Source organism: Monodelphis domestica, chromosome X (genome assembly GCF_027887165.1).
Source record: "Monodelphis domestica isolate mMonDom1 chromosome X, mMonDom1.pri, whole genome shotgun sequence".
Lineage (NCBI taxonomy): Eukaryota > Metazoa > Chordata > Mammalia > Didelphimorphia > Didelphidae > Monodelphis > Monodelphis domestica.
This window is the reverse complement of record NC_077235.1, coordinates 12208376-12352554: the sequence shown is the minus strand read 5'-3', so window position 1 is coordinate 12352554 and position 144179 is coordinate 12208376. Positions and strand designations below refer to the sequence as shown.

At 37.2% G+C, this 144179-nt stretch overlaps 1 protein-coding gene across 1 annotated transcript; it reads right to left on the bottom strand.

Moving 5' to 3' along the window:
* Positions 1-25847: 25847 nt before the first annotated feature.
* LOC130456140 (ribonucleoprotein RB97D-like) lies at positions 25848-136206 on the bottom strand. Its single transcript, XM_056809354.1, has 2 exons — positions 136092-136206; positions 25848-28214 (listed from the first exon to the last, which is right to left on the bottom strand). Exons 1-2 carry the CDS (start codon positions 136204-136206, stop codon positions 26302-26304), a joined length of 2028 nt encoding a protein of 675 aa, XP_056665332.1. The 3' UTR covers positions 25848-26301.
* Between the last annotated feature and the right edge of the window lie 7973 nt (positions 136207-144179).

The window sequence follows — 144179 nt, the reverse complement described above, 5'->3', positions numbered from 1 at the left end:
ATGTTGGACATCCCTAACTAATAAAATACATGGGAATGAAAGAAACTTTACCTATTAATACATACAGTCCTATTGGGATTCACTTCCTCCATATATAAACTGAGTGGTCTGGACAAAAGGGCCTCTCTGGTCCCTTCTAGCTCCAAATACTATGAAACTAGATAGGGAACAGTAAAAAAAATGTCTAGAATCTATAGCTTAGAGTTAGGAAAATACTTGACCATTGTGATCCTTAGGCTCCTCACTTGCAAAACATTGCTAATAATCTCACCAATCTCACATGATGGCTGGGATGATCAAAGGGTATGACATAAATAATGTAATTCGCAAATACAAAAGCCTTATTTTAAAAGCAGATTGCAAGCTCTCTCAAAGCAAAAATTGTCTCTCTTTTGTATTTGTATTCCCAGCAACTAGCAAAGTGCCTTAGATAAGGGAGAGACTTAGTGGTGCATTGAACAGAGTGCTGGTCCTGGAGTTAGGAAGATATGGATTCAAATCTGGTCTCGCATAGTTAATAATTGTATAACTCTGGGCAACTCATTTAACCTCTGCTTCAGTTTCCTTTTCTGTAAAATGGTGATAATGACAATTATACAACCTCTCAGAGTTTCTGTAGGGATCAAAGGAATGAATAATTGTAAAATACTTAGCATATAGCAATTGTTATGAAAATGCTGTTATTATTATTAATAAATGCTCACTGATTATCATTTACCTAATAGGGTGGCTGAGCGAACCAAAAGAAATAATGGCTGTCATCTTTAAAGTGTTATATAAATGTTAGCTATTATCCAACTCAGCAAACATTTATTAAGTACTTATTCTGTATTCAGTGAGATGTTGTTCAGTTATTTTTCAGCCATGTTTAATTCTCCATGACTCCACTTGGGGTTTTCTTGACAAAGATACTGGAGGGCTTTGCCATTTCTTTCTCCAGATCATTCTCTAGATGAGGAAACAGAAACCATCAGGGTTAAGTGACTGGCCCAGGGTCACAAAACTAGTAAATAACTGAGGCCAAATTTGAACTCAGGAAGAAGAGTCTTCATTTTGAACATGTTGAGGTTGAAAAGTTGTCAGTGGTATTCTGCTTTACTCTCTCCTCACCATACAATGATGTAGGTCAAAGTTTCTTTTTTATAAAAAAAAGACCTCTATCCCTAAGAGATAAAAAATGAGAAAGGACCTCTTTGTATAAAAATATTGATAGCTGCTCTTTTTTGGTGGCAAAGAATTGGAAACTGAAGAGTTACCCCTCAAGTGGGAAATGGCTTAACAAATTGTGGTATATGATGGCAATGGAATACTATTGTGCTGTAAGGAATGATGAACAGGATAATTTCAGAATGAGATGGAAAGACCTACATGAATTGATGCAGAGTGAAATAAGCAGATCTAGGAGATAATTATACATAGTAACTGCAATATTGTGGAGTTATCAAATGTGACAGACTTTGCTACTAACAGCAATATAATGATCCAGGACATTTCTGAAGATTCATGAAAAAGAATTCTATTGACCTCCAGAGAAAGAACTGCTGGAGTAGAAATGCAGACAAAAACATGTGATTTATCACTTGTATATTTGGGTATATGTTCTGGAGTTTTGGTTCTATAAGATTATTTGCTTATAAAAATAATAATATGAAAATGTTTTGTGTGATAATACATATATAACCCATACTGAATTGCTTATCAGCTTGGGGTGGGGGAAGGAAGAGGGGAGGGAAAGAATCAGGAGGATGAAGGGTGTAAAGTCACAAAAACCTAGAGAAAAGAGAGTACCTGAGAGGAAAAGATGATAAACGATGGGTCAAATGTTGAAGAGCGGTAGATAAGGATGAAGAGAGATGATACCATATTTAACAATAAAGAGATAATTGGTAACTTTGTATAGATGACTTTCAGTTTAGCAATGGGTTTGGAAGTTAGATTTCTGTTGGTAAGTGAAAAGAACTGGAGAGAATGAGTAAAGATAACCTTATCTAAGAATTTGGGTGAGAAAAGGAAAAGATGTACAACAATAACTAGAAAAGTGTCCAGCAAAGGGGTTTTCTTTTTTATTTTAAAGGATAGTGGAGAAAGGTATATTCATATACATCAGGGAAAGAACCAGTAGAAAAAAGAACCAGTAGATGGGGAGATATTAAAAATTAGAGAGACAGGGGATGGCCGAGTAGGTAAATTGCTGGAGAAGACATAAGGTTGTATCCCTGAGCTCTCCATAAATTCTTAGACTAGCAAAATCTTTTAGTAAATCTAAGAAATTGAGAGTTGGAAGTCACCTTCATAGCTATCTAGTATAAACCAAACATAAAAGAAATCTTCATTATGGTACACCTGACAAGGGTTTATTCTAACTGCTTTCAGAGATGCAAAGATGAGGCACTAACCATCTCTCAAGGTGGCCCATTCCATTTTGGATAGCTCTAATTGTTATACTGTCTTTTTAGCATTTAGCACAAATCGACTTCTTTGTAATTTTTACCTTTTGCTCCTTGTTCTGTGCTTTTAGGCCAAATGGAATAGCTTGAACCCCTATTTCATATGCTTACCTTTCAAGTACTTTGACAGTTGATAGGTGTTCCCAGAGTATTTCTTTCTTCAAGATAAAAATCCCTGGTTTCCTCAACCAAACCTAATATGACATGAATACATGAATTCAAAATCCTCAACCATCCTAGATGCCATATTCTGGACATGTCTCATTTTAATAATGTCCTTCCTAACCTATGACACCTAAAATCAAACATAATAATCCAGATCATCCCTTGGTTATTAATTCTGACAAGAATGGAGCTGAGACTAATCATGTACACAAAAAGTCCAACAAATCTCACAAAACTATATAAAGATATTAAAAACTTCAACAAAATACAAATTTATGCTAAAATGCATAAGCATGGAATAATACTTCAAAAATGATTGAAGATATATATTTTTTTCCACATTTCCCCAAGTTAAAGTATTATGGTAGTATTCACTATCTGATAAAAAATACCTTATGAAGGAAAATGGGTTTAGACCAGAGACTTGGACCATATATCACAATAAATGCCAAATAGACAGGTAATCTAAGTATTAATTAAAAAATTAGAAGAGAAACAGAAGGATAAGGGTTAGGTAAATGAGGCAATCTTGATTGTTTTCAAATTTTAAGTTTTAGTAGAAACAAAAATCAATTGAACTTAAATGGGAAAGAGCAGATTGTTTTTGGATAGGTCAAGGCGATTGCAGGGAACATAAAAATTTCAAGAAAAATCATACTGGCCAATAAGCCAGTTTAGGTTAGTGCAACTGGCAAGGTAGCTATATCCAAGCACCATTAGGAAGTACATGAGAAGCTCTGGGGTTGGCTTAAGACCCAAGTCTCAGAACCTGAGGCATGATTTACCAGGATAATTTTTAGAGGCTGTGACAGGGACAAACTGTAATGATCCGATGGCCCAGGCAGAAAAGGATGGCTTCCTAGTGAATAAGGTTTCTTTGTGAGCCTGAATTCATGGACATCATTCAAGCCCCAAAGAAAGGCCCTCATGTGGCTCCTCTCTCCCTTATATCGATGGGACTAGGTAACACAAGGCTTATTTACCCTCTTCTCCCCACCCCATACTATTTTTATTTACTCTCCTTCCCTCAAAGTCCTATTCAAGATATATTTCATTCAACTGTAGAGATTGTACACACCAACTCCCAGCTTCAACCCTAAAGTACCAAGGCTTTGATTCAGTGTAAATTTGAACCACAGATACAAAACTCTCCTTTTCCTTCCACAAATATTGGGAACTAACATACACACACACATATATGTATATATACATATATAAAACCAAGAGTCATTCTCAAAAACACAAGCAGTTAAAAGACATGATACATTTTAAAAAGAATGGCCATCACTCATCAATACAAAAGAATGATCCAAATCACAAATAGTGAGAAATTCATATGAAAGCACACTGAGGTTTTATCTCATACCCAACAAAAAGATGGAGAGAATTAGGTGGAGGCCCTATAGCAAGACAGACTAATGCTCTATTGGTGGAACTGTTAAATGGTCCAAACATTATGTGAAATAATATTGCAAAGTTTAGAATTATACAAGAAAACTGAATAACTTCTTTAAACCCTTTGATTCATTCATCCTACTACTAGAATATATTAAAAGGGGTTGAATGGCAGGAATAAAGGAATAAAAGAATATGATAAAATATTCACAGCGGCACTTATCATAGAAATTTTTAAAATTGGAAATAAAGTGAATGTCAAGCAATTGGGGAATAGCTGGTCAAATTGTTGTAAATGAGTATACTAGAATATTATTATACCAAAGGAGAAATAATATGATTTTTAGGGTGGGGGTCAATTGAATTAATTATTCAAGTCCATTTAAACTATTTTAATCAAGTGATAAAACCTCTAGTTAATCAATAAATTGATTAAAAGCATTAAAACAGGTATGAAAAGCCCTTAATCAAAGCAGGACTGAAATCCATTGCAGGAGATGAAAGGATGTTGCCCAAGAAGTAGAATTCAATTAGCTGAAGAGACTCCGTTAGGCCTTGTAGGTCTGGGAAAGAATAACAGCTTGGTTTAGAACCTGATAATGAGTGGTGGACTAGCCTACAGAAGGAGGCAGTTTCTTCTTTGGAAGAAGATGATAAGGCCAGGCATCTTCTTTCATCTTTGATAAGAGGCATACCTCGAGAACCTTAAATTAGGATTTGGACATCCTATTGATGTTCTACCAATGTCCCTGTGGCTATTGGCAGTATCCCTGAAGACCCACTAGACACAGAGTTTTCCTTCAGAACTCTATGGAGAGCCTACCAGAAAGGTACAGAATACTGTAGGGTAACATTGTGAAGCCTTCACAAAAGGAGAAAAGTACTTCCATCCAGTTAGAAGCTAAGTGTTACCCATTTGCCACATGTACTCCCTAAGCTTGAAACCACTTTCTCTTGTACTCTATGTATTCTTGGGAAGAATGTCTCTCAGTTTTGGGGATTTTTTAAACCACTGCTCCAAGGATGCCTTCTACATTTGTCAGACATTATACTATATCCTGCACTCTAACCAAATTGTCTTTCTCTCTGTTCCTCACACATGATACTCCTTTCCCTATGCCTTTACACTGGCCATCCCAGATGCCTGGAACACACTTCTTGTCTATTTTCACCTTACAGTCTTTTTCTGCCTTTAAGATGCATGCTAGTCACCATCTTGGGCAGTAACTTCTTCTAAAGCATCCAGATGCTGATGTCCTCCCTCCCTTGTATTTAATTTCTTTGTAAATATTTATCTATATTAATTTTACATTTTGTTATATATATTTTTATATATACTTGCTGCCCCCAACATAATATAAACCTCTTGTAAGTAGAGATGATTTCATTTGTTGTGCTTTGACACTTTCCAGTGCTTAGCAGCACACAGTAGATGCCCAATATTTGTTGATATATCAAGTTAGTAAATAATCATTTCTAAAAGCTAATTGATATCAATTGATAATCAGTGGAGGATTATACTTAGAGGACTTTTGACCAATAATATTAGAACATCCCCCAAACCCTTTAAGATTACCTTTAGACCCCTGAGAGAAGTAGTTGGTTACCTTCTACGGACCTGTCAGTGTAGCCCTAAAGTCTATGCTACATGTGAAATTTAGAGAAACCTGGGAAGATTTGTATGAATTATTAAAGAGGAAAGAAAATATGAAAAAGCAAGTAATATACAAATAACAATAATGTATACAGAAACTGCCCTAAAATGCAGCAAAATTCAGATTCATTTAATGACCTATCTTAGTGCTAGAGATAAGATGATAAAACAGACTATCAGAAAAGAGGTAGGATATGAGAGTTGTAGCACTGTGAATAAGGTATTAGATATGGTCACTTGCACCTGGGTTGTGTTTAATTCAGTTACCAGGAACATTTTGCTGGGATGGGTGTTTTAAGGGATATACATTGGGAAAAGACTCTGAAGTTAAAAACAACAAAACACCAATTCAACTTTCTTTTTAAAAAATAAAATCATATTTGAATTGCTTCCATTCCTAAGTCAAAGGGGACAGATTCTTACCCCTGCCATTTTTCATCTTTGTTGGCTATCCTTGTTTCTCTAATTGTATACCATATGCAACAAAGGGTTAATCTAATTTTGAGCAGCAATTTATTATAGCTGACTCACCTTAAATTAGAAATTCTTCTAAATAATTTCAACTGTTGCCTATTAAAGGAAGTTATTATTTTTAACATGACCCTTCCCCACAGGAAGTAATAAAAGGCTCTGCAGACCTGGGCTATTGGCTCAGGTGGCCAAATCTTTTCAAATGCTTCTGCATTTTTCTCACTTGATTTGATGCCTTTATGTTTAACTTATGCCAGATTGTCTTTGTGGAAAATCTCCAATAAAATCAAGAATCCCAGCTCCTGACATTAATATAGTCAAAGATAAAAATACAACTTCATGATCATCCCTCCCCCACCTGCTTTTATCTACACAAATATTGGAGGCAATGTAGCATCCCCAACAGAGAAAAGTGATGCCATTTTCTCTTTTGAAAGAGTGCAGATGACTGACTGAATAACCAGCACTGATAATATGCTAATAACGCAGACTGGTACAGTAGAAAATTGGATTGCCTATAAACTCACCCTGTACAGAAAAAGACCTGGGAAGTGAGACTGATAGCTAAGGTAGACTTTTCCCCTTTAATGAGTAATTCATTGTAATTAACATGAAAATGAAATAGCTTTCATTGTAGACCCCTAAGAGAGTTTATTAAGGCTCCAGTCTACCTGGCTGAAGAACCAATGTTAACAGTATCCTATCAAATTCCTTAGGCCAATGCTATCCCAACTAATCTTTTCAAAGAAGGAATTATATCTTCTCTCTCTTACTTTCCCCCTTCCCTCCCTTTTTGATTCTGTCTCTTTTTTGGTTATGGGATCATTTTTTGGCCTGGTAATTAGTGGATACAGCATAATATTTCCACACAGTGGAACTGTTAGTTAGAACTGAGCACAAGAGGCATCCTGGACTAAACAACTTACTCTTTGAGTCTTGGATGCCAGGGCAATCTTCACCCTACGGTCAAGGAATTCTCCCAGGTTTCATAGTTTCAGAGACCTGGGTCTGGAAAGGCCATTAAAGGTCATCCACAATGAACCTCTCAATTTGCATAGGAGGAAACTAAGACCACAGAAATAAGTAGTGCTGTTGTTCCCCTACCAAACCAGATCAACAGAGACTGTATACATTAGAAAAGTGAAACCATTCATTTCTGCACTCCAGGGGACCATATGTCTTACTGATCTCCCAAGCATTTTTGAAGCGTCCACAGCTCACAACTCCCGAGAGTGAGAATTTAACTAAAATCCAGTTGAAGCAGCAAGGCAGTCCAGTAGCTAAAGTGCTGGGTTTAGAGTAGAGAAGACCTGAGTTCAGTTCAGCTTCAGACACTAGCTGTGTGACCCTGGGCAAGTGTAACCTTAACCTTTGTCTACCTCAGCTTCCTTATTTGTCAAATGAGCAGGAGAAGGAAAAGGCAAACTACTCCAATATCTTTACCAAGAAAACCTCAGACAGGGACACAAAAGTCAGACATGACCAAAACAATGACAATAATGATGACACAAGCTTGTGTAGCTCAATGAAACTATGAGCTAAGCTATATGAGGTTACACAAGACAGACATGTCAAGATGGAGAGCTCTGACAAAAGGTGATGCAATGGAGAAGGAAATGTATCTTTGCTAAGAAAACCTCACTGACAGTATTAGAACTAGCATTATATGGCCCATGCAGTCAGGAAGTGTTAGCTATAACTGAACAACAACCCAGAATAAGCATGAAGCCATGGCATGTTGATTTCTGATCTAAATACAAGATTTCCCAAGCACTAAACACTCCTTCCTCCTCCTACCCCATGATGCTTTGGGGATTTCTCCTTCCTCAGCTTATCTGAAATGCTATTTCCTTTTTGCAAGTTTCTTCAAGCTTAAAATAAAGGAATTATGTGCTAAATGAAGAAATATTGAAGCTAAGTCTCTAAGAGAAGAAAATTCAACTTTCCATCAAAGTAAAAACCTTATAATTCAATGCACAAGTACTCAGTACTCACATCTGTGTATCATATTCTTGGGGCTATAAATACAAAAAAATCTCCTTATAAGAACCTTATATTATAATGGGAGTGAGAAGCATATATATATATATATATATATATGTATTCATATATAGCTAATAAATAGGAATACACACATATATACCTCCCAAGAAGCTGAATATAAGGAAAGACACTAGCAGAAAAATTTTTATACAACATGAACAAGCCTACTCAGAGCCTAGTATATAGGGGCCATGCCCAAAGGTAGGAACTTCTGCACCTACAGTCAAACAGCCTAAATATCCACTTTCCCCAACAGTCTTGGGATTTGCTCATCAGTGAAGAGAGATAGAAGTCAGGAAGTGAATGACTGAACATTTTTTAAAAGACTGAAATACCAAAGCAGGGTGGAGGGGAGGAGACTCAATAAAAACTCAGTGTAACAGCAAATAAGCCAACATAGACAATTCTAATAATAAAAAGCAGCATGAATACCACTTCATAGATATTACATAGATCACTTAACAAACCAATAATGCTTGATGAAAAACAATCCTGGGAACTAGTCAGAGATCACACAATAAGAATCTACAGAACAAAGGGAAGTCATATGAGAAATGAGAAATTTAAGAGAGATCAGAGAATAGAATCCCCTCCCCAATGCAGAAGAAAGCCCTCAACAAAGAATTAAAAATACAACTGGGAAGAGGGTAGAATCAAGATGGCAGCTTAGTAGCACCAAAAGCTAAAACTGTTTCAAGAATCCTTCCAAATCAACCTTTATAAAGCACTTCAAAATGAAAAACAATAGGAATCAAAAACCAACAAGATGGGGAGAGGGGCTCTCCTGCAGAAAATAACTTGAAAGGTCAGCAGAGAGAGTTGATTTACATGGGATAAGTGGGGACCTGAAGGAAAACTTTACAGAAGAGTGAGAACTGACAACATCCCACCTATTACCCCAGGGTCTGAGCCTGGGCAAAGGTCAACTTTGAGATCCTGGGACCTTGCCTAGACCAACAACCAAGCACCCCAACACTCACCATTAGAAGTTCAAAGCTTTGGCATCAGCACAAAGTGAAGTCTGGAAGTCCTCAGCTCTTGACCCTTTCAAGCTTGCACAGCAGTGAAGCTCATGGCCACAGGACAAAATAGGTCAGAGAGCTGAGTTCTAAAAATATGCAACAAAGGAGACAGAATCATCAGTTATCAGAACTCCCAGTCCACAGGCAAAAAAAAAATAAGCTGGGAAAATGAGCAAATAGCAAAAGAAACACCTAAACATAGTAAATTGTTATGGTGACAAAGAGCAAGGCAAATAATCAGTCTGGGATGGTGAAATTGAAGCAACCACATGTAAAACTGTAGAGAAAAATGGGAATTTTTCACTGGTGCTAGAAGGACTCAAAACAAATTCAAAAATCAAATAAGAGAGGTGGAGGAAAAATGTGGAAAAGAAATAAAAATAATGCAGAAAGAAAATAACAGCTTGAAAAGTAAAATTAGTCAGGTGGAAAAAGAGACACACAAATCCAAGGCTAAAAAGAGTTTTCTAAAAATGTAACTGACCAACTAGAAAAAGAGGCAAAAAATGCAGTGAAAAAAAACACCAAGAAAAGATTTGACCAAATGGAAAAGATCAAAAGGTCATAGAAGAAAATTATTATTAAATAAATTAGAATTGGGCAAATAGAAGCTAATGATTTCACAAGACATCAAGAAACAAAACAAATTCAAAAGAATGAAAAAATACAAGAAAATATGGCCTATACCTTTGAAAAAACTACTGTCATGGAAAACAGATCCAAAATAGATCTAGGAGAGACAATTTAAGAATTACTGAACTACAAAGAGATGATAGGAAAAAAATATAGGTACAAAAATATTCATAACCACTCTCTTTGTGGTGGCAAAAAATGGAAAGATGAGGGGGTGCCTATCGATTGCGGAATTTCTGAACAAACTGTGGTATGTGTTGGTGATGGAATACTATTGTGCTAAAAGGAATAATGAACTGGAAGAATTCCATGTGAACAAGAAAGACTTTCAGGAATTGATGCAGAGCAAAAGGAACAGAACGAGGAGAACACAGAGACTGATACACTGTAGCACAAGAGAATGTAATGGACTTCTCTATAGCAGCAATGCAGTGATTTTGGACAATTCTGAGGGACTTATGAGAAAGAATGCTATCCACATCCAGAGAAAGAACTGTGGGAACAAAAATACAGAAGAAAAACATATGATTGATCAAATGGTTTGATGGGTATATGATTGGGGATGCTGACTTTAAATGATCACTATATTGCAATTATTTATAATATGGAAATAGGTTTTGATAAATGATACATGTAAAACCCCAGTAGAATTGCTCATTGGCTTGGAGAGGGGGGAGGGAGGAATTGAGGGAAAGAACATGAATCATGTAACCATGGAAAAATATTCTAAATAAATAAATACATTTTTAAAAAAGAATTACTGGCATATCCAAAAGTCATGATAAAAAAGCCTAGACACCATATTAAAAGAAATCATCAAAGAAAAGTGCCCTGATATTCCTAAACAAAAAGGTAAAATAAAAATGGAAAGAATCCAGAGACTACCTCCTGCAATAAATAGCCAAATGAAAACTTCCAGAAATGTTATAGCCAAGTTCAACAGCCCCCAGGCTAAGAAGCCAAAATTGCAAGCAGCCAAAAAGAAACAATTAAAATATCATGGAGTTCTAGTCAGGATGACACAAGATCTGGCAGTTTGCACAATGAAGGATCAGAAGGTTTGGAATACGATATTCCAGAAGGCAAAGGAACTGAGTTTACAAGCCAGAAGTACAGAAGAATCATCTATCCATTAAAAATGACTATATTCTTTCAGGGGAAAATGTGGTCATTTGATAAAAGAGAAAACTTCCAAGCATTCCTAAAGAAAAGACCAGATTTAAATAGAAAATTCAATGTCCAAAGTCAAAATTCAAGAGAAGCATAAAGATGTAAATCATAAAGAGAAAAAATTTAAGGGCTTAAATAAGGACAAACTGTTTATATTCTTATAAGGAAAGAAAATATTTGTCACTCTTAAAATTTTTTTATCATTATCATGGTAGTTAGAAGAAGTGTATACAGACAAGGTTTTAAGATGATATGCAAAAAAATCAAGGGGTGAAAATGAAGAATGCACTAAAAGATATTGAAGAAGGCAAAAGATTTGGATTTACTACCCAGAATCACAGACACAGCAAAACTGAGCATATTCTTACAGGAGAAAAAATGGTCATTCAATAAAATAGAAGATTTCCAAGCATTCCTAAGGAATAAGCCAGAACTAAGCAAAAAAAAAATTTTTGATGTCCAAACACAAGACACAAGAGAAGCTGCAAAGGGTAAATAAGAAAGAAAAAATATAAGGAACTCATTAAGGTCAAAATGTTTATATGTCTACATGGAAAGAAGATTTCTGTACTTCTCAAAAATTATTCTTAGTAGTAGAGAAGATATAAGGAATATACTCAGAAAGAGAGTCAAGAAGAAAGTTGATTATAATGACATGATGTATATGATGATATGATATGGAACAATATATATGTATGATATGACATGTATGCATATAAATGATATGTAAAAAAATCAGTCAAGGGCTCAAAGAGAGGATTGCACTGAAAGAAAAGGGAAGGGAAAGATAGAATAAGGTAAATTATATGGCATAAAGAAGCAAGAAAAAACAATACAGAGAGGGGTGATGGGCAACGCTTAAAACTTTACTCTCATTGTAACTCTCTCAGAGAGGGAAAAATGAGTATACTCAGAGGGGTATAGAATTCTATCAGCCTACAGAGAAGTAGAAGGAGAACAAGACAAGGTAAGCAGGTGGTAAGTGAAGGGAGAGGCAAGTGGGGGAGGGTGACAAAAAGCAAAATACTGATGAGGAGGAACAGAGTGAAAGGGAATAGAGCAGGATCTAAAGAGGATAATATGATAGAGGGCAATAGACAGTTAGTAATTATAACACTGAATGTGAATGGGATGAATTCATCCATTAAATGGAAGCAGACAGCAGAATGACTTAAAAATCAGAATCCTACTATATGTTGTTTACAAGAAACACATTTGAGGTAGGGTGACACACACAGATTTAAGGTAAAAGGCTAGACCAGAATATATGATGTGTCATCTAAAGTAAAAAAAAAAAGCAGGAGTAACAATCACGTTACCAGACAAAGCCAAAGCAGAAATTCATCTAATTAAAACTGATAAGGAAGGAAATTACATTTTGCTAAAGGGTACTATAGACAATAAAGTAATATCATTACAAACATTTATGCACCAAATGGTATAGCATCTAGATTTCTGAAGGAAAAATAAACAGAGCTCAAGGAAGAAATAGACACCAAGACCATACTAGTAGAGGATCTCAACCTTCCCCCTTCATAACTAGATAAATCAAACCAAAAAATATGTAAGGGAAGTAAATGAAATGTGAGAAAAATTAGAGTTAATAGATATCTGGAGAAAACTGAACAGGGATAAAAAGGATTATACCTTATTCTTAACAAAGATTGACTACGCACTAGGGCATAAAACTATTGCAAACAAATGCAGAAAAGCAGAAATAATAAATGCAACTTCTTCAGATCATAATGCAGTAAAAGTTATAACAAGGGTCCAATGAAAGGCAAATTTAAAATTAATTGGAAACTAAATAATCTAATTCTTCAAAACTGGGGGGTTAAAGAAGAAATCATAGAAATAATTATGAACTTCATTAAAGAGAATGACAATGAGGAGACAACATATCAAAATCTATGGGATACAGCCAATGCTGTGCTCAGGAGAAAATTTATATCTCTGAAGACCTAAAACAACAAAATCGAGAGGGAAGAGATAAATGAATTGGGCTTGCAATTTAAAAAACTACAAAAAGAACAAATAAAAAATCTCCAGATAAAAACTGAATTGGAAAGCCTAAAAATAAAACAAGTAATTAATCAAATTGAAAGTAAAAGAACTATTGAACTAGTAAATAAGACCAGGAGAGCTGGTACTTTGAAAAAACAAATAAAATAGATAGAGCACTCATTAATCTAATAAAAAAATAGAAAGAAGAGAATCAAATTAACAATATAAATAATGAAAAGGGTGATCTCACCTCTAATGAAGAGGAAAGTAAGGTAATTATTTTTTAAACCCTTACCTTCTGTCTTGAAGTCAATACTGTGTATTGGCTCCAAAGCAGAAGAGTGGTAAGGGCTAGGCAATGGGGCTCAAGTGACTTGCCCAGGGTCACACAGATGGGAAGTGTCCTGGGAAGTCTCTGAGGCCAGATTTGAACCTAGGACCTCCCACAGCTAGGCCTGGCTATCAATTCACTGAGCTACCCAGGTGCCCCCAGTAAGGTAATTATTAAGAACTATTTGGCTCAATTATATGTCAATAAATATGACAATCTAGATGAAATGGATGAATATTTACAAAAACATAAATTGCCTAGATTAACAAAAGAGGAAATAATATAATATTTAAAATAAGCCCACATAAATCAATAGCATTTTTATATATTTCCACAAAGCTCAGCAGCAGGAGTTAGAAAGAGAAACTCCATATAAAATCACTCTAGACAATATAAAATACTTGGGAATTATTTGCCAAGATAAATATAGGAATTACATAACACAGTTATAAAACACTTTTCACACAGAATAAAGTTAGAACTAAACAACTGTAAAAACATTAATTGCTCATGAGTAGGTCAAGCTAATATAGTAAAAATGACAATCCTAGCTAAATTAATTCATTTATTCAGTGCCATACCAATCAAACTACCAAAGATTATTTTATTGAACTAGAAAAAAATAATAGCCAAATTCATCTGGAAGAATAAATGATTAAAAATATTAAGGGAACTTATGAGAAAAAATGTGAATGATGGTGGCCTAGTAGTAACAGATCTTAAATTGTACTATAAATCAGTGATCATCAAAACAATCTGGTACTGGCTAAGAGAAATAAAGGTGGATCAACGGAGAAGATTAGGAGTTACCTCAGCAATCTCGTGTTTTATAAACCCAAAGATTCCAGCTTAAGGGATAAGAACTCATTATCTGACAAAAACTGCTGGGAAAATTGGAAAATGGTAAGGCAAAAATTAGGTTTAGATCAATATTTCAGACCCTATTTACCAACATAAGGTCAAAATGGATATATGATTTAAAAGTAGGGTGATATTATTAGTAAAACAGGAGAATGTAGAATAGTTTACCTGTCAGATCTATAGGGAAGAGAAGACTTTGTTACCAAACAAGAGATAGAGAACATTATAAGATGTAAAATGAAAAATTTTGATTATATTAAATTTAAATGTTTTTGTACAAACAAAACCAATGCAACCAAAATTAGAAGGGAAGCAACAAAAATGGGAAAAATTATATAACAAGTTTCTCTGATGAAGGTCTCATTTCTCAAATATATAAAAAGCAAAGTCAAATTCATGAGAATTCAAGTTATTCCTCAGTTGAAAAATGGTTAAAGGATATGAATAGACAGTTTTCAGATGAAGAAATCAAAGATATCATTAATCACATGAAAAAAAATGTTCTAAATTCTCTCTTGATTAGAGAAATGCAAATTAAAACAACTCTGTGGTGTCACCTCACACCTATCAGATTGGCCAATACAAAAAGAAAGAAAAATAAAAAAATGTTGGAGAGGATGTGGCAAAATTGGGACACTAATGCATTGCTGGTGGAGTTGTGAACAGAATCAACCAGTCTGGAGGATAATTTGGAATTATGCCAAAGGGTTATAAAAGAATGTATACCCTTTGATCCAGTAATACCCATCTAGGTCTATATCACTAAGTGATGAAAAATTATACAAAAATATTTATAGCAGTTCTTTTTGTGGTGGCAAAGAATCAGAAACTAAAAGGATATCCTTCAAGTGGGGAATGGCTGAAGAAATTGTGGTATATGATGGAGATGGAATACTATTGTGTTATAAGGGACGATGAATAGAGTGATTTCAAACAGAGCTGGAAAGACCTACATTAACTGAAGCAGAGGGAAATAAGCAGAATCAGAACATAGTGCACAGTAATAGCAATATTGTGGAATAATAAAATGTGATAGAATTAGCAACTCTCACCAAACAATGATCCAGAACAGTTTTTAGGAATTTATGAATAAGAATGCTATTCATCTCCAGAAATAACTGTTAGAGTAGGAATGAAGATGAAAGTACATGATTTATCACTTGTTTATTTGGATATATGTTTTAGGGTATTGGTTCTATAGGATCATTTACTTACAAAAAAGTATACAAATATGTTTTTATTGATTATACAGGTATAACCCAGATTGAATTGTTTGCCATCCCTAGGAGTGGGGAAGAGGGAGAAAATATGGATCATATAACTTTGGAAAACATGTGTATAATTGTTATTACATTAATTTTTAATAAATAAAAAATAGAGTTGGCAAAAGAGAAGAAAATTATCTTATGATGGAAAAATCTGCAGACTTGAATTCAAACTGCAACAGAGATTAATAGATATAAAACCTGAAAAGAGTGAAATAGAAGAAAACTTGGCAGAAGAGAAATAAAAGTACACAAGATCTTGGTACAAGCCACAATGACTGAAACTGAATGGAAGATTCTCAGAGAAAATGTACATATTCTAAGTATCACATGAAAGCATGACAAAATAATCCAGAATATCATAAAGGGGACAGTTAAGTGTCATAGTGGAGAGTACCTAGTCAAGAAGACACAACTTTGTGAGATCAAAATTGGCCTAGTTAGGAACACATGTTTATGAAATCAAAACTATTTGCTATCTTTGTAACTCTGGGCAAGTCACTTAATCCTGTGTGTCTCAGTTTACTCATCTATAAAATGAGTTGGAAAAGTAAATGGCAAACCACTCTAGAATTTTTACCTAGAAAACCCAAATAAGACCACAAACCAGGAGTCCCCAAACTTCTTACACAGGGGGCCAGTTCACTGTCCCTCAGACCATTGGAGGGCCAGACTATAAAAACCTAACCCTAACCCTAAGTGGAAAGCAGTATACACAGTGCAGAATCCCCTCCCCCAGATCCCCACTCACCATGCTGACATCTTCCATTGTGCAGCCACATAATCCTTTGTATGGAACCTCGTTCTAAGGCATCATGCAAAGGATTATGTCACTGGAAGTAGTACTGTACGTGAGTGATGCCACACTTTGCGGCGGCGCCATATACAGTGCTCCTCTCACTGACTACCAATGAAAGAGTTGCCCCTTCCGGAAGTGTGGTGGGGGCCGGATACATGGGCTCAGGGTGCTACATGAGGCCCACAGGCCATAGTTTGGGGACCCCTGCCATAAACATTTGAGCATAACAGGAAAAAATGACTGAATGACAACAACAAAATCACAAAGCAGGATATATTATATATATAAATATAAGAGGAAAACTGTTCCAGCCTTTTAAATACAGGAAAATAATACATAAACTGAAAGAATCCACAAATCCCCATCAATTAGAAAATACCACCACCAAACATTCTATAAATTCCAAAACGTAGAGTCATTAAATGTAACAATTTCAAGGGCAAAAAATTTTCCAAGCAGTCTAGAGAAAATCCTTTAAATGTAAAGGAAAGGAAATTTGAAAAACAGTTTTATTTCAAATAAGAATCATTTGAAGGAATGCAATAATATATTCAGAAAATCAAAGGAACTTAAGCTACAACCTCAAATGACATGCCCTACAGATCTAAGCCTAATTAGCAATAAAAAAGATGGGATTCAAAAAAAGAGTCATATGAGGAATTTACTCCAAAAAAAGCAAAGACACAAGAATATGTGATTTATATTACTACATTGAAACACCAGAAAAGTAGTTAGTTATTAAGTAAAAAAGTGACATCAATTATCTCATGTTTAGTTTTAAGAGAAAGACTGACTTTTGAGCTAAAAGAATGAACAAAAAAGAAGCCCAAAAGAATAAAGAGGCATAAAGGACTAAATATTTACAGATATCTTAAAGAATCAGAAAAATTGAAAATGAATTTGAACTGATACACTATAGACTAAACCCTGACAGATGAATCAATGCCTTTTGTGGGAAGAAGTGGAAGTAAAAAAGGTTACATAAATGCATAGAAACATGTAAAGGACAGTTGGTAATGTGCAATAAACCTTAACTAAATCATTGGGTGAGCCATGTAAGGATGTAGACTTCCCACAAGGAGGTGGGGCGCTCAAGGAGAATAGGAGGGGCAATAGAGGGAGAAACTGGAGATAAGGGGCAAGATAATGCCCATAGAGTGAAATGACGAACATTCTCAACATCTCCTAGGAGCTGCATGTCTACAGTGGTGGCATGGACTTCTTTAGACATTTAGTCTGGTGGTGGGGAGTTTGTTCACAGGAGGCTACTCTCTATGACAGTGTAATTGCCTCCATGCACTTTATCCTAGATGAAGAGAAGAAACGGGTGAGTTTCTAAGGGCAAATGACACACAAAATAGTGAGAAGGATATGGAGCCAAAGATGAGATGGCACAGTATTTGGGAAAGAGACTGACAATGGTCAGGGAAGAGTTTTGGGGTCTCCATGATATATGGCATTAATCCCAAAGATTTCTTTTCTCACTAAGTATTATTTCTAAAACTGAGGCCAAGTTAAAAAGTTCACAGATGTGGGTCACAATATAAAGAGGTAATAATATGTTGGAAAGAAGCTCACAATTGGTTCTTCTGAATCTTGAATCCCAGGAAGAATAAAGAGAAAAAACAAGGTTACTGACAACAAATCAGAAAGCCAAATTCAGAAGAGACAAGAAGGGACAGAAATAAATTGGGGAGGGGATGGTAAGATGACAGCTTAGTAACAGTGAAAGTTAACATTGCTCTGACAATCCTTCCAAAACAATTTTAAAAAAGGGCCTCAAACAAGAATAAAAAACCAACTGCAAGATGAGGAGAGGGGGCTCTCCTGCAGAAATTGACTTGAAGGGTAGGCAAAGACAGTCAATTTTCATGGGATAAGGGGGAACTGGAAGTAACACTCAACCACAGAAGGGTGCTGACTGAACAACCCTCAACTACTGCACCACGTTCTGAGCCTGGACATAGGCCAAATGGGTGATTCCAGGACTTTATCTACAACAACAATAGAGGAAGCCATACTCCACGCTCACCCTTTAAGGTCCCAAGCCCTGGCACCAGCAAAAAGTGAGGCATGGAAGTCAAAATGCTTGGCTCTTTCAAGCCCACCCTACAGTGAAGTCCTAGCACCAGGGCAAAATAGATCAGAATGCTGAGTCCTACAAGCCATGAACAGAGGAGACAGAATCAATAGCTTTCAAAACTTCTATTCCATAGTTTTTAAAAAATGCTGAGCAAACACCAAAAGAAACACCTAACCATGGAAAATTTCTATGGAGACATATAGAAAGGTATAGAGTCAATAGATCTTTAAAGGTATATAAGGAGGAAACAGATAGTAAAATCAAATTACTGGGATACCTCAACCTTTCTCTATCAGAACTAGATAAACATAACCAAAAAATAAATAAGAAAGAAGCAAAGGAAGTGAATGAAATTTTAGAAAAGTTAAGATTTAGTCGCTATCTGGAGAAAACTGAATAGGGATACAAAGGAATATACCTTCTTTTCATCAGCTCATAGTATATATACAAAAATTGACCATGAACTAGGGCATAAAAACTTCACCACCAAATTTAGAAAAGCAGAAATAATAAATGAAACTTTTTCTAATAAAAAATGCAATAAAATTATAACAAATAAGGGTTCATGGAAAGGTCAAATAAAAATTAATTGGAAACAATCATCTAATTCTTTAGAACAGGAGGGTCAAAGCAGAAATCATAGAAACAATCTCTGATTTCAATGAAGAGAATGACAATGAGGAAAAAAACATATAAAAATTTATGGATTATAGCCAAAGCAGTATTCAAGGGAAACTTTATATCCTTGAGTGACTATATCAACAAAAAAAGAGATAGATCCATGCATTGGGCATGCAACTAAAAAAATAGAAAAAGAACAAAATAAAAATCCTCAGATGAAAACCAATTTGGAAATCCTAAAAATCAAAGGAGAAATGAATAAAATTGAAAGCAAAAGAGCTATTGAACTAATAAATGAGACTGGGAGTTGGTTCTATTAAAAAAACCTAGATAAAATAGAGAACTGTTTAATTTGATTTAAAAAAAGAAATAATTGAATCAAATTACCAGTATCAAAAATGAGAAGGGTGATTTAACCTGAAATGGAGAGGAAAATGAAGCAATCATTAGAAGCTATTTTGCATGATTATATGACAATAAAGATATGCAAATTAAAATAACTCTGAGGTGCAACGTTATACCTATGGAATTGGCTAATATGACAGTAAAGGAAAATGATAAATGTTGGAGGGAATGTGGCAAAATTGGGTCACTAATGAATTGCTGGTAGAGTTGTGAACAGATCCAACCAGTCTGGGGGGCAATTTGGAATTATGCCAAAAGAGCTATAAAATAATGCATACCCTTTGATTCTGAGATCATAAAAAATGGGAAAGAACCTGTTTGTACAAAAATATTTAAAGTTGCTCTTTTTAAGGTGCCAAAGAATTGGAAACTAAAGGGATAACCCTTAGTTGGGGAATGGCTGAAATATTGTGGTATATGATGGCAATGGAATACTATTGTGCTATGAGGAATATTGAACAGGATGATTTCAGAAAGAGTCGGGAAGATCTACATGAAATTATGTAGAATGAAATAAGCAGAACCAGGAAATCATTGTACACAGTAACTGCGATATTGTGGAATGATCAAATGTGATCAACTTTGCTACTAACAGCAATACAATGAACTAGGAGGATTTTGAGGGACTAATGAAAAAGAATGCTACCCACCTCCAGAAAAAGAACTGTTGGAGTAGCAATGCAGATGAAAACACATGATTTATCACTTGTTTATTTGGTTATATGTTTGAGGGATTTGGTTCAATAAGACTTACTTACAAAACACTTACAAAAATGAATGATGTGGTAATATGTTTTGCATGATTACACATGTATAACCCAGACTGAATTGCTTGCCAGCTCCGAGAGTGGGGAGGGAAGAAGAGAGGGAGATAATTTGGATCAAATAACTTTGGAAAATGGATGTGAAAATTTGTTGTTAAAATTAAATTAAATTTAAAAAATAACCAAGAGCATGAGGAAAATTTATTTGATTATGTTTTTGGGGGGAATTCAGAGGATAGTAAAGGAAAATTAATAAAAAGTAGGAGTTGAAGGAGAGGAGTGTAGGGCTAATTCAGGGCTAACTATTTAACTCACCAGGGCTAAAGAAGGGAGAAAATGAGGGTGGGACATAAAACTAATAAAATAAAAGAAAGAAAATGAAATCAATCATTTAAATAAACCAAAGAATTTAAGAAAGGTCAGAAAAATTAGAAGAGTGAAGAGGAAGTAAGCTTGTGGGAATAGATTAGCATCAAAGCAGTCTCAGAAAAAGGTATATAACTAATCAGACTGAACCAGGAGAGAACAATATTCACAAAAATCTAGGGAGAAGAGAATATCAAGGAGAAAAGGGGAATTGACAGTGCAAAGGCCACAGGATGGAAGGGAAGGGACAAACATTTATTAACTAGCACATACTATGTACCAGGCACTATATGAAATGCTTTCCAAATATTATCTCGTTTGATAATTGGAGACCAAGAAGGATAATAAATGAAAAGAAGTCATTAGATTAGGCAATTAAGAGGTCACAGGACAGAGTACTTATTTAAAGAGAAAAGGGCCTGAAAAATGCTGAAGTATATGGAGGAAAGCAGAAGCCTAATAATCACAATTTTAATGTAATATATACATATTTTGAGGGCATTGGACCATCTGAAAACAGGCCAAATTATACAACACAAAGAAATTATAAATAAATATAAAAAGAGCATATAAAGTAGTCATATGTTTTACAGAATACAATATCATAAACATAATAGCTAATTTAGGGAATAAAACCAAATGTCAGGGCAGCTATTTGGCTCAGAGTATAAAGATTCAGGCTTGCCTGAAGGTGGGAAGTCCTGGGTTCAAATCTCACCTCTGACACTTCCTAGCTGTGTGACCCAGAGTAAATGATTTAACTTTAATTGTCTAGTCCTTACCTCTCTACAACCTTGCAACTGATACTTATTATTGATTCTTAGACAAAAAGTAAGGTTTAAAAAAACCAAACAAATGTCAAAAAAGTCTCACCTCTGTTATTTCTTGTCATTATAATATCACTAGCAAAAATCTGTAGGTATTCAGTTCAAAGTTTGGTGAGAAGAATGCTTTCTTTTCCTGGTTACAGGTTATGTTGCTATGTTTGCTGAGTTGTCCTCATGTTGACCCTCTCTTCTCTAAGATTTCTGGGTTTCTTCTGGCGATGTTTTTCTTCCTTTTGAGAGTTGGCCAGTCTCCTTATCAGCATCTCTCACTCTTTTAAGATCCTTCCACCTTTAATTGATGTAATTATGCTAAAAGTATGAATAGTTCATGCAAATGAGAATAAAAATCCTTTACTTGGTCTTATCATCCTCTAGTCCCTGTCTTTCACAGTCAAACTTCTAGAAAAAGACATGCTCTTTGCCTCTATTTCCTCTTTTTTGTTTTTGAGACCTTTTCTATTCCTTGTCACTTGAATTAAGCTATTCTTTCTAATACAAATAATCATCTCATAAAAGGTAAATCCATTCATTTTCTCAACCCTCATCATTCTCATCATGTCAACAGGTTTAAAAATTTTATTTTTTCATCTAACAAGCATTTACTTTCTCTTTTCCTCTGACCTTATGCCCTTCTCAAACTGAAAAAAAGAATAAAAACAAAATTCTCAGAATGAATATAGCCAAGCAAATTTTCAAATTAGTGAGGTCAAAAGTGTATGTTTTGTTCTACATCGTGAGTCTATAACCTTTCTCTCTCTCAAAAGATAGGTAACATGTTTCCTCAAAGATCCTCTGAAAACATGATTGGTCACTAAGGTGGTCAGGGCACTAAAATTTTTGAAAGTTTTTTGTATACTGTTTTTATTGTATACATTTTCTCTTAGTTTTTGCACACTTCACTCTGCATAGGTTCATGCAAGTCTTTCCAAGTTTCCCTGAAACTGTCCCTTTTGCCATTTCTTATAGTACAATAAGATTCCATTAGAGCTATATATCATAATTTGCTCAGCCACAATGCCTTTATTTCTAATTCTTAGCCACTACAAGAAGAGCTGTTATATTTTTTTACATATGGGTCTTTTTTCCCTTTCCTCATTTTGGAATGTAAGCCTAGGACTCTTATTGCTGCATCAAAAAGTATGAACAACCAAGTGATTTTTGCTTTTCCCAGGGTTGAACCTTTTCATATCCCTACTAACAACATATTCATATGTCTGTTTTCCCATAGCCCTCCCAACTTTTATCTTTTTCTTATTAGTCATCTTTACCAATTTAATGGGTGGAACCTTAGATTTGCTTTACATTTCTCTATTAGTAACTCGAAACATCTTTTTTACATGGCTATTAAGTCACTTAATGTCTGTTTGACTCAGTTTCCCCATCTCTATTATATGAGAAAAATAAGTTACTATCTCATTGGGCTGTTGTGAGGAGTCTAAAAAATAATAAATGTAAGGAGGTTAGCCAATGTCAGGCGTATAGTAAGTGTGTCATAACGGTAGCCTTCAGTTATTATTATAACATGGATTTTTTCCTTTGAAACTGCCTATTTATATTCTTTGATCATTTACTACTAAGAATGGCTCTTAGTTTTTCATACTAACTGTTATGATTGTGCACTGTGTTCTCATACCTTTTTTCTTACATCTCTTCCCCTAAACCTCAAACACTTCCTCCTCTTTAAAAAAACAAGTATGGATATGACCACTCTGAGATAAGTTCTAAGGACAGAGCAATATGGTTAGAAGTTTTTGGTCTTGCTCATGACCACACAATATATTCATATGGATATTTTCACCCACATATTTATTTTGCTATCTATATTTTATTTAGTGAGCATTATATGTGTAATATATCACTATCATTATATTATTTTACATATACAATATATAAATGAGGTCACTGCCAAATATATACATATGTGTGTGTGTGTATATACATGTAGAGAAACAGCGACAGGAAACAGAGATGGACAAAGACAGAAGGAGAGAGTCCGAGACCTTGCTCACTACCATGTCTGGTCCTTGTCCCAGTATCCTTGTATTAGGTCCTTCCAAACCCTAGGTCCAGGAATAGAAAAATAAAACTGCAGGGAGTTTCCATTCTTATTGCACAGAATATAGTAATCTTGAGATATTTATATTGAGTGGCAAGATATAATATGAACACACTGTATTACTATTATTATATGTACTAACTTTCATATTCCTTTTATAGTCATTTCCAAACATGTATGTGTATTTGTGCATATACAATACATATGTGTGTATATAAACATCTAGCTAGTTATTTATCTATCTTATCTCAAAGAGTATACACAAGTGCCGCAGGAGAGCTCCCTCAAGATTGGCCCATATTAAAGACTAGTCCTGCTGTTGCTCCCTTATTACAAGGCCTCTCAGACTCAGGTAAAAGGAAAGAGATATAGCACATAGGTGTACATGTGTGTGGTTTTATACACATACATATATGTATTAATGTTCATACATAACACGTGTATTTGTAGCACTCAGACAATATCTACATATTTATATAGTGGATAATAAACGTGTATTATATTATGAATTTTATATACATACTACTATTTAATGTATATACTTCATATAGTCATTGAGTCATTGTCAGAGACAAAGACAGACAGAAAAATAAAGGCCTGGTTCATGTAAAAGCTAGAACCTTGAACACTAAGTTTGCTATCTAATTCTTGTCTTGGTATCCGTGTACAAGATTCCTCTGAGACCCAAGATCAGGAACAGAGAAATGTAGCTTTAGAAGCTTCTATTCCTTGCCCTTAATACAGAATATATAAATAGAAAAAAACCATATATTTTTGAAAACGACATTGATATTTATATTTAGTGGGCAATACATATATCATATAATTATTATATAAATGATTTTATCTACATGTTATATAAACATAATCAGTGCCCCATATGTATGAAAATGTTTGTGTCTGTATAAACATGGAAAGAGGGGAAGAGAAATCAGAAAGCCAGAGAAATGAAAGATAGTGTGTCTAGTTCTCATCCAAGTACCGTTGTACAAGGCAGCTTCAAGTCCTGGGTCCAAGGACAAAGAAATACAGATCCAGGTATTTTCTATTCCTGCTATTCACACATTTGTGTGTATGTATACACATATGTATATAGATATTGATATCTACTTCTAGATTTCATTTTTAGTGGGCAATACATATTGTATATGGATGTCTTGGATATAAGCTAAATTTTAAGGTTTCAAAAATAAACCAGAGGCTGAATTTCCTAAGAAGTCACTAAGACTGAACCTGGTCTGGGTAAATGTAAAGTTTGGCATTCTGTTTCAATTTCATTCATTTTTTCATATTCTTAATGGCTAAGTTAAATAAATGGAAAACTTGTGCTTATTGTCAATATTTCTTTAGAGGAACACAAGTAAATCTATCAATCTGAAATCTTCAGCAAAATGGCCAGATCTAACAGTAGAGCAGACTCTCAAGGGGGGTGTATCAGAGGGCAATGGGATGGATCAGTGTGGCTATGAGTCTAAAGTTCTAAGTTGGAATCCTGGTGTAGTGACTTACTACCTCAGCAAGCTGGGGAAAAATCACAAAGCCTCTCGGTTCTGGTATTCATTCTATAAATTCTGAGAGGAGAGGTAGATTAGATGATCTCTGATGTCCCGGTGAGCTCTGAATCTGTGACTTTGCGAACAGGAAACATTTTATTTCTTAAAAAAATGTAATTAGCAAATGTTTAAGAAATTATAAAATTAAATTGGGAAATTAATGGATGTATCTATAGCTGTATATGTACACATATGTGTATATGTACAAATACACACACACAGATGTTTTTACATACAAGGCATGAGTATAAATACTTCCAAAGTTTTGCAAAGTGAGAAAAAAATCCAAATATAGTCATGCTGTTGAGAGAGAGAATATATACCAGGATATTTAAACTCTTTTAGGCCCATTAACACAAAAAGTGGGAGGATATTTATAGATATATGTATATATATAATGTACTGAATACTAAATATAATTATTAAAACTATAATGTATTAAATACTAAAATGCAGTTAAGTATGAGGAATACAGAGAAATCCATAAAAATTAAATGAATAAACTCAGAAGGCAAAAGTACTTAAGATTATTTAAAATTAAATAATATAAATTATAAATGTATTATATATTACATTGTATTATTATATAATAATATATTTAAAATATATTTATATATAAATAACAAAATTAAAATTATGTAAAGTGGCAAAGTAAATGAGAATGAATGGCTAAAGAATCCTAATAGAGGCTTAGAAGGCCTTCAAAGTTAAGAGTTCATGGACTGAAATTAACTTTTAATACAATTATTGATCAGGCTTCATTAGTAGGATGGATATCCAATTTTGTTTCCTGTCAATCTTTGGATAAAAATTTGGGGTCTTGTTTTTAAGAATCCACACAAATGAGAAAACAGAAACCTCTTCAATAGTAATGAATTGCTATTTAACTGACTGATGAAGAGATTCTAAGGAAATAAAAAAGGAGACATTTGTAAGGTTAAATAATTTTATTAAAATAAAGAAACTAAACTTAGGATTCATCTAAGTTTTTTCTTAGAAATCAAACAAGTTTCAAGTAACAGAAGGCATGTAGGCACTAAGTCCTTTCAATAGTCACCTCCCCACCCAAACCTCCCCAAATTTTCCCCTAACAATTTCCACACTAAACCTTCATGTAACCCTAATAAACACAAATAACAAACCTCCTGGCTAGTATAATAACAACAAAATTCTAAGTAATAATTAACTAAATGGTGAAGACTACACAGATAAATGTATAAAATGGGGTAGTCTATCTTAATACAAAGGAGTAAGAGCTGGTTGGACTTATAAGGGCACTTAGCAAATGGTCAAAGGACGGGCCCAAACCAGGGATTGGGAAGGAGTGCCTATATCCCCCTAATTAATTACCAAAAAAAATCTCTTCCTAGTTGTCCTCATAGTCAATGTCTCCACCCCTGGGGGATTCTTCCTGATATTCCCAAACACCCCGACGCTTCTTCATCGGCCCAAGGGAGCCTCGGTGATGGAACTGGCTATAGTTGGTTCCATATTCATTCTGCTCACTGTAGCCACTGGAACTGCTGTAGCTCCCTCTGCGGCTTATCTGATCATAGATGCCTCGGCTTCGGCTGTGTCTGCGGCCATTCCCTCTGCCAGGGTTTGGGTAGGGCCTGGGACCCAAGAGGCCTGAATTGGGTCTGGGGCCCAGGAGGCCCGAATTGGGTCTGGGGCCCAGGAGGCCCGAGTTGGGGTTGGGCCTGGGGCCAAGGAGACCCAGTTTTGGGTTGGGCTTGGAAGCAAGGAGACTTGGTTTGGGCTTCTGGACCTGGGGACCTGGGTTGGGTCCAGAGCCAGATTTGGGGTTGAAGCTTGTGTTAAGGGCAGGATCGACTGGAGATTTTGGGTCGGGGTCACTGCCAAACTTGACTTCAGGGGCCCAGGACTCTTCATCAGGTTTGGGGGCACTTCCCCCAACAGGTTTAGGCACAGGGTCCCAACCTGGTTTGTTGTCAGGGCCCCAACCAGTTTTGGGGGTGGGGATCCAGGCAAATGTCGGGATGGGACCTTCATCAAACTTGGGGGCAGAATTCCCATCAGGTTTGGGATCAGGGCTCCTATCAGACTTGGAAGGAGGGTCCCCAATCGATTTGGAAGCATCATCTCCATCAGGTTCAGGAGCCACCTCTACAACTGCTTTGGGGTCAGGCTCCTTGTCAGATTCAGGTCCCGGCCACCCAGCAGGCTTGGAACCCAGCCACCCGGTAGGTTTGGGACCCATCCACCCGGCAAGTTTGGGGCCTGGCCACCCAGCGGGTTTGGAGCCCTCTTCAGGTTTGATGGTGGGAGGAGGGGCGGGGACTGGGGTATGGGTGGGGCTGAGATCTGGGCTTACACCTGCATGAGCTCGAGTAGAAGATCTCCAGGTGCAGCTGTTGCTCCCCAGCATGGGCAGGTTAAAGTTCCACTGGTCTAGGTCTTCCTTGGGCAGGGCCTTCTTGACCTCCACTCGGTGACCTTGAATGGGGTGGAACTTAATCACAGCAGCCTTGTCTGCAGTATCATGGTCAAAAAAATGGACAAAGCCAAAGCCCCGCTTCTTGCCGGATTGCTTGTTGACGATAATCTCGGCCTTCTCCACGGGGCCAAATTGCGAGAAGTGCCTCACCAGGTCACTCTCGCTCACATCTCCCTTGATACCACCTACGAAGATCTTCTTGACCCGGGCATGGGCCCCAGGCTTGCAGGAATCCTCCCGGGACACCGCACGTTTCAGCTCCACCCGGCTGCCATCCACCTCATGGGGCGAGGCGGCCATTGCAGCATCAGCTTCACTCAAGCTGGAGAAGGTAATAAAGCCGAAGCAGCGTGAGCGGTTGGTCTGCGCATTCATCACCACCACACAGTCTCGGAGGCAGCCAAAGGCCTCAAAGTAGCTGCGAAGCCGAATCTCGGTGGTGTATGGGCTCAGGCCACCAACGAACAACTTACAAAGCTGGGCACTTTTCAGCACGGAGGAGCTCGGGCTGCGGCCTGGCCCTGGCCGGAGCCGGGAACCTGGAGAGAGAGCCAGCCTGGTGGGTGGCAGGAGCTTTCGCAGGGCAGAAAAGAGCAGCCGGGCGGCCGGAGAAGGAGCAGGTGGAAGTACGACTGCAGGAGCAGGAGCAGGAGCAGGGGAGCTGGTGGACGAGCTGCGCAGCAGAGTGGAGTGTGCACTCCTTGCCCAGCCCTTTCCCGCCCAGCTCAGTACGACCGCGCAGCGTGCCCAATTACTCAGCACGCCTAGCCTACGCCAAGGGAGCCCTCTCTGCACAGCTACTCTCTGTGGCTGCTTCAGACCTCCAAGTTAAATGCCCCCAGAGGAGAGGCGGGAACTGCAGCTGAACAATCATAGGCCTTTCTTTAAGGAAGTGTTCCCTTTACAGCTTGCCTCCCATACTAGCCAGAGGCAAGCCACAGGGCCTCAGGCAGCTGCCGAGGATTATCAGCCACCTCACAAGGTGACCTCGGGATTTACTTATATTCCAGTTCCTGTGGACTCTGACCTGAAAGACCTTTGTAAAAACCCCAGTAAATGCTCCTGGAGAGGGACTGCAACTACCACACCCTCCCTTGACCCCCCCCCCCATCCCCCAAGGAAATCATAAATGCTAGTAAGTTGCTTTCAAGCATGACAGGTGGTTGCTGGTGTTAAGCTATTAATTTCTGCTCAACTCCCCATAACCCTATTTGGGGCTTTCTTGGCAGAAATACTGGAGTGATTTGCCATTTCCTTCTCTAATTCATTTTACAAATGAGGAAACTGAGGCAGACAGGGTCAGTCTTTCCATCTCCAGGCCCGCACTCCATCTACTCTGTCACCTAGAGGTATCAGCTACAGGAACACAAATTCTATTTTACAGATGAGAAAAGTAAGACTCAGAGAGGTAACATGTATAAGGCACAACAGCGTCAGGGAGAAGTGCCAGAGTCAGGATAGATGTGAATTTAAGTCTCACTGACTTCCAAGTGTAGTCTTCTTCTGGCCACTCTACTACCCTATAATCAACCAGTCAGTAAACATTTATTAGGCACCAACTATATGCTAGGCACTGTGCTAAGCACTTAAAAACCAAAGAAAGGCAAAATACAGTCTGCTCTCAAGGAGCTCACAGTCTAAAGGGGGAAACAAGAGGCAACTAACTATATACAAACAGGCTATGCACGGGATAACTTGGAAATAATCAACAGGGGAGAAGGCACTGGAATTTAGGGGAGTTGGAAAAGACTTCCAGTAGAAGGTGGGATTTTAATTAGGATTTGAATAAAGCTAGGAGGCAGAGATGAAGAGGAAGCATTCTAGGCATAGGGAGGTCAGGCAATAAAAATGCCCAGAATGGAGAGCTGGAGTATCTTATGTGAGAAACAGAAAGGATGCAATTGTCACAGGATATCAGAAGACCCTTTGAAGGCTTTGATTGCCAGAGGATTTTCTCTTTGGTCCTGAAAGTGACATGAAACCACTGGAGCTTCTAGACTAGAGAAGTGACATCATCAGACCTGAGCTTAAGGAAGATCACCATGAAAGTGGAGCAGAGGATAGAAATGGAGTGACAAGGTACTTAAGGCAGGGAGACCAACCCGTAAACTACAGCAATAGACTAGGCATGAGGTAATGAAGGCTTACATCAGGATGGTGGCAGTTTCAGAGGAGTGAAAGGATTTTATATAAGAGTACTGTAAAGGTAAAATCCACAGGTCTCTGCAAAAGATTAGATATGGGGGTGGGTGGAGGGGTGATAGAGATCAAGGATTTGAGGATGCCCCCTAGATTGTGAAAATAGTGGTGGCTTCAGTAGTAACAGTGAAGTTTTGCTTTGGACATGGAGACTTGAAGATGTCTATGAAGGTGTCCATGGGATATCTAGTTTTAGATGTCCATTCAGCTGTGGATTAATCAGAAGAGAGGTTAAGGCTGTAAGTGGCATAGTGATGATAAATTTATCCAAGGCAGTTTATGGGATTACTAAATGAAATACTATAAAGTGATAAGATAAAGGGCCAAATGGAGAGCCTCAGGGGTTTATGAGCCCTACTGGGAAGATAATCCAGTAAAGAAGAGAATACAGATAGATAGCAGGAGAAGCAAAAGAGAATGGGTGTCCCAAAAACCTAGAGAGAAGAAGTGGGTGAAGACTGAAAAAATATCATTATATTTGGCAACTAAGAAATCACTGGTAACTTGGGAGAGAACAGTTCTAGCACAATCCAGGAAACATAAGAAGCCATGCAATTTACTAGATATTATGGTGCAAAGCACAATACTTAATCACATTTATACTAGCAGCTGAAAAGAAAGGGTCCTAAGCCTAAAGATGATGGTCATCTGTGAAGGCCTTTCAAGCTCAGGTTGTTTTCCTTCTCCTCAGAGGATGTCTTGTATGTCCTTATTTGCATATTTTCTCCCCCATTAGAATGGAAGCTCCTTAAGGGCATGGATGATAAATATTTACCTTTCTTTCAATAGGCAGTACTCAAGACCATATTAATTATTTAAAACTTGTTGGTTTCCTAACTGATACATGGCCCTTCACCAGTAAAGCCCTACTCATTGGAATGATTCTATTTAATTCTTGGCATTAAAGTAATGTGGTCATTTGGTTCTTTGCAGAAGCTTGAAGTCAGAGGATCTAGGTTCAAATTCTGGTCCTGCCAGATGCAGCTAAATGAATGCATAGGGTTTTGGGGCCTTTATCTGTGAAATGACTGATGGAATGGATGACTTTTAACTAAAAAAACAGCAGAGCAGGCTTCTGCAGTAATTCAAACTTGAAACAAAGTTATAAAGATGTTCTGGGCAGTGGTAAGAGTGGGAGGTGTCAGAGAAAACAAATAAAAATTATAAAAAGTGAGTGCTAATAATTAATAAGGCAACTAGGAGGTTCAGTGCATAGAGTGCTAGAACTTTGGCCAGGAAGAGCTGAGTTGAAGTCTGGCTTCCGACACTAGCTGTGTGACCCTGGGTAAGCCACTTCACTCTGCTGGCCTCAGTTCCTCATCTGAAAAATGAGCTGGAGAAGGAAATGGCAAACCACTCTTGTATCTTTACTAAAGGACACCCATGGGCAGTTTTGTCAAAGAGGTCATGAAGACTCTGACATGACAGAACACCCACAGATCATTAACAAGTCACTGAAGCTCATTCATATATTTGTAATGGTTTGAGGAGGAAATAATTCTCTAGGTGTCCAGGTCCAGGAGTGTGGGAATGGACCAGGAATGGATTCCACCCTGCCATACAAAGGTGTGCTGGTAAATGTTTAATAGATATACAACCCACATTGAAGTTGAACTGGTGTTATTCATACTTTCTTCATTACTTTCTCAAGTCTAGACCCTCAAACAAAAAATCCAGCTCTAGTTTGTAGCCTCAAGATCCCCGCCTAGGAATAAGTGCTCAGACTGAATTTACTGATCTGTAACCTCAGGACTCCAGGCTAGTCTAGTGTAGGTGGTCTCTGCCACTGGTAATGGACAGTCTCCTGCCTTAGCAAGCTTGGACAACTCGTTACCAGGTAGGCATAGGGAGTTGTAAGACAGCCAAAGCTGCCTTCTAAAGAGAGAAACCATTTTAAATAGCTTTTTTTAAAAAGGCCCACTATGCATGTATCAAAAATAATACAGGATACATCTTGCCCAGAGGCAGCAGCTGTGACTTAATGAAACTCCTCAGGTACCTTTCAGCTTCATTTCCCTCTTCTCTTCTTCCCTTCCTGGCTGCCCCCTCCCCTTTTCAGAGACAAGTGGGATCAATGCCCCTTTCATCCTTTACTGAGCTTGCTTTCCCTTCAAAACCTTTCCTACCTCAGCTGCACTTGTAATGGCACCCATGCGCCAGTCCAGCAAGCATTCCATCTCTAATCACTCAGACAACTGCCTGTCTTTCTGTCCTTTGCAGATTATGTGGAAGGGTGCAAATTATGCCCAACTTGCAATTCCTAATTAAGCTTGCCTAGGCTGAATTGTATTTACTTGGGGTTTTTCTTCCTACCTTTGTATCAAGCCTTTGGGCAGGATCCCACTCTGCAGGGGGCAGAAGCTCTAACTTTTCCATGTACCTTGTGCAATGCCACATGCAAATAGACACTTATTAAGTGCCTTTTGATAGTTCTAACACCTGGGGCTTGGCCTAGTTTTGAATTAAAGAGCCCTATAATGGTAGCATTTGAGGATGGCCTCCAGTATTTTGGTGGGTTCTTCTAATAGACATTATAAATCCACAAACATTTCTCTCTCCTTGGAGAAGAGCAGAGTTGGGCTCAAACATTATTCCTCCCCACAGTCAGTCACTGAACTCCAGGGAAACTTCGCCTTTGGATTTTTTAAGTCGGGGAGTAGAGCTAACTCAGAATGAGATTAGATTGGGATTATTAACAAATATTATGGTTTTAATGTAACCAATTCTCAGAGAACAAAATGGTCAGGGCAGGGGGGGGCAGGGAACAATGCAGAACAACAAACAAACCACAGCCATTACAGATCTACACTTAGTTCAAATTAGTATCCATTCCAATTTCATTAAAGTAGAGCAAAGTGGAAAAAATGGGTCCCTCATAACCACAAATCAATAGATAAACCCTGATCAATGGACATGAGGCTCCTCTAGATATCTGTGATCTCTCAGTGCAGTTTGGCAGACTGTAGCAGGAAGCAATCCATTAGGTTCTGAAAAGAGGAAAGCCAATAAAGGCAGGCTAGATGTCAAATTCTCTCATCCTTCATACATCTGGTTTATGAGAGCTAGCTTCTCTAGCCTTCATTTTCATCATCAGGAGCTTTCCTCTGCTACAGATATAGAGGTTTAAATTGTATAACTGTTAATTATTTAATAATTGCTGGAATTAACTCTGTGTGTGTGTGTGTGTGTGTGTGTAGGGCTGGGGAATAGCAAGCAGTACTGGTCAGTTTTCTGTTAGAAAATGGGAATCCTAATACTGGCCCAAGGGCAGGCACCATGTTGATTAAATGTTTCAAAAATAGGAAGAGAAAACCCAAACATAAATTCCTTCCTGGCTCTGTCTTCCTCCATTAGAAATAAGAGCTAGGTATGTCCCTACACTTTTCCTGGTAGGGAAAGCAGATGCTTTTCATATGACACCATTTGCAAGAATACCATGCTTTCCCCAAAGAGAAACTTCAGCATGTAGCCATGATTAGTCACAGGCTGCATCTGTCACACTTTATCATGTTCCAGCTAAATGAGCTATCATAGCATCCCATGAATTACTGACACATTTTGGAGTCTATTCCTTACCTGCAACCAAGATTTATGGCGACCACCACCACAAATCCCAAGGTGACTTGTTCACTTTGAAATGTGAACTGAAATAATGGGGGGGGGCATCACTGGGCTATGACACAGAAGTCTTGCAATTAGCTACTCGCCAGGGCTGACTATTTATGTTCAGTGAAAATAAGAAAATATCAAGAATATAGCTTTTAATATTATATTGTAAATATATCTATGTATGTATGTGTATATATACATATATATGTATAGTTAGGACTGTGGTAGAGTTTTAATATTTTCTAGGTGTATTAGTCAAGATGGTTGAAAAAATAAGTGGATTTGGTCTCTAGAGGTTTTGGTTTTCATAGTCTCATCTGAAGAAACCTCATTTCAAACTCTACTTGGTATATAATTCATTGACTAAGGACTCAACCCTGAAGTATTTTGGACTTGTGGCTTCCAGAAAGGAAGTCTGTCAAAAGCTTTTCCCCAGCTGACTAAGCTAGCCCTCTGGTGATGTCTGGTGCCCCCAAATAGTGCTGGAGGATAAAGTTGGATGAATAAGGCACAGAAGGTTAAAATGCTGTTGACTATTTCAGATGAGGGAGAAGATGTGCTATGCAGCATCCAAGCCTGGTGGGGAAAGAGAACTCAGAGTTAAGAAGAGGTTGTGAAAGATTTGTGCCTGGAGAAATTGAGTCAATTGTTCCGGTGGGAATTTGGGAGGAAAGAACAGATGATATTAAGCTTCGACATTCAGAAGAATTATTTTAGTTCTACATTATCCTGTAATTATTACGGCTCTACGGGCCCCTACTTATTCTGCCACAGCCTACATTTCTGCCAAATGGCTTAGCATATCTGCAGTAAGAAAATGTGTAAAAAGGAAAAACTCAATGAATTTAATAATCTGTAGTTGGCTCCAATGCCTTAGGAGAGAATTCTAAAAATATATAAATTATTTCAGGGTCACTTATACTCCTAGCAAAGAGTGTAGTTATGGGTTAGGGTAATGAAGACTGAAGTTAATACTCAAAGTGACACTCCCCCCCAAATTAAAAGGGAAAGTTTGGAACTACTGCAGCATACATTTTGAAAGTGCTTAGAGGGCAGAATGTTCTGATTCTGCGGGCAGTTAGATGCTGGGGAACAAAATTTCCCTCTTAGGCTTAAAGGGTAAAACTGTTCTTTGTTTGGCAGGCATTTGGCATGTGGAACCCCCACTGCATAAGTCTGGGGGAGCAGCAGGGTGATATCCAGAAATTCCTAATTAGTGCCATTTTGGAAAGCACTAGGAGGAGGAAAAGGAACTCTGTTCTTGCAATTGCAAGAACAACAGGAGGTAGTTCTTTGTATTTACTAATACAAGCCCAAGGGGAGTCAATGTCCACTGGGAAACACAAGGAGATCAAGTCACTTCAGTGTTTGATGGTCAAATTTTGTGAGGTAGGTTAAACAGGATAGATCTCAGATGGGACTAGAACAAGTCGCTGTAAGGGATATGAAAAGAAACAGCACTACTCTTACTCTAAATGAGCTCCCATATAGTCAGTTAACAAACATTTATTAAGGTATTATACGGTGACAGGCACTGTGCTAAGTGCTAGGGATATGAGAGATAAAATTTCCCTCAAGGAGTTCACATGCTAATAAAGAACACCAAATAATATCACACAATGCTTGGATAAGCAACAGCTGGATGCTTTGCCTGCTCTATATTTCGAGATGGATGGTCTTTGGATTTCATAGGACAGCTGGGTCTATGCCTACATATCAAATCATACAGAAACACAAATATGGCTAAATCTGTTTATTTAGGCTATCTCTATGGCTTCTTGGTGAGATGGGGGCCCATGCTGGGCATGCCACTTTCAAGGCTGCCTTACTTGGATCACAATGATGCAACATTCTACTTTTCTTCTAGAGCAGTGGGTCTCAACCTTTCTAATGCCATGACCCCACAATATAGTTCCTCATGTTGCGGTGACACCAAACCAAAAAATTATTTTGGTGGCTACTTCAAAACTGTAATTTTGCTACAGTTATGATTCGGAATGTAAATACCTGATATGTATTATACATTCTCATTGCTACAAATCGAGAGGCTGAGAACCGCTGTTCTAGGGGACTATATCACTCAAACCCTAGCCTTGGCATATCCACCTCTGCAGGCCAGAAATAAGTGCACAGACATGAAGAGAGGAGTAGAAGTCCTCTGCTTACCTCTCATGTGCCCAAGAAAGAAGAAATGAGCCAACAGCTTACGTGTGAGGATCCTAGGATCCTGAGGTGTTGGATTTAGCCTGGGTTTATACCTTGGCTATTTACTGTTAGGGGATCACTTCGCCATTGCTTTTTTGGGTTTCTCTTAGTTTAAAAAACAAAACAAAACAGGATCATTATAGATTACCAAGAGATATTGGACACAGAGTACATGAAGCAATTTTCCTGTTGCTGCAGATACTACAGGGTAGTATCTGAATTTGTATCCATAAGAGAAGGAATGCTGAGGATTAACCCCAAATGGTCATCTGTCTATCTCGAGCAGACATATTTTTCCCCCAGTGAATTGACTTCAATAGCCTAATTTCAGAGCAAAAACTTCCCTTTTCCCTGCCCTTACAGAAAATTTTTAAAATTTTCCTATCTATGGCCCCATTTTTCATTTGGGTCTCTTAAGGCTTCCTGGCTCTTTAATGTAATGGTCATCTTCATATCTTAATAAAACAAAAATTGAATTATATGCACGACTGGGCAAGCATGACATGGCTTTTCCTAGCATATGTAAGGTGTGGAAACCTGGGGGAAATCCTATTCAATTGAGGTTCCACCTCAGCACACTGCAGTGCACTGGAAATGAGTTCCAGCCTAATGGCACTGAATGAGAGGGAAGTGGGGAAAGGTAGAAGTCAGTGATTGGAACCTAATTAAAAACACCTGATAAAAAACGGACGATGCCAGATGGTAAAGTCAATTTCACAGTATTATACTGGCCCAGGGATGGAATATGCTGACATTCTGCAAGGGTAGACTGATAACATCAGCAGTGAAATCAAAAGGATTTCTTTAATGGGGTTAGACTTTATGTTTAAAAGTTTTGCATTCTTCAATATTTAAGTGCAAACCAAAATTCGATTTCTCCATTTTCATTAGCATCCCCAAATCTACATCTTATAGTATTTATTAAACACTACAACATCTTGTAGTACTTGTTTTATGACTATTAATCATCTCCAACATTCATGTAAATATTAAATAGCAACAATAGCAGGCAAATACAATGGCGATATGATTATTTTAATGTAACATGACTGTATTTTCTTTTCCTGGAATAACTATTTCTCTTTATTTTTCACAGTAAAAATATGTTCTTATTATATAAACTTGTTGAGGACTGAGACAGACCTACTAGAATATCATGCTCAGTACAAAATCACAAAAATGGAACAGAAGCAGGGATAACCATAAGCCCTCACAGTTTCCTCAAGAACAGTCTGGACCATAATAACTGCACTTCCTTTTTTGACTGGTAGATCAAGAGGATCTGGATTTTGGGCAAAACACCACAAGGATTCACTCTTGCTACTCATGGACAAAATGGAGAAGTTTGGGGATGGGGAGACAAACATTGAGACTGATTAGATAGCAGTACAGGCAGGCACATTATGGCTTCCAATGAATGGTTCTGAGTTAGAGGTCTCTAGTGGGGTGTTCCAGGGATCATGGCTTGGATCCATGCTGCTCACTCAACCTTTGTAAAAACAACTTGAATAAAGGCATAGGTAGCTCACCAGCTAAATGTGCAAGGGACATAAAGGTAGGAGGTCCAGTCAACATAATGGGAGACAATCAAGATTGAAAACTATTTCTCAAGTTCAATATGAGCCAAGAGGATAGCTAAGAAAGCAACTAGAAAGCAAAGGCAATAAAGACATCAGCTAAGACTAGGAAGATACTAATTTCACTACTGTTATCTAAAATATGAGCTCTTTTCTTCAGCTTCAAAGAAGGCCAATGAAGCCTTCAGAGTAACCAAAGACAAGTGACCAGGACAGTGAAGGATTTCAAAATTGTCATATATGTGGACCTGTTGAAAGAATTGCAAATGTTGAGAGTTCTGGGGGTGGAGCCAAGATGGTGGAGTAATCCTTAGCAGCTCTGTGACACCATGAGAATCTTCCCCAATCAAGATTAAATATCACCACAAAATGATGCAGGAATGAAAGAAACAAGAAAGAGACAGGGTAAAACAACTTTCAAGAAAAAAAACCCAAAAGGTAGTCAACAAATATCTGGGACACTGGGGAGAGAGGAGAGCAGACACAACAAGAAGCTGTAGCAAGGAGGGAAGAACAAGCCAAAAACAAGCTACACACCTCCTCCCCACATCTGCTATCTGAGGTTCGGGACCTATGTCCTAACATCCAGACCCTGAAACCCTGCCTGAGCAAAGAGAGGTACAAACCAACCCATATACCCCTTCAAATTTCTGTTTTTTAATGTTATTTTTTTATTTGGTCAATTTCAAACATTATTCTTTGGTTACAAAAATCATTTTCTATTCCTCCCGCCCCTCCCCCAACCACTCCCATAGCTGATGCTCAATTCCACTAGGTATTACATGTGTCTTTGATCAGAACCCATTTCCATGTTGTTAGTTTGCATTAGGATGTTCATTTAGAATCTACATCTCCAATCATATTCCCTCGACATATATAATCAAGCAGTTGTTTTTCTTCTTCGTTTCTACTCCCACAGTTTTTCCTCTGAATGTGGATAGTGTTCTTTCTCATAGATCCCTCCGGGTTGATCAAGAACACTGCACTGCTACTAATGGAGAAGTCCATTACCTTCGATTGTACCACAGTTTATCAGTCTCTGTGTACAATGTTCTCCTGGTTCTGCTCCTTTTGCTATGCATCACTTCCTGCAGGTTGTTCCAGTCTCCATGGAATTCCTCCACTTTATTATTCGTTTGAGCACAATAGTATTCCATCACCAACATATACCACAATTTGATCAGCCATTCCCCAATTGAAGGGCATCCCCTCATTTTCCAATTTTTTGCTACCACAAAGAGCACAGCTAGGAATAGTCTTGTACATGCCTTTTTCCTTATTACCTCTTTGGGGTACAAACCCAGAAGTTCTATGGCTGGATCAAAGGGCAGACAGTCTTTAAGCACCCTTTGGGCATAGTGCCAAATTGCCCTCCAGAATGGCTGGATCAATTCACACCTCCACCAGTAATGCATTAATGTCACAACTTTGCCACATCCCCTCCAGCATTCATTACTTTTCTTTGCTGCCTGTTATCCAATCGGCTAGGTGTGAGGTGGTACTTCAGAGATGTTTTGATTTGCATCTCTCTAATTATGAGAGTTTTAGAATACTTTTTCATGTGCTTATTAATGGTTTTGATTTCTTGGACTGAAAATTACCTATTCATGCTCCTTGTCCATTTATCAATTGGAGAATGCCTTGATTTTTGTACAATTGATTTAGCTCTTTATAAATGTGAAAAATTAGACCTTTGTCAGAGGTTTTTGTTATGAAGATTGTTTCCCAGTTTGTTATTTCCCTTTTAATTTTGGTTACATTGGTTTTATTTGTACAAAAACTTTTTAACTGGATGTAATCAAAATGACTGATTTTAAATTTTGTGACTCTTGCTAAGTCTTGTTTGGTTTTAAAATCTTTCCCTTCCAAAGGTCTGACATGCATATTATTCTGGGTTCATATAACTTACTTATAGTTTCCTTCTTTATGTTCAAGTCATCCACCCATTCTGAGTTTATCTTGGTGTAGGGTGTGAGGTGTTGATCCAAACCTAATCTCTCCCAGACTGTCTTCCAATTTTCCCAGCAGTTTTTATCAAATAGTGGATTTTTGTCCCAAAAGCTGGGATCTTTGGGTTTGTCATAGACTGTGTTGCTGAGGTCACTTATCCCAAGTCTATTACACTGATCCTCCTTTCTGTCTCTCGGCCAGTACCAAATTGTTTTGATGACCACTGCTTTATAGTATAGTTTGAGATCTGGGACTGCAAGCCCACCTTCCTTTGCATTTTTTTTTTCATTATTTCCCTGGATATCCTTGATCTTTTGTTCTTCCAAATGAACGTTGTTATGATTTTTTCTTATTCAATAAAAAAAAGTTTTTTAGAAGTTCGATGGGTATGGCCCTAATAAATAAATAGATAAGTTTGGGTAGGATGGTCATTTTTATTACATTATCTTGTCCTACCTATGAGCAGTTAATGTTTTTCCATTTGCTCAAGTCTAGTTTTAGTTGTGTGGAGAGTGTTTTATATTTGTGTTTATATAGTTCCTGTGTTTGTCTTGGCAGATAGATTCCTAAGTATTTTATATTGTCTAGGGTGATTTTGAATGGAATTTCTCTAATTCCTGCTGCTGAGATTTGTTGGAGATATATAGAAATGCTGATGACTTCTGTGGGTTTATTTTGTATCCTGCAACTTTGCTAAAGTTGTTGATTATTTCCACTAGCTTTTTAGTTGATTCTCTAGGATTCTTTAAGTAGACCATTATATCATCCACGAAGAGTGATAACTTGGTCGCTTCATTGCCAATTTTAATACCTTCCATTTCTTTTTTTCTCTATTTTCTACTGCTGCTGTTTCTAGTACAATGTTAAATAATACAGGTGATAATGGGCATCCTTGTTTCACTCCTGATCTTATTGTTAATGCATCTAGTTTATCCCCATTGCAGATGATGTTTACTGATGGTTTTAGATATATACTGTTTATTATTTTTAGGAAAGACCCTTCTATTTCTATACTTTCTCGTGTTTTCAATAGGAATGAATGTTGTATTTTGTCAAAGGCTTTTTCTGTGTCTATTGAGATAATCATGTGGTTTTTCTTGGATTGCTTGTTGATATGGTCAATTATGTGGATGGTGTTACTGATATTGAACCATCTTTGCATTCCTGGTATAAATCCCACCTGATCATAGTGAATAACCCTCCTGATCACTTGCTGGAGTCTTTTTCCTAGTATTCTATTTAAGATTTTTGCATCTATATCTCCGTTTTTGACCTGCCTGGCTTTGGAATAAATACCATATTTGTGTCATAAAAGGAATTTGGTAGAACTCCCTCTTTGCTTATTATGTCAAATAGTTTGTATAGTATTGGAATTAGGTTTTCTTTGAATGTTTGATAGAATTCACTTGTAAATCCATCAGGCCCTGGGTTTTTTTTATAGGGAGTTCTTTGATGGCCTGTTCAATTTCTTTGTCTGATATGAGATTATTGAAGAATTCTATTTCTTCTTCTGTTGATCTAGGCAATTTATATTTTTGTAAATATTCATGCATATCACCAACATTGGCACATTTATAGCCATATAATTGGGGAAAACAGATTTTAATGATTGCCTTAATTTCCTCTTCATTGGAGGTGAGCCCTCCCTTTTCATCTATGATACTATTAATTTGGTTTTCTTCTTTCCTTTTTTGTTAGATTGACCAGTACTTTGTCTATTTTGTTTGTTTTTTCAAAATACAAGCTTCTAGTCTAATTTATTAGTTCAATAGTTATATCACTTTCAATTTTATTAATTTCTCCCTTAATTTTTAGCATCTCTTAGTTTATTCTGGGGATTTTTACCAGCTTATAGTCTAATTTATTAGTTCAATAGTTCAATCAATTGCAATTTTATTAATTTCTCCCTTAATTTTTAGCATCTCTTAGTTTATTCTGGGGATTTTTAATTTGTTCGCTTTCAAGGTTTTTGATTTGCATATCCAATTCCCTGATCTCTGCCCTCCCAAATTTGTCAATATATGAACTCAAGGATTTAAATTCCCCCCTGAGTACTGCTTTGGCTGTATCCCATAGAATTTGAAAGGATGTCTCATCATTGTCATTTTCTTTGATGAAATTATTAATTGTTTCTATGATTTGTTCTCTAAATGATTTTGGAGAATCATATTAATTTCCAATTAATTTTTGACTTGGCTCTCCATATACCCTTATTGATCATTATTTTTATTGCCTTATGATCTGAGAAGGTTGCATTTATTATTTCTGCTATTCTGCATTTGTTTGCCATGTTTTTGTGACCTAGTGTATGGTCAATCTCTGTGAATGTACCATGTGCTGCCGAAAATAAGGTGTATTCTTTTTGTCCCTATTTATTTTTCTCCATATATCTAATATCTCTAATTTTTCTAAGATTTCATTCACATCTCTTACCTATTTCCTATTTGGTTTTTTTATTTGATTTATCTAAATTTGATAGTGGTAGGTTCAGGTCTCCCACTAGTATAGTTTTACTATCTATTTCATCCTTAAATTCTACTAGTTTCTCCTTTAGAAATTTGGATGCTATACCATTTGGTGAATACATGTATAGTACTGCCTATACTGCCTTTTATCAGGATGTATTTACCTTCCCTATCCCTCTTAATCAGGTCTATTTTTACTTTGGCTTTGTCAGATATTATGATTGCAACTCCTACCTTCTTTCTATTAGTTGTAGCCCAATAGGTCTTGCTCTAACCTTTAATTATGACCCTGTATCTACCCATCTCAGGTGTGTTTCCTGTAGACAACATATGGTAGGATCTTGAATTCTAATACACTTTCCTATTTGTTTACGTTTTATGGGTAAGTTCATCCCATTCACATTTAAAGTTATGATTGTCACTTGTGAATTCCCAAGCATTTTGATATCCTCTCCTAATTCTGTCCTTTCTTCCTTTGCTATATCACTTTAAACCAGTGGTTTACTTTTAATACATCCCCCCAATCCTCTCCCTTAATATGCTTCCCTTTCTGGTCCCTCCCCTTTTGTTCCCTTCTTGTTTTTTTAGGGCCTATTAAGTCCCCTTCCCCTCTCTTTCCCTCCCTTTTTTGTACTCCCTGCCTCCCTACCTTCCTTAGTTTTCCCTTCTTACTTTCCCTGTAGGGTAAGATAGAATTCAGTGCCCCAATGGATTTAGATGCTCTTCCCTCTCAGAATTGATTTCACTGAGAGTAAGGTTTAAGTATTACCTATTAGGACTCTCTTCCTCTCCCTTCTTATAAGAGTATTCTTCCCCTCCCCTTCCCATGTGTATCTTTGTGTGATAAAGTTTATTCTATTTATTTCTTCAAGTATCTCTTAGTACCATCTTCGATACTCCCCACCCTTTTTCTTTTTTTGTGTATCATCTCATAGCCTTTTATACCCCAATCTTTTCCTATGAGTGATTCTTCTAATTACTATAAAAATGAATGCAATTTTTGAGTGTTACAAGTAACATTTTCACCATATATTAATATATATAATTTAATCTAATTGTAGTCCTTAAAGAAGGGTGAATTAAAAAAAATTTTCCCCCTTTCCCTCTCTTTCTTATTTACCTTTTCATATTTCTCTTTATCTTTGTGTTTAGATATCAAACTTTCCACTTAGTTCTGGTCTTTTCTTTACAAATACTTGGAAATCTTCTATTTTGTTGAATGCCCATACTTTCCCCTTGAAGTATGTAGTCAGTTGTGATGGATAGGTGATTCTTGAAGACCCAGTTCTCTTGCCTTTCTGAATATCATGTTGCAGGCCTTGCAGTCCTTTAGCGTGGAAGCTGCCAGGTCTTGTGTGATTCTGATTGTTGCTTCTTGGTATCTGAATTGTCTCTTTTTGGCTTCTTATAGAATTTTCTCCATAGCTTGAAAGCTCTGGAATTTGGCAATTACATTCCTGGGAGTTCTCCTTTGGGGATTTAGTGTAGACAGTGTTCTATGAACTCTTTTAATGTCTATTTTGCCCACTTGTTCAAGAACATCAGGGCAGATTTCTTGGATGATTTCTTGTAGTATGGTGTCAAGATTTCTGTTTATTTCTGACTTTTCAGGTAGACCAGTGATTCTTTTTTTTTTTTTAAATATATTTTATTTGATCATTTCCAAGCATTATTTGTTAAAGACATAGATCATTTTCTTTTCCTCCCCCCCACCCCCCATAGCCGACGCGTAATAGACCAGTGATTCTTAAATTGTCTCTTCTTCCTCTGTTTTCCTGATCTGTCACCTTTTCAGTGAGCTATTTTATGTTTTCTTCTATTTTGTCAGTCTTTTGGCTTTGCTTTATTAATTCTTGCTGTTTTTGTAGATCATTGGTTTCCAGTTGCCCAATTCTTGTCCTTAAGGCCTGGTTTTCTGCTTTAATTTTTTTATTTTTCTGCTATAATTTTTTAATTTTCTCTTTGAATCATTTCCCACTTTTTTTAAACCCTTACCTTCTGTCTTGGAGTCAATACTGTGTATTGGCTCCAAGGCAGAAGAGCTGTAAGGGCTAGGTAATGGGGGTCAAGTGACTTGCCCAGGGTCACACAGCTGGGAAGTGTCTGAGACCAGATTTGAACCTAGGACCTCCCATCTCTAGGGATGGTTCTCAATCCACTGAGCTGTCCAGCTGCCCCCCATTTCCCACTTTTCTTGCCCAAAGTCTTCAACCTTTTTGATAAGCTCATATTTAAATTCTTCCAGAGCTTGTGGATAATTTCCATTTTTAAGAATGTTTTGTCTTCATTTGAATTTTCATCTGTATTTTCCTTTGTAGCCTTGGTTTTTCCTATGTAAAAATTTTCAAAGGTCACTGTCTTTTTTTTTTTGTTTTCTTGGAGGGTGTTTGTTAGTCCTGTGGACAATTTGCCACCACTTTGGAGATTTTTCCTTTAATTTTTAGTCAGAAATCTGAGTGAGAAGTGCAGGTTCTCTGTCTATGGGCTTAAGGAGAAAGGATTTTGCCTGAGTCAAGCTCTAGAATCTCTGCAGCCTCTGCTGTTCATGGCTCTTCTCTGCACTACCTTCCCAGGGGCACCCATGGTCTGTGCTCCCCCGCTCACTAGGGTTTCAGGTGTGGCTGCTCTAAGGGGTAGGTCTTTGGTGGTCTTAGTTCCCAAGTCCCTAGAGGTGCGCCTTGCTTATTCTAGAGGAGACTCTCGCTCATTCTCTGATTTTGGTGCGAGCTGGCTCTAACTCTGGCTCTGTTGGTGGGGTTGGGGAGGGTAGATCAGCTCACATTTGGGTGGAAGCTTTTTTCATCCCATTATAGTGTGGAAATGCCCAAATCCCACATACCTTCAATGCTGTGCCCTACAGTGGAGTACCGTTGTTCTCATGAAAATGGTTTTTTTGGAGTTTTGAGGTAGTCTATATTGGTGGATGATGAGGAGAGGAAGCGTCCCCCATCTAGACTGCCACCATGCTTACCTAGAAATCTCCCCTTCACATTTCAAACCTATGGAGAAGTCCAGAACCACAGTCCAGGGAATTCTAGTCTGAGCTTGGGACAAGGACTTAACTCAAATGTTGGGGTGGATGAGAGTACTGCGAACTAAGAACTGATCTTTTTGCCTCAAAATCAGGGCTAAGCTCCAAGGCAGGACAATCAAAGTTGTGTCTGATTAGGTCAAGTATACAGTGAGACCAAAAACCTAAGTCTAAGCCTGAAGCTGTAATCTGATAAGTCCCTGACATGATCAAGATCAGAGTGAGATCAAAAGCTTACCCTAAACCTGAGGCCAGTGTTTAAGCTATCAGCATCACAAGGGCCAACTGAGTCAGCAGGACTTTCAGAGCTCTCGACACTCAGACCATCACATCATCTCCCTAAACATACATGTAATTAGATAGGAAAAATGAGCAAACAACAAAACAAGCACCTAAATCTAAATAATTTTTATGAAGACAAGAGCAAGGTACATACAAACATGGGGACAGTGAAAGCAAAGAAATATACCCAATGTCCAAATTAAAAATATATATATATATATATATAATATGACATATATAAAATCCAGTGGAATAGCTCTTTGGCTATGGCAGGAGGGTAGGAGGAGGGGAGGGAAAGAACATGAATTATGGAAGCATGGAAAATATTGTAAATTAATTAAATGAATAAACTTAATAAAAATGTACTGGACACAGCTTCTGCAAGAACTCAAAAAGGATTTAAAAAACAAATTAAGAGAGGCAGAGGAAAAGTGGGAAAGAGAAATGGAAGTGATGCAAAAAGAAAGGAAAGTTATGCAAGAAAAAATTGGCCAATTGAAAAAGGAGAACCCAAAACTGACAGAGGAAAATCAGGATTTAAAAATTAGAATTCACCATCTAGAAACTAATGATTTTATGAGAAATCAAGAAACAATAAAGAATAATCAAAAAATGAAAAAATAGAGCAAAACATGAAATATCTTATTGAAAAAACAAATGACATAGAAAATAGATCTAGAAGAGGCAATTTGAGAATTATTGGACTATCAGAAAGCCATGATCAAGAAAAAAACACTTGGAAATCATATAATAAGCAATAATCAAAGATAATTGCCCAGAGTTCCTTGAACAAGAAAATAAAATGGAAATGGAAAGAATTCACAGATAACTTCTAGAATCGTCAAATGACAACTTCCAGGAAAATTATATCTAAATTCAAGAGCCACCAAGTCAAGGAAAAAATACTTCATACAGCCAGAAAGAAACCATTCAAATACTGTGGAACTATAATGAGGATAACACAGGACTTAGCAGCTTCTACATTTAAGGATTGAAAGGCATGGGATATGATATTCAGGAAGACAAAAGATATGGGTTTACAATCCAGAGTCAGGTTTATAACTCAGAGTCACCTATACAACAAAACTAAGTATTCTTTCAGGGGGAAATGGTCATTCAATTAGATAGAAGATTTCAAAGAATTCCTGAGGAGTAAGCCAGACTTAAACAAAAAATCGGATGTCTAAATACAGGACATAAAAGAAGCCCATAAAGGTAAATAAGAAAGCGAAAATTTAAGGAATGCATTAAGGTCAAAATGTTTATATGTCTACATGGAAAGATGATTTCTGTAATTCTCAAAAATTACTCTTAGTAGTAGAGAAGATGGAAGGAATTTACTCAGAAAGAGGGTGGAGAAGTAAGCTGATTTTGATGATATGATGTATATGTAAATGTGATGATTTGGAACCATGATATATATGTATAACATATGTATACATATGAATGTTCTGTAAAAAATCAATCCAGGGCTGAGAGGGTAGCACTGAGGGAAAAGAGAAGGGAGAGACAGAATGGGGTAAATTATATAACATAGAGAGGCATGAAAATCATTATAGAGAGGGGAGGATAATTGTGGTGGTGGTGATGGGCAAAGCTTAAACTTTACTGTCATCATAAAGGGCTTAAAGAGGGTAAAACAAGTATAATCAGTGGGATATAGAATTCTATCTTACCCCATTGAGAAGGGGAAGGGGAATAAGACAAGGTAAGAGGGAGGTAATTGGAGGGAGGGAGAAGTGGTTGGGTGAGAAAAAGAAAAATACTGGTAAGGAGGAACAAAGAGAAAGGGAATAGAGCAGGGTTAAAAGGGGATATGATAGAGGCCAATACACATTAATCATAAAGCTGAATTTAATGGGATGAACTCACCCATTTAATGGAAGTGGATAGCAGAATAAATTAAAAACAGAATCCTACTATATGTTGTTTATAAGATACACATTTTAGACAGGGTGACAGACACAGATTCAAAGTAAAAGGCTAGAGAAGAATTTATTATGTGTCATCTAAAGTAAAAAAAGCAGGAGTAGCAATTGTGATACCAGACAAAGCCAACATAGAAATTGATCTTATTAATAGAGATTAGGAAGGAAAATACATTCTGTTAAAGGGTACTATAAACAAGTAATATCATTACTAAACCTTTATATCATCTATATTTCTAAAGAAAGAATTAAAGGAACTCAAGGGAGAAATAGAGAGAGCAAGACCATATTTGTGAGGGATTTCAACCTCTCCCATTCAGAATTAGATAAATCAAACTGAAAAATAAATAAGAAAGAAGTGAAGGAAGTGAGTGAATAGCTAGGAAAAATTAGAGTTAATAGTTAGAGAAAATGGAATAGGAATAAAAAGGAATATACCTTCTTCTCTCCAGTACACGGTACATATACAAAGATCAACCGAGCATGAATTTTAGAACTATTCCACCCTAATCAGACCATTCTTTCGAAGATGTGATTTAGCTATTTCCTGATCAGTAACAATGGAGATACTTGGAATAACAGAATCAGGTCTTGGAAACTACATTTCTCCCCCCTTCTTAGTTTAACAAGATTTTAAAGGTCTGCATCACACTCAAGATTTAATTATCTAAGGAATGGCCTTCAAACAGACATGTGCAGAAAAAAGGACAGACCTCTGGGCTGTCCTAAGTCAAGCTAAGTCCTCATTGGTACAGATGAGACATAGAAAAGTGATATAAAAACGTCCATATAAGGCACAGCACTTCCTGTACCTTCCTGTTTGCCTGGAGAGGCAACTCTGGCTGGCAGCATGCTAGGCATTCCGACATTTTGGGAGTGGTGGTACCAGTCAGGAGGGGGAAGATATCCTTCACCCTTTCCTTCTGCCTTCTTCTTAATCTTCTCTAGTATATCAATTAAATCACCATAAAATTTAGCAGCTGACTTGGGTATTTTATTAATTGGGTTTTTCATTAAGATTTTTATAAATAAAATCCTTGGTGACCTAAAATTAATTGTACATTCAGTCTCAGCCATAATTTCACCCTTTACACCTAGAGCACAGAAATATTGCAAAGGCAGAAATAATAAATAAATTTTTTCAGATAATAATATAATAAAAATTATACTTCACAAGAGTCCATGGAAAGGCAAATTTAATATTAGTAGAAAACTAAATAATCTAATTCTTCAAAACTGGTGGGTCAAAGAAGAAATCATAGAAACAATTATGGACTTCATTAAAGAGAATGACAAAGAGGAGACAACATATCAAAACCTATGGTATACAACCAAAGCTGTGCTCAGGGGGAATTTTATATCTTTGAGTGTCTACAGTTACAAAATCAAGCAGGAAGAGATCAATGAATTGGGCTTGCAACTTAATAAACTAGAAAAATGAATAAATTAAAAATCCTCAGATAAAAACTAAACTGAAAATCCTAAAAATTAAAGAAGAAATTAATAAAATTGGAGAGATCTATTGAACTAATAAATAGGAATAGGAGCTGGTACTTCGAAAACACAAATAAAATATAACTGGTTAATCTAATTTAAAAAGAAAGAAGAGAATCAAGTTAACAGTATCAAAGATTGATCTCACCTCTAATGAAGGAGAAATTAAGGTAATTATTAAGAAGTATTTTGCCCAATTATATGGCAATAAATATTATAATCTAGGTGAAATGGGTGAATATTTACAAAGATATAAATTGCCTAGATTAACAAATGAGGAAATAGAATACTTAAATAATTCCATCTCAGAAAAAAATTGAACAAGCCATCAAGGTACTCCCTATGAAAAAATCTCTGGGGCCAGATGGATTCATCAGTGAATTCTATCAAACATGTAAAGAACAACTAATCCCAATACAATACAAACTATTTGACAAAATAAGAAAAAAAAGGAGTCTTACAAAATTCTTTTTATGACACAAATATAGTATTGATTCTAAAGCCAGGAAGATCAAAAACAGAGAAAGAAAACTACGAACCAATCTCCTTAATGAACATAGATGCAAAAATCTTAATAAAACACTAGTAAAAAGACTCCAGCAAGTTATCACAAGAATTATCCATTATGAACATGTAGGATTTATACCAGGAATGCAAGGATGGTTTAATATTAGGAACACTATTCATATAATTGGCTATATCAATAAACAAACCAACAGAAATCACATGATTTTCTTGATAGATGCAGAAAAAAAACCCTTTGACAAAATACAATACTCATTCCTGTTGAAAACATGAGAAAATATTGTACTAGAGAGGCCATTCCTCAAAATAATAAATAGTATATATTTAGAATCATCAGCAAATATCATCTGCAATGGGGACAAGTTAGAAGCCTTCCCATTAAGAACAGGAGTGAAGCAAGGATGCCTATTATCACCTCTATTATTTAATATTATACTAGAAGTGCTAGCTTTCACAATTTGTAAAGAAAAAGAAATTGAAGGGATTAAAGTAGGCAATGAGGAAACTAAAGTATCACTCTTTGCAGATGATAGGATGATATACTTAATCCCAGCAAATCAACTAAATGGCTAGTGGAAATAATTAACAAATATAGCAAAGTTGTGGGGTACATGAAAAATCCACATAAATCATCAGAATTTCTTTATATATATTTTAAAAGAACTCAGCAGCAAGAATTAGAAAGAGAAATTCCATTTAATATTGCTCTAGACATTATAAAATACTTGGCAATCTATTTGATAAGACAAACACAGGAATTATACAAACACAATTACAAAATACTTTCCACACAAATAAAGTTATATAAAAACTATTAGAAAAAAATTAATTGTTCATGGGTAGATGAGCTAATATAATAAAAATGACAATCCTACCTAAATTAATTTACTTATTCAGTACAATAACAATCAACCTATCAAAAATTATTTTATACAAAATTTTATATTTTATACAAAAAGGAAAATAATAAAATAATTCATATTAAAGAACAAAATATCAAGAACATCAAGGGAACTAATGAAAAATAATGTAAAGATTGGTGGCCTAGCAGTAACAAATCTTAATCTGTCATATAAAAGAGTAATCAAAAAATCTCGTACTGGCTAAGAAACAGAAGAGTAGCTTAATAGAACAGATTAGGGGTAAATGACCTCAGCAATATTGTTTCTGATAAAGCCAAGGAACCAAGCTTTTGCAATAATAACTCACTATTTGACAAAACTGGGAAAATTGGGAAACACTATGGCAAAAATTAAGTTTAGGCTAATATCTCACATCCTATTTACTGAGATAAGATTAAAAAGGGTATAGGATTTAAATCTAAAAAGTGATATTATAAGTAAATGAGGGGAATATAGAATAGTTTAACTGTCAGAGCTATGGAAAAAGGAAGAATTCATCACTAAACAAGACACAGAAACAATAGAAGACATAAAATGAATCATTTTGATTTTACTAAATTAAAAAGGGTTTGTACAAACAAAAGCAATGCAACCAAGATTAAAAGGGAAACAACAAATTGGTGGAAAATTTGTACAACAAATTTCTCTGATATAGGTCTCATTTCTCAATTATATAAAGGATGAAGTCAAATTTATAAGAATACATTTCCCAGTTGACAAGTGGTAAAAGGATATGAATAGGAAATTTTCAGAAGTAACCAGAGCTATCAATAATCATATGAAAAAATGTTCTAAATCATTCTTGATTAGAGAAATGCAAATTAAAACAACTCTGAGGTACTACTTCAAGTACCACTTCACACCTATCAGACTGGCCAACATGATAATAAAGGATTTGATACATATTGGAGGGAATTTTGGAAAATTGGGAAACTAAAGCTCTGTTGGTGGAGTTGTGAATTGATCCAAGTATTCTGGAGGGCAATTTGGAATTATGCTCAAAGGGCTATAAAACAATGCATATCTTTTGACCTAGTACTACTAGGTATGTATCCCAAAGAGATTAAAAAATATATGAAAGGACCTATTTGTACAAAAACATTTATAACTGTTTTCTTTGTTGTGGCAAAGGATTGGAAAGCAAAGGGATGTCCCTCAATTGGGGAACGGCTGAACAAAATGTGATATATGATGGTGATGGAATACTATTGTGGTATAAGGAATAATGAACAATATGGTTTTAGGAAGAGCTGAAAAAAACTACATGAATTGATGCCGAGTGAAATAAGCAGAACCAGGAGAACATTATACACAGTAACTATAATACTGCTGAATCATCAAATGTGATAGACTTTGATATTAATAGTCATACAATGATCCAGGGCAGTTCTGATGAATTTACAAAAAAGAATGCTATCCACCTCCAGAGAAAGAACTGCTGGAGTAGAAATACAGTTGAAAACATATTATTTATTACTTGTTTATTTGGGTATATGTTTTGGGGTTGTGGTTCTATAATATTATTCACTTACAAAAATGAACAATATGGAAATATCTTTTCTGTAATAATACATGTGTAACCCAGATTGAATTGTTTGTTGGCCCCAGAAGCCAGAAGGGAACAAGGGTGGAAAACAATATGGATCATATAACTTCAAAAAATTATGTGTAAATTTGTTATTTAAGAAATAATTTATTTGTTTAAAAAACTTTATCACTATTAGGGCAAAGAAAAGGAATATAAATGGAAAGAAGGAAGGAAGTTAATAAGATGGGCTAATATAAAAAAGGGATGGGAAAGAAGAACATATGGGGAGAAGAGAAAAGGAAAGATAGAAAGGGGTAGACTATCTTTCATTAAAGGCACATAATTGGCAAATAAAGTGGAGAAGATAGGGAAGGGCTCTTATGATTGAACCTTACTCTCATCAGAACTAGTTCAAAGGAGAATAACACTCATATTCAGTCAGTTACAGAAACCTATTTTACCCCAAAAGACGAAGAAAGGTAGGGAGAATAAAGGAGGAAGGGGATGGACAAAAAGGAGGGTAAATTGGGAGAAGAAGTAACTGAGAACAAAGTATCTGTGAATATGGAATGGTTAAAAGGAGAGAGAAGAGTAAACAGTGGAAAAATAAGATTACGATCAGTAATCATAACTGTGAATGTGAATCGGATGAATTCATCCATAAAACATAAAAGCATATCAAAGTGGATAAAAACCAGAATCCCATTATATGTTGTCTATAAGAAACACATTCAAAATAGGGAGTCACATGCAGAATAAGAGGTGGGAACAGAATCTACTCAAAATAAAAAATTCCCAATCAAACTCCCAATTTGAAATCCTAAAAATCAAGGAAGAGATTTATAAAACTGAAAGAAAATCATTGAACTAATAAATAAAAGAAATTGTTTTTATTAAAAAACTAAATAAAATGTATAAACCAAATGGTTAAATTGATTTAAAAAAAGAAAAAACCAAAGTACATCAAAAATGAAAAAGCTGAAATCACTACCAATGAAGCAATTAAAGCAATTATTGGTGGTTATTTTGCCCAACTAAATGATAATAAATCTGACAATCTAAGTGAAATAGAGATGAATGCTTACAAAAATATAAACTACCCAGATTAACAAAAGAAGAAACAATACTTCAAGAGTCCCATGACAGAAAAAGAAATTGAACATATCATCAAAGAACATCCTAAGAAAAAGGTACCTGGGCCAGATAGATTCATAAGTGAATTCTATCAACCATTCAAAGAACAGCTAACTCTACTACTACATAAACATAAACTATTGAAAAAATAGTAGAAGAGATCATTTCAAACCCTTTTCATGACAAAAATATGTTATTGATACCTAAGCCAGGAAGAACTATAACAAAAAAATTATAAATTAATATCCCTAATGAACACTGATACAAACATTTTAAATAAAATATTAGCAAGGAGATTACAACATTATATCACAAGAATCATACACCATCACAGAATCATATAACATACCAGGAATGTAGGGATGGTTCAATATTAGGAAAACCATAAGCATAAAAGACCATTTCAGTAACAAAACCAACAGAAACCATATGATTATTTCAAAAGGTACAGAAAAGGCATTTGACAAAATATGATACCCATTCCTTATAAAACATTAGAAAATATTGGAATAAATGGAACCTTTCTCAAAGAGATAAATGGCATCTATCTAAATCCATCAGTAATCATTTGTAATGGGGCTAAACGAAAATCCTTCCAAATAAAATCAGGTGCAAAGCAAGGATGCCCTTTATCACCACTCTTATTTATTTAATATTGTACTACAAATGCTAGTTATAGCAATAGAGCAGAAAATGAAGGAATTAGAATAGGCATTTAAGAAACAAAGTTATCATTCTTTGTAGATGATATGATGGTATCAAACAAAAACCTAAGAGAAATAATTAACAACTTCAGCAAAGTAACAGGATACAAAATGAACACAAATACATCATTAGCATTTTTATTTACCACTACAAAAATCCATCAGCATGAGATAGAAAAGGAAATTCCATTCATAATAACTCTAGACAATAAAAAACCTGGGGATATACCTAACAAAACAAATCTAACAACTATATGAACACAATTATAGAACACTCTTCACACAAATAAAGTCAGACCTAAACAATCGGAAGAAGATTAACTGCTCATGGATAGGTCAAGCCAATACAGTGAAAAATGACAATCCTACCTAAATTAATTTACTTATTCAATGCCATAACAATGAAACAACCCAAAAATTATTTTAACACACTGGAAAAAATAAAAATAAAGTTAACCCAGAAGAACAAAAGGCCAAGAATGCCAAGGGAATAATAAAAAATGAAGGAAGTAAGTCTGGCTATACCAGATAATCAAACTGTATTATAAAGTGGCAATTTTCAAAATATTACCAAAATCATCTGGTACTGTATAAGAAATAGAATGGTAGGTCAATGGAACAGATTAAGTAATCAACCCACAGTGATCAATGTCCATAGCAATTTAGGATTCCATATACAGAAAGATCCAAGCTTTTGTGGGAAGAATTCACTGTTTGACAAATACTGCTGGGAAAACTAGAAAGCAGTATGGCAGAGATTAGGCATGGACCAACATCTCACACTCTGTACCAGGATTAAGTCAAAATGTAATCTTGATCTAGAAATAAAAGGTGACATCATAAATAAATTAGGGGAACATGGAAAAGTTTACCTACCATACTTAAGAGTAAAAGAAGAATTTATGACCAAACAAGATATAGAGAACAATACATAAATGAAGTAGATAATTTTGATTGCATTAAATTAAAAAGGTTTTGTACAAATAAAACCAATGCAACCAAGATTAGAAGGAAAACAAGAAATTTGGGGGAAATATTATAGCAAGAGTCTCTAGACTTATCTCTCAAATACATTGAGAATTGAATCAAATTTATAAAAACACAAAGCATTTCCTCACTGAAAAATGGTTTAAGAGGCAGTTTTCAGAAGAAGAAATTAAAACTAACCATAGGTATATGAAAAAATGCTACAAATCACTATTGACTAGAAAAATGTAAATTAAAACAATTTTGAGATACCAACTATTACCTTCCAGTTTGGCTAACATGACAAAAAAGGAAAATGATAAATGTTGGAGATGTGGAAAAATTAGGACACTAATACATTGCTGGTTGAACTATGAATGATATAAACATTATGGAAAGCAATATGGAACCAGGCTGAAAGGACCACAAAATTATGTATACCTTTGACCCAGAAATACCACTATTGGATCTGAATGCCAAAGAGATCAGAGATAAGGGAAAAGGACTTACCTATGCCAAAATATGTTATTACTTCTTTTTGTAGTGGTAAATATTTGTAAACTGATGGGTTGGTTATCACTTGGTGGAAAGGCTGAACATGTTGTAGCGTATGGTTGTAATGGAATAGTATTTTACCATGGGGAATAATGAAGAGGATGAGTTAAAAAAAACCTGGAAAGACTTATATGAACTGATACAAAGTGAAGTGAGCAGAACCATGAGAATAAATGTATACATTAAGAGAAATACATGATGGTCAACTGTGAAGGTCTAAACCATTTTCAGCAAACCAAGACTCCAAGATAACCACAAGGGATCCATGATAAAAATGCTATCTATAATAACAAAAAGTAACTGCTGGAATCTGAGTACAGATCAGAGCATGCCATCTTCCACTATATTTGCTTCATGAGATTTCTTTTCTATATGTGATATATGTCTTCGATCATGACATGAGCAAAATGGAAATACGCATTACATGAAAGCATAGGTATAACCAATATCAGAGTGTTCACTGCCATGGGGGGGGGGGAGAAAATTGAATTTTCAAATGTCAAAAACAACTGTCAACAAGTATTCCTACATGTCACAGAAAAAAAAGAAAAAAGAAAAGAAAATAACAAAAACAGAAATATCAAAGTTCAGAGAAGGATCAGCTACAGGGGAGAGGTTGATAAAATGCTATCACTATGAGGACAAAACTTCCCTGCAAGGAGAAAGCAATCTGAATTATTAGAGTTGGCACCCATCCCTGAAGCTTCCATGGAGTCTATGTAACTCACAGTAGCAGTGAAAAAGGGCGAGTTCTGACTTTGCTCTAAAATGAGGTTCTTTAACTTTGTTTCTCAGGTAAGACTCATTTGGTCTAGCAACTCCTTTCATGCTAGTCCCTGTTCTCATTTGCATTCCTATAGCTACTGGCTAGGCCAGGTCATAACAAGAGCAACCATATAGTTGAATCTAGGACAACAAATAGATGTGAAATGGAACAGGTTTGGAGGTACCTTTATAGCCATCTAATTTATCACTGATGGAAGTGGAAATTCAGCCTGTGAACTCTGTCACCACAGGGTCTGATATGTTAGATGAATGAGCAGAAAAGATGCTGAAGCAGATAAAGTAGGAAAGTTTGGCACCAGTCTCACTAAATAGACACAAAAAATCTGTATGAGGCAATACAATTTTGAAGTTACTCAGAAATCAAATTTCAAGATATATCAAAAAGAAAACTTGTCCAAAAAAGATATATTTTAAAAAGAGGATTAAAAAAATATCAGCAACTCAAGATGCAGTTTCACTTTCTTATCTCTATGAAATCTTTTTGAGAGTGGCTCAGTAGTCTTAGATAAATCATATCCTTAACAAAAATTCAAGGAGAAACCAAGCATGATTTTGCAAGTGATTGCCATTTTAATGGTTAAAAAAATTAGGGTGGGTAGGGGGAATACGATGTCTATAAGCCTAGTCTTGGAGCTACTTTATGTGGGTGCTTTTCCTTTATTTTTAATTGCATTCTTTAATCATCCCTGTTGGACACCACTCTATTTATTTCTGACCTTTTCTCAAGTTTCTCAGACTTGTTTTGACATTTATTCTGATCTTGTCATTTGTTATCATACAGGAATTTAATGTGCAGTCTCTCTTGTCACTTTAGGAAAAAATGTCGTGTTAAACACAGAATTGAATCTGGTTTAATACAATTCAATATTCCACATTAATCTTGAATTCTGGTTAACTTCTTTCTTACCCTAACTGCTTTTCTCTTGCTTGCACCATATCCTACTTTAAGCCAAGAAGGGCAGTCAGGACATGGGCACAAGATAAGGGGAGGAGCACCAGAAATTAGTTGGCTTCTTCCTCCCCTGTGGGAAGGTCATAATTTGAGTTATTAATATGGCAGTTCTCATATTCTTGGTCTTTAAAAGTGTCATATAGCATATTTAAGCAAACCATCTACTGCTTTGAATCCCTTCCCCCAATCCCTACCTTCATACTCCACCTCCCCCCACTTGGGAATGTTTTGCTAATGTAGAAAAATTATGCCTCTATTGTGGCTTCCCTGTGAAGGCTGAAAAACCTGTTTAGAGTCTTTTTCACCAGCATTTTCTTCTTCTTGTACCGACTCTTTTATGGTTCAGTAAAGTACTTTGTGGGTGATTAAATTCAAATTTATTTTTCTATCAATATAAGGTTCTGAAATGTGCCCTAATGCCCATAAGCTGTATTTTGTGCTATACAGATAATAGGCTAATTTTCCTAATGAAAATATTTAACATATGCTATAGCAGTGAAATTTTCAATTGTGGTAATAACTCCTTTTTTTGGTGTTTGTAGCTTCTACTTTTTTGATTTAACTTTTTGCAAAAGTGGCTAGTGATTTTGCTGATTATCCTCAAATGGATCAGTACATACATTCTTAATGACACCATACATAAATCTGTCAACATTTTGCTGGATAAAACACCTATTTGTAGGACTTTATACACAGCTAAAAAAGTCTATTCAAAATAAATTCCTTTAGACATGTTGCTGACAATTTGCTTCTGAAACAAAGTTTAGAATAAAAGAAGCTATTTTTAATTTAAGTTTTTGTTTTAGATAAATGAGTTATTAATTCCAGATAATATTTATATACAGTTAGACTTTTTTTTTAATAAAACTTTTGGAGAGTAAAGATCTGCTTAATGACTTTGGCCCTCTGGAGGAACCCACTACTCAGCTCAGATCCTTTACTGTTTATGAAAACATGATCGAAAATATGTGTCCCAACACTGACTTGTTGGCAATAATTGGTACATGGTTTCCATAGTAAAGTAGGAAGAAGGAGGTTAAGTCAAGAGTGGAAAGGCAGGAAAATATGAGGACAGTTGATCTGGGGAATACCTACAGTTGTTCTTTGTGGGAAGTATACCCCACTGAGTAGTTTAAGTCGGGAGAAAAGAAGCCATGATGTAGGACTAACTTCAATAAAGGACTTTTTCTTTTTAAAGGCCACAAACTGGATTGGTGAGAAATGTCTGCCCTTCATCTCCAAACCTTCAACTTCAGGACTTGGTACTGGTCTTTTTAGTATTTCTTGCCTATAGGAAGCAGCCAGAAGCAACTGTCTACTTTCCTACCCTTCTCTGAAATGTATAATGGAGATGGAGGCAAGAGAAATAAACCACTCATTTTCTGAATGCATACAATGTAATTTTCCCCAATTTATTTGGCTATTGGGGTCATGTTATTTAATTTCTTAAAAACTATCATCTCACTTTTGCTAATCAACTGATTTAGTTAGTGGCACACTTCATTTGTTCCTTTGTTTGTTCATTCATTCACACAGACTGGGTATCTCCATTTCACCTGCACTGGAAGCACAATGACCACTCAGTGATCCAATTCCTTCTACCGGTCTGCATGGGAACTTTGACATGCTCTGTCTCCAAACCTGGGCTGTTTTGCCTCTCCTTGTTAGCCTGGTGGCCCTTCCCCATACCCCACCTGAGGGTTGGCCATAGTAATGCCAGCCACCCAATTTGGTCTGGACCACTGCAGCTCAGAATTCCCAAGGTTAGAAATTAATCAACTTCAGCATCCCTGTTAGCAGAGATTTCAGACATACCACCATACTTGGAAAAAAATCAATTTTGAAAGCAATTTTTATCCACTGTGGTTCCCCATTTTGTCTTTTCCAATACATTTTCTTTCTCAATTCAATTTATTATTTAGTTAATTTATTAAGCAAAACATTATGGGAATGAATTATAAAACAAAGAATAATTTAAAAGGTGGATATTATTATTTGAGCACTCTGTGTGTGTGTGTGTGTGTGTGTGTGTGTGTGTGTGTGGCACATGTGTAATTTGGAAGACTTCCTGGAGAGGATGGCTTTAGGGTTGTTTGTTAAAGGATGGAGAGGAGTTAAATGAGAAGGAATGACATTTAGGGAATAGGATACCATAGGAATAGGAATTCAGAGACTGTGTTTAGGGAGCAAAGAGTATTCACTTTTATTTTGAGGAAGTGAAATTGTTAAGACTTCAATGGACTGGATTTTGAACGTAACTGAGAGTGAAGAGTTGAAAAGCACTTCTGGGCACCTACTTGGTGGTGCCACCAACAGAAATTGGGAAATTTTAGGAAGATGGTAAAGAGCACATTGGTGATCAGTCAAAATGCCAATTCACGGCTTCTATTATAATTAATGTAGCCAAATATGATTGTGAGGGTACTGCTAACTACTTTTTGACTACTGGTAATTTCAGCAAGACAAAGCCATAACTCTGTGGAAGTGAAGATGGGACATTTCACAGACTCATGATTTTAGTTAAAGATTCTTGATGCTACAATTCTGAGAATGGTCTAAGTGAAGAGATAGATCAGATGATTAGAGCAAGGTTGCAAACAGTCATGGTTATAGTTTTAATTTCTATTAGCATAGCCCAAAGACTATGATAACTCAGGAAAGCAGACAAGGAAAAACATGAAGCTTCCTCCAACTTTCTTCACAGGTACATTGCGGCTAAAAGTGATAAAATATGTGAATCTGTGACAAAATGGTATAACACAGACACAGCTTAATATCAACTCATCAATAAAAGCCTGCTTTTCAATGTTAAGGAAAGACAAGAAGTTCAAAGGCCTGGACTCGGCAATCTGAAAGTTAAAAGAAAGTTAAAAGTCCTTGACTCAACATTATTTAGCCAAAGCATAGGGACCTATATGTTTTCATCAGGGACCAGTGTTCCTTCCTTCTTTCACAGGAATTCTTGGAAGCAGAATTAGATATATGCTTAACATTAGAAGCTCATGCTGAAGAAAACCTCCATGTAAACACAAGGTGATCTTACTATTGATTGCCACCTATAATTCCATGATTTGTAGAGTTTTCTATATTGTATTTGTTATTTGACTACTGTATTGCCTACTATTGATTTCCTCTTGATTCATCCCTTCAAGATTAAGTGATGCATGATTTGCTTACAGTTTGATATTACCCTGTCAGTTTAAGTAACATCAGTGTGAACCAATACACATAACTCCTAGAACTGCCAAATAGTAAACATGTCAAAACAGAAGAGGAGGCACTTTCTCCCATTTAATAACAACTTACACTTCTCTTCAACAGTTACTTATGGAATTTCCACACATTCAGTAGCTACCTGATTTCTGGGTGAAGGATTATATTGGAGCTTCAAATTATTTTGACAAAAATATTCTTTCACCAATCCTTGGGGAATCAAAGCTCATGTAAAGAAAAAAAAGGTTAATTATATTAAAAGATTGTACTGGATTATATTTAACTATAGGGTTGCCAGGAATTTAATTTATTCCAAAGATATTTCTTTACAATTTATTTATAAAATATAGAAAAAATGAAGTAGGAAATCAGAGAGAAGATAGGGTAAGATATCTAGTCTAAGCACTAAGTAATTTACTCCTGGCTACTAGATCAACCTGGGAAGGGAGAGTTAGTTCTTAGGATCTCAGCTAAGCCAAAGACATAGGGAATTCTCTCTCAAGAGATAGGGTCTCTCCTGAGGTTAATTTTTTCAGTAAATCCAGGAAAGGAGTCAGCATTTTCACTCACCACTTGTCAATCCAAAGAAAGAGATTTAAGAACAGCCTCACCAGGAACAGGGTCTCAGTTCCAGTTGGCAGATTCTTCTCCAGTCTCTAATTCAGAATTCCAGATGAAGCTGAAGTCCAAGTTGAACTCCTCTCAGGAAGTTATCACTCCCTTTTAAAGACACTTTCTTTTGTGTCCCTTCCTGTCCCTTCCCCTAATTTTACGTCTACCAATCACAATTGAAGCTTTGCTTTAGGATTACCCAGGGATAGTCAGATTAGTTCTGATTTGTCACCCACTATTGCACACATGGGTCACAGACCTCCCCCACTCAAGCGTGAATACAGTGTTTCCACTCTTGGTGATTAAATCTAAAAATGGGCAGATCTCACAACTTTAAGTAGGGTGTTTACACTTTTGGTAATTAAATCTAAAAATGGGCAGGGGAGTTAGTTTAATTTTCACAATCAGGGGAAAGTTAATTAATTTCAATTTCACAATCAGGGGAGAGTTAAATTTAATCTTCACATGCACTACTACCAAACATCCATATTAGGTAAAGTCTCAGAGTGAGAGAGGGTGGTGTCCAGGCTTTGGTAAAGAATGCCAAGGAAATTCTAAGTTGCAATGTACTGCGTACATCATTTCATTGATTCAAACTCAAATCTATTTATTTAAATCCTTACTTTCTGTCTTAGTATCAATTCTAAGACAGAAGAGTGGCAAGTATTAGGCAATTGGGGTTAAAGGATTTGCCCAAGGTCACACAGGAAGGAAGTATCTGAGTCCATATTTGAATCCCAGTTCTCCTGATTACAGGCCTGGCACTTTATCAGCTGTGCTACCTAGCTGCCCCTTAAAACTCGAATTTAGGGGGCAGCTGGGTAGCTCAGTGGATTGAGAGCCAGGCCTAGAAACGGGAGGTCCTAGGTTCCAATCTGGCCTCAGACACTTCCCAGCTATGTGACCCTGGGCAAGTAACTTAACTCCCATTGCCTAGCCCTTACATAGTATTGATTCCAAGATGGAAGGTATGGGGTTAAAAAAACCTCTAATTTAAATTCACCTCTACAAAATTTGGAAGCCCTTGGGATAGGGAGAATCATTAGCATGGTGTTAGCAGGTCTTGGACATTTCCCTGAGTACATGATTTGCCTTCTCGTGTTTCTATTTCAACATCAGTATCAGGCTTTGTTTATATGAATATACCCAGAGTAGCAGTGAATCATTCTTGTGATGCGATTGCCTGGTCTTTCTGGAAGAATACCACTGACATGAGGTGTATACTATGCTAGACCCACAAACTCTTCATTCTAGCCTAACTGATCTGCTGGCTGATTCTTCCTCCTCAAAAGCTCTTGTATTTGTCCCCTTTCTCCCAATCATGTGGCTACCAGTATAGTTTGAGATTTAATTACCTCTCAACCAAACACCTGAAAAAGCTGCCCACCTGAACTGCCTGATTCCGATCTCTCTCCTATAAAGTCCATCCTCTCCATAGGTGGCAGAATCATACATTTAATTGGGAACATATCCAAAATGATCATAATCTATCACACAATTATGTTCTAGCAGAATTGAGCATTTGAAAGAAAACAAACGAATGCCTACAAGCTTATTGTCATGAAAAGAAAATGATTTACAATTTAGAATACACTAGTAAATGGCTTGATTTGATCTTACAAACTAATGTAGAGAAAAGGATCATATAGAGAAGGGCACTCTATGGGACAAGTGAGCATCTGAATACCAAACAACTTGCACAGATAACTAGAGAACACAGAAAATTCATCCTCCTCAAGCTTGTTGACATGTGGTCAACATGTGATAGCTGTGTTTCAGGGGAGAGGACAAAGACTTCCAAAACTGCTCATCTATTTTATGCCCTGAACAAACTCAATTTTTTGGTCTAAAATTTGATTTCTTGTTGTTTTGTGGTTGGTCTTCCCCACCATCTTGGATAAAGGATTACAAAACATGGGAGGCTAGGCACATGACTACACACTGACACTGGAATGGAGAGTTATTCTAAAATAACATCACTTCTATCAAGAAAGCATCTTATTAAGCAATTTATGAAGCAACTGCTAAGTATTTACTATGTGAGAGTTCCATTGTAATGTGCTAAGGATACAGAGACAAGAAAAATGACAGTCTCTATCTTGTGGAGTTGATTTATTATGTATGGATATATGTCAAACTAATAAGAAAATACACAATGATTTGGGAAGAGGGAAATCTGTGATAATTAGGGGATCAAGAAAAACTTCAAGTAAGAACTGATATTTGAATTAAGTCTTGAAGGAAGCTAGAAATTCTAAGAAGCTGCAACAAGGTGGGAATGTGTTCTAAGGAAGGAGACAGTGCAGAGAAGAAATGAAATGCCAACTCAATTTGCCTGGAATGTTAAGTGTGTGAAAGGAAGAAATGTACAATAAACCATGAAAAACACTCTAGAGCTAGATACCAAAAGACTTGAACCATTAAGTTGAAGAGTTTATATTTTATCCAATAGGCAACTTAAAGTTCTTGAGGAGAATGGCATAATTGAACTGTTTTTAAAAAGTTTTATTGATAGTTTTTTTTATATGCCACTCCTTCCCAGAAAAGTCACAATATGTATAATTTTTTTCATGATATAGCCTTTTATTTAAGTGTAATAGCTATTCTGGAAATTATTATGGTATATGGCAGTGATGGCAAACCTATGGCATGAGTGCCAAAGATGGCACACAGAGCTCCCTCTATGAGCACACACCATCCTCCCACAGTTTATTACTGCAAAGGCAGAAGGACTCGGGCAGAGCTATTCCCCTCCCCCTCTCCACTGCACCTGATGACATTTTTTCACATCCCTGTCCCTCTGTCTAACAGCTCATTTGAAGGGCACAGAGGGTAAGATGGGCAGCTCACAGGCAGCAAAGCTGGAGGGAAGGATAGCATTCAGGCCACTCCTCTCCTCCTCTTCACCTGCATTGAGAACATTTCTCTCAACACCCCTCTGCCCAGCATCTCAATGGAAGTGCTTCCTTCCTCCCCGGTCTGAGGTAAGGTGGGGGGCGGAGGGGTGGGAATAAGGTAAGGGGAGGTGGGCCAGGCACTTGGTCTCTGGGTGGAGTGGGCATGGCACATGGTTTGGGGGTGGGGGCAGGGCCTGGCACTCCATCTCTAAAAGGTTTGCCATTACTAGTAAATGGTATAGAATGATGGTTTATTTGGGGATGAGGGGAATGGGAAGGGCAATTGCTCTCCAGCTTTCCCAGTAGTTCTAATTCTTCCTCAAGTAATTTATATTCCTATGTTTGTACAACATTGGGCTACTCAGTTCATCATTACTCATTTTAAGTAACTTCTTTGCTCATTTTCTTGGGTTATCTAAACAAGCCATTATATAATCTTCAAATAAGACTATTTTCCCCCTGATCAACACTGATGCTTATAATTTCTTCCTCTGGACACATTGAGATCACTTGCATTTCTAGAATTGTGTCAATAGCTGAGGAGAGAAGAGAGTATTTCTACTTTATCTCTTCATTTTTTGGGGAAAAATTTCTTATGTGTCTCTCTATTGCAAAATATGCTAGCTTTTTCTTTTCAATATATACTTTTTATTCTATGCCCATGCTTTTTTTAGGGTTTTTTAGCATAAATAAGTTCCAAGTTTTGTTAGTTTTTTTTTCTGCATCTACTGATATGATCATGTGCTTGTTTTAATATGATTAATTATGCTAATTGTTTTCCAAATACTGATTCATTCTTATGTGTGTAATAAAACTAGTTCATGATGAATTATAAATATATGTGTATCTATATATTTATATGTATATATATGTATATACTTATATATATATAGTATGCATACATATATATAGGGAAAGGGAGAATATACTATAGTCTTATTATAGGATTTTATTTAATTTTTAATGAAAATTCTTTAGTAATATTGGGCTATAATTCTTTTTGTTTTCTTTATCCTATCTTATATCGATTTTGGTAGAATAATTTCTAAATTGATGAGAATAATTTCTGTTCCATAGTTATTATTTACTTTATATTTGAACATTTGCTGAGGTTCACATATACAATATTCTGGAACCAGGATTTTTTACTTTGTAGTTTCTATATGGCGTATTCAATTTCACTTTCTGAGACTGGGTTCAGATTTCTATTTCTTGTGTTAATTTGGGTATTTTATATTGTGACAGAGATGGGAGGAGCACTATAATTTCTTGTACATAACTCTCCATAAATGATCTACTCAAACGCTGACAGCCTTCTTCCAGGTCTCTTAAACAGTAGCAGGAATGACAGTGGTACTGCCTCAGGTGGTAACAGGATGCACTGAATTTTAGGGTACATGTCTAATCCATATTTATTTTGGATAGTCAATCTAACCCAGATCAAACTTCCAAAAATCAGGACTATAGGACAAGATAATCAAAGCACTGGCAACATCAATCAGAATTCTGTTGGATTATGTCACTTTATAATAAAAAATGCTATTACCAGGCATCCCAGGAAAGAACATTTATACATGTTTGTGTGCTGGGTGTGAGATTTGTTTGCCTACACCTACTGAAAACAGTTGTGTTTAAAGTACCAAACTCACTTAAATGTCACCTAAATGTATACTTAATACTATGTATCAATTGGGTATTTTACATTAAGGTTTATTTGTTTTAGAGGCTAGGGTACAGAGACCAGACTTCTCATTTCTAAGTTAGGAAATTCCTTCTTTCAATAACAGGTACCTACTGGTTTCCTACAACTGAATATTATACTTTGTGGCCACTATAAAGCTTGATGGGTAGTGAGTTTCTAGTTAGCCTAAGGATTTCCGAAGAAGTAGTTTACACAGATAAATTAAGTGAACACTGGACTAGAACTGCCTGCTTTGTACTTGCAATATCCTCTGAAAATGCAGGGTGGCCATACTGTCTGGTACCCAATATAAATAGATATGGAGATTTGCTGAGGTCTGACCCAGAATGGTTAAGGGAAAGTCCTCATGCATTTCCTCAAAAAGCTGGTTGGGAGCTAGTTAAATGGTTGGAAACTGCCAGATCAAATCATATCAAAATGGTAAATCTTTTTAAAATACTATGAGCCAGGCTCTATACTAAACACTAGGGATAAAAAGATAGAAGCACAAAGAATCACTGCCCTCAAGTAGTTTATATTCTACTGGGGAAAATTTTTAATAACAATAATGACTAGAACTTATGCAATACTCTGAGATTTGCTGATATTCCCCTGTAATATCTCATTAGATCACGTGCACACAGATAAGTAAGTATGACACAAATTCAAAGAAATTGGAATAGGAAGCATTGAGACATGGTGGGGGTGTGGGCAGGAAGGAAAGGGTTTCTTACTGGAGGTGGACTTTGAACTGAGCTTTGGAGAGAGTTGGGGATTCTAATAGGCAACAATGAGGCAGAGAGAAAATTCAAGGAATAAGAATGAACCTGTAGAATATCTTCCACTGCAGAATGATTTCTGTTTTGTTTGTTTTGTGCTCTTGCTGTGTACTGGTTTAATAAATACATAGCACATTCTCTGTATGGAAAAAAAAGAATGAACCTTTGTAATGGCAATGAAGTGGCAGGTGGAATGTTCCAAATGGAGAAGAATGAGGATGGAGATTACTGATGTGTATAGAGGAAAGTAATTGCCAGTCATTCTAGATCAGACATTCTTAACTCAAGGTATACAGACTCTTAAGGGATCTATAAATAGATATCAGGGTATCTGTGAATTTCTTATGTTTTGATAACTATATTTCAACACAATTTGTTCCCATTTCATTTCTAAGTACTTTATTTAACACATTTAAAAACACGATTCTGAGAAAGGATCTCTGGGTTTCACCAGACTGACGAGCAAAGGGCCCAGGACACAACAATGGTTGACAATACCTGCTGTACATAGCCAGGTCAAAGAAACGTCATCAAAAGTTTTAAATTCCAAAGAAGAAAGTCAGAATTTTATCTCAGGAACAAAAGAGAGTAATGGAAGTTTCTCAGGCAATGAATGGACAGTTCTACACACTGTCAGAGTAGGAGGCAGTTTGTGACAGGTGATTTGGGGGCCAAAGGCTCCCTTGTCCCAAAATGACTCCATTGTCTCTCTGTCACAACATCTAGTCCAGAACAAAGGTGGTACTTAAACTTAGGTCTTAGGATTCCATGTCCACACTGTGGGTAGCAAATGGGTGGCTGATGACCATGCTGCTCTCTCCATCCTGCAGTGCATTTAGTTTTAGGAATAGCCAGATTTATAAAGTATCAGTTCTCTAGGCTTTTTGATAGTTTCTCCTAAATGTTGCATGAATCTAGCACCATCAAGATGGGGAGAAAATGTGAGCTTATGTCTGTAGAAGTTGAGGCACCAGAGTATGTAGCTCTTAAGAGTACTGCCAACATTCCTTCTTGATAACGGACTCAAAGTGATATTAAAGTTCCCTTGTAGCATGTTCTTTGAAGCAAAAAGTCCTAACTGCATGATGGCTTTGGTAATCAAATATGTAAACCTTCACTAATACTTTGCACTAGGAAGAATTACTTTTAAAACACTCCTTCTTCCCCCTCCCCCCTCTGGCTCCAATTCATCTTCATACCATGGCAGAGCTGGTGCCCAAATGAGCATCTAGGGAAAAGAAAAAACTAGTAAGGCCATTCTAGAGGGATAGAAGCAATAAGTATTCATAGGAGAAATAAGATTAAAAATGTCATTAGAACTGAAAGCAATTTACAGCCATCCTTGACCTTTTCTGGAGACAAGGATGGTCTATTTTACGGTGAGAAACAGTCTGTTTAGAAAAAGCAAACATTGGTGTTTAGGGAGGAGTGACTCAGGCTGCTACTGCCACTGACAGTGAGGTTTGATGATCCAGAACTCTAACTGCTGGGCTCAAAATTTTGTTTATGATCAATAACTATAACCTCTTTGAGATGTTCCTGGCAAAAACCCCATCATGTCTGTCCTTCATTTTCATTTCATTTCGCCCTTCATCTTTGATTCACCATTCATCTTTGGGCTTGTCTCCCAATCTGCTTAAAATGAAGGCCAAGGAAATAAAGCATGAAATAGGGAACCTCACATGGGCCAGGAAACTTACTTTGCCTCAATTTGACCATTTGTAAGCATCAACCTGGAACAGGTGCATAGTAGTATCAAAAGTTAGAAGAGTAGTCCAACTGGTCCCAAACAATAGATATGAGGCAGGGGTCTTTTATGTCCAAAGCTTATAAAAGTGACAGGTTGAATTCAGTTTTTATGTTGTGATCTTTCTTCAATGATAGTGACTTTCTTATAGGAAAGATAGAGTATATGGGAAACAATGACAACTCTCATCTTTATGACATGTATCAATTTAAACCCAAGCAACATAAATCACTTTTTATATATTTCTTTCTGTAATGGAAAAATACTGCAGGGCATTTTAATAACCAATAAATTATATGTTTAATGAGCCAGACAAAAATATAAGTGGTATGAATCAAACGCCCCTTAGAGTGAGGACTGGCTAGAAATTCAGATCACATTGACTCCAGACTATTAGATCTTCTGCAATAGACAAGAGGAAGGCTTATGTTTCATCTGATCATCCAGATGAAAATTCTTCTTCTGGCTTAATCACCCCTTTTCAGACCTTGTTTTTTTTTATTTACAGCTTAAGATATTCAAACAAATTGGCAGTGAAAACAGTTTTACCTTTAACCTCAGGAAAATGTTACTCTAATATAGTAAATCCATCAGAGTTGGGCATACTGGGGTAAGGAGGAGTGGGAGGGGGTGTTTCCTGGACTCACTTATCCTAGGCAGCAATGTCCTTTGCATAGCACAATCTAAATATTATTGGAGGCTCCAAGTAAGTAGTCACAGAAAAGGGCAAAGTCTTTCTCTCTTCCTACCCCAGAAAACATCCTAGGGATAGCTGAAAGTATGAGAAAAGAAAAGAAAAAGAAGAAACAACAAAACAATGGAAATTCTGAATAGACACTGCAAAAGCTTGGCTCACAGAATTCCAGGTTTAGAGCTGGAAGGGACCTGAAGTGTCACAGAATTAAAGATCCAGAGTTGAAAGAGACTGAAGAGTTCATCTAGTCTACACTACCTATTTTATAGGAAAAAAAACTGAGCTTCAGAGAAATTAAATGACTTGTCTAAGGTTCAAGTCCTTCAAGGACTTCAAGTCCAATGTTCTTTCCATTGAGTCACATTGCCTCCCCTAGGGAGTTCATTGGGCTCATTTCCTTTACTGAAAGACAGCTTAGGTTATTGAAAGAAAAGCACTGGATTGGGAACCACACTTGCTTGGGGGTCCATGGCAGGATAGAGATAGACAGCAGTGTACAGAAGAAAGAAAAGTGGTCCAGAAGTCAGGCTCCTTGCTTTCTGGTCTTGGGTGTCCCACTAATGACATATGCATCCTTGGCCAAACCACTTTACTCTCTCAGGCCTCAGTTTCCTCATCTAAGCAGGTTGGAGGAGGTGGTATCATAGACCACTATTCTATATTACAAAGGTCTTCTCAGTTTACATATGGAATTTTATAGAAGGATACTTTATACAATAGATATGTTTTAGAACAGTCACAGACATCATAGTTTTGTAAATAAAACTCTATTTTAAACTAAGATACAGTAGGAGATGTAGTTATTTAAAGAGCCTGAGTGTTGTGGAACTTTCTGCAAAGTAAAGAAGCAAAATAATCTCAAATGCTGAATTTTTAAAAAAAATGTGAATGATCACACCCTATTTAAAAAGTAAATTTAGATTTTGATATATGGGGCTTACACTGAATTTTGCTATGTTTTACATAGTAATGGGAATCCATCCTAGTGAATCTTTTTCACTGGGAAACAATGGCATTACAGCAGGAGATTAACAATTGGAAGGTCTTTCAGTGACCACCTGATCCACTTTGGATTTGAAAAAGAATATGCCCTATACTATATTCTACAAGTGACTAGCTTGAAGATCTCCAGTGAGAGGGAAGCCACCAACTCTTAAGATAACCATATGGCATTTTGGGCAGTGTTCATTTTGAGGATCCATCGTTTGCAGAGATCTATGATTTCACTGAGGTCAGCATTTTCTTGTCCAGAAAGTGACATGTCCATGCAATTCGTGCTCATCTGTCCCCTTGCCACAATTTCATCACAGCAGGAATGATAAAGGCTTTCCTTCAGTTCTGCTGGCATTGAGAGGATACCTGGGGAACATTTGGGCTTAGTCCTCACTCTTGCCAAATAGCCAGCTCCTCTGGTTTTGAACATATATTTCTTCAATAACATCTCTTATCCCTTTTCATCCTCATAATTCCTTGTTGGTATGCTTTGCAGGCTGCTTACTCCTGTTTTGTGCTTCTCCATTGTCTTTGGGGTCATCATCAATTTCAATTCTTCAGAGACTACGATAATCCATGACTCTCAGCCATTCACCCATAATGGAAGAACACCAAGACAGAAAAAGTTGGGTCCTTGTTTCAGGGAAAAGCTTGAGATGATTTAAAAATTATTATTTCCCACTGTTCAATTTTGGAGCCAACCCTTTTCCAATATCTATTCATGGACAAATATACATACATGTGCATATGTATACATGTATATAAAGACACACATGTATGCCCATCTATAGAAATACATGTGTAGATACACATACACATATTTTATATAACACATATATGTATACACATATATAATATTCCCTTTGTATAGGCTTGTATATATATATATATATGTGTGTGTATATGCACAAGATTTTACATGCCTTTTGTGTTATGGTTCATGGGATCACAAAAAGTCCACCCTAACTTAAGGACTGAACAACAACAAAAATATGCCTTCCTCAACCATGCCTCTAGTTTCTTGGCCTATGTTGTATATTTTCTAGATAGACCAGGTGGGAGACAGGGAAGAGGTGAGGTTTTAAAGCTACCTGAAATTCCAAGAGGCATGTCATATTCCTGTTTCTATTCTCAGCCATACCCTGCTGAACATTTTCCCAAATACTGAATTTTTTCTTTCTTTGCCTTTTTCCAAATTTGTCAAGATGAATTTTTGGCAATTCGGAGTCAATGGGAATTTCAGAGAGATTTGGGTTGAGCTGAAGGGGCTTTGGGCATTAAAGAGAAACAGGAAGGTGGCTTTGGTACCCTAGCAGCAACAGAAGTCAGGAAAGAAAACTGATTTTCCCTAATTTTATAGATAAAGGAGTAAATTGAGAGACAGAGTTGGCTATCAAGCCTGTCTGAAGCTTCTTGTATAGAAGTTGCCCAACACTGTACATTTAGGCCAATAGCCCTCCATGGTCAACAGTGTCTAAGACAGTGGTTCAGTTTAGTATCATTCTCTTAAGGTGAATTTACTCACATTAGTGAGACTAATGTTCTGAAATCAACAAGAACACTTTCTGCTTCAGATTGCTAATAACAGGGGAAACTGGGGGAAATGTAAATTCTACTAGCTCTTGAGGGCCCAGGACACCATTTGGCATTGTCAGGAGGTAGCTCAATTCTCCTCTCTGCATGCTGTGGTCAAGTGTTGGTCAAAAGAACAATAAATCAGAGTTTGGGGTAGGTGCTGTTTTCACAACAAATTGAAAGCAACAGAATCATCTGACTTTTGCGACTATAAACCTGATTAATGGATGTTCATAACTGAGGGTAGGCAGCAATGGGTCCCCGTACAATTAATAAAAATATCATCATGACAAAATATTTTCCTGACTCCCATATGGCATCATGCATTACAGTGATACAATTAGCCAAATGACATATGTCTTTTTCCTTTCCTATTCTCTGGATATCTCTAACAGATAAGATCAGTTGCTTGAAATATCTCCCAAAATGGAATGGACTGTTTCAAAAAGTAGTGAGAGCCCCCTTCATTTGAGATTTGCAAGCAAAACCTGGATGACTTCTTGTCTGACAGGTATGGATGGAACTAGGTGATTCTGAGATGCATAAAAAAGACCTAATTTTATGTTACCCCTAGGACTCCTAACCTTTGCACACATGGCAGAAAACTGTTTAACTTTTTCTAAATATAGATGATGAATAAACACTATATGGTCTTCATTTCATCAAATGCTGATGTTGTGAATGGTTAGGAAAGAGTTTCTCCAAAATAAAATAGCTATCCAATTACCCACATTTGTTGAAGTCATCTACTTGATCCCTACGACATTATTTCATTTTCTCTAATGACTTCAGTATGTGGGCTTCAGTCTTCTTCTCCTGGAACCCTATCTTTAACCTTTTTGTTTCTTTCTCTCTCTAACCTTACTTCTGATCTTCATCCTTCAGCAGTTTTTCTAGATGTATGTAAAGGATCCTTCTCACATCATGATCTCAGAGGTTCTAAAACTTTCATTATTTTCAAACCCTAAATCTCTAGTTTACTTCTCCTACCTACAAAAGCAGCCAGTTTTCAATCACTTGACCTTTCAATCAAGATCACTAACTTGGAAATCTTCGCAACAACATTTCTCTTTTAAACTCTTTCATCTCGCCTCACCTAAATATGTTCTTCTATGAAATGACATCTAGTCCTCAAGTTCCTCCTACTATTTCAGTCTATCTGCCATGTTCAAGCTTCACTTGCTGACAAGTGGCCCCAGGGGTCACCCATTCCAATGGTTGATGATGCCTCTACCACCATCAGGACTTAATTCTTGATCTCCTTGAAATTCTTACTAGAAAATTTCCACTATTCATTTTTTCAAATCTTTATTAAAGGCCCCCTGGTGCTGCCTGGGGCCAATGTAGAGTTAGACCATATTCATACCTCCTAACTATAACCAAAGCAATTATTTTATTCACCTCTTGTGATCGCAAAATGTAATTCTTATAGTGTTTGTTCTAATTATTTTCCATATTCCTCAAGCAACCAAATGCATTCTTGCATTTTTTTTATAAAAACCCTCACCTTCCCTCTTGGAGTCAATACTGTGTATTGGCTCTAAGACAGAAGAGTGGTAAGGTCTAGGCAATGGGGGTCAAGTGACTTGCCCAGGGTCACACAGCTGGGAAGTGGCTGAGGCCAGATTTGAACGCAGGACCTCCCATCTCTAGGCCTGGCTCTCAATCCACTGAGCTACCCAGCTGCCCCCCATTCTTGCATTTTCTGAGCAGAAAACTTCATCTTAAACTCTACTGAGATAACCAAGGCTATCAAAAATGAACTCTCTTAACTCTCCTTCCCACCACTTCAAAACCACTTCATGGCTTCACCTCCTTTCCACTTGTCTCTGAGGAAGAGCCAATCTTTTTTGCTGCCAAGGGCAACCTCTCTTTAAAAAACATCTGTGGATCCTTTTTGAAAAATGTCATTGTTACTTCCCAATTCCTCTACCATAGAAACCTTTCACATAACAAAGATGAGCAGTAATGCCAGATGACCCAACAAAGAACATATATCTAACAACAGTTGTGTCAAACTCAAATAAAAATGGGGCCACTAAACCGTATATAAGAATCCTGGTGGGCTGCATAACAACTTAGTTTTGAAACAGAATGTTATCTGTATTTTCTTATATTTAAATTTATTTTTTTAAAACTTCCCAATTACCTTTTAATCTCATTCAGGATGAGATGAGTATTTGCCCCCTTTTTGTCTTATTGTTCAATTGTGCCTGATTTTTCATGATATTGTTTGGAGTTTTCTCGGCAAAGATACTAGAGTCGTTTACATTTACTTCTCCAGCTCATTTTATCAGAAGCAACTTGGCCAGGGTCGCCCAGCTATTAAGTGTCTGAGGCCAGATGTGAACTTGAGAAGCATAGTCTTCCTGATTCCAGGCCTAGCAGTCTATGTACTGTACAATGTAGCTACTCTCTCTCTCACAGGATATCACATGTAATGGTCTTTTCTCAGTTCTTACCTGTCTTGACCTCTCTGTTGTATTTAATATTTTTGATCATTCTCATCTTTTTGAAATTATCTGCCCCCTCTCCGCCAGAGGTCGGTGTCATACTAAAAACCCTAATATCTTCCTCTGGTGATTCTGGCCAATGAAAATGGCCAATGAATATGAATCGAAAACCTTCAAAGAAAGAAATCCAAAGAATCAATAACCATATAAAATTTCTCTAAATCATTAATAATTATAGAAATGTAAGTTGAAACAACTTTGAGGTTTTACCTCATAATCATCAAACCAACGAATATAAAAAAGAGCAACATGACAAATGCTGGGGTGCTCTGGGAAAAAGAGGTATACTAGTGAACAGACCATGAAGAATGAATTAATTCCAAATCATTCTGAAAATCACTCTGAAGCTATGACCCCAAAGTTATTGATCAATACTTACCTTTTGTTTTAACTACTAGGTCTATACCCTCAAAGAAATAAAAAAAGAGAGGAATGTGATTTACAAATATCTAAAGCCTCATTTCTCATAGTAGCCAAAAATTGGATTCTAAAAGGGTGTAGTTAAATAAGCTATGGTATATGAATTAACAGAAGGTTTTTTGTGCCATAAGAAATTATGAAATGACCAATTTCAGAGGAAATTAGGAAGGCCTCTATGAACTGTTGAAGAGCAAAGTGAGCAAAACTGGGAGAACAATTTCTATGACAATGACATTATAGAGAAAAAAACAACTTCAAAAGATACAGGGACAAACTATGAATTTAGAAGATGAATTACACCCCTTACTTGCTTAGAGAGATGAAGAACTTAAAATATAAAGTGAGTCATACATGTTTGGGTATGGTCAGCGTGGGGATTTGTTTTGTTGAACTAGGCATGTTTTTGTTGAGGGGTTTCATATTCTTTTTTGTTGATCAGTTGGAGGGGGTCATTAGGTCAGGATTTTTGGTTAAAACAAGTTATTTTTAAAAAATAACCAGTGCTAGCAAAATAATGCTGAAATCATATGAAACATGCAAAAAGATCTTAGGATCATCAAAGCTGGAAGGGACCTTAGTAGTGATCTAGTCTGATATTTAAATTTTATATGTGAGAACACACTGAGGTCCAACATGGTTAAGAGACTTTTCCAAGATTATCCAGGTAGTTGGGGCAGGATTTGAAACCAAGTCCTCTGACTCCAGAGTCAGCAGTTCCCACTCTTTTCTTAAACTTCTATGCTCCTTCACTCTATTCCTTATTAGTGTTCCCCCAATCAGGTTGTAAACCTCTTGACAGGAAGCCATAGCACCCCCACAGCTCATCTGAAGTCCCTCAAACTGACAAGGTGCTTGAGGTATAAAGTTGATCAATAAGTGTTTTGGGGTTGACCACAAACTTACATTTAACCAGTTACTTACTTTCCCTTTGGGTTTTTGAGTTTTTCTTTATGATTCTAGCTGCCCACTGGCTATTTTTAGATAGAGCCTTGCAAACAGCTGCTTGGGCTTTTTGTTTTGTTTTGCTCAGGGGGATAAATATTGAAAGCCATTCTAATGGTAAAGCTCATTTAACTTACTGTATTCCCTCTGGTGTGCCTGGAAGAAAGGTAATCTGGTAAAAAGTGGGGTAGGCACATGCATTTTTCTTGATTTGCAAAGAATCCTAAACAACAAGGAAGATACAATGAAAGGAAAGAAAAATAGATGCAATCCAATTCAGCAAATGTATTCTCAGCATCTATTATGTGCAAGCTGTGTTATAGAAGCCTCATTGGCACAGCAAGGGGAGGGAGGCTTGAGGTCTCCAGTTATTGTCCTATGGAACACCAGCTATATAGCAGGTCCTACTGAATGGGAAAAGCTTCCCCTGGGAGCACACCCATGGGCTGCATATCTTACTAAGCACTAACAACTTGGTAAGGTGGGGAAATGGGGAGGATTCACTGAGGACATGGTAGCTATGCTTAGACTTGAAAGAGAAGGGTTCTGGAAGGCTAAAATAAGAATGGAATATATTCTAGGGAGAGGAGACAGCTCAGCTGCCCAACTTTTCTATTTTGGATGAAGGTAGTAGTGGCACTGTTCTGCCATTTACCCAATTCCCAAAAGTTCACTCTGCTCATGTCAACTCCTCCACTTGCCCATGTTCAATAATCCCAGTTTTCCTAGGACCTCTATTAGCAAATCTAAACTCCTTATTGGAATACAAGCTCTTTTTAACCTTGGGCCTTCCTATGCCTTTCTAGTACCCTTATATGCAACTACTCTCCATGAACAATACTCTTTGGGTTGGATATAAGGACCACCATGCTGGTTCCACACATGTAGCATTCTATCTCCAGGCTCTAGATTTTTGCTCTAGCAGCCTCCCAGGCCTGGAATGTACCTCCTTCTTCATCTTGATCTTTTAGAATCTGTTTGCCCTCAAGACTCAGTCAAAATCTCTTTCTTTTCCATCTTGCTAGCAAAGAGGTGTAAGGATGACTCTTTGAGCACCAGCAGGCAACCTGATCCTGGGTAGGCCAGGAAGGCTGTTAGTACCAAGTGTGTATACACTTGATTTTGACTTGGCAGCCATCATAAAACTTTCATTGTCAAACAGTGAGTGAACAGGTAACACCCACTGAATACAAGTGCCCACTCTGAAGTGGAGGGAAGGGGCCCTCCATTCCGTATCATACAGTTCTAGGAGTAAGTTCTCTAAGCATCTTAGTGGGTTGGTACATGAAAGAACTCCCTGCTCATGCTCCCAGGACCAGGCCCTCACTGGCCAGCCAATCCCCTATTCCACAGATATTCTGCGTATACTTACATACACCTGTTTGTCTCTCCTGATTACTGCTCCTGCCCCTCTAGAATGGAAACTCCCTATAGAAGACTATCACTTCAGATCTTGTATCTCAGGGGCTTAGCACAGTACCTAGAACTTCCAAAGTATTCAAGAAATGCTGACTGCTTCAGTGGGTGCACCTTTGGCCAAGGCAATTTCTTCCAGGTCATTTCCTCATTTGTAAAGTGGTATTGGGGAAGATTTGCACCAGCCAGCTGAGTATTGGAAGGACTGTACTAGGCAAATTTATATATATACATATATATATATGTATATATATATATACATATATATACACACAGTTGGCATATACATAATATACTATGGCATATATACTATTTTATATATATTCTCACATATATATACATACATACACACATTCATACACATATTTTATATATTCTATTTTATATATTTTTCTCATATATACATAGTTTGGATATATACATATATAAATATGTGTGGGTTTATATATATGCACATGCATATATTGTACTATTGTGATAGGTAGAAATCCCCAGATCATCAATTTAAGAACTGTGAGACCTTGATCAAGTCCTTTCTTCAGTCTGACCTTTTGACTTTTTACCTCTGAAAGGAATTGCCTGGCATGCTATGTGTTTGTAATGACTAGTCTGGGCCCCGGGGGGATGCTATGCAGAAATGCACCTCTTTCCTTTCCTGACTACAAATGTTGCATATACTGTCAGATGTGGTGTCAGCTGATTGTGCTTAAGTGTTTTTCTTTGTTACAAGAGGAAAATCTGTGGATGGGAAGAGGGGTGAGGAGGTGGAAGATATATAATATATATTTATGGAAATGAAGGTGATAGAGAAACACAATAGATTGATAGGAACTTAAGGATAAATAAAGAAGAAGAGGGCATCAGATTTCATGATTGCTAAGGTCGCTTCCTGTCTTAAAGGTCCATGACATTTTTGAGGGGTATTTGCTGGTAAACAACAGTCAATTCTTCTAACACAGGAGGGTGTTTGGGAAATCACACGCATCACAGAAGCACATATGGTTCTTGGAAATCATGAACACCGTTTCCTGTGACTGAAATTCAGTAGACTAAATGATTTGGAATGAGTTGAGTGATTAGAATGATCCTCAGCAAGAGGAAGCGAAGACTAAGGGGCCTGGTTTTCACTCAGGGTATAATAATGTCTCAGGAAACGATTCAGACTCATAGGTTTGACTTAGTTTTCCTGTGGTAATCTTTATCAGGAGAATGAATTCCTAGTGCCACTTTCTCCTCATTAAATCTTTGTCATGAGAAAGCATTAGCAGAATTTTAATACCTCGCGAATTCTGTAAATTTCTTGCCTCCATTCTCTTCTGACCTTTTTAATATTCTGTGTTTAGATTGCTTTACATATTATAGTGTTTTATAAAATACTCAATGCCCAGCAATTTCTTAAACTAGATGTAAGGCCACCAATGAGACTGGATACCACATATGGCTCATTATAAGGCAGCTGGCTTCATAATTGTGACACTATCCAGATCTAATCCACTTGCACTTTAATCACTAGGTTGTGCCTAGCATTGAATTTCTACTCAGCTATTGAGGTGACTAGACCCTACAGGGATTATGACAACTGTCTTCATAAAGTGGCATGAATTAACTTCTAATAAAGTGTTTTTCGACACTATACTTTGAGGGAAAAGGGTAGGATGAAGATTCACTTTGGTCAATCTACATACAGTAAAGATCCTTCTCTTAGACTCCTTATTCTTTCAGAATCTTCCTCTTTTGGAGAAACAAAATGGTACCTAATAGAGGGAAACTAGTACAGCTGCTCTTTTCTTCTTGCATTATTGGGTGAAAGGATTCCCATTGCCACAAACAAATCTTGGCATTCGATATTCCAGAGGCTGAGAGTGTCCTTAAGCATTTTTAAACTTCAAAAAAAAAGAGTAAAAAAAAATCTCTGCCTATGTATAGCATAGCTAATGAGCCAAAAAAAAATTTGGAGTATCTTTAATGTAGGTACAAGAATAGTACTAGAGATATCTGAAAATTTATCAGAGGTAAAACCCAAGAAAGAGCAATAAATCTGATAGCCTCAGACATATATAGAAAAATTCTCAAAGTGTGGCTAAAAGCAAGATGAACTAAAATGCAAGGGGCAAATCTGACTTTATAGGTATCAGTGAGACTTGATGGAATAGGAATCATGACTGGAATATAGCTATAGAATGGTGTCTATACATTATTCAAAAGGAACCAGCTAGGTAAAGTGGGGAAGGGGCCACTGTAGCATTTATATGAAGAAGATATATTCCTTTGAGGAAATCCAAGAAGAGGGATGAAAAAAGATAGAGAAAGCTTGGCTAAAGATGAAAAGAGACAGAGAGAGGGAGAGAGAGAGAGAATAAAATTCACATCCTTCCCTTTGCAGAAGTGTGAGACTATGGATGTGGAATATTGCATATACTATCAAGCTGAGTTCATTTTTAAAATTAGTTTTACTAAACTGCCTCCATTTCTTCTTTTTTTATCCTTTATTATAAGGAATAGCTCTCTGGGAAAGGAAGAAGAAAGGAATATAACAGGAAATGAAGATATTTAAAAAACAAAAGATATCACTAAAATATGAATGGAAGTGAAAAAAACAAAGAAGAATAGTGTTAAAGAACTAAATTTCAAAATGGATGGGGGCAAGAGAAAAATTCAAACAATTGTAAAAAGAATTTTTTTAAGTAGGGATATTACCTTAGATTAGCAGATATGGAACAATGTTAACTGATAACAGAAAAAAGGAATATTTCTTATTCTTTTGTGAGGGGAAAAAAAGAATGGTTTTTGTCCTAGAAAGGACTAAAAAATAAGTGGCTAATAGGAAGATGAAATATCAAATAAACAGTGAGAAAGTAACAGAGTATTTTGATTCTCTTGGTGAATTCCGGTCGCCATATCAAGATAATAAGGCATAGCCAATATATTGGAAGTACTGTCAGATGTGCTTTCTGAACATTACTGCCAGTGAGCTACAAAAGATTCTAGAGAAAAAGAGATGAACTACAAGTTTGGAGAGGGACAAATATCTTGATTTTCAAAAAAAGAAAATGAAAGAAGTCTTTAAACTTTAGACCAATGAGCTTGCCTTTGATCTCCAGCAAAACTCTAGTATGTAACATGAAAAGAATGGTTATAGAAAGAGAAACAGCGAGCACACCAATAGCTGGAGAGTGTGCAGAGGATGGCATCGAAGATGGTGAAGGGTCTGGAGCCAGTGCCATATAAGGACAAGTTGAAAGAATCAGAGATACTGAATCTACAGAAGGGAAAAAACATGATTGTTCTTTTAAGTTATTACTTTAGGCTTGATATAAGGAGAAACAATAATTGTCCATGGGGAGAATTGGCTTCTCTGGGAGGCTCTAGGGATGTCTACATTTGACAGTCTTCAAGCAATTGCTGGGTATTTGTAGAATGGATTCACCTTCAGGCGTGATTTGGATAGGATGGCCACTGAGGCCCCTTCCAACTCTTAGGCCCTGGATAAGGTGAGATTCATTACTGAATATTATAAAGTACAGACAACTAGAATCTTAGAGGTTTGAGTTTGAGATCTGGCACTTTTACCAATTGGCTCCATGATCTTCAAGAGGTAACTTTAGCTTTCTAGGTTGCAGTTTCCACATCATTAAAATGAAAGCTGATAAAGATGATTATCATGATGATGACCATAACTTGACACTCTGAGGAGGTTAGTGGCTACCATTTTGTAGGGCCCTTTAAGGTTTCAAAAGAGCTTTATATACATCATCCCAAAACATGTGAATTATAATCATTCCTATTTCACAGATAAGAAAGCTAAGTAAGCAATAGCTGGGAAAAGTCACTTGCCTATGGTCACAGGATTAATAAGTGTTGGTGACAAAATTCTAAACCAGGGCTTCCTGGATTTAAGCCCAGCATTCTATCCATGATATTCTGTTGCCTTTAAAGTAAGTTCTCTCTCTACTGGCTATAAATTTTGAGGTTGGCCTGGTAGAACTATTTTGGTAAGGAGCATCTCTAAGGATCTACAGTCTTGGCTTAGAGAAAAAAAAATCCTTGACCTGCTTGAAGATGTCTCTGCACAGATCTCATTTTTCTCTCTTATGTAAATGCTTTTTGCATCCAGTTCTCATGGTAGACAAATCCTACTTTGGCTGGGGTTGGAGCATAGGAAAAGAGGGCGTGAGCAATAATGAAACAGGACCTATTTAATACCCAAAGTGTAAACCACATATGCTTTCTCTCATCATGTGAAGCACCATTTTCACCCATAAGTGAGGAACTTTGTCATCACTTTTGAGGTGTGTGGTTTCCCAACACATGAAGTATAAAAACAATAAGCTATGTAGTCAGGTGGTCAGGTATACCAAATGCAACATTCCTTGCCTATTAATCCAGGAATGGTATAATGAAAAAATCAACAATACCTTGCAATGTTTGACAACCAGGCTTTGGGGTATCTTCTTTTTTACATGATAAACACTTGCATTTTGTGGAACTTGAATTGAAATAGTCTTGGTGGGTTGGGCTGGCCAAAGAGAAAGAAGCAACCTCAGTGAAATTCAACATTGCTCTGCCCTTAACCTTATCCTGTGATTGAGAGGTAGCTAGGTGGCACAGTGGATAGAGCTCTGAGCTTGGACCTAGGAAGACCTGAGTTTGGATTTGGGCTCAAAGACACTCAAAGCTATGCTATGTGACTCTGAGCAAGTTACAACTTCCATCTTAGTTTTTTCAACTGGGGTCATAATATCACTTAGCTGATAGGGTTTTTGTGAGGACCAAGGGAGATAATATTTGTAAAGTGTTTAACACAGTGCCTGGCACACAGATAATAAACGCTCACAGCACTCCTCTTCCTCCTCCTCCCTTTATAGTTACATTATTCCTGGAAGGCTGGCAGTGCACGTACTATTATCTCCATTTTACTGATTAGAAAACAAGATGTGAAGAAGTATGATTTTGGGCAAATCCCACTTTCTGTGTTTTCTGCTCTGACAAACAAGGAGCTCTGGTGGCATGATGCCTCATATCCCTTCCATCTTCAGCTGATTCTAAGAGAATTCACATATCCTCCCTACCATAACATGGCTGTTAAGTCTATGTCAGAGGCAAGATTGGAATCCTGGGCTCTTTTCCCTTAGCCACACCATAAGCTGCTTGATACACAACATTCAATATCCATTGCAATGTGTAGAGTTCTCATTATTTGAAAGTGAAAAGAAACCATTTCTGAAGAAAACATTCTCTTGGGAGTGATGAGTAAGGTATACTGTTTCCTTTCTAGTAGCTATAAACTTTACTTTTTGCATTCTAGTGTTGGAATGATTTTGGGACTGAAATCACCCAACCCTGTTCCTGGGTGCTTTGCTGAGCCAGTTATGACCTGTCTTGGGGAACGAACTGAGAAGCAGAAAGAACACTATGTGCTCCAATACAATAGCTATCTATTTAATGATAATCTCATCTTCAAAGATGGGGCTTTTGTTTGTATGCACACTGAGCAGAACAGAGGACATAACTGCCAATTGTCATTGAGGCCAGCTTATAATTTTTGAAAGGGCAGATGTATGATTTCCTTCATGTAGGGAAGCTCCCAGGATAGAAGCCTTCTCCACAGGTGCAGACTGGCTGCTCATCTGTATGACAAAAACTAGATGGCTCTGTAGATACCGCACTCTATGTAGACTCAGGAAAACCTGAAATCAAATCCAGCCTCAGAAATCTAGTAGCTCTGTGAACCATGACAAGTCCCTGAATCTCTTTCGGCCTCAGTTTCCTTACCTCTAAAATAGGAAGGACCTATTTTCTAAGGTTGTTATGAGGATAAAATGAGATAATATTGTTTTTCAAACCTGATGGTATATAAATATTAGCTATTCATATTATAGTTTTAGAGAATTGCTGACATCTACACAGAAATTTCCATAGTTCTGTGATGGATATTCTCTCCAGTGATGCTGACTGCAACCTATACTGATATGCCCCATGTGTATAACTCTTGCCTACACTTTCTCCTAACTTCACCATTGGATGTTCCAGAGGGCTGCCTTACTTTTCATTGATATCATGATATCAACAGAAGACATGAACTAGTCACTGGTTAACTCTTGCTCTTGCCATGTGACTTGTCCATCTTTAGCACACATACATTTCTTTGATGTCATTCTTTACTCCCACTTCCCCTTCATAACTCATAGTTGGTAATGGGTTATATAGTACACTTAAGCTCACTATACATCTTTCCATTTCCCTTCAGTTTATGTGTGTTTTCAATCCTCAAGAGACTGTTGGGTTCTATAGCTTGTAGTCATATTGAATGTGGTGATGCCTACAAAGAAGATAAAGGAGGTATGGGGAAGTAGTCCTTCTCGGCTACTGTCATGTATAAAAGGACTTTCCAAAGTTCTCAGTCCTGTGTTCCAAGTGGCCTGAATAGTATTTCTTAGAAAACTCTGATTTCTATGCTAAGGAAGCATACAATGTTGATCATGAAATGTCACTCCCCAGATATAGTTTATATGTGAATGAAGAGCTACCTCAGCAAAAAGTCAGGGCTTCTGGATAATTTAATGATGGGGCATTTTTTAACCTAATGGGACTCTGTGTGACAAAAACTTTTAAGATGATAATAGTCTCAGATAAATTATGATCTGGTAGTTCAACACCCAGAAGGAAAGAATTCCTCTCTACAATGTTGCCACAAGAGTTACTGGAGGATTTATGGTTTTTGCAGGAAGAGTTTAATATTTATCTGAAACAGTCTGAAGGAGAGGAGAGAATCTAGAATAAAGCAGGATATTCCCTCATCAGGTGACAAATCTTCCCACTTCAGAATGCCTGAGAAACCAAAGCATTATCACTTTGCTGTTTTCTGATCTGGCCCTGGGATGAGAAGTTTGGGTTTGGCAGAATGAAGAAAAGATTGAAAAAGGAAGTGCAGAAGGTTAAGAGAGAACCCAGAGATAGTATGGGTGGGCATCTTCTGTCTAGAAACTTGAGATGATGACTGTTAGCAATCAAAGGGCAGACCTCCCATACAACAACACCTTTCTGTTGGTTCCAATTCCCACATTAATTCAACAGAAATATTTGACAGCCCTTCTAATGACATCAAGTCGCAGCCAACCACACACACACACACATACATACATACATACATATATGAGGACTTTGTATAGCTTGGAAGCAGAGTTTAGACTCTAAATCAACAGAAAAATGGTACCTCTCTCTCAAGGAAGCCACCAGGGATAGCTTACGTGCTAAGCATGTTAAGGAGGGGGAATTATCATCAGTGTTGGTAGACACAGGCAACTTGATCAACAGATGTGGGTAATCCACAAGAACTCTAGCATCCAACAACTGTTTTAGCTATGCCCAGCTGTGCATCTGCCAGGGCTAATCCATCATAGCACAACCTGCTATTTATTTGCCTTACAATGATGGGAATTTAAGAGGAAGATGAAAGAGAACCAAGACATAAAAAGTAATTAAGAATTTTCTTGAATTTCAACTTCTTCCTTCAAACTCCAATCATCTGCACCGTTGGCAAGATAATCCAAGCCTTAATTGTAACTATAGTAATCATCTACCACTAAAATAATGTGGCAGGGGAGGCGGGGGAAGGGAGGGGAGTCATTTTGGTATGTTTTTCTGTCATGTGCCAACTGCCCACAAAATCACTTGAGGGGCTGCCGGAAATTTGACAAGAATATTATTTGTCAGGTAACTATTCATACATAATTAATATTCTGTATCTTTTATTTAAGAAAAAACTAACAGTAATCTAGCCTAGCATAATAATGCCAAATACATGAAGAATTTTGTGTGATATCACAAGATGCATAAGAAGCAAGATGAGAAGACCACCTGCTAAAAATGCTCAATCAAATGGGAAAAGTGGTCCATGTACAGTCCAAGTCCATTCCAGATAAAAATCACATGACATTGTCTCTTCTTGCTATATGCTATCCTCCATATTATTGGCAGTTGGTTTCTATCCTTTTCAAATTCTTATTAATTTTTCATTTCCTGACCAACTGATGCATGAACATAGTGCTGGGCTCCTACATTCTTCCCCCTACATAGGGAATGAGTTAGTGCCCCTTATGCTGGCCAGCCATATTACAAAATGCAGTGTGCTAGTGGTCGCAAGTGGGCCTGGGTGAGGATGTCGATGGTTCATTGCACAGATATCATGGGGAAAAAACAACTCAATGCTAAGGTCTGCCTGTTGATGACATAATTTTTTTTGTTTACTAAAAATGGTAAACCTATAAGTTCTTTGTAAATATAAACTGAGTTCTACAGTGATGATGATAGCCCAGTGGATTTTGTCCTAATTTCACCTTAATTTCATCCAGTCTAAACAAACAAACAAAAAAAAAACCTTGCTATGTACCACATACTGAGTATTAGGGGGCAGAGTGAGAGACCATCTCACCTGGGAGAATTCTACTGGAACCATACAATGTTTACACAGGCAAAACAGTTTCAGGAAGGAGGAAATACTAACAACAGGAAGAATCAAAAAAGGCTTTTTAGAAGAGGTGATATCTGAGTTCAGCCTTGGAGAAAGCAAGAGGTATGGATTTCTAAGAGGCAGAGTTGTGGAAGAAGTATGCTTCAGGCATATAGGACAATCTATACAAAGGAATGGAGATGGAATACAAAGCTAAGGGAACAGCCAGTTATTCTGGAACAGAGAATATGAGAAGAGGGGTGGAAAGTTTGAAATCAGATTCTGCAGGAGAGAAGGAGTGTGGTATAGCAGAACACAAATGCTATGAGCTTGCAGGCAGTCCACCCCCTTAATTAAAATGGATAACTCTTTCAAAGCAGTAACTCTTAGTATTGCTCCATTCCCACAGAAGGCACTCAGAAGATAGCTGAATGCTTGTCCTCAATCTCACCAAGGTGTATGTATTAATTCAACAGAAGCATTTCTTAAAGATGGCATGGCCCAAGGCCTAAGTAATGCCATATGTAGACACACATGGTCATGGAGAAGATGGAAATAAAAAGTCTTACAGCACAGTTTGGGAAGGAAGTTTAAGAGAGGCCTGTCACAAGCATCATTTATGGGTTGCCTTTTTACAAATCCCCGAGTACTTCTTGAATTAATCCAGTTCAGTATGAGAGAGTCATCAGGAAGCAGTATTTCTAATTGGCTATTTCCACTATTATCCACGGGGGAAGTTGTTGTTAGTTGCTCTTTTGCATCTGGAAAACATCTAGTTGCAATATAACAAATGTCATGGAGGAAAGATTGATCTCCAGATTTACTGGGAGTACTGGGGGGGAGTGGGGAGTTCTTTTATTGGCAGACAGCTTGACTGCCTCATATTCCCTCATCCCTCCCAGAGTTTGCAGTAGAATTAGGCAAACAAGGAAGTGAGGTCCAGGTTCTGCTCCTCCTGCTTGACTGCGGCAACCCCATACCAGGCTAGTTGGACCAGTGGCACTGCCTGGCTGGCATGGAGGCTGAGCATCCCAAAAAGGATATAAGGGAGCCTCCAGAGAGGGCATCACAGCAACTTGCCCAGATGAGCAAATTACATTTTCCTTTTTGAACTGTTCAGCATTTGCAGGAACACCATTTGGGGATGCCTTTGGGTCCCATTGAATCCCAGTGTAGAGAGAGTTAGAAGATATGCTAATAGAGGGTCAGAATTGTAGAAATAGAATTTTGTCTAGAAAGTTACAGAGTATGAAAATCTGGCCTGAAAGGGAAGGTAGTTCTGAATGCTGCATTATGACACATTTGTACATAAATACTCCCTTACTGTGAAGAATTTCTTCAAAAGCCTCATTTAGTACTACTCATCCTTGTATCATGAATGTCATTTTGACATTAGAACACTGAGTTTTTGTATGGGCTTTGATGGGTCAAGTAACATCACCTTCCTCTACCCAGGGCTCTAATTATCTGTGCACAGATTGTAATGACTCCAGATAAATAGTTCCACACAATCACTCATGAGTCATTCCTGGCCTATCAGGAAACAGAAACATGTAGGCAGCAGGATGCCAGAAGTCTACCAGAATGAAATGAATTCTTATCACAACCATATCCTGGTTATCTTATCAATACCATATCTTATCACAATCCATATCAGGTCTAAGTCAACAGAGCTGGACAAAATGGTGAACAAGTTCAAGTAGATTTGGAGTGCCAGGGTAGTCCTCTGCTCTGTCTCCTCCTCCATCTTGTCCCTTGCTATGCTTGTCTTTCTCCACTGGTCTCCTCTGCCTCCAGAGCATCTCCCACTGCCATGTACTCCCCTAGGAACTGCTCTCTTGGATAGTTCCCTATGCCAACAGACTCCTCCCAGGACCCTATACTAAGTGGGAGGTTCAACCTGTAAAAATGAATCAAGTTAAAGTATTACTGGTTTAAAATGGCTGAAGGTTTTTCTCTCTTAGTTAACAAAGGCATTTTAATATTTGTTAAAGAAATGTTTACCTACCTAACCTCTGAAGGAGGAACTGGAAATTAAATCTACTATGACAAGGCCAGTCAGGCCTTTTTGGGGGTGGGGATTAGGGTGACGGGTGAAAAGATGGTAATATCTTTAAATCATCCCATGTAGGAGTCTGTCTGCTACACAGCTGCCATATGGACAGCTAAGATGAAGGATAAGTAACAAAGAAACTCTAAAAATAGGAAACTACCACTTTGGTTATGCAGCCAATTGTGGTCTGCTGGCAAACAGGAGACTAGCAATCAGAGAGGGAGTTTCTCTGAATGAAGGTGTTCCACAGCTTGGGACATTCATCTAGATCAGGGGTCCCCAAACTGCAGCCCCCTGAGGCCATGTACCTGGCCCCCACCATACTTCCAGAAGGGGCACCTCTTTCAGTGGTGGTCAGTGAGAGGAGCACTGTATGTGGTGGTGCTGCAAAGTGCGCTATCACTCACGTACAGTACTACTTCTGGTAACATAATCCTTTGTGTGGAGCACAATACATGTGCTATAGATGCAAAGGTTTTATTGAACTAAAATCATTTAAGTCTACGCAAATTTCAGGTATAATGTCTGTACAAAGGCTCATGATACAAAGTCATCCATTATACCTGCAAACCTTACAACGAGGAGCCTCGCAATGGATTATGTGGCTGCACATTGGAAGACGTCAGCATGGTGAGTGGAGGGGATTCCACAATGTGTATACTGCTGCTGGATTATGGTTAGGTTTTTATAGTCTGGCCCGCCAATGGTCTGAGGGACAGTGAACTGGCCCCCTGTGTAAGAAGTTTAGGGACTCCTGGTATAGATGATATTGAGAATGATAGAATGCTTTCAAAACAGTCTCGCATCTGAGCTTTATAAACACCAAATGAGATGGATATTACTCATGATAGAACTCCCATTTTATAGAATAGGAAGCTAAGACTTAGAAAGCTACAGAAAGACTTGCCCTGCCAGGAAATGTCAGAGACAGGATTTGTATCTAGTCTTGCTGTCCTGACTCCAAAACCAGCAATCATGATGTTTCACACTGAGCTGCAAAGAGCAACCCTATGTAGCCACAAACAATGTTAGTGTTCACCTATGAGGTGGGAGGGTCAGGGTTCCTGGCCACATACTTGTCTTTTCTGCCACATCTCCAGGTGACCAAACCATCAGGAGGGTCATCTGGAATCTGAACAGTATTATAGACAGGGAAGGGGGGGGAGAGACACACACACACAGACAGAGAAAGAGACAGAGACAAAGAGAGAGAGAGACAGAGATAGATAGATAGATAGATAGAGAGATAGAGAGAGAGAGAGAGACAGAGAGAGACAGAGAGAGACAGAGAGAGAAAGAGAGTCCACCAGTGAACCAGCCATGTGTATATGCCTCTGAATGAGCAAATACCAGTTGGTGATTTATGGAGGCAGCTTCCAGGACTTTTCCACAGTTTGCTTCCCTGTCATTTTGAACCCATGAATTATTCATATTTGGATGATACATTTTTTCTCAATTTAAGCAACTACAGAATATAGATGCAAAGGTTTTATTGAACTAAAATCATTTAAGTCTATGCAAATTTCAGGTATAATGTCTGTACAAAGGCTCATGATACAAAGTCACCCATTAAACCTGAAATATTAGCTATTCTACTCCTTTTAAGCTCAATGTTTCCCTTTCAAGGATTCTGGCCCTGCTCTCCAGAGTAACTCGCCTTTGAAGGGTTCTGTTTATATGCACTAGACTACTAGAATCTCAGTCCTTTTCCTAACATTTGCTGCTAGTAGTTAATCACAAGAGTGGCTCATATTTCTCATTCCAATCCATCATGACTCTTCTCTTGTCCAAGGTGATAAGGTGCTATTTTTATGTGGATTTCCATTCCACTGGGGGAATGCTCATATTATGACCCAAAGGAACACAGTCTATTTCTCCTTTCAAGATAGAGAGGAGAGAACAAGATAGGCAAATGCAAACAGCAACCTGCATATCTTAATGAATGTTCCCTGTTATTTCAAATCAGATACTGAGGACAGCCTCACGGTAGGTTGAGACAGAACAATGGGGAAATGCTTTGGGTCTTCTCCTATAGGAGGGATATGATTCTTGCAGATTTTAGTGTTTGAATTCACTGAAATCAGTGGATGCAATTTCAAGATCATCTCCCATATCTGCCTATTACTATAGCATTGAGTTTCCCATTTTAAACAACTAAGACACTTGTTGATATTGAATGACCACCTCCTCAAAGACACATTAAATGAACCTCTTCTGTTGTGAGTAAGAGCAAAGACTGACAGCTAGAATGGACTTGGGAAGTCATCTAGTAGCATCTTACAAATGAGCAAACAGGCCCAAAGCAAGGAAAAGAATTCATAGAGTTTGAAGAGAACTTCTGGGAAGAGAGACTATGTGTCACCTGGCTTCAGGTATGTAGGACTTGTCTCAGTATCACCTATCCTAATATTTTCATCTATTATTTTTATTTTTAATGTATTATTGAAGCTTTTAAAAATATAACTGATGGTGAAGGGATATGAATAGGCAGTTCTCAGATGAAGGAATCAAAACTATCAATAATCACATGAAAAAGTGTTAGAAATTCCTCCTGATTAGAGAAATGCAAATAAAAACAACTTTGAGGTACTATCTTATACCTAGCAGACTAGCCAATATGGCAGCAAAGGAAAGTGATTAAATGTTGGAGGGGATGTGGCAAAATTGGGACACTAATCCATTGCTGGTGGAGTTGTGAATTGATCCAACCGTTCTGGAAGGCAATTTGAAACTATTCCCAAAGGGCGCTAAAAGACTGTCTGCCTTTAGATCCAGCAATACCACTGCTAGGTTTATACTCCAAAGAGATAATAGGGAAAATACCTGCACCAAAGTATTTATAGCTGTGCTCTTTTTAGTGGCAAAAAATTGGAAAATGAGGAGGTGTTCATTGATTGGGGAATGGCTGAACAAATCGTGGTGTCTGATGGTGATGGAATTGTGATATTGTGATAAAAGGAATGATGAAATGGAAGATTTCCATGTGAACTGGAAAGATCTCTAGGAGTTGATGCAGAGCAAAAGGAGCAGAATCAGGAATACATTGTACACAGGAAGTGAAATGTTGTGGCACAATCAAATGTAACAGACTTTTCTACTAGCAGTAATGCAATGACCCAGAATAACACCAGGAAACTTATGAGAAAGAGCAGTCTCCACATCAAGAGAACAAACTTTAGGAATAGAAATGCAGAAGAAAAACATATGATTGATCAAGTGGTTCAATGGGGATGTGATCGGGGGTTTGATGTTAAAAGATTGCTCTACTGCAAATATGAATAACATGGAAATAGGTTTTAAACAATGATACATGTATAACCCAGAGGAACTGCTTTTCAGCTCCAGGAGTGAGGAGGGAAGAGGGATGGGAAAAATCATGAATCATGTAACCATGGAAGAATATTCTAAATTAATTAATTAAAAAATATAACTGATGACAAATTAATGCCCTCCCAGAACTCTCTTATAACAAAGGATAGTAGTTAAACAAAGCAAATTGACATCAACCAAGACTGACAGTGTATACAACATTTCATGCCCACAGTCTACCAGCTCTATTGAAAGGAGGGCAAAAGGTTACATCACTAGTCGTGTGGACTCAAGCTTGGTCCTTATATTAATTTGAATTGGGACTTTTATATTGTGTTGTTTTTCTTTTCAAAAACTGTGCTCACTGTTCTTACCTTTTCTTCCTGGAATCCATGTTCTTCTGAATCACATGATAATCACTTCTCATATCTCAGTTTCAGTCAGCCTTAGATGGAATGATGGTACAATCTGGTACCATCCCATGCTATATGTCAGGGAAAGACTAGTACTTACATAAAGACAGAGATGCCTCCTTGATTTCTTTCCATTTGAAAATGGAGACAAAGTAAGAGACAATTGGATGTCAGGAGTAGGAGGAGAGAATATTGTGGGACTGACCAATAGGGTGACAGTTCTTAGGAAGGTATAATGCTCTCCTATGTTGTTTTAGTTGTTCTCAGGCTGCCTGCAGACATCCTTTGGCCATAAGGGACTAAAAGGCCAGGACTGTGAAGAAACTAAAGTTCTTTTGGTTGGCTATGGAGTCAGATAGCCTGTGGCATCAGGACTGAGTATAAATACAAAGGGACTGAGCCTTTTACTCTTTTCTTTTCTGGTGACAGAACCTTTGTGAATTTCTGGATTGGGGGAAGCATAGCTGGCCTATCTCTCAACTGGCCATGTGTCTGTGAGCACATGTTACCTTGAGTGTGTGAGTATGTTTATTCTTGTTTGATCTTAGGTGATTGAATATTTTGAGGGGGCATGTCCAGGCAACAGATCCATCAACTGGCAAGAAGGGTAAGAATTTGCTGAGGTGGTAGTAGCCACCGACAGAGGAAGCATCTGTAAATAGAAGTAGGAAAACAGTCACCTGAGGAAGGCAACAGCTTTGGGGCTTGTAACTTCTTGTGATGGAGAAAACAGTTGGCTGTGTCCTTTAGAAGGCACTGATCCTTGAAATCCATTTATACCTAGGGAGAAACTATGAGGGCTTTGCAAAGGGAGAATAATACTCTTAGAGCTAGGAATCTTGAATATCTCTCAGCCCCATGTGTTCTCTCTATGGCTGCCTCTCTATTTCAAGTTTGAGCCTACTCTCTCCAAAGATCTTGGATGTTCAAAGGGGAAGCGCTCCCCAATTTGCCACTGTCTTATAACTATGGTTCTTCTTGTACTGTTTCAGCAAACCTTTTATAAACCTAATTGACATCAACTGTTCATTGTAAATGGTCAGAACACTGAATGGAGGCTCTGATACTATAGTTTTCCTCAAGGTCAACTCTAAACCCTGAGGGGAATAGTAATCAGCTGTCCTTTGGTTACTTAATCTGTTAGTGAGAGCTAGAATTGGGAGGAGTAAGCTCATAGAGGAAGTTAGAATAAATGGAGGCAGAGATATCTGTCTTACTTAGCAGTGATAGCATAGAGCAAAGAGCATACCAAGGCAAGAAACTTGCCCAAACAAGTAGCTAGGTAGACTCCTCTTCCTGAATTCAAATCCAGTCTCAGATATTTACTAGCTGTGTGACCCTGGCCAAGTCACTTCAATCTGTTGGCTTGTTTCCTCCTCTATAAAATGAGCTGGAGAAGGAAATGGCAAACCACTCCAGTATGTTTGCCAAGAAAACCTCAAAACATAGTTAGATATGACTGAAACAAATGAATAATCATGACAACAAAGAAGTAGGACAGGCTCCTGGGGTGGCTGCAACCATCATTAAGTCAAAATCAGAGTCCTCTTTTATATGATCTAAAACCAGTCCCTTTTCTTCCTGGCTCACCAATCAATTCCAAAAGCTGCATTGACTCTTGTTCTCCTGACCTAATTGGCAGTGTGTGTTACTGCATTGTAATATGTGCACAGATCGCTCATTAGGGTCACATTTTATGAGGGGTTTCGGCTTCCTTAGAGGACAGATCATCAATCTGATGCTGGGAGTGGAGGCTAGCCTGAGTTCTGGCACACCATTAGCGTATGGGGTCTGAGTGCAACCAACAGGCATAAGTGAGGAATATACACGGCGGACCAGAAGGAAGAAAGAGGAGCCAGTGACCCGGCTGCGTGGCCTCAGCAGTGAGCTGACATATAAAGTTGATTGAGATGAAAGGATTGTCAAGGTGAAGACAGTTTAGGGATCATTTGGCAGGGGATGCCAAGGCTCAGTTTTATCCTGTGTCTGGGACAAGTGGATAGAAGGAGAAAAGACCAATCCAATTGTGCCACTGTTATATGTTGGTACCATATTATGTCTTTAAATGTTAGTTTGTTAAAAACAACTTCTATTTGCATCTGCAGTAATTATTAAGCATTTGTTCTCTGACCAGGAATGATGCTTTGTTTGTTTTTTTTAAACCCAAGGAGTGAAAACACTTGAACCAGAACATCTAGAGGGGCTTTCCTTTTTCTTTCCAATTTGCACCTTGCAACGAAGCATCTAGATTACTATTGAGCCCTGAGAATGTCTCTAAAGAGCTGTCTTTGAAGGACACCAAATCCATGGTCTCAGACTTAGCTGTACTATCTTGCCTGTGGGAATATGCCTCAGTAGAAACTGCAGCTATCAGTCCTCTTCCACTTAGTCTTTAAGGGTTATTACAAAAATTACTGGGAATGGGATTGTCCTGACTACTATGAAGTACTTCTAGTTGTTTGCTGATGACATCTACTATAGCTCCTGTAATGAGAAAGTGGGGCTTCAGGGTAATGCACAGCTGTGTAGGTGGCTGCTCTAGGGCCTTCTGTGAACTTGTTTCCATTTCATGTTTCACTCCAACAGCAAGTTTCTCATGTAGCCTCTTCCTGCATCTCCAAATTTGCACCTTAGATCTTACTACCTTGACCATCAGATTAACATCTAGAGTCTCTATTTTTCACTTCTGCAAAGTGGGTCAAAGAGGAATAACAGAGTAGGACATATATCCCACTCTGAGGAGGGATTGGTGCTGCAAATTTTTAAGAAACCAGGGATCTGGGTGTGAATTTATGGCTAACTAACTGAAGAATGTACCCAAAGCTGCCAGGACAATTTCCTTTTAGATAACAAGTGTTTAAATGGCTGTCAATAGAGTATAACTCAATTCTAGTCAATTTGGGAGCATATAGAACTGATGCTCCAGCTTGGGAATAATCCTGCCTAAAAGTACCATCTTCTCTTGCCAAAAATGATTACAGAATCTTTAGTATGATACAATTGTCAAGTGCCTACTATGTGCTGGTGTTGAGCTAGGAGCTGGGTATATACAGATAAAAGTCAAATGGTCCTTGCCCAAAGGAGCTTCTCTTCTTCCCTTCCATCTTCGAAATGCCCTCTTGGCCAGAAATTTTAAGTCTGTAATGAGGGATTCAAGATTTGTTTACTTTCATGAGGCTCTTAGGAAATGCTTCCTTCTTGTTTTAGACCTTCTTGATGGACAAGTAGACAGAGAGAAGGAGGGAGGAATAGGAGGGACAGAGGGCAAGAGAGGACTTGTGGAAAAGCCAGCATTTAAATATGCCATTTATTTCCAACTTGCCTGTCTCTAGAGATCTCTGTTCTCTCTCCACCTCTCTCTCTCTCTGTGTTTTCTAGTATACTCTTATCAGTACAACCTTCTGATTTGTTTGCTATCTGCTTAGATAAATTAATTTATTTGCTATTCAATATTTCAAGATATATGGTACAAGCAGCATTTAGTGGGAAGGAACCAATCCTTTGGATATAAACTCTTTGTTCTTTAAAGTATACTTACCAGGGAAGCAGCTTGAATCTAAAACCATTAGATTAACAATATTTGGAGGGAGGCAGACAGGTATATTAGACAGATAACTGCTCTCCCTGTCCCCTAGGGGTGCCAAGCCTAGAGGTCCCAATGTCTGACTCTCTTCTAAGTAGGAATCGAAGTCAGTTTTTGGAGATGAACAGGTTAGATCACAAAGATGTACCTCCCCATGAGCTGCAATTAGACAAACCAATATGGACATAACATAATCTAAATGGGCACACTTTACTGAATCATTATAGATTTACAACCAATAGGTATTTTCAAAGTCATCAATCTCCTCATCTTTCAAAGAAGGAAAATGAGGCTAGGGGACTGTAGCCCAAGGTCACATATATAGTAAATGGCAAAGCTAAGTAGTTCAATATCTACTTCCCAATCCAGTGTGACTATTATAAGCAGTTTGGACAAAATATCTAATGGGGATAGAAGCTAATGGTAAATTTCATGGACTAGCTGAGAGTGTTGTTCATTTATGTCATCTCTTAACTCGTTTCTTTCTTGTTGGATGGCTTTATCATCAATAGGCAAACATTTTCAGATTTTTGTCTAGACCATGGATGTACCAAGGTATGATACTGATCCACATGAGAACCATTTCATAAGAACCTCTTTCCCCTGGAACATAGTCATGATCTGTTTGGTATGAGGCACTGGTATTTATTTGTAGGGAATGGGTATTTATATACATTAGTGGAGGGCTTGACCAGGAAATGAAAACTTTTTAATATATCTATGTCGATAAACTCTATCACGATGGTGTTAGCCCATGACAACAAGGTTTTTATAGCGCTGTCAATGCCTAATTTGGTAGTATTTGTTCTAATAGTATTTTTGAGCTTACACAGTTTGGGGAAGAATCTTACTTTGTCACTATCAGAACTGAACCTGAACAAATAACAGCCAAGATTAACAATCAAAGACTATATTGATTTCTTTTGGCAAGTTTAAGACATCACCATCATTAGTTTTAAGTCCTCAAATCATTCCAGAAGTGCTGGTTCCTCCAAGAAGGTGACAGTGAGCAGGGAACAGTAATGGCCCAAGAATCGCTTAATATTGTTACCTAGCAAACCAAGTTTTTACTTGAGATAGAAGAGCAAATGTATAATCTAATATAAATGTTTTACGAAATTGTATTGTCAGCTACTGATGTTTTACAGAAATGCACAGTGGGGGGTGTAATTATTGAAAGTTGAAAATGTGCTGAATGGAACCTTGTTTTAATAAGCATTTCTGAAATTAAATAGAAGGAAGTTCAAAGGACAAATGCTTTTTAAATACAATTATTCATTTCATTCCCCATGTTTGAGATGATTATTTCAAACGGCTGCCATTGAAATTCACAAGGATTTCCTTTGTCTTAATTGTTAACACAATTAACTGTAGTATAATATCTGCCAGTTTGAACAATAAGACTATACATTAATGAGGTTTATGCTAATTTTTATCCTCAGCCATCAATTTTCCAGATAAAAGCACATAAATATCTGGCACTTCTTTGTTCCCTTTAAACACACTCTAATGTTTGTTGATTTTGTTCACTAGCCATATAAACTGCCAGATGAGTGGATTCAAGTCCCAGAATTTTTAGCATTATTACACTGAAGTGAATTTCATAAGCCTCATAGACACATAAAAACAAGGCTCTATCTGATGAGCAAGAGAGCTGGTCTTCCTTAAACTGCCCTGAGGATGTTGAAGGAGATGTTTGCCTGGGGAGGGTCCACAAGTCTCACTTCTGATGCCCACAGTTTTGAAGCAAATGCTTGGCAAATCAATGAGATTGGGAAAAGGGAAAGAATGTGGGAGGTTTCTGAAAGGAAGTAAAGAGACCCAAGTCTAGGGCAAAGAGTTAGCTACAGTAGGGGGAAACTGTTTCTCATTCAAAAACACAGACTTGAAATAGCTAAACTCCAATGGAGTTCTCTGGAGAACTCCTTTGAATGAATGAACTTGCTTTAAAAGTGGATGCCTATAATTTGAATACTGTAGCCTGGAAATGGAATCGTTGGGAGATGGCACATGGCTGTAAGTAGAATCCAGTCTTAGAGTAGGAGGGAACTTAGTTCAACTACCCCCTCAGACTTTTACAAGCTGTTTGACTCTGATCATGTCACTTATTTCTCTAAGCTTCAGTATTCTCATTGGGAAAATAGCAATCAGAAAACGAAACTTATTTAAGATTAGTCTGTAGTTCACACTGAGCAGCTAGGTGCACAGTAGATGGGGTGCTGTGTCTGGAGTCAGGAAGACTCATCTGGGTTATTTCAATTCTGGCTTTAGACATTTACTATCCATGTGACCCTGGGCAAGTCACTTCACCCTGTTTGCCTCAGTTTCCTAATCTGTAAAATGGAGAATGGACTGGTAAATCACTCCTGTATTTCTGCCAAGAAAACCCCAAATGGGGACATGAAGAGTTGGACTTCTTGGACTTCTTGGACTGAAAAAGCTAGACAACAACAACAATCACCATAATTCATATTTTCATGAGTTTGGATAGGATTCCAAACTACTATTTCAACTTCTGGCTGCCTCATCAGACTGTTGTAAGGATCAACTGAGATAATGTATGCCAAGTGCTTCATAAATCTTAAACGACTATATGGATGTCAGTTGTTATTGCCACATATGGGCACAGTACAATAGAGTTTTTATTTTTGGAAATACAATCTCTTGTACCAAAAGTCAACATACTTTTTCTCCTTCCAAACAACCATGGGGACTGAGAAATGCCCACAGGGGCCAGACAGGCAAAGAGCCTGAAGAAGGAGGAGGAGGAGAAAAAAAGAAAAGTGTGTCTATAGGGAAGCATTGGAGAGAGAAGAGCTACACAAATGGCTTCAAGGGCACAGCTCTTTCACTCTGTCTTCAGTTCTGCTACAACTTCCATTTCCCCCTACAGACTTGGCCTCTCATGAATTTATGGTGCTTTCCTTCTAAAGTGCTCAATATTTTGAAGAATGAAAAGAATGGCCTCTGATCTAAAAAGCTTCAGAACTACTGACCTCTATGGGACCCATTGGAGGGTTTGGTAAAAGCAAAAATTACTCTATGGAAAAGTTTCCCTGGGTGCCAAAGCTCATGCTACTAGTTATTACATGGAGCAGAGCAAATTTTCAGTGAGCCAGAAGGACTGATTACTTGGCAGCTGACGTTCTTCTTGCTTTTTGGATCTTTTCTTCTTCCTTTTAATCATTTCATTGCCTATTAGCACCTCTACAGGGGACAGATGAAGTCTGTTGTAACTGGCTACCAAAAAGTCCGAATTTCCCATACCTTGGGTCAGGATGGCAGAGTTAAACATGCAGTAGTATCCACTCTACTGTGCTGTCTAACACAGAGATTACCCAATAGGGCTTGCTATACAAATTGTATAAGACAGTATCTAAATGGGCTTAAATCTTGGGGCTGATTTCCAGAAGGTTGTACTTCCCTTCTTCAATGATATAGAGACACAATTCCTACATTTCCTCCCCCTCCCAACTCCAGCCTTGTACCCCATGGAGACTACTGTCCCAGTCCTTTGATAACCTCTGCATTAGGGTCCCATTCCCTAGCCTGATGTCCCTGTGTTTCACTGAATTGCAACAAGGAGTATCCTATTTTTTTGCCTGCCTTCACATAACCTGCACACCCCACAACAGATCTTTCTAGGTGATAGGGACATTCTCTTTAAGGGCACATCTGTACCCATGGCTGAAGTAACTTTTATGTTCTCATCTGTCTTGGAACCATCCTTTGTTCCACTGCTTGTTCCACCTTGACCCCAGGAGAAAAACTGTCTAGTTACAGTTCTAATGATATGGAAAACCCCTCTGAATTCATGAAAGCCTTGGCAGAGACTTCAAGTAGGCAAAACCCCCCAAACCAAAAAATCAACAAAACCAAAATTCAAACACAACAAAGCAAAATCTTAACCCAAACCCTTGCCTTGTAGAGTCTGAGCACTCATCAAGTCATAGAGCAATGACAAACTTTAGTCCAACCCACGTCCCACTGAGTTTTTACTGTATTCATTGTTAAGAAGCTTAAGGATTATCTAGAGAAAATTATCTATGTGATTCTTGTTTCATCCTCATCAGTTGTCATACTTAAGGACTATTTCACAGTGACTTATTCTTCAAAAAGCTTTATAGAGAAAGATTAAGAAGGGGAGGGGAAGAATACTCTTATAAGAAGGAGAGGAAGAGAGGGCTAATAGATAACACTTAAACCTTACTCTCAATGAAATCAATTCTGAGAGGGAAGAGCATCTAGATCCATTGGGGTACTGAATTCTATCTTACCCTACAGGGAAAGTAAGCAGGGAAAACTAAGGGGGATAGGGGACAGGGAGTACAAAAAAGAGGGAAAGAGAGGGGGGAGGGAACTTAACAGACCCTAAAAAATAAGAAGGGAACAGAAAGGGAGGGTATAGAAAAGGAGGCTTACTAATGGCGGGGATTACTGGGACTGATCAAAAGCAAACCACTGTTTTAAAAGGATATAGCAAAAAAAAGAAAGGACAGAATTAAGAGAAGATATCAAAATGCTGGGGAATACACAAGTGACAATTATAACTTTGAAAGTGAATGGGATGAACTCACCCATAAAATGCAAACAAATAGGAGAGTGTATTAGAATTCAAGATCCTATCATATGATGTCTACAAGAAACACACTTGAAGCAGATAGACACTCACTAGGATAGAATTAAAGGTTGAAGCAAAACCTATTGGGCCTCAACTGATAGAAAGAAGGCAGGAGTTGCAATCATGATATCTGACAAAGTCAAAGTAAAAATATATCTGATTAAAAGGGACAAGGAAGGTAACTATAACCTGATAAAAGGCAGTATAGATAATGAGGAAATATCAGTAATCAACATGTAAGCACCAAATGGTATAGCATCCAAATTTCTAAAGGAGAAACTAGTGGAGTTGAAGGAGGAAATATATAGTAAAACTATACTAGTGAGAGACCTGAACCTACCACTATCAAATTTAGATAAATCAAATAAAAAATAAATAAGGAAGAAGGAAAAGATGTGAATGAAATCTTAGAGAAATTAGAGTTTATAGATATCAGGAAAAAAATAAATAGGGACAAAAAGGAATACACCTTCTTTTCAGCAGCACATGGTACATTCACAAAGATTGACCATGTACTAGGTCATAAACACATGACAAGCAAATGCAGAAAAGCAGAAATAATAAATGCAACCTTTTCAGATTATAATGCAATAAAAACAATGATCAGAAAGGGTACATGGAGAGCCAAATCAAAAATTAATTGGAAATTAAATAATACGATTCTCCAAAATCATTTAGAGAACAAATCATAGAAACAATTAATAATTTCATTGAAGAAAATGACAATGATGAGATATACTTACAAAATCTATGGGATGCAGCCAAAGAAGTACTCAGGGGAAAATTTATAAACCTGAGTTAATATACTAACAAATCAGGGAGGACAGAGGTCAATGATTTGAACATGTAAATCAAAAACCTTGAAAATGAACAAATCAAAAACCCCCAGATGAAAACTAAATTAGAGATCCTAAACATTAAGGGAGAAATTGATAAAATCAAAAGTGAAAGAACTATTGGACTAATAAATAAGAATGAAGCTTGTATTTTGAAAAAACAAACAAAATAGACAAAGTACTGGTCAATCTAATAAAAAAGGGAAGAAGAAAACCAAATTAACAGTAACATAGATGAAAAGGGAGACCTCACCTCCAATGAAGAGGAAATTAAGGCAATCATTAACAACTATTTTGCCCAATTATATGGCAACAAATAAGGCAATCTAGGTGAAATGAATGAATATTTACAAAAATATAAATTGCCTAGATTAACAGAAGAAGAAATCGAATTCTTAAATAGTCCCATATCAGAAAAAGAAATTGAACAAGCCATTAAAGAACTTCCTAAGAAAAAATCCCCAGGTCCTGATGGATTCACAAGTGAATTCTATCAAACATTCAAAGAACAACTAATTCCAACATTACACAAACTATTTGACAGAAAAAGCAAAGAAGGAGTTCTACCAAATTCCTTTTATGACAAAATATGGTACTGATTCCAAAGTCAGGCAAGTCAAAAACAGAAAAAGAAAACTATAGACCAATCTCCTTAATGAACATAGATGCAAAAATCTTAAATAGAATACTAGCAAAAAGACTCCAGCAAGTCATCATGAGGGTTATTCAATATGATCAGGTGGGATTTATATCCGAAATGCACGGATGGTTCAATATTGGGAAAACTATCCACATAATTGACCATATCAACAAGGAAACCAACAAAAATGACACAATTATCTCAATAAATGCAGAAAAAGCCTTTGACAAAAAACAACATTCATTCCTACTGAAAATACTAGAAAGCATAGAAATGGAAGGTTCTTTCCTAAAAATAATAAATAGTATTTTATCTAAATCTATCAGCAAAATTTATCTGAAATGGGGATAAACTAGATGCATGCACAATAAGATCCGGAGTGAAACAAGGATGCCCATTATCACCTCTATTATTTAACATTGTACTAGAAATAGAAGCAGTAGCAATTAGAGAAGAAAAAGAAATTGAAGGTATTAAAATAGGCAATGAGGAGACCAAGCTATCACTCTTGGCAGATGACATGATGGTCTACTTAAAGAATCCTAGAGAATCAACTAAAAAGTGAGTCGAAATAATCAACAACTTTAGTAATGTTGCAGGATACAAAATAAATCCACATAAGTCATCAGCATTTCTATATATCTCCAACACATCTTAGCAGTAAGAATTAGAATGAGAAATTCCATTTAAAATCACCCTAGAGAGGCAAGATGGCGGCTTAGAGAAAGCTAAAGTTCAGATCTCCGGAAAACCCTTCCTGACCGATCTCAAACTATGAGCTCCTAAGGCGCCGAAATTCAAAACGATCAACAGCATAGACCCCGGGAACCCTCCTTCTGGACCTGGACCTGGATGAAAAGGTACGGCCCCCCTCAAAAGCCAGAACCCGAGATCACTCGGACCTAAGGGGTAGGAGCGCAGAGTCCAAGGCTCCGGGAAGCCGCAGCCCCTCCCCACTCAGAGAGCAGGATCCTCTGAAACAACACCAATCCTCAGGGCGGGCAAGACAGCCTCACAGGCTGGATCCTTCTATCGGAGTCTCAGTGAAAGTCACTGCCCTCGGAGCTCTGGGAAGCCACGGCCCATCCCCCCACAGAGAGCAGGGTCCTCTGAAACAACAGCAACGCTCAGGGCCGACAAAACAGCCTCACGGCCAGCTATTCTGAAGGCAACTTCCGGAAAGCAACCCAACGCAGTCCAGTCGAGCAGGCACCTTAGCAGCAGGGAAGCAGAGAGAACCGGGGGAAATTGTGGCCCCCTGGTCCGACCCTTCCATTCCAGTTCCAGTGAAAGTCATTGCCTTAAGGCAACCCAGGGAAAGCTCATAGAACCGACAATCTGCCCAGGACTAAAGCCTCTGAACACCAGACAGAGAAAAGAAAAGCTAATCCTCCCCATTCAGAGATGGCAAACTGCACAGAAGCCCCCAAATCCCAAGAAAAATAAGAAGAAAGGGGTGACTTTGGACACATTCTATGGAACCAAAATACAAAATACAGAGGAGATAGAAGACGATGCACAAGAAAATGCTCCTAAACCTTCCAAAGGAAACGGAAACTCTCCACAAACACATGAAGAATTTGAATCAGAAATGACCAAAAAGATGGAAGCCTTCTGGGAGGAAAAGTGGGAAATAATGCAAAAGAAATTCACGCACCTACAAAACCGGTGTGATGAAACTGAAAAGGAAAACCAGGCTTTAAAGGCCAGAATCAGGCAGCTGGAAGACAACGATCGTGTAAAAGAGCAAGAATTAATAAAGCAAAGCCAAAATACCAAGAAATTAGAAGAGAACATAAAATATCTCACTGAGAAGGTGACAGATCTGGAAAATAGAGGGAGAAGAGATAATTTAAGAATAATTGGACTCCCAGAAAAGCCAGAAATAAACACCAAACTCGACATTGTGATACAAGATATAATCAAAGAAAATTGCCCAGAGATTCTAGAACGAGGGGGAAATACAGCCACTGACAGAGCTCACAGAACACCTTCTACACTAAACCCCCAAAAGACAACTCCCAGGAATGTAATTGCCAAATTCCAAAGCTCTCAAACAAAAGAAAAAATCCTACAGGAAGCCAGAAAAAGACAATTTAGATATAAAGGAATGCCAATCAGGGTCACACAAGACCTTGCAAGTTCTACTCTGAATGATCGTAAGGCATGGAACATGATCTTCAGAAAGGCAAGAGAGCTGGGTCTTCAACCAAGAATCAGCTATCCAGCAAAACTGACTATATACTTCCAAGGGAAAGTATGGGCATTCAACAAAATAGAAGACTTCCAACTTTTTGCAAAGAAAAGACCAGAGCTCTGTGGAAAGTTTGATACTGAAAATCAAAGAGCAAGGAATACCTGAAAAGGTAAATATTAAGGAAAGGGGAAAAAGGTTATCTACTTCTTTTAATCAAACTCTCTTCTATAAGGACTACATTTATATCAATCTATGTATACTAATATGTGGGGGAAATGTAATGTATAAATAGGGGGTAAAGAAAGACCAAATAGAAAAATCTTTCTCACACAAAGATTCACATGGGAAGGGGAGGGGAAGAAAACTCCTATAAGAAGGAGAGGAAGAGAGGGTTTTTTTTACTAAAACCTTAATCTCAGGGAAATCAACTCTGAGAGGGAAAAACATCCAGATCCATTGGGATCTTGAATTCTATCTTACCCAACAAGGGTAGGGAGAAGGGAAAACCAAGGGGGGGAGGGGGAGAGGGAGAACAAAAAGGGAGGGAAAGAGAGGGGGGAGGGGGAGGGAACAAAAAGGGAGGGACTAAAAAGGGAAACATCAAGGGAGGGGACAAGGGGGACTGATTCAAAGTAAATCACTGGATTAAAAGGTAGAGCCAAAGAAGAAAAGGTTAGAATTAGGGAAGGATATCAAAATGCCAGGGAGTCCAAAAATGACAATCATAACTTTGAACGTGAATGGGATGAACTCACCCATAAAACGTAGAAGAATAGCAGAATGGATTAGAATCCAAAACCCTACCATATGTTGTCTTCAAGAAACACACATGAGGCGGGTTGACACCCACAAGGTCAGAATTAAAGGATGGAATAAGACCTTCTGGGCCTCAACTGATAGAAGGCAGGAGTGGTAATCATGATATCTGATAAAGCCAAAGCAAAAATAGACCTGATCAAAAGGGATAGGGAAGGTAATTATATTTTGTTAAAAGGGACTTTAGACAATGAGGAAATATCATTAATCAACATGTATGCACCAAATAATATAGCACCCAAATTTCTAATGGAGAAACTAGGAGAATTGAAGGAAGAAATAGACAGTAAAACCATATTAGTGGGAGACTTAAACCAACCATTATCAAAATTAGATAAATCAAATCAAAAAATAAACAAGAAAGAGGTAAAAGAAGTGAATGAAATCTTAGAAAAATTAGAATTAATAGACATATGGAGAAAAATAAATAGGGATAAAAAGGAATACACCTTCTTCTCAGCACCACATGGCACATTCACAAAAAATTGACCATACATTAGGTCACAGAAACATAGCACACAAATGCAGAAAAGCAGAAATAATGAATGCAGCCTTCTCAGATCACAAGGCAATAAAAATAATGATTAGTAATGGTACATGGAAAACCAAATCTAAAACCAATTGGAAATTAAACAATATGATACTCCAAAACCGTTTAGTTAAAGAAGAAATCATAGAAACAATTAATAATTTCATCGAGGAAAATGACAATGGTGAGACATCCTTTCAAACCTTTTGGGATGCAGCCAAAGCAGTAATCAGAGGTAAATTCATATCCCTGAATGCTTATATTAACAAACAAGGGAGAGCAGAGATCAATCAATTGGAAATGCAAATGAAAAAACTCAAAAACGATCAAATTAAAGCCCCCCAGCAGAAAACCAAACTAGAAATCCTAAAAATTAAGGGAGAAATTAATAAAATCGAAAGTGATAGAACTATTGATTTAATAAATAAGACAAGAAGTTGGTACTTTGAAAAAACAAACAAAATAGACAAAGTACTGGTCAATCTAATTAAAAAAAGGAAGGAAGAAAAGCAAATTCACAGCATTAAAGATGAAAAGGGGGACAGCACCTCCGATGAAGAGGAAATTAAGGCAATCATTAGAAATTACTTTGCCCAATTATATGGCAATAAATACACCAACTTAGGAGAAATGGATGAATATATACAAAAATACAAACTGCCTAGACTAACAGAAGAGGAAATAGAATTCTTAAATAATCCCATATCAGAAAATGAAATCCAACAAGCCATCAAAGAACTTCCTAAGAAAAAATCCCCAGGGCCTGATGGATTCACCAGTGAATTCTATCAAACATTCAGAGAACAGTTAATCCCAATACTATACAAACCATTTGACATAATAAGCAAAGAGGGAGTTCTACCAAACTCCTTTTACAACACAAACATGGTACTGATTCCAAAACCAGGCAGGTCAAAAACAGAGAAAGAAAACTATAGACCAATCTCCCTAATGAATATAGATGCAAAAATCTTAAATAGGATACTAGCAAAAAGACTCCAGCAAGTGATCAGAAGGATCATTCACCATGATCAAGTAGGATTTATACCAGGGTTGCAGGGCTGGCTCAACATTAGGAAAACCATCCACATAATTGACCACATCAACAAGCAAACCAGCAAGAACCACATGATTATCTCAATAGACGCAGAAAAAGCCTTTGATAAAATACAACACCCATTCCTATTAAAAACACTAGAAAGCCTAGGAATAGAAGGGTCATTCCTAAAAATAATAAACAGTATATATCTAAAACCATCAGCTAATATCATCTGCAATGGGGATAAACTAGATGCATTCCCAATAAGATCAGGAGTGAAACAAGGATGCCCATTATCACCTCTACTATTTGACATTGTACTAGAAACAGTAGCAGTAGCAATTAGAGAAGAAAAAGAAATTGAAGGCATCAAAATAGACAAGGAGGATACCAAGTTATCACTCTTTGCAGATGACATGATGGTCTACTTAAGGAATCCTAGAGATTCAACCAAAAAGTTAATTGAAATAATCAACAACTTTAGCAAAGTTGCAGGATACAAAATAAACCCACATAAGTCATCAGCTTTTCTATATATCTCCAACACAGCTCAGCAGCAAGAACTAGAAAGAGAAATCCCATTCAAAATCACCTTAGACAAAATAAAATACCTAGGAATCTACCTCCCGAGACAAACACAGGAACTATATGAACACAACTACAAAACACTTGCCACACAAGTAAAACTAGACTTGAGCAAATGGAAAAACATTAACTGCTCATGGATAGGATGAGCCAATATAATAAAAATGACCATCCTACCCAAACTTATTTATCTATTTAGTGCCATACCCATTGAACTACCAAAACACTTCTTCACTGATTTAGAAAAAACCATAACAAAGTTCATTTGGAAGAACAAAAGATCAAGGATATCCAGGGAAATAATGAAAAAAAAAACACATATGATGGGGGCCTTGCAGTCCCTGACCTTAAACTATATTACAAAGCAGCAGTCATCAAAACAATTTGGTACTGGCTAAGAAACAGAAAGGAAGATCAGTGGAATAGACTGGGGGAAAGCGACCTCAGCAAGACAGTATACGATAAACCCAAAGATCCCAGCTTTTGGGACAAAAATCCACTATTCGATAAAAACTGCTGGGAAAATTGGAAGACAGTGTGGGAGAGACTAGGAATAGATCAACACCTCACACCCTACACCAAGATAAATTCAAAATGGGTGAGTGACTTAAACATAATGAAGGAAACCATAAGCAAATTGGGTAAACACAGAATAGTATACATGTCAGACCTTTGGGAGGGAAAAGGCTTTAAAACCAAGGAAGACATAGAAAGAATCACAGAATATAAAATAAATAATTTTGACTACATCAAACTAAAAAGCTTTTGTACAAACAAAACCAATGTAACTAAAATCAGAAGGGAAACAACAAATTGGGAAAAAATCTTCATAGAAACTTCTGACAAAGGCTTAATTACTCATATTTATAAAGAGCTAAATCAATTGTACAAAAAATCAGGCCATTCTCCAATTGATAAATGGGCAAGGGACATGGATAGGCAGTTCTCAGATAAAGAAATCAAAACTATTAATAAGCACATGAAGAAGTGTTCTAAATCTCTTATAATCAGAGAGATGCAAATCAAAACAACTCTGAGGTATCACCTCACACCTAGTAGATTGGCTAACATAACAGCAAAGGAAAGTAATGAATGCTGGAGGGGATGTGGCAAAGTAGGGACATTAATTCATTGCTGGTGGAGTTGTGAACTGATCCAACCATTCTGGAGGGCAATTTGGAACTATGCTCAAAAGGTGACAAAAGAATATCTACCCTTTGATCCAGCCATAGCACTGCTGGGTCTGTACCCCAAAGAGATAATGGACAAAAAGACTTGTACAAAAATATTCATAGCTGCGCTCTTTGTGGTGGCCAAAAACTGGAAAACGAGGGGATGCCCATCAACTGGGGAATGGCTGAGCAAATTGTGGTATATGTTGGTGATGGAATACTATTGTGCTAAAAGGAATAATAAAGTGGAGGAGCCACTGGAACGACCTCCAGGAAGTGATGCAGAGCGAGAGGAGCAGAACCAGGAGAACATTGTACACAGAGACTAATACACTGTGGTATAATCGAACGTAATGGACTTCTCCATTAGTGGCGGTGTAATGTCCCTGAACAATCTGCAGGGATCTAGGAGAAAAAAACACTATTCATAAGCAAAGGATAAACTATGGGAGTGGAAACACCGAGGAAAAGCAACTGCCTGAATACAGTGGTTGAGGGGACATGACAGAGGAGAGACTCTAAATGAACACTCTAATGCAAATATTAACAACAAAGCAATGGGTTTGAATCAAGAAAACATGTAATGCCCAGTGGATCTACGCGTTGGCTATGGGAGATGGGGAGGAGGAAAAGAAAATGATCTATGCCTTTAATGAATAATGCTTGGAAATGATCAAATAAAATATATTAAAAAAATGAATAAAATCACCCTAGACAATATAAAATACTTGGGAATCTATCTGCCAAGAGAAACATAGGAACTATATGAACACAACTACAAAACACCTTGCACACTATCAAAACTAGATCTAAACAATTGGAAAAACATCAACTGTTCATGGGTAGGACAAGTTAACATAATAAAAATGACCATCCTGCCCACACTTTTTTATTTATTTAGTGGTAGTAGTCTCTCGGTCACCGAGGATGACGTTTTTGTGCACAAAGACACTTGTGCATGAAGATATAAGTGGAAAAGCCTATGCACAGAGATAGTCCCACTCTCTCGGCATTGGAAGCCTGGGTCCAGTGGCACGAAAAGTCGTTATACCCGGAGACTTCCTCAGCTGCATTGGATGGCCGTGTTGTCCTTTGTGCTCCAGCACGCCATTAAACTACCAAAAAACTTTTTACTGGATTAGAAAAAATCATAGCAAAGTTCATTTGGAAGAACAAAAGATCAAGGATATCCAGGGAAACAATGAAAAAAAAAAGTAAAGTAAGGAGGCCTTGCAGTCCCAGATCTCAAATTATACTCTAAAGCAGTGGTTATCAAAACAATAGATTCTGGCTAAATACAGAATGGAGGATCAATGGAATAGACATGGGGTAAGTGACCTCAGCAAGACAGTCTATGACAAGCCCAAAGATCCCATATTTTGGGACTAAAATCCACTATTTGATAAAACCTGCTGGGAAAATTGGAGGACAGTATGGGAGAGATTAGGTTTAGATCAACATCTCACACCCAACACTAAGATAAACTCAGAGTGGGTGAATGACTTGAACATAATGAAGGAAATTATAAGTAAATTATGTGAACACATAATAGTATACATGTCAGATCTTTGGGAAATGAAAGATTTTAAAATCAAACAAGAGCTAGAAAAAAATCACAAAAAGTAAAATAAATAATTTTTATTACATCAAATTAAAAAGTTTTTGTACAGACAAAACCAATGCAACCAAAATTAGAAGGGAATCAACAAATTGGGAAACAATCTTCATAATAAAAAGCTCTGATAAAGATCTAATTACTCAAATTTATGAAGAGCTAAATCAATTGTACAAAAAATCAAGCCATTCTCCAACTGATAAATGGGCAAACGATGTGAATAGGCAATTTTCAGTTACAGAAATCAATACTATTAATAAGCACATGAAAAAGTGTTCTAAATCTCTTATCATCAGAGAGATGCCAATCAAAACAGCTCTGGGGTATCACCGCACAGCCTAGCAGATTGGCTGGGGGGACAGCAATGGAAATGTAATGAATGCTGGAGGGGATATAGCAAAGTTGGTGCCTTAATTCATTGCTGGTGGAGTTGTGAATGGATCCAACCATTCTGGAGGGCAATTTGGAACTCTGCCTAAAGGGTGCTAAAAGACTGTCTGCTCTTGTATCCAGCCATAGCACTGCTGGGTTTGTACCCCAAAGAGATAATAAGGAAAAAGACTAGTACAAGAATATTCATAGCTGTGCACTTTTTAGTGGCAAAAGATTGAAAAATGAGGGCAATGACTTTCAACTGGGGAATGGCCGAAGAAATTGTGGTGTATGTTGGTGATGGAATACTATTGTGCTCAAAGGAATAATAATCTGGAGGAATTCCATGGGAACTGGAATGACCTGTAGGAATTGATGCAGAATGAGAGGATCAGAACCAGGAGAACATTGTACCCAGAGACTGATACACTGTGGTACAATCAAATGTAATGGACTTCTCCATTCATGGCAATGCAGTGATCCTGAACAACTTGGAGGGATCTATGAGAAAAAACAATATCCACATCCAGAGGAAAACCCATGGGAGTAAAAACACCGAGGAAAAGCAACTGCTTGACTACAGGGGTCGAGGGGATATGATTGGGGATATAGACTTTAAATGAACACCCTAGTGCAAACATCAACAATATGGAAATAGGTTCTGATCAAGGACCCATATAATACCCAGTGGAATTGAGTATTGGCTACGGGAAGGGTGGGGGGAGGAGAGGGAGGGATAGAATATGATTCTTGTAACCAAGGAATAATGTTCTAAATTGACTAAATAAAAATTTAAAAATAAATCAATAAAAATTATATTTTCCAGCCCTTCATGACCAATGTGTACTTTTAATTTCCTTTTCATTTAATCTCTGTATAGTACTCATCTTTAGTTTTTGGGGGGCAGCGGTCTTCTACACCTTGCTGCTATATTGTTAACACTAGTGAAATTATAGTACTGAAAAGATAGCCCTTTAGTTTAATGGCTAATTTGGGTTGAGTAAATGAACAAATTAGCAAGTTAGCATATTTCCAAAAATCAATTCAGCGCACTCTTCATTTCAATTATATGCCCACCTCTTTTTATATACATATATACAAGTATCTATATGCATATACATTCTTATGTATATATGAACTTGTCCCAGAGTGTGTATGTGTGTGTACACAAACATATACACACACTGCTGGAAAAGCTCTCTGGGATAACCATTCAGATGTATTTTGAAATCCAGATAATAGTTTTCATTTATTTTGTCTTTCCTGTGTGGATGGACAGGTCAAATACATTTGAATGATAACAGTGCTCTTTCAAGATGCTCAGAAATGTGTTGGGGCTTGATGTCACTAATATAACATCAATTACAAAAATGACCATCTAGTGAAACCTCAAAATTCACTGAGAATCCCTCCTTGACCTCCTCCATCATAAAGGCAAATACTTTCTGTGAGCACCTCTTATTCTGATTTATTGCTCACCTGATGTTTATTATTAGAGGGTAACTGAACAGTATTATTTCTTTAATTACACATCCAAAGGAATCTTGAATGATCTTGATACCTGGATAGTGTTGTTCTTTTTCAGTCATTTTAGCTGTGTCCAATTTTTTGGGACCCTACTTGGGGTTTTCCCAGCAAAGAAACTGAAGCGATTTGCCATTTCCTTCTCCATCCCATTTTACATATGAGGAACTGGGGCAAACAAGGTTAAATGACATACTCAGAGTATCTAGCAAGTGATTGAAGTCAAACTTGAACTCAATCCACTGCGGCACCACCTAGCTGCCCCTGGATGGGACACACCTTATTACAAGAAAGCCTATTGAGTGAGAAGCCTTTTCATAATTAATGTATGACAAGCATGATAGGATCTTACATTCTCATTCTTTTAGTTCATTGTATGATGCAGTCCACTCATGAATATTGTTTGTAAAAGTCTATCGATGTGGAACTTGCCTTGTTTAGCAACTTCTGGTTCTTTTCTTGAAGAAAGCATTTGTGATTTAGAGACATGAGGCTTCTACAGGATTGATAAGTCACTGGTCTTTCTCATTTCTTTCTCCTAAAACATGCTTGTACCTAGACTTTTTCTCATCAATTCCTTTCTCCACTTTTGCATTTAAGCCACCATTGAAGTGTCTTATCAAGTTCTTCATAGACTTTCTTCACTACTTTATCCTCAGCAATCAATCTAGTGCTCCATGTATGCCTCAATTGTGTTGTGCCATATGTAATAACTATATGATCCATGAAATGATATTTCTTGTAGGTTTGGGACACATAAGACCCAGTCTGCTACCTCCTTTATTTGCTTCTCCAAGGAATATCTGTGAGCCATTCTTTTATCTACTTAGCTATAACTTCCTTCTTTCTTCATTTATTTAAAGCAAGAGTGTCAAGAGTGATCTCCTCCAGTCCAAGAAAAAGTATAATTCTTATTGTCCTTCTTCGTCCCTTTTGTTTTTCAAGAGTTGCCTAGGGCATTGATGGGATAAGTGGCATGCTTGATAACATGACCATTTTGTACTAGAAGGGGAACTTGAATGAATGAAGAAAAATAAATGGACTGAAACACAGTTTTTCCTGGACTTGAAGCCAACTCTATCTAGCCAACTGCTCCTCATTTCATATTGACTTCATTTTACCAGATAAAGGCTTACTGTGAATGTGGCAGTTATCCCTATGTCACTATCTTGGCACAATCAAACCATCAACATGTCAAAACCAAAATCAAAATTTATAATATACAAGAAATAAGATAGTAATAAGAATGCCATGTGGTAGAAAATTAAGAAGACAACTTTGAAACACTCTATAGGAAATAAAAAACAGGAAATGCACAAAAGAAATGACATTGAAATTAATTATAATAATTTCAGCCTAAAAAAAAGAAAAAAATGGTGGTAGCCCAACAACTGAGGAAGGGCTAGACAAAATGGTGGTACATGGATGTAATGGAATATTGACTTCATATGAGAAACAATTATTATGATGAATACAGAGAATCAAGGAAAGAATCAGATGAAATACTGAAAATGAAATAAGCAGAACCAAGAAAACAACAGACACAATGAGGAATTGTAACTCCAAAGGAATAGAAAATGACTATTGTGCGATGACAAAAGAAAATCTTGGCTCCAAAGAAGAGATATAAAAAGATAATCCTATTCTGTTTAAAGGGCAGAGGCCCAAAGATGTGGGACACTGCAGATAATACTAGGGTTTTTTTTGATGTATATATTGGTTTTGTGAATTTTTCTCATTTTTAACTTTTAAAAATGTTTTTTTTTTGTTATAAGAAGAAGAGATAAATGGGAAAATCAAGGTGATATAAAATATTCTTCATTGGCTAAACTATACTATGTGTCTCACATGGAGAATTTGATCTACATAAAACATCTTCCAGATGGCACCCTATGTTATCAAAAAATGCCAAGTAGTCACTTTGGGTCTGTTAAAAAACAAGAGATTAAATATCAAAAAGGATGATTAAATATTTTAAAAATCCCATGGTAAGTGGTACAATAAATAGAATGCTGGACATGGAGTAAGGAAGAATAGACTTCAAGGTTGGCTCCAAACACTTATTAGCTGTTTGACCCTGGGCAAGTTACTTGACTCCTGTTTGCCTTAGTTTACTCATCTGTAAAATAAGGGAATTGATAGCATTAACCTCTCAGGAGTGTAGTGATGGTCAAATGAGATAAATTTTGCAAAGTGCTTTGTAAACCCTAAAGTGTTATGTAAATGCTAGCTATTACAGTGATTAAATTCAATTTATCAAGTGAAAAGAGAAAAAAAAATCACAAACAATGAGAAGGAGCAATTCCCTGAGCCCCAAATGCTTATGTCTCTCTTTCTTTGTTTCTGTATATAGACAGTGAGAGATCGATCATACCCACCCACAGTGTCTGTATATATAATATGTATAATGTCATACACATATGTCTATCTAAATGTAAAAATATAGACATATAATTCTAGCCTTTTTCTTTCTAAAGCCCTTTTTATTTTCTCTGTAAACAAATCAGGATGATGCTATTAGAATCCAAGCATGGTGGTTCCACTGCCCTTGAGGGAGAAAAGGTTGTTGTAATAATTTTTGAAAATCTTTGCTCTTCTTCTTTTGTTTATATTCTCTTTTCTATTTCATCCTTGAATGCCCTTGGTATATGTGACTGAGTAGCAGCCATGCTTTCTTTACACGGCTTTTAACATCTACTGTTTTTCTCTACTTTATGAGACAATACTATTAATAAATTTTCATCATTCATCTTTGTAAGATTTTACCAGAATTATGCAACCAGGGCAACAAGTAGTAGTGGTGACAGTCAAAGTCCCAGATCCACCACGAACTGAACTTTATGTTATATATTGGGCAAGGAGAAGGAAAAGAAATAATTAGCAGTTGTATAGCTCTGACCTGGATCAAGGTTACATTTTAATCTACAAGCTTGAACTGGGGTCTACAGCCAATTAACAATGACTAGAAGCTCAGACCCAGACTGAACACTCTGAATCTGTAGAACCTTTTAGATAGCTGGATGGGACTGTGGCCAGCAGCAACATGCTGAAACTCCAACCAAGGGCAAACCTATAACTGAATTGCCTAGATCAAACTGGAACAGAAAGCTTGAAAAGCCCCGACCAAGGAGACAGCAATCAGGCTTCATCTTAGAGCATATTGTTTAGGGACTGCTGAGAGTCTGTTATTCCCACTGACATCCTTGAAAAACATAGAACTTAATACCGCAAAATACATCAGCAAGACCCTGGGAAAATCAGAATAGTATAGACCAAGGCCCTAACTTCTTTAGAGAAGTATACCAAGCCAGGTCCTAACACAATATCGCATTTCAGGAATTAAGGTGAGAAGAACTAATACACAAAAAGGATATTCATGACAAAAAGCTATCACAGACCCAGGAATGTCTAAAACATAAACACAGAAGAGATTAGCTCTACTCTTTATCAGATCATACACGTTTTTCCAGGTTTCTCTGACTCTGTTCCTTTCATCATTTTTTTTAATAATGGAATAATATTTAATTCAATTCACATAGCATAATTTGTCCAACTATTTCCAAATTGATAGGCATTCACTTAGTTTCTAATTATTTGCTACAACAAAAGTTCTGCTATGAAACATTTTCTTAATCTCTTGGAGTTGTATGCCTAGGTCAAAGCATATGCACAATTTAGTATATTTAAGGAAGTTTTTATGCATAGTCCTGAATTATTTCCAGATGAGATGGATCCAATCATCAGCAATCAGTATGTCTGTTTTTACACAGCCCCTCCAACAACTATTTTCCTTTCTCACTTTTGTTAATCTTATTAGTGGGATGTATTATCTTTATTATTGGTGATTTGGAACATCTTTATTTAGTTATTGATAGCTTGCATCTCTTCTCCTGAAAATAATCTATTGATATTATTTGACCATTTAAAGTGTTAGGTTGATGTTAGAAGAGAGAAGGCTGCCCAGAATCCATAACGCAGTGATTCTTAACAGTCAAAATAATGGTGCCTTTAGGGCAACCTAGCCAAGAAAGACATGTGGCAGGGTACTCCCCCTTTAGGCTGGAAGCTCCTTGAGGCCAGGAACTGTTTTGCCTTTTTTAATTCATAGTACTTAGCACAATGCTATGTTCCTAATAAATACTTGTTGAGACTTACTACTGGATTTTGCTAGTAACGTATAGATGATTTTATGAGTTTATTTTATATTTTCATAGTCTACTCAAGTTATTGTTTTATGATTTTAGTTGAATCAAGCTCTCCAAGTAAGTCATTATGTTATGTACAAAAAGCAATTTTTTCCCTTTTTACCTATACTTAGTCTTTCATGTCTATGTTTAGTCTTTCAATTCCCTTTTCATATCGTATACTTTCAGAATTATAACACATAAGAGTGGTCACAATAGATATCACTGCTTTACCTTTAATCCTACTAGAAAGGCTTCTAGTGTTTTTTTTTTCAATCTAGTTAACACCTGTTTTTTATTTTATGCAGATTCTATTTTCCATATTAAGGAAAGGTTTATTTTTCTATGCCTTTGTGCATGATTTTGTGTGGTATGTGTGTATTTAAACTAGAGGGGTGAGTATTTTGATAAAACACTTTGCTGTATCTCATATGGTTTTCTTTGTTTTACTATTAATATGTTCTTTTATGTTTATGGTTTTCCTAATATTGAATCAACTCAGCATTCTTAGTGTGAAGATGGGATTATCTCTCCCCTGCCTACTTTTAGATTTAATCACCAGACACACATACACCCCCACATTTCCTTAGGTGAGGGGAGGTCCACAACCCACATGCAAAAGTGGGTGACAACTCAAAAAGGATTGATTGTCCCCTGGGAAGTGCTAAGAAAATTCTAAAACTGCCACTGGTTCCAGTAAAGTGGAAGGAAAGCAAAGAAAGTGACACAAGGAAGGTTCTTTAATAGTAGTTGCAACTTCCTGTGACCAGTTTTTTCTCCTTCAAACTTGGCCTTGGAAGAGCTCCAGCTTGGGACCTGAGACTGCTTCTGGTAAGACTGCTCTTGGGATCTTCTTTTCGGACTACCATGTGGGTGAGTGGAAAGGGCTGACTCCTTTTCTGGCTCCTGAAAGGACTAGCTTCCAGAGAGGCCCTCTGTCTTGGAAGAGGCCTTGTGGCTGTAACCCTTGCTTTATTCACCACTGGCACTCTGACACATGGTTCTCTGGTAGAGAGTTAATGAGCCCTGCCTGGTTCAAATCAGACCAGATTAATTATCTAGTGTCACAGAATAGATACCTTCTCTACCTTCTCTCTCATTTCTCTACTTTTACTCTTTCCATTTTATAAATAAAGCTGCTAAAGTCATTGAACTTGAGATATATAAATTTCAGCAACCACATTCTCATATAGTTAGTCCAACTTTAATTTTTAAACCTTAAATCCAACCAGATTATAGTAGATTATAGTATGCAATCTTTTTTTAATATGTTGCTGTATATAGTCTATATATTAATTTTTTATTCAAAGTCTTTGAACCAACATTTATTAGAGATATTAATTTACAATTTTCTTTCTCTGGCTTAGGCACTGGGACCCTATCTGTCCCCTAGAAGAAATTTCACTGCATGTGATCTTTCCCTATTTCAGCAAACAACTTATATAAAATTAGAATTAATTATTCTTTGAAAGTTTGATAGAATTTGCTTGAAAAACAGTCTAGTTCCATAGTTTTCTTCTTTTATGATTTGATCAATTTTTTGTTTCCTAAGAGTGAGATATTAAAATATTCTAATTTAATTTCACATAAATGATTTCATATTTTTATAAATATGCATCCATTTAATTTAAATTATGTTTGCTGGAATATGATTAGACAAAATAGTTTTCCCTACATTTTTTCTATATTCTCTCTTTTAATTTTTTATTTGTTGACATTTTTATTTTTTGTGACCATATTAGCTAACGGTTTGTTTATATTTATTCTTTTTATTTAAAATTCTAATTTTATTTATCATTTCAAAAGTCGTTTTTGGATTTTTTTTCAATTTTGCTTAAATCTTCTTTGATTTTTGGAATTTCTGGCTGTGTGTTTAGTTTTTTTTTTTTTGCTGTTTAATTTTTTTTCTGTTGCATGAGGTAATCTGAGGAAAAGGGGGTTGTTATGACAGTGCTGGGAGGAACTTTCCTAATGGTATGAGCCTAATGGTTAAACTGATACTGTCTGGAAGGGCTAGCATCTCAATTGAAGACTTAGAGGTTAAGAGACAAAGTAGAGGGGGCAGCTGGGTAGCTCAGTGGATTGAGAGCCAGGCCTAGAGATGGGAGGGAGGTCCTAGGTTCAAATCTAGCCTCAGAAACTTCCCAGCTGTGTGACCCTGAGCAAGTCACTTGACCCCCATTGCCTAGCCCTTACTACTCTTCTGCCTTGGAGCCAATACACAGAGTATTGACTCCAAGACGGAAGGTAAGGGTTTAAAAAAAAAAGAGACAAAGTAGAGCAGTGCTGAGGGTCAAGGGGAAAAGTGGCTGTGTTAGAGATATGTTCCACGATTTGCAACTGTGGGAAGGACAGGATACAAATTAACTTTCTACCCTCTCAATGGATGATCATACACATTAGAGGATATTCAGAGTATGACTGGCCAGAGCCCTAAAATTAATCCTAACCCTAAAAGATCTGGGAACAGAAAAGATATTAATTGGGAGCCAGAGGACCAGGGTTTGAAACCCTAGTTTTGCCATCAACTACTTTTGTGACCTTAGGTTAGGCACAGAAATCTTTATGGATATCAGTTTCCTCATCTGTAAAATGACAGGATTAGAGATATATGACCTCTGATATTCCTTTTAATTTAAATCTATGATTCTATTTCATTTTTCTAGGTGTCATTATATGTAGGAAACAAATGCTATAATTGTCATCAGGAGACCTAGATTTGAATTTTGCCTTGATAACAAATCACTTTCTCACTCTGACCTTTTGTTTTCTCCTCTACAAAGTAGGAATAATAATTCTTGTGCTTTGGTTGTGAGGAAAGTGCTTTATAATTCTGAATGCACTATAACAATGTGACTTTTAGAAGATTTCTAGAAAAAGAATGAACTTCTCATCTTAAAGAAACAACTCTGCTCTCACAAGGTGTCACTTGGCCAGTAACTACAAAATGCAAAAGAAATTCCTCTATAATTCTAATGTGATGGAGGAGGAGAATAGTAAGAAAATTTATCAAAACAATTACAGGAGAATACTTTCATTAAAAAATAAATTGGAATAATTAGAATAGAATCATAATTCTTTCCCAAGTGCTTCTGCTTGCACTCCATCTTTGTTACCTTTAACGATTTGACATTCAGTTAAAATTAAGTGCTTCTTCTGGAGGGTGGGAAAATCCTGATTTACTGTTCTACTCAATCCTTAGCTTAGTGAGAAATGATAGAGAATGATGTACTTTAGCCAGAGATCATCTCCCTTAACCTTGTTGGATTGGAGTCCCTCTTGCCACATCTAAATAATTGAGAAAAATGGACAAGGCAGGTAAGAGCCAAACAAAGAGCATCTTTCCCATAAGACAGAGAGACAGAACATTAATATAAAAAACCAGGGGGCAGCTGGGTAGCTCAGTGGATTGAAAGCCAGGCCTAGAGATGGGAGGTGCTGGGTTCAAATTTGGCCTCTACACTTCCTAGCTGTGTGACCCTGGGCAAGTCACTTGACTCCCATTGCCTAGCCCTTACCACTCTTCTGCCTTGGAACCAATACACAGTATTAATTCCAAGACAGAAGGTAAGGGTTTTAGTAAAAAAAGGAAAATGTTGAGAAAGTTATCACGTTGTGCCAGAAACGAATTGTGGGCATTCATTTGATCTGTTCCTTTGGCTTGGAATTCACAACTACTTTTCAATCATAAATGACTTGTTAGCTAAGACTTTAAAGGAACCATAATGGGCTAATTTGGATAATGTGCTGTAAACTCCTTCAAGCTGAGCTAGTACTCAGTTTCTTTAAATCCTCATGAGCCAATCAGTAGCAACAAGAATATAAAATGGGGGCAGCCCACTAGGGCTATATCCTGCCTGTGAGGTCAGAATGTTGTTTTTTTCTTAATATTTTAAATAAAATAAAACTTTTATTTTAAAATGCATCTTACATCTTAAAAACACAATAAACTTCATTTTAAAATATAAAATCATTCTTAACTTGGCAAAAAACAGGTGACTGGCTGGATTTGGCCCATAGACCACAGTATGCCAATGCCTAGCATAAACAATCTCATTGTACACTGAGATGAATCGAAGCTGAAAGAAGTCAGTCTCCAACTAAAACAGCAGGCCCAAATAAATAAGTCCTCTCCTACTTCTATGTATTTGTATACGCTCTGCCTCATACCTGGAATGCTCTTCCTCCTCACTTCTACCACTTGGAATCCCTAGTTCCCATCAAGATTCATCTCAAGTGGTACCCCATCCATGAAGCATTCCTCAATCGTTAGCATTTCCATCTGAGGCCTTGCAATTTCCTCAATTGTTAGCACTCCACAGTCCTCAAATTGCTTTGTATTTACTTTGAATAAATTTTACATTTCTTTGCATAAACACTGCTTCCCTCCAGTAGACAGTAATCTCATAGAAGTCAGGGATAGTTGCACTTGTGTCTTGGTAGTCTTAGCAGCCCCTAGCATAGGGCTTAACACATAATAAATCTATGCTGAATTTAATTAGGCAAAGGTTGGCTGACTATGGGTGGTGTGAACTGAAGAGGGGATCTGTTTCTGGTGGTAGCAGAGAAGTCCAATTCTGAAACAAGGTTGCTCTGAGAAGGGTCTTAGAAAGCAGCAGCCACTTTTCCACTCCCTGTTCCCAATCAGAATGGCTGAGGACAGTGGCTCATGTATCCAGTGTCTTCAATTAATGGCCCAGAGAAGTGGGCAGAGCAATCCTCTTAGAGAGGAAGTTCTTTTTTCTTTAGTCTCCTGCATGTCCTGCTGATATCTGAATTCATTTCCAGCATGCATTTCCTTAACTGATTAAGATAGGTTCCATCCCCACATAAATCTTTTCCCTGGGTTACTCTTCCTGTGCCCTAGCAAATAATCTTTAAAATAAAAAAAGAAGCTTTTAAAAATCATAGATGAACGTTGGAGCCAAAGATCTTAGATGAGAAAAATAATGCTAATATTAATAACTACTGAAGATTGCAAAGCAGAAAATAGTAACACTTGTTCATCTTTAAAGTGCTGGGCTGCTAAAAGTAATTAACCTTCTCTGCCACTTTTCTATTCCCATTTTACAGATGGTCAACCTGACAGAAAGAGAGGAGCTTTGTCCAAAACCAGGTATTGTTCAGTTGGGGTTGGAATCATAAACTCTTGCCTTTCATATCTGTTGCTTGGTAGTTTGCTTATATGCCTTTCTCATAGTAGGTGCTTTGCATTTACTAAACTGGGTCATTAAGTAGGGCTCTGCAACTAATAAGTTTGCAAAATTTGGTTTTCCAAAGGTGCCACAGAGAAATGACACACTGGAAAGGGAGATACATCAGTGAACAGCAACTCTTTCTCTGCCAGGAGGCGTGGTAACTGAATTACTTCCAGTTTGTGACTTCTTAAATTTCATCAAAAAATAAACACATGAGGAAACCTTAAAGTCATTTTTCTTGAGCTTGTTGTAGCCGAGGAAATGTTTAATTGTGCACATATGTGGGGGTGGAAAAAGGAAAGGTAGGGAACGAAGAGTTGGAGTGAGAGTTTCATTTAAAAGAAATTCATTACCTAAGCCTTTCAAAATCAAATAACCAGCTTTGGTACTATATGGAATCTTGGATTGTCAGCTCATCTCCCAAAACAAGAACCTACATTGAAATACCTTTTGACAGATGGGAAAAAGAAGGAAATAAACATTTATTGAGTACCTACTACCTGCTGGGCTAAGTGCTTTACAAATACTATCTCCTCTTATGTTCCGAAGAACTATTATTCCCCTTTATACACTTGAGGTAATGGAGGCAAACAGAGGTCAAATGACTTGCCCAACTTCAACTAAAAATATTTCCATGGGGTCTCAATTACTCACGAGGCACCCTATTGCACATGTGGACAGCTTTTGAAAAGTTCTTCCTGACACTGGACCAATATTTGCTTTCGCCCCAATGGCCCAAACTTTGCGCTCCAAGCTACAGAGAATCCCTCTTCCACATGGCAGCCTATTCAATATGTAAAGACAGCTGACAAGTCAACTCTTACATTTTTTCTTCTCCAGGCAAAATATCTCCATCACTTTTAACTTTTCCTCATATGACACTCACTCTAGATATCTCACCATCTGGGCTGCAGCACTTCTCTGGATGAACACCAATGTTCTTCTTAAAACGTGGGGCTAAGAAATGAGCACCATCTCCCAGCTGTGTCTGACTAGTGCAGAATACTGTGGGATTATTTTCTACCTAAAGTCTGTATGAGATACTACTAGGAATACAGTCAAAGACTGCATTAACTTCTCTCACAGGCATGTCATATTGCTGGTTCACAAACTGATTTCAGAATTAACTAAACCTCTAGATTCTTCACATGGTATCTGGTTAACCATTCTCTCTCCTCTCATATATGTAGGGTTGGTTTTTTAAAAACAAAACTATGGAACTTTTCATTTGGATTTATTAATTTTCTCATTGTTAGTTTTTGTACATCACCCTACTCAATTCAGATTTTTTTCATAATGATTCTGATATGAAGTATATGAGCTATCCCACCTACCTTTGTGTTATCCACAAATTTGATAACAATCCTATATCTTTATCACATGCTGAAAATATTTATTTTTTAAATTTGATTTAGTCAATTTAGAACATTATTCCTTGGTTACAAGAATCATATTCTCTCCCTCCCTCCCCTGCCCCCACCCTTCCCATAGCCAAAACGCAATTCTAATGGGTATTACATGTGTCCTTGATTAGAACCCATTTCCATGTTGTTGGTGTTTGCACTGGGATGTTCATTTAGAGCCTACATCCTGACTAATGTAGTCAAGCAGTTGTTTTTCTTCGGTGATTCTACTCCCACAGTTTTCCCTGTGAATGTGGATAGTGTTCTTTCTTGTAGATCCCTCCAGGTATTTCAGGATCACTGGACTGCTGCTACTAATGGAGTAGTCCATTACATTCGATTGTACCACAGTGTTTCCGTCTCTGTGTACAATTTTCTCCTGGTTCTGCTCCTTTTGCTTGGAATCAATTCCTGGAGGTCATTGCAGTTCACATGGAATGCCTCCAGTTTATTATTCCTTTGAGCACAATAGTATTCCATCACCAACAAATACCACAATTTGTTCAGCCATTCCCTAATTGAAGGGCATCCACTCATTTTTCAATTTTTTACCACCACAGAAAGTGCAGCTATGAATATTCTTGTACAAGTCTTTTTCATTATTATCTCTTTGGGGTACAAGCCCAGCAGGGCTATGGCTGGATCAAAGGGCAGAAAGTCTTTTATTGTCTTTTGGGCATAGTTCCACATTGCCCTCCAGAATGGCTGGATCAATTCACAACTCCACCAGCAATGTATTAATTTCCCAACATTGCCACATTCCCTCCAGCATTCATTATTTTCCATTGTTGTCATCTTAGTCAATCTTCTAGGTGTGAGGTGGTACGTTAGAGTTGTATTGATTTGCATCTCTCTGATTATAAGAGATTTAGAACACTTTTTCATGTGCTTATTAATAGTTTTGATTTCTTTAATTGAAAATTGCCTATTTGTGTCCCTTGCCCATTTATCAATTGGAGAATGGCTTGATTTTTTTGTATAATTGATTTAGCTCTTTATAAATTTAAGTAATTAGTTGCCTTTCTTTAGTGATTTTGTTCCCACTGTTTGTCCTCTGCTTGTGGATAGTGTTTTTTTTCTCATAGATCCCTGCAGGTTGTTCAGTGACATTTCATTGACACTAATGGGGAACTAACGTATTTAGGGTTAGGGTTACAGTTAGGGTTAGAAACATATTTAGGGTTAGAACCAAAGGAAAACAACCGCTTGACTACAGGGGCTGAGGGGATATGATTGGGGATATACACTCTAAATGAACATCCTAGTGCAAAATACCAACAATATGGAAATGGGTTTGGATCAAGGACACATGTGATACCCAGTGGAATCGTGTGTTGGCTATTGGAGGGGTGTTGGGAGGGGAGGGAGGAAAAGATGATTTTTGTATTCAATGAATAATGTTTGAAATTGACCAAATAAAAATGTTTAAAATTGAAAAAAATCAATTTGAGTTATTAGACCTTTGTCAGAGGTGTTTATTATGAATATTTCCCCCAATTTGTTGTTTTCCTTCTATTTTTGGTTGCATTGGTTTTGTTTGTACAATACTTTTTTAATTTGATGTAATAAAAATTATTTATTTTACATGATTTTTTCTAGCTCTTGTTTGGTTTTAAAATATTTCCATTCCCAAAGATCTGACATGTATATTATGTGTTCACCTAATTTACTTATAGTTTCTTTCTTTATATTCAAGTAATTCACTCATTCTGAGTTGATCTTGGTGTGGGGTGTGAGATGTTGATACAAATGTAATCTCTCCCATATTAACTTCTAATTTTCCAAGCAGTTTCATCAAATAGTGGATTTTGGTCCCAAAAGCTGGGATCTTTGGGCTTGTCATAGACTGTCTTGCTGAGATCACTTACCCCAAGTCTATTGCACTGCTCCTCCTTTCTGTCTCTTAGCCAGTACCAGATTGTTTTGATGACCACTGCTTTATAACATAGTTTGAGATCTGGGACTGAAAGGCCTCCTTCTTTTGCATTTTTTTCATTGTTTCCCTGGATATCCTTGATCTTTTGTTCTTCCAAATGAACTTTGTTATGTTTTTTTCATTTCAGTAAAAAAGTTTTTTGGTAGTTCAATGGGTATGGCACTAAATATATAAATAAGTTTGGGTAGGATGGTCATTTGTATTATATTAGCTCGTCTTACCCATGAGCAATCAATGTTTTTCCAATTGTTTCAATCAAGTTTTAATTGTGGGGAGAGTGTTTTGTAGTTGTGTTCATATAGGTCCTGTGTTTGTCTTGGCAGATAGATTCCTAAGTATTTTATATTGTCTAGGGTGATTTTGAATGGAATTTCTCTTTCTAATTCCTGCTGCTGAGATGTGTTGGAGATATATAGAAATGCTGAAGACTTGTGTGAGTTTATTTTGTATCCTGCAACTTTGCTAAAGTTGATGATTATTTCGACTAGCACTTTAGTTAATTCTCTAGGAATCTTTAAGTAGACCATCATATCATCTGCAAAGAGTAATAACTTGGTCTTCTCATTGCCTATTTTAATAACTTCAATTTATTTTTCTTCTCTAATTGATACTGCTACTGTTTCTAGTACAATTTGAATAATAGAGGTGATAATGGGCATCCTTGTTTCACTCCTGATCTTATTGGGAATGCATCTAGTTTATCCCCATTGCAGATGATGTTGGCTGATGGTTTTAGATATATACTATTTATTATTTTTGGAAAGGCCATTCTATTCAAATACTTTCTATTGTTTTCGATAGTAATGAGTATTGTATTTTGTCAAAAGCTTTTTTTCTGCATCTATTGAGAGAATCATGTGGTTTTTGTTGGTTTGCTTGTTAATATGGTCAATTATATGGATGGTTTTCCTAATATTGAACCATCCTTGCATTCCTGGTATAAATCCCACCTGATCATAGTGAATAATCCTCGTGATCACTTGCTGTAGTCTTTTTGTTAGTATCCTATTTAAGATTTTTGCATCTATGTTCACTATGGAGATTGGTCTGTAGTTTTCTTTCTGTTTTTGACCTGCCTGGTTTTAGAATCAGTACCATATTTGTGCCATAAAAGGAATTTGGTAGAACTCCTTTACTTATTCTGTCATTTAGTTTGTATAATATTGGGATTAGTTGTTCTTTTAATGTTGGATAGAATACATTTGTGAATCCATCTGGATGTGGGGACTTTTTCTTAGGGCGTTCTTTGATGGCTTGTTCAATTTCTTGTTCTGATATGGGGTTATTTAGGTAGTCTATTTCTTTCTTTGTTAGTCCAGACAGTTTCTATTTTTGTAAATACTCATCCCTATCTCCTAGATTGCCATATTTGTTGCCATATAATTGGGCACATTAATTTTAATCAAAGTCTTAATTTCCTCTTCATTAGAGGTGAGGTCTCCCTTTTCATCTTAGATACTGTCAATTTGGTTTTCTTCTTTCCTTTTTTAATTAGACTGACTAGTACTTTGTCTATTTTGTTTTTTCAAAGTACCAGCTTCTAGTCTTATTTATTAAATCAATAGTTCTTTGCCTTTCAATTTTATTAATTTAGCCTTTGATTTTTAGGATATCTAATTCAGTCTTCATCTGAGGATTTTTAATTTGTTCACTTTCTAGTTTTTTAATTTGCATGCCCAATTCATTGATATCTCTGCCCTCCCTAATTTGTTAATATATGAACTCAAGCATATAAATTTCTCCTTGAGTACTGCTTTGGCTGCATCCCATAGATTTTGAAAGGATGTCTCATCATTGTCATTTTCTTCAATGGAATTAATAACTGTTTCTATGATTTGTTCTTAAATTAACCAAATTTGGAGAATTGTATTGTTTAATTTCCAATTAATTTTTGATTTGCCTCTCCATGTACCCTTACTAATTAGTATTTTCATTGCATTGTGATCTGAAATAGTTGCATTTATTATTTCTGCTTTTTTTTACTTGTTCGTAATGTTTTTATGCCCTAGTACTAGGTCAGTCTTTGTGAATGTACCATGTGCTGCAGAAAAGAAGGTTTATTCCTTTTTGTCCCTATTTATTTTTTTCCACATATCTACTAAATAATATTTCTAAGATTTATTCGCTTCTCTTACCTCTTTGTTATTTACTTTTTGGTTTGTTTCATGTAATTCTGATAGAGGAAGGTTCAGGTCTTCCACTAGTATAATTTTTCTATCTATTTCATCCTTGAGGTCCACTAGTTTCTCCGTTAGAAATCTGGATGCTATGCTATTTGTTGTATACATGTTGAGTACTGATATTTCCTCATTCTCTATACTGCCTTTTATCATGATGTAATTACCTTCCCTTTCTCTTTTGACTATATCTATTTTTACTTGGGATTTGTCAGATATCGTGATTAGACTCCTGCCTTCTTTTTATCAGTTGATCCCCAAGAGATATGGCTCCATCCTTTTACTTTCACCCTATGCGTATCTAACTTCCTCATGTGTGTTTCTTGTAGACAGCACAGGGTAGGGTTTTGGTTTCTAATCCACTTGGTTATTCCCTTGCATTTTATGGGTGAGTTCATTCCATTCACATTCAGAATTATAATTACCAGTTGTGTATTTCCCAGCATTTTGATTTCCATTCCTAATCCTGCCTTTTCTTCTTTCACTATTTCCTCCTACACTAGTGTTTTTTTAATCAGTCCCCCTAATTCCCACCCTTATTTTACTTCCCTGTCTACCCAACTCCCTTCTTATTCCCCAATTATTTTCTTTACAGTCTTTTTAAACTACCCCCACACTCTCCTTCCCTTGTATTGCTTCCCTCCCTACTAGTTCATTTGTTACCCTTCTACTTCCCTATAGGACACAAATTAATCCTCTTTCCCAGTGTATTTGATTTTTTCCCCTCTTTCAGTCAATTTCAATGCACATAAGGATTGAGGATTTCCTATCTCCAACCTCTTTACCCTTCCAGTATATTGATATTCTCTCCCCCTTCCCACCATGTGCTTCTTTGTGACATATAAATTTACCCCATTTTGTTTCTTTTCCCATTTATATTAATATTAACCTCTTCTAAACTCTCATTATGTGTGTTTATATATATATATATATATATACATATATATATATATATTTATTTATGTCTTCCCATTTCAGCCTATACAGTTTGTCATTGTTCCCTCCAAGTATAATTCTTCTAGCTACCCAGGTGATAATAACAATTTTTAAGAGTTACCAATATCCTGTTTTCTTGTAGGTAAACATATCATTTTAACTCATGGAGTCCCTTAAGAAAAGTTTGTTTGTTTTGTTTTATTTTGTTTTTGTTTTTTTCCCCTTTCTTAATTACCTTTTGATGATTCTCTTGACTTCTGTGTTTGGGCATAAAATTTCTGTTAAGGTATGATATTTTCTTTACAAATGCTTGGACTTCTATTTTATTAAATGACCACACTTTTCCCTGTGAGATTATAGTCAGTTTTGCTGGGTAGTTGATCCTTGGTTGTAGACCTAGTTCCCTTGCTTTCTGGAATATCATACAGTGTAGATGCAGCCAGATCCTGTGTTATCCTAACTGTAGTTCCATAGTATCTGAATGATTTCTTCTTAGCTTTTAACATTTTTTCCTTGGTCTGGTAGTTCTTGAATTTGGTTGTAACATTCCTGGGTGTTGTCTGTTGGCAACTAAGTAAAGGAGGTGATCTGTGGATTCTTTCAATTTACACTTTTCCCTCCTGATCTAGAATTTTGGGGCAGTTTTCTTGGATAATTTCCTATAGGATGATATCTAGGCTTTTTCTTTTGTCATGGTATTCTGGTAGACCAATGATTCTTAAGTTGTCTCTCCTCAAAAGATTTTCTAAATCTTTTTTTGTGAATGAGATTTTTCATAGTTTCCTCTATTTTTCATTTTTTGATTTTGTTATATAGTTTCCTGTTGCCTTTTGAAGTTGCTTGTTTCTAATTGCTGTATTCTTGTTTTTAAAGATTGAATTTCATCCTTCTCTGTCTGTTCTGATTTTCTTTGGAGGTCATCTTTCATCTCCTTTGCTTCATTTTTCATTTTCTTTGCCTCACCCTTCTTCTCCTTTGTCTCATTTTCAAGATGATTAATTTCGGCTTTCAAGACACTATTTTCATATTTTAGTTCCAGTGCCAGATGACTTATCTTGATTTTTAAGTTCTTTTCCCAGTTATCTTCAGGCCTCTCTTATGTTTTGAATTGTATTTTAAGTTCTTCCAAAACCTGCATCCAATTCACTGGAGTTTCTGTGTTTCTGCTTTGTGTTCCTTGATACTCCTCTGTTCCATATGCTGTTTGTTCATTGCATGGATAGAGGCTGCTCATTGTAATTTCTTTTTCCCTTTTCTGTTGTTTGCTCATATTCGTCCCTTCTTTCCCCCCCTGTAGTTGCCTGCACTCTTGCTCCTCTCATTGTGCGCTGGATCTGTGGGTTGTGCTTTTCTGTCAGCCTTCATCCTTGGAGCTTAGCAAGGCATTCAGAGCAGTTTGTGGGAGAGGAGTGTTGGAGCTTGAGCTTCCCTTCCCTCTGAAATCTTGATGAGATTAAGCCCAGTTGAGTTGAACTTGCAGTACTGGATGTGCCCTGAGGCCAAAACCTTGGGAAAGGGGGGGCAATGTGGAGTGTCTCTGCTGCTGAGACTAGGCTGACTCTTCTTTGCTTCTTGAGCTGCCTCCCAGCCGCCTGTGTTCAGATCCCTGAGCCTGGCACAGCTTTGCCTGCAAGGTACTTCCTCCAGACTAGTGCCCTTGCCTGCCCAGAGATTCCAGCCACTGCTGGAGGCTCAGTACTTTGGGTGGGGGAGGGGTCCTGGGACCTTCCTTCCCCTTAAATCTGAGTGTTCTCGAATTCAGGATTTTTGGGGGTGTACCTTTTGAGTCCTACAGGAGGGTTCCTTAGCTCTGTCCTGTTGTTAGATTTGGTTTTCAGTCTCTTAGGAGCATTTTGTTTTTAATTGGTAAAGAAGGGTTTTCAGAAGTCTGAACTTTCACTGCCTCTATGCCACCATCTTGACTCCCTAGGCCACTGAAAATATTAAACAAGCAAACCAAGGACAGGGAGAGTGATGTGGCATAGGCCAAGAGCAATTCCAGGTTGTCATCAATCTGTCAGCCAATCTTCTCAGTACTGACATTCAACCAGCTATATACACCCATATATATATACACTCAACCATTCCACCATTCTGATCACAGTGCTCTGTCTCATTCATGAGTAGCATGAGACAACCTACAAAATGCCTTATTGAAATCATATCTTACATCTGTATCATTCCTCTGCTCTATTAGTCTAGTAATCTGATCACAAAAGAAAATGAGGTTATGTTTGGCAAGAGTTGCTTCTAATGATTAATGCTTCTCTTTTTAAAAGCTCATAAGACATCAGTTCTGGCTTTTTACTCTGGAATCAATATCATTCTAAATGATCTATAGAGATTCTAGAATCTACCTTTTTTGTTTTCTAAAAACTGGAATGCCAGTTGGCCATCTCAGTTCTTCTAAGACTTCTTCCATCCTCCATGATTCCTAAAAGTTATTGCCAGTGTTTCCTATCAACAATCTACTGCTACAAGCACTTTTTTTGTACATGAGGCTTTACTTCACCTGAGTTGTGACATTTGAACTCATTTAAAGCACCTAGGGATATCTCCAGTGCTCCTTGACTATTTTGGTATCTGATTCTTTGTTATCCAAATTTAAACTATTTAGTCTAAGATAGTGATATTTGAACCTGTCATCTAGAAAGAGAAGAGGGGCAACTAGGTGGCATAGTATATAGAGGGACACACTTAGAGTCATGAAGACTTGAATGCAAATCTGAACTCAGACATTTACTAGATGTGTGATGCTGGGTCACTTGGCCTTGGTTATCTCAGTTTCCTCATTAGTAAAATGGGCCAGAGAAGGAAATGGTAAAACACTCCAGTATCTTTGCCAAGAAAACACTAAAATGGATCATGAATAGTCAGCCCTACTAAAATTGATTAAACACACACTTAGATCAGTTCATGCTAGACTAACCTCATATATTCCAATTTATAAGACAAGCAGATCAGGGGAATACAGTTGATAAGAGACACCAAGATTACAGCAAAGTATTGGTCAATCTCAAATCGAAGCTTATGGGTAAGATGGAAAGACGTGGCCAATATAATTTTATTGCACTTGCTGAGTTGTTTCACTTGTGTCTGACTCTTGGCGACCCCATTTGGGTTTTTCTTGGCAAAGATACTGATGTAGTTTGACACTTCCTTCTTCAATGCATTTTACTGATAAAGAAACTAAGACAAACAGGGTGAAGTGATTTTCTAGGGTCACAAAGCTAGTAAGTGTCTGAAGCTAAATTTGAACTTGGGTCTTCCTGTCTCCAGACCTGGCACTCTATCCACTGTGCCACCTAGCTGCCAAGAGCAAATAGTTTGGCAAAACCAGCAAAGGTTAATAATCAGATACACAGAGTAGTAGTGATGTTCATTTGGAAGGAGATCTCCAGTTGAATGCTCAAAGAAATATGTTCTTGGCCCTAGGCAGTTAAAAATGTCATCACAATAAAGGCACAGATGGCCAAATTACAAAATTTTAAGATAATATTAAGCTGTGGGGTAATAGCTTAGAGTCTGGATGAGAAAGCCAGTTTCTAAATAATACTTGGAAAACACAAACAATAAGAAGAATCTAATAACAAGAAATCTAGTAGAGATAAGTAACCCTATACTCATATATTTTTTAATATTTCCCAATTACATTTTTATCTTTGAAAAATTTATTTAATTAATTTAGAATATTTTTCCATGGCTACAAGATTCATATTCTTTCCCTGCCCTCCCCCAATCCCTCTCCCATAGCCAACGTGTACCCAATTACATTTAATAACAATTTCTACAATATGATTTCAGAAATTTTAAGATCCAAATTGTCTCCCTCTTTTCCATTCCTCCATCATCCCTGAAATGATAATCAATTTTATCTGGGCTGTACATATATAATCATACAAAGCATCTTTCCATATTGGTCATGTTGTGAGAGAATATTCATATAAAACTAAAAACCAAAAATAAAAACACACAACTAAAACAGTGAAAATTAGTATGCTTTGATATGCATTCAGATGCCATCAGTTTTCTCTGAGCATAGCATTCTTTGTCACAAGTCTTTGAGAAGTATCTTAGATCATTGCATTGTTGAGAATAGCTAAGTCTTTCATAGTGGATCACTGTATAATATTGCTGTTACTTTGTACAATGGTGTCTTGGTTCTGCTTACGTCACTGTGCATCAGTTCATGTGAGTCTTTTCATATTTTGTGAAATCATCTTGCTCATCATTTCTTGTGGCACAATAGCATTCCATCACAATCATAAACCATAATTTGCCCAGCCATTCCCCAATTAGTAGACAGCCTCTCAATTTCCAATTCTTTGTCACCACAAAAAGAACTGCTATAAATATTTTTGTACAAATATATCTTCCTCCCCTTTTTATCTCTTTGGGATACAGACCTAGTAATGGCATTACTGGATCAGAAGATATTCACAATTTTATAGCACTTTTGTCATAGTTCCAAATTGTCCTCCAGAATGGTGGGATCAGTTCGTAACTTCACTGATTCATTAGTGTCTCAATTTTGTCATACCCCATCCAAAATTTATTACTTTCTTTTACTTTCATATCAGCCAATATGATAGAGAGTACCTCAAAGTTGTTTTAATTTCTATTTCTCCAAACAATAGTGATTTAGAACATTTTTTCAAATGACCATAGATAGTTTTGATTTCTTCAATTGAAAGCTGCCTGTTCATATGCTTTGACCATTTGTCAATTGGGGAATGACTTGCATTCTTATTAATTTGATCAGTTCTTTATATATTTGAAAAACAAGGTCTTCATCAGAGAAATTTGCTGTAAATCACTCCCTCTGGGAGCTTATTGTATCTATTCTAATCTTGGTTACATTGGTTTTGTTAGTACAAAATTTTTTATGTTTAATACAATCAAAATTATTAGTTTTATATTTCTTAATGTTTTCTGTAACTTTCTCCCCTTATCCATAGATCTGACAGGTAAACTATTCTATATTCCCCCTATTTGCTATTCTATGTTCCTCTAATTTTACTTATAGTATTACCCTCTATATCATAATTATATACCCCTTCTGACCTTATGTTGCTATAGGGTGTGAGATACTAATCTATACTTACTTTCTGTCATATTGTTTTCCAGTTTCCCCAGCAATTTTAGTCAAGTAGTGAGTTCTTGACCCCAAAGTTGGGATTACACTTCTATTTTTAAAAAAACCCACTTTACAAGTATAGGATAATGATGGTGTGATTCCATAACTTTTTTTTTGGTAAAAGAGATCTTGATTTTTAGTAAAGTGTAATCTCAGTATGAGCCAACAATATTACATGATAGTATAAAAAGTGAAGGTGATTCTGGAATACATTAAAAGAGGTATCCTGTCCAGAATGATGGGAGTGATAGCTTTACTGCAGTGAATAGATCAGACCACACCTATAATATTATATTTAATTCTAAGCATCATGTTTTAGAAAGGGAGAAAGAATGAGAGCTATATTCTAGCATTTGAAGATTTGACATACTGATGAAAAGATAGATCTGTTTATCTCAGCTCCTGAAAGTACAGCTAAGAGTAGGGAGAGGAAACTCAAGAGTCTAATTTAGTCTTGGTGTAAGGAAACAAGTCCTAACTATGAATGCTATACAAAGAGGGATGGGCCAGTCCCTCTTCATTGAGGGTTTTCAAATAAAGATTAGGTGGCTACTTGTTGAAGAAGTTCTAGCAAGGTTCATATACATGTCTAAAAGCCTCTCTGATACCATTACTTCTCAACATTATCCTCAAGCTTCCTTGTTATTACTGGAAAATAGTTTTTCTTTTAAAAAAACCCATTTTGAGGTCTTTTAACACTTTTACAGGCCTCAGATTTAGCCTTATGGCACCATTTTTGTAGTCTTTCTTGGTTATATGCCTATGATTCCATCTTTTGAAAAAATGCTTTTAAAATCTGAGTGCATTAGAGAGTTCCTAATGTAGACACAACAATCTTTTTAGATGTTACCTTTTCCCAACCCAGTCTTTTTTATGTGAGATCTGGATAGTTGATTGCATCTTCCACATTTCTCATTAATCTTGTGCCTTTGAGAGTCTTTGGCCACAGGACGATGCTCATATTTTATCTGAACTTCCTGAACTCCATTTTTGTAAGACCTATAAGCCTGTGTCTGACTCTGCCAAGTAGATCCTTCCATGGCTATTACAAGCTCTAAGATGGCATGGTTACTGCCTTTTAAGTTACATTTTTTTTCTATTGCACCAAATAATATGCTTTGTTGCTACTTATTTTCTGAGAGATGATACTGTTAGGAATATAAGCACTGCTCTTACTTACAAGAGAATCAATTCTTAAAATTATGTCAATATTTTGAGTAGATCCATGATCTCATGGACATGGGTTCTACCCTCACCACTGCAGATCAAAAATGTCTTCTCGCTATGTGCAAGCAACCCTTCCCTCTTGCACTTTTCATGTATAAAAGATGTCAAGATATAGACTAGATAATGGTTCATTCCGAGCATACCCAAGGAACAGCCATTCCCAGCTCTCTTTAATTTGATGCCCTTTATTCTACTGTTTATCCCCAATTTATCCTGTAGATATTGTTCTTTGTATAGTTCCTTTCCCATTAAACTATAAGCTTCTTGAAAACAAGGACTCTTTTTTGCTTTTCTTTTTAACATTGTCCCTCTCATCCCCTGGGACTTAGTTCTTAGAACATGCTGGAGCATATTAGTACATAGTGCTTAATAAGTGCTTGACTTTACTTAATGGGTTATGTCCATTTAAAGGAACTAGGAAAGGAGAAGCTTAGGGTACTCTTGTTCAGTATTTGAAGGCATGCCATGAGAAAGAAGGAAAGCATATTATTAATGAGGGCTTAGTCTTATTCCACTTGGCTTCAGAGGATAGAAATAGTAATATTAGCTGGAAGTTGCAGCAAGGGGGAAATTTTAGTCTCCATATAAAAAGACTAAATCAAAATTCTAGCTGAGGGAGTGGCCTTGAGAGGCAGTGGCTTCCATTTAACAGAGGTCTTCAATGAAAGGTTGGATGACCATTTGTTGGAGGTTAGAGGAGATGCTCTTCTTCAGATATGGATTAGATTAGATGGCCTCCGAAATTCCTTCTAAATTTCATGATCCTTGACTAGGTCTTCCTAGTAATTCTTCATAAAAGATGAAAGTCACACTTATTTGGAGACCTTTCTCTGGTAATTATAATATATTGTGTACATCACTGCATCACCAGGCCTGTCCATGTGCTCTTTATATACAAATGGCCAATATCCTTTCCAGTCATGTATGTTCCTAATAGTGATTTTTATGCTGTTTCACACATAAGACATCACTAGCAATATGCTACAACCTACTTAAATGCATCATGTATCATTCCATTTGCCATTATGCCACCTGCAATTTTGCTTCTTTTGAAATATTGGTGATCCATGACCCATAGCAACACAAGGACACTCACATTTAAAACATGGCCTTTTAAAGATGTGTCTTGGAATCAAGAAAACATTATTTAGTTGACAATATGAGATCCTACCTAATCTCTTTTTCATATTCAATTTTATATATGTATATACACATATCCAATATCCACTATTCATATGTTATCTACACACACACACACACACACACACACACACAAAATGGTAAGCTTTTCATCTAGTTGTATATATAATTAGAAAAGAGATATCCCTCTGTCACTTTTTTGGTCTGTATTATAACAATATCCTCCATATACATGGGTCATCAGGTGGTTCATAATAAACCACCACAAATAGCTTTCTGCTTTTCTCTTCTTTTACTTTCACCCAAATGTCTTCGATTGCGATGCCACCTTTTGGTTCAGGGTTTCCTTTTCAGGTAATAAAACTTATTCATATATAATTTTACTTTTCATCCACTTTTATTATATCTATTTCTTTGGAATGTGATACATACATTATACACACACACACACACACACACACACACATACATATACCTTTTGACTATTACTTTCCTTTCATTAGTTGCATTCAACTAAGTCTTGGTGAAAGCTAAGAGAAAATGGATTAGAATATGAATATTGAAGGTCAAAAGTCCTGATATCCTTCCCACGACTTCTTTTTCTGAGAATCGTGGCACACTGCTTCTATTCTTAGGTTGATTTACTGTTCATGTTATTTTTGTTTACTTTTTTACATATAATTATTCTCTTATTTTTCTCAATTACATGTTAACAAAAAAATTTAACATTCATTTTAAAAGTTGTGAGTTTTAAATTCTTTCCCTTCTTTCCTTGAGAAGGCAAACAATTTGACACATTTAGTTTTATAATTTATCCTGTATGCTTTTATCTCTACTCTTGTAGTTTTTAAGTCTAAAGTATTTTAAAAAATCTCTTGCTAAATACATTCTCCCTGGTTATCATAAGATATATTTTGTCTTTTACCAAGTATTCACTCTTTTGGCATCACAAGTCGTAGTCCAGAAAACCAAATCCTCTTCTTTAAAACCCACAGAGCAAACACTTTACTTCTTTATCTTTTGTTCTTTTCTAATGTCACAATTGTCACTGGGAAGAATATATCGATACCATCTACATCTCTGATGTACTCAGTTTTATAGGCAGGGCATAAAGGTTGCTAGAGATATATTCGAGGTCATTTCTACCTGTGGAGTCCATTTCAATGTGAACCATGAAGAATGGATAATGACTTGAAGATCTGTAGGCTACGTTACACCTCAGTTACACATTCCAAGCAAAATGGTTCTCTTCCTAATTAGATACTCCTGGTTAATATAAGACCACTTTCATCTTCATTAGATAGAAGACATCAACCCAGCATTACGAGTCTGTGTCTCCTACAGCTAGTAACAAAATTCACATTATACCAACTGTGAATGTTCCTTATTGTTCCTTAGAGCTTGGGAATTAGCTTCTTTCATGTGTCAGCAATCCATAATTAAATATTTGTTCATTAGATACTGGGGATGCAAATGCAAAAGAAACAATATTCCCTGCCCTCATTGAGTTTACTGTCTACGTTCTTTTTTTAAAGAAGGTGTTCCTGATTCACTTTTGGGGGGAAATGCATCCAAAGGGGACATTCTTTTCCATTTTTCTTTTGCATCACATTTTCCCACTGGCTAAATTCTTTCCCACAAGTAATAGTGGTTGAATTGACTTTCTGTTTTTATTCCTATCTTTTTGTGAAACTATTTTGAGCCTTGATGACAAGGTAAAGAGTGAATAATTGAGAAAGGACCAAGAGATGGAAATTAAGTAAGAGAATAGCTACATTACATCATGTAGTACCATTTAAATCATAGGCTTAGGGAATAATAAATGCTCAAAGTGGTCCACTGTGGTACTCAGATCATCCTCTGCACATAGCTCATTAGCTCAGATTTCCATGGGCCAAAAGAAATGGATTGCTTTTACTGTGTTGTAGAAATAAGAGACTTCTAAATTGTTTTCCACAAAATCCACACCAGAGTGGTATGGTAGATAACCTGTTAAACTTGAAGTCAGACGATTCTTGAGTTTGAAGCCTGAGTGTCATTTAGTAGTTGATTGTGGACAAGTCACTTCAAACCTCAGATTCACAGTTTCCTCATTTCTAAAATGAAAATATTAACAGCACCTATGATAGAGGGTCAATTGAGTATATATGTAAAAACAGTTTGTAAACCTTCAAGTGTTACATAACTTTGAGGGGAAGTGACCATCCCCTCTGAGAGTCTGTTATAGAAAAAGACAGGCAATATGTTCATAGAATGACATAGATTTCCAAGTATTTAGAGGAGGAATATTTAGGATCCAATGATCTAAAAGTTCAGAGTGGAAGTCAGCCTAGGAGGAATGAGAAACTCTCAGAAAGAAAAATCTGAAGATACAAAAGGCAACAATTCTAATGTATGATGAATGGGTGATGTCACTAACTAACTAGGATTTCAATAATGTATGTTCAGAAGATAGAAACAAAGGCCGATACAGAGGATAAGTATGAAATTATGCCATAATTGTCTAAAATAGTGTAAGGAATGCTCAAGTTCAGAATTAGCTGAGGCTGGGGAGAGAAGCTGAGGAAAAGAAGAAAGTTTTTTTTTAAATTTTTTAGGTTTTACTTATTTTCTTGCAAAGCATCAGTAAAACATTACAAAAAAAGATATCTAGTGATTCACATACCATTACCTATGCACAGGACCCTGACACCAACAAGTGTCTCTTATCCTGCTTCTCTGGCATCTCTGCTCCTCTGACCTGGTTACTTAGTACTTCTGTTAAGGTTGCTGCCATCTGTTTAGAATGCTGGCAGTACTGCATGGGTTATAAGCTAGAATGGTACTTTTCAGTAGGCCATTATTCTCCTTCACACATACAGATACCCATGCACATACAGTGACAAATTATCCCAATCACAGGAGTTGACTTAGGGAAAAAGACAAGAGGGCTGGTCTAAGATAACCTGGATGTGAATCCTAACTTGACTCTTTAATATCTGTATGATCTGATTCCAGTTTCACGGCCTCTCTGGACCTCAGTGGACCTTTCTGTAAAATGCAGGGACTTAGTAAAAAGATCTTTGAGATTCCTTTTAGATTGGGATTCCCTTATTTTCACATTCCTATAAATGGGTGCAGTCTGAATACCAACTATCTATTTGTGCCCTTTCCAATTCATTTTCCCTTTCCAGTCCCCGAGTCCATACAACAGATCTCAACTGAAGCTTCTGCCAATTTGAGACCTCCTTTTAACTGGATGACTCCATAGGATACTTTCACTATGGATTGTGAAATCAGTTTTATTCTGACTTGGGGCAAACCAACATCCCTGAATACAATGCAGATGGTTACCCACTTGCCAAGGCATTTGCTGAAACATGAGTTTCCAATTCACTGAAACTTTATTTCCCAAGTGCTCAGGAGATACCGCCAGCACCATGATGCTCCAGTACACAGGGCTCTGCATACTAGCACATAATAAAGGCAGCATATGGCTCCTCTCACTATCCTTGCAGTTGAAGGGGTTTTAAGGCAAAGTCAGAAGGGAAAGACATTTCTTGTGCCAAGAAGCCCTCACTGAATTCTATTTAGCAGCAAGGAGAAATTCTAGGCAGATGTACAGGAAAAGAGGCCATTCAAAGCTTACACCTGCCAGAGGATGCAATCTAAATGCTGGCTGTTTGGATATCTGGGATGCTGAGCTGATTCTGCTAGTGACCCTTGGAGATTCAGAACAACCTGCACACTGCACAGTAGTTACAATGATAGCAAACCCAAAAGACTCTCCCCAGTTCATCATAGCATCAGGTAGAAGAAGGAACTGTTGCCAGCTAGTGACACACTTTCACATCTGAGTTAATATGGTCAAACTGGACTTAAGTGCCTTTCCATTGACAACTGCATTCAAAAGCCTCGATCTCCATAACAGACATATGGAATGGATATTGCTTGATATAGAAGGAAAATCTGTGCTCATGGGAGGTTATTATAACACACCAAGGTTATTCTTTCATCAACTGGAAATCTGAAATGCAAAACAGCTTTAGCTGTCAAATTCATAAACCTGACCATCTATTGAAGAAAATTTAGAATTCTGGTTCTTTACTATTAGAAAATTTTAACAATGCTAATTTCCTTTAGCTCATTGTGTGTACATGTAACCTTTATAATGCCTGTGAGGGTTTAAGGGTGTGTCTAGTTGAAAAAGAAGATGAAAAGAAAGGATACTAACTCCATCCTCTGGCCCACCACCCTTGGAATAAGGGCGTTTCTGTCTTTGTCCAGACACTCCCCTTCTCCATTGGGTAGGACCTAATATTTGGTCACCTTTCCCAAACTCTACAAAGAGATTACTCCATGCATACATGGGGAGGAAGGGGAAGCAAAAGAGAAAATAATATAGGCCAAGAATTGAGTTTCCTCTTAGACATCAAAAGCAACTGGCTCACTTTCTTAGATATTTATAAAGATTAAGAAGTCAATACTATTATTTCTCATATCATTCCAAAGACCTCTAGTTGATATCCAGATTTACCATGTACTTTATCCTGAATACAAGAGCAGTCACTTTCCCTCTTTTGAAACTCTCTACTAAAAATGAAAAAAATACAAGTGAAAAGATGTTACATTTGATTATATTTTTATCTTGAGCAAGCCAGAATTAAAAATGTTAATATTATCAGGAATTATGAATGAACCTAAAAAATAGGAAAAAATTCAGAGTAAATGTCTTTTATCTTGGGCAGCATTGTGGGGGGATAAAGCACTGTAGCAGTCCACTCCTAACTAGGGGCAAGGGGAAAACAGTATGTGCAGATTGCTCAGTCTTGGGCATGCTCAGTAGTGCTCATGGCTGGGAAGGCCTCTGACCCTTGACCCCAGCTTCTCCCAGGTTAGGCGGGAAAACAGGTTTCTTTGTTCTCACCTGGTTAAGAGAAACCACACCTATGCCTTGTCATTGACCAATGAGAATCATCCCTATGTACTGTGTATATTTGCATATCAAAAACTATATCTAGCCCAGCAGGCTCCGCCTTCCCTCTCTCTGCCCTCTGCTCTCTGCTCTCTGCTCGCTCCTTCTCTTTCAGGCTACCTGATGGCTGTCCTTGCAGGAGCTTGGCCTCTGGCCAGGCTCCATCTTTAATCTTTCTCTATTCACCTCTCTGACCTGCGTGGTATGGATCTCAGGACTGGAAAAGCCTACAGAATTGGTCCTTTGATCAGAGCTTAGCTGTGGCTCATTGATAATTAATAAAGACTCATCCTGAACACCTCATATCTCTATTAGGACTCCGTCACTTCCCTCGTGGTATCAAAACTTCTATCCTGTCTCTATCTTCCTACCTTGTGGCTTCTCTCACCTCAGAGAGAGCTACAGATGGCGCCCAACTTTCTCGTGGCATTCCACTCTTTTATTTCACACAGCGAATGGGAGAACGCGTTCGAGGACACGAAGCTAAAGAGCGTAGGCAGGTGCCGGAGTTCCAGGAAGGTTGCCGTACCTCTGGCCAAGGACGGTAAGTCCTCCTCTGCTTGAGGTGGGTCTCCCCTCTGAACCCTGCTCGACTCTTAATGTCGTAGCTTGATGGGGGAGAAATGGAAGTCTCAAGAGCTTAACTGCCTGAGACTGTGAATCAGGATGAGGGAAGCACACGATCGGTCAGAGAGGGATTCTTAAACTATCTCTGTCAGGGAGGTGCAGTTTCCCTCCCCCACCTGGGTCTGCTAGTCGGAGGCCTCCTCTCTGGGACCTGGATCTCCGGAGGTTAAGAAACACCTGAGGAGTGGTCTGAGGGGGAGGGGAAGGAAAAAGAAAATTTGACCCAGGGAAACCCTCACTAGGGGCTATTGAGAACTTGAAAAATCTCAGTCTGAAACAAACAGTTGCTAGAGCCTAGTGAATTTCAAAAGGAGCAACTGGGAAAAGAAAAAGCAGGAGTTAAAATTTCATCAGGAAAGCAAAGTCAAATTTACCTGCTATTCATAGGCAAAACAGTCAAATATCAAAAGGGTATAATTGGGAATGTTATGACAGTATAAGGAATGCTGTCCACTTGCAGCACAAAAAGGGTATTACTATCCAAAATGTAATGATGATTATGATCTTAAAGGGTACATTATATTTGCAAACAACATGTTTTTATTAGAATCAGACTTATCTAGAAGTCAATTTTGCTAAGCGGTGACATTTCCACTTTCATAAAGAAAGAGGTGGATATGGTATCACTAATCATCTATCTTTTCTACACCCCAAAAGGAAGATAAGTTAAAGCTTTGTAATAATCAATATTGAATTTAATGATAAAGATCACATTGTGTGAGATACCTGAATTGGGTTAAAAATCATCAAGATATTAAGACTGTAAGGGACCCAAGGGGATGATAATGTTGGGTCGAGGTCTTGTTTATATGTTCACAGATAATGAAAACATCTGGTCTCCCACGTCATACTTCATGCCAGCTGATACAGACCAGGAAGAGAAGCAGACGGAAGGTGATGGCATCAGCTATCTACATGCCAGCCACAATCCAGACATGCTGGAAGGACACTTCTTTGGTGACTAATATCACTCTAGAACAATGACATTACACTATTAGAGACATTGGCTATTAGGCCACTGATGGACACTTGTCATGCTGACATCCATTGAGATGGGGTACCCAGAGCAACATCAAGTATGCTAATGCAGAAGGACTAAATCACACTTGTGTCTGTACAAGACACCAGATATGTCCCACATTCCAAAGACTTTGCGATGGGATTGAGATGAAATAGCTACAAATTGTCTAGCTACCAAGGTATACCTTGTATTTTGTATATGATACTGTCAAAGGGAATTTTGTATGCATTATGAATTGTATGCATTGTAAAGCTACCACTTGTATTGTAAGAAATGCTGTTATCAACAAGGGTATAGACCTTGGTATGACTCTCCAAAGAGTAGGAGATAGAAAACTTTCATTCATAGGATAGATCTGATACCTCTGACATCAAAAATGAGGTGCTAAGCAGAAAATGCTGCACAGACAGGTTTAATGGACAGATGACACTGATGTTACTCTCAAGAAAGAATGAGAGATCAGGAAAAAGACATTAGGAAATCTTTAATCAGGAACTTGAGTTATTGTAAGAGATCATTGACATCCAGGCAAAGATTATGTTCCTGACAATACCAGGATGGACATTAAGGGCTGACTACCAGAGATGTAGTTAAGTGTTAATACCATTGTTAACCATTACTCCTGATACCCTGTCTTTGTGGGTAATATCTTAATAGGAAAAATGTCTTGCTCTCCTCCAACAGTCCCAGAATTCAGACGGCCGCTGGATTCGGGATCTATTGGCTTCCCTTTCATATACTGGAAGACGTTCTGGTATATGGAAGTAAGACCTCATGAAAAACTGAGGACTCTAGGTTTGACAATTTCTGTGGACGCGCAGTCATTGTCTCTCCTAGGTGGAAAAAATTATTATTGCACAAAAACATGGAGCAAGGGCAAAGTATAATCTAAGTTTTACTGTTTTGGAGTATGGATTAAAAACATGACACAATAGGCACAGATAAGCGTGCAGAAAAAGCACATTGAATATTATACACTGACAACTAGGAATGAAAAAGCTATGTCAAATGCTGTAGGTACAAGAAACTGTAGAAATTGTTTCTACATGGGAAACAACTTAAGCTTCTATTTACCCAAACATTGGTTTGGTGGAATGAATTTTGCAAATATTGGTAATGGTATAGGCTTTGTTATCATATTGATGGGTTTATTTATACAAGCAGAGATTTAAAAATAAGGAAGACATTAGGAATATGCAGTCAGAACTTGAAATATTACTTCATTATCACCATCATGGTTATTTAAGTTACAATTGAGAATGTAAAATGGATGGGAATATTGGTATTTGTTAAAAATTGCACTGTGATTGATGTATTGATGTTTTTGCACAGCCTGTAATGGTGCAAAATTATGTTCATATACAAGGCGAATTTTGATCTATTTAGATCAGGAATTAGAAATCATTGGGAATGTAAGTTCTGATATTTTACATTGGCTCAGTTTCAAAGATACCACATAGACTGTGAGCCAAGAGCCAAGAGAATCTTGTATTAATTTTGGAATCAGGTTTCCAGGATCGATTTTCTAAGATCATTTGACATGTGATAACATGATCCTCCAGAATTGTTAAGAGAGGATGTTTTTCTTTGAAGGGATCTCTCCCAACACACAAACAAAAAGAAAAGGGAGAGGAATCTTATAGAGATCAGTATTTATATTTTTAGAGGAAACTTTTTGATTGATCAACCTTGATTTTTTTCTTTTACACTATTAAGGCCAGAATTTTTAAGTACAAGGAAAGTACTGTTAATGCTCTGATCCAGAATTATGAAGGTGCAAAGATTTCTAGAATTACAGTCACCTAACAGTCGGTGAACATGAGAACATGACAGCAATTGTTAATTTTCAGATGACCATACTGGAGAGTGATGTCTGATTGCATGTAAGGGGAATCATAATGAATCTTTCATTATGGACCAGACAGCCTCAGCCACGGTTACATTTTCCATGTGAAATGGATGTTTGAGGTTGGGAAATGCAGAGACATGGCGTACTGACACCCTCAGTCGCTGGACGTCCTGGCATCGAGCTACCAACCAGTTTCCTATGTGGCAGGCATCTGGCAGTGAGCACAGAAAGATCCCCAAGATGCAGTATCAGGACGAGAGAAAGGAAGGACTTATCCTTCATCTCCAGGGATAGTATTTTGCTAACTGTTGAAAAGGCTGACAACTTCTGATAGTCCAGACTGAAAGGTGGCATGTTTGGTTATTGCACCTGTCATGTGAACCATGGAGTTCTACCTCATTAGATCAGGATCAGTAGCGTGGAAATTATTTTCTTAACATTTTTATATCTACTAAGACTGTTGCATTGATCTTGATATGCAGACAGACAGATAGAAAGATCAGTTTGGGAATTTTTAAGATTGATCACTGAATCAGTTTATGCTGGTGTTCATTCTTGATTGGGATATCTAAGTTATACAATCAGGATAGATTTTTCATCTCTGTATCAGAATATGATTATGCACCAGAGTGTTTGTATTTGTTAATGCTGTAATGTTGCTACATTTTGATATTACACTATTCATTTGTGTGTAAAACAAAAAGGGGGAGATGTAGCAGTCCACTCCTAACTAGGGGCAAGGGGAAAACAGTATGTGCAGATTGCTCAGTCTTGGGCATGCTCAGTAGTGCTCATGGCTGGGAAGGCCTCTGACCCTTGACCCCAGCTTCTCCCAGGTTAGGCGGGAAAACAGGTTTCTTTGTTCTCACCTGGTTAAGAGAAACCACACCTATGCCTTGTCATTGACCAATGAGAATCATCCCTATGTACTGTGTATATTTGCATATCAAAAACTATATCTAGCCCAGCAGGCTCCGCCTTCCCTCTCTCTGCCCTCTGCTCTCTGCTCGCTCCTTCTCTTTCAGGCTACCTGATGGCTGTCCTTGCAGGAGCTTGGCCTCTGGCCAGGCTCCATCTTTAATCTTTCTCTATTCACCTCTCTGACCTGCGTGGTATGGATCTCAGGACTGGAAAAGCCTACAGAATTGGTCCTTTGATCAGAGCTTAGCTGTGGCTCATTGATAATTAATAAAGACTCATCCTGAACACCTCATATCTCTATTAGGACTCCGTCACTTCCCTCGTGGTATCAAAACTTCTATCCTGTCTCTATCTTCCTACCTTGTGGCTTCTCTCACCTCAGAGAGAGCTACAAGCACCCACTTTATAGCCTGATACCTATGCTCTGCAAATGAAAGTCAGCAACCAACAGTAGCTCTAATATTTTCTCTTGGAAATTCTGATGTCCCATCTAGGTGGTAGAAAGTGGGGATGCCTTCAGCACTTGTAACTCCAGCAGTTATTCTACAAGCAGCTGTGCTTGAGATATTCAGAATGCCTGTGGGAACTTTTCTTCTACTTCTTTTTCTCTTCAATCTGTTCTTGCTTTATTTCTGTCTATCTTTGTCTGTTTCTTCCTTACGTGGTCATCTCACCACCTGTGTACTCTCTCATGAGAATTTCTCAGTTTCTCCCAGAACAAGAAGAAACAGCACAGTTTGTATGGATATACATTTCCCAGAAACTTGTCTAGACATTCAAGACTTTTCTGCCTGAGTGGAATTTGTATATGATTTACGGTTTATGATTCCTCCAAACTTAAACTAGATGTACATGTTGGAGGAAAGGATATATGTTAGGAAAGTCCTTTCATGATCTCATTTTGGGGGAAATTTAGACGGACTTGAAAGCTTGGTGTTTGATTAATCATCTGTTTTTTTTGGAAAGTTAAAGGCAAGGTATGGTAGTAGCATGGCATACAGGCTAGAGTATTGGCCTGAGAGTGTTTCTGTTTCTTTGGAGTAAATTAAGATTACTGAAGAGGGATAAAATGACCCAAGTGCAAATCCCTGCTCTCTTACTCACTGCCTATGTGAACTTGGGCAAGTCAAGTGGGCCTCTGAGGCCTTAATTTTGTCATATGAAAAATGAGGGTTCTAGGATGATATAATTTCTTAAGTTCCTTACAGTTTTAAATCTATAATGCTAAGAGTCAGAGGAGTACTGGTTTCAAATGCTGTCACTGACATATTACTAGCCATATGACTATAGGAAAAGCTCCTTAAACTCTCCAAGCCTTTAGCAACTCACTAGACCTTATGTACTAAATTAAAGATTAGTTTTAATTGCAAGCAGTGAATGAAATTCTCATGCTAGGAGCTCTCCATTTAGCTCCTTTGAGTACTGTCATATCTGAAAAGCCATGGACTAAAAACAAATCTCAGGCAAGATATTTGGTATCCATTTTAAAAGAAATATTATGGAAAATGTGGGGTGTATATATATATATATATATATATATATATATATATATATATACTTCATGATTAGAGAATCATGGAATACCTACTTGATCAATATTTTTGTAGTACTTCTCCTGTTTTCTTTCTGTACTTTAAAAGTGTGATAAAGTATGGTCTGGATTAAAATCTTGCCTCCTTTGTTCTTTGTAACCCCAGGCTAGTCATTTCTCTCTGGGTCTCAGTTTCATCATCTATAAAGGTAAATGATTAGACTACCTGATTTCTAAAGTCCCTTATATCTGTAAATTTAGGATCCTGTGCAGCATGTTATGGAAATGTTTGTGATTTGGGAGATCTTGTCTTATCTCTCTCCAAGGACCAAAGCTACCCACTTTCCTCATGCCCTATGGTAGCACTAGAACTCTCCATATTTATAATCTTCCATCCCCAAATGAGCTCATTAAAGAGCACTTCTATATAAAATCAAGAGTAAGATCCTCATCTAGATGCACCTAAAATCCCATCTCTATCTACAAAACAAAATTGTCTTCAGTTTTCCTGAGTTCAT

Excerpts from the sequence above, each read along its gene's own strand:
- LOC130456140 (XM_056809354.1), bottom strand. The coding sequence starts at position 136,206 with ATGCAGAGCCCTGTGTACTGGAGCATCATGGTGCTGGCGGTATCTCCT. Across the intron at positions 28,215-136,091 it reads GCAAATGCCTTGGCAAGTGG|GTCTGAAGCAGCCACAGAGA; the intron begins GTAACCATCTGC and ends TTTAACTTGGAG.